The sequence below is a fragment of the Paralichthys olivaceus genome, chromosome 19, assembly GCF_024713975.1.
Source record: "Paralichthys olivaceus isolate ysfri-2021 chromosome 19, ASM2471397v2, whole genome shotgun sequence".
Lineage (NCBI taxonomy): Eukaryota > Metazoa > Chordata > Actinopteri > Pleuronectiformes > Paralichthyidae > Paralichthys > Paralichthys olivaceus.
Genome location: NC_091111.1, coordinates 15,981,037 through 16,125,215, shown reverse-complemented (window position 1 = coordinate 16,125,215; position 144,179 = coordinate 15,981,037). Strand labels below are relative to the sequence as shown.

Here is a 144,179-nt window from a genome sequence, read left to right as displayed (position 1 = left end):
ACAAGAGGCCTCAGCTCAGACGTTCTGCCCACAGAAGCTCACAGCAGACTCTCCAACAAGAGTTACAGTGCAGTGGGTTTGTTGCCTCTTTTCTGGGAAGAAAATCCTGCATATAAAGATGTTTTCAGATAAAATATTAAGATGCATTTGACACATTTTTCACCACTCGTTAGATATTAACAGTAAACACTGAAGTAAGTGACGTGTAAAACCTGATATTGTTTGTAAGGGAGTGTTTTTCTGTCTTGGTTTAAAAAGGAGTGAAGCAACTTTGAAGATGAGTGGATTTTAAAAAATGCTTCAGGAGTATTGATTCTATTACGAAGCCACAACAAAGAAAGAATCCGTCTGTAAAAAAGTGAATCATATTGACATGTGCAGAACTGGTGTGTGGGTCATCAGAGGAGATGACATATCTGGTAGATTCCACTTGTCTAAAAAAGTGATTAGTGCTTTTTTAAATTATTAAAATTCAGTTTTAGGTTGTACAGTGGAAGCTGTACAACACTCATAAAAATTTTAAAATGTGATTTCGTCTCCAGTTTTTTTCCTTCAGGCTCTAAGTTACAAAGTTCTCTCATCATCCTTTCTGATGTTGTTCAGTGTCTGTTCATTTGTTCTGTTCCAGTAAGGCTTCATACATCCAGAACTGAAATGTGACTTTTGTTCTGCTACAGTAACATTGAGTGATGATGTTTTTAGTTAATTATTAAAGGGAGGCGGTGCTGACGATTCACAAAAGGATCTGTAACTGTATTTATGTGCGTTATGACTATAATCGTGGTTTACCCTGATCTTCAAGCATCTACAATAAGGTCCAGTTGCCCGCGAGCAAAAGCTCCTGGATAACCACGACCTGGATGAATCATCACAGACATAAAGCAATGGCCAATGAAAATTAACCCTTAGTAACTTGACATTGTGAGTGTGAGGGTGGGCGAGGTGCCGTCATAGTATGATGTCAAAAGTTTCAAAAGTAATACGGACATCTTTACATCCCTGTCTAAACCGTCATCTGTGAAGATCCCAGTATTCGAATCTCAGTATTCATCTCTAGTCACGAGTCATCAGTGTCAAAACTGAGTCACAACGTATTTTCATGTCTTTTTAAATCTTGTCAAACAGTCTGAGCACAAATCAAATTCATGCCTCGAGTCTAACTCCACTACAAGTCATGTCCACGCCTCCGACATGTAAATCTACACAGAGGATTATTTACTTGATCTAAAAACCCAGTGATCTCTGATTAAACTAAAACTCGTAGGTGCATCCCACTGTTGTGTCTGGTTAAAGAAAAATAGCCCCGGACCAAAATCAACAAACTGCGAAATACTTCCCAAAGTTTAACTCAGAAAGAGAGAGAACACAAACCAAACCCAACAAACTCTAAACTCCCAGATAGAGCTGGGGGGGGCGTCCGTCTTGCTTTATGGCCGTCTTTGAACCGCCTGTGTCAGACAGATATCTCCTGTAAAAGACAGCTTGCTCTCAGTGTGTTTCGCAGCGGATAAACAGAGGTTTTGAACTGAAGTGATTTGAGCTGGAACAAAACAATAAGACCTCCAGGAACCAAGACAAACAAACAGAGGCCAGACATTGAGCTCGGCGATGGCTGCAGAGGTTGTCAGTAGTAACTCCTACACAGGATGAAAGAGAGTGCGGAGAGAAGAAGTGCAAGAGTGGGAGACGGGGGAGAAAACGTACAAGGAGGCCTGACGGTAGAGGGAGGTTATGAAATACTACAGACAGCAAAGAATGGTTTTGATGAGTGGAGACGTGCAAATACTCTATCATCTCTCAAAATACTATAATCTCCTGAAGGTGTTATTGACCGTTTTAAGTAAAGCTGTTTTCAGACATTGGGAAAATGCACAGAAAATAATGGTCTGGACATTTTCCGAAGCTTGTCTTTCACAGATTAAAAACACAGCAGGACATTGGATGAATCAGAAATGAAAAATGTCCGGAACATTCAGGCGAGGGGGGCGGCGTCTGGGTATAGCACCCGGGAAAAGATCGGAAAAAGGTGCGGAGCAACCTACTTGGACATTTGCGTTCTCACATACAGCCCTGAGCCGGACAATTTCAAGAACTCAACACACGTCTGAAAGCAAGTTTTGGTGCAGATTTCTTGCACAATGCAGATATCAGCTGGTGAAAAATGACAGATAATTAAAAAGTTGTAATTAAAAGTATTGGTCGTCTTCTCAGTGACTTTTCAACCAAAGGATGTCTGTGAAAGAGAAGGGGAGGGGAGGTGAAGGGACAACAAGAAAGTACAAAACACACAAAAAAATAACAGAATACACTGAGGAGAAGGAGAGGAGTAGAAAAAGGAGAGAAAAGGAGGAACAGGCGGCCAAGGAAAGAGTGGAGAGAGGGAAAGAAAGAAAAGAGAGGGGACAGGACAGAAATAAGTGGGCAGGAGGGGATGAAGGCTTATGAGTAGCAGAGGAGGGGGAAGCGTCTGCTGGTGTGTGTCTGTGAGTGTGTGGGTGCAGGGGGGGCTCATTATTGACACCATGTGTTACCACAGGAAGCTCCTTGGGAAAATATAAGCACCCAGAGAGATCAGAGAGCAAGAGAGAGATGAGAGAACGACACAGAAAAAGAAAGAAGAAGAAACTGAGGTCGCTCCAAAGTCTTTGCAGCTGCAGACGTGTGTGTGTTGTGTGTGTGTGTTGTGTGTGTGTGTGTGTGTGTGTGTGTGTGTGTGTGTGTGTGTGTGTGTGTGTGTGTGTGTGTGTGTGTGTGTGTGTGTGTGTGTGTGTGTGTGTGTGTGTGTGTGTGTGTACGGGTCAGTAGCCTCTGTTTTAGCAGCTGTACATCTGAGCCTCGGCTGGGCAGCGTTTTAGCCACAAGGTCACAGGGTCAAATCCCACAGCGAACATACGTTCAGATCTATTGATCGTTTGTAGACATAAATATTTGAAAGGAACGCTGCCAGATTCGCCTGAAGAGACAAACCAAAGGTTTTGCATCGACAAAAAGACAAAAAAAAAGATAAACACTGACGGAGGTGAAGATTTCCAAGTCACAGGTTTCTACACAGAAAATCAGCTCAGTGTGATAAGCTCCAACGATTAAATAATTTCATCAATCAACCACAATCAATTGGGAAACATTTGGCAATTGATTCATTATCAAAACTAAAACTAGTTTCGTTGACTTGAAAATAGCTCATTTGCATGTAAAAAAAGAAGATATATTTAATTGTGTGATCCCTTTGATAGATATTTTTGGGGGATATGGACGATTCCAAAAGGTACTGTTGGACAGCAGTACTGACATTTAGAAGTAAATCTTAACTGTAAAAACCCTAACTCCACTGGACCAGTGCTTCAGAGACAAGACGGGTCATTTTCATGATTTGATTGAAATTTACAAGATCACAGACGTCCCACATCTCCGCCAAGTTTTCATCAGCGTTTGTTTCTCATTCTGCCAGCAGGCTCGCACCAGAACTACTCAACCAATTTCCATGAAATGCTGTGAAGGGAAAGGGTATGACCCAGAACCTGTTACATTTTAGAGTGGCTGTGAATAAATGAGTTGTTCCAGGATTCTTTCTTTAACATAGTGAGATAAGTTGTCAACCTTGATGGAGGCTTGTCCTCTCTGAGCTCTCTTCTAGTTCCAATTATTTTCCATGTAGTCCATTTTTCAAACACACATTATTTCAGAGCTGAATGTCCCCTCTAAAAAAAAAAAAAAAAGGTTGTGCAACCCATTATAAAATGTTCATTCTTACAAATCCATATCATGGTCCTGCTTATTTTTGAGGTACAGTAAATAGTCTGGGTGCAGCAGCTGGTGCAAACGCTCACACACGACCTGTATGAACTCTCACACACACAATTACCAATTTATCAACTGCTGCCCTGTTTCTCTCTGTGTCTAAGCCCACAGTAGAATGGAGCCGGGCAGAGCGGCTTTTGTGTCCCTGGTAGAATTAACTATTGATTTTCTCCTCAGCATTATCAATGCTGTTCTGACAACAAAACAGCGAGGAAACACTCACACTCATGGGTCCACACACCCATACACAGACCTGGATTTTGTACAGTGGAAGACGGGCTTTGTAGGAGGCAGCACAGCCCCACTGGGAAAAGCACAAGTGGAATATTAACATGCTATTTGAAACATGCTAACAAATATACAAACGATGATGTATGCAAATAATGAAATATGCAAAATAAACCGAACCAAATATTTGTATTACCACAACACGTGCAGGGGTATCAACACACTACACCACGAAGGATTAGACCATGTTTACGTTCCGCACGTTGATGCATCTTTTCCACAATCAGAAGAATGTAGCACTTCTGAACATCAGCATTATTCTCAAATACATTACTGTTATTAGCATAAACAAATGTCAGCAGGGTCAAGTCTATTATCTGGTTCCAGTCAAAAGTAGTGAGGAAAATGTAGCTATTCCCCAGTGGGTGATTATTCTGGAAATGGAAAGAACATAAAACCAGAATAATGTTTTCATCCAGTTTTTTACTCCTTCCACAATCCAGCAGATTGAAACAAAGTTTATGTCAAATGCTAAAAGAGTTCTGTATATGGTTGCATCTGTGTTTTATCATTTAGAGCTGGTTTACTTCCGCCCTTATACTGCGACAGGAGTCAAGTAAAAAAAACATGTAACCCACTGAGATTCAAGATGTCAGAGTCTACCATCCCTCTCACACATTCCCTGTTCAGCTTCCTCTGCCTCTGTCCATGACAGAAAGGATGCAGCTAGGTTCCAACTTAGCACCTGGCTAATTTTAGCTCCCACGGGATTCTGCTATAGCGCGCACACACACACACACACACACACCTGTTGGAGGACATGTGATCTGTGTCTTTGGCACAATGTCCTTGAATAAATCTTGGCTACCTTCGACCTTAAATGACAGCACATGCACAAACATACAAACACAAAAACACAGTTCAACCCAATTTCATTTCATCAAATCTGACAAAATGAAATTACACTTACACAACTCCAGCAGAGACAAGCACACACACCTTGTCTCAGGTGCGAGTCAAACTCCAAATTAAAGAAAAGACAAACTCTCCTTCCAGATTAATGACGAAAGATGAGCATTCAGTCTTAACTTTAAAAATCCACAGGTACTGCACTGGATTTCTCCTCACTTCTCATTTTTATACACACACCTTTCAGTTGTAATAGATTTAGACATTTAACACAAATCTCATCTTTCTCGTCCTCACAGCTAACGGGCCTTTGGGAACACATTTTTCCAAAGTGACCCGTTCCCCACATAACAACATTTGAACTTCAACGTCTGGCTCGAGGACTTTTTGACACGTGGACAGAACCAGCTCATGACGGACACAGGAAGGAGACCTTAAATTACAGGACTAACCTTTACATGCTCCTTAGCAAGAGATCGTGTTGCAAACAGAACTGACAACAGATGACAACAAATTCAATTAACACGGACATGGACGATATTCTGATTTAGACAAACCTCTGAATAAGACACTGCCATGTACCTTAACCTGAATAAGGTCTAAGACAGTAAACTAAGATGTGGTATATTCCAATCTGAGTCGTATTATATCGACAAGTATACATCTTAATAACAATAAGTACTAATGGTTTTTACAGCCTACTGCGACAATAAGCAACTCATGTAGACCTCATAATCAAATAAGGTCAAAACTGAGATTATTAGTGTCCACGAACAGGAGACCACAGTCACTGCTGATCTTCTGAAGTCACTTTCAGGTTATTACATGTGAGGGGTTGTGCAGATTTAAAAAAGGTAAATTGGTATTGGTTTGGTCAAATCCCCAAAAATCTTAAAGATGCTTTATTGGGCTCAGGGAAATTGTAATGAGCGTGTGTTAGCAATTTCCAACATTCTTTATAGAACTGTTTAAATGATAAATAAAAAGGATTCATAATCAATAATCACAGTTATTGGTTTTTACATCCACAGCTACAAGTGTCTAAACATTTTAAATCACAGTAACAGCAGAAGAGACAAACACATTTAAAAGCAACAACATAAAAGTGTTCGATATGAATACAAAATGCAGTCTGTAATTACTCTGAACTCACTTCTTCACTGCAGCATGCTTTAACAAACGACATACTTTCACCATAGAAGCTGTTATTACAACGCACAGCCAACTAAACAAAACTCCTCTACGTCCTTACGATTGTCGTCTCCTCCTTGTCACTGTCCATCCATCCTTGCTTCCTTATTTTCTAGGACACGCTGATTATATTCACTGAATGTGGGTCTGAGGAAAAAAGCCTGAGAGCTTTCCCTCTGGTGTATTCCATCAAATCCATTCAGCTAAGCTTGGCTGCGTTCACATTAACATAGCAGACCCAGATCAACATATTTTAGAAACATTATGACATTGGGATGAATTCACCTCATAAAAATGTTGATTTCTCTGACGGCATTCGCGGCGGTACCTCTGGTGAGAGCACATCACGTTGCATTTAGCCCGGCTTGGTTAAATCCACATTAGCATAAACGTATAACACGAAACGTAGTTGCTCTGAAGAGACCCTCAACAAATTGACTGTTGTTTCACATTTTCAGCGAAGATCCTCCCAAGAAGAAACTATTTCGCAGGATCAGGCCTCACCTTCGATGAGGCCAAAGCCCAAAAAGCACCAGCAGGGAAATCAATCAGTTGTGATTTCCGCAGAACAGTGACATTTAGAACGATTTGCTAAATAAAACCTTGATTTCTCTGTTGGTTTAAATCTGGATTCATTCAATGTTGATCATGCAAATCAGGCTGGGAACATTCACACTGATCCACGACTCAACAAATCAACTTTTCAGGCAACTTTTACAAGAGTATTTTTTAGTTTTTTGCTCTGTAAGTAATTTTCTTTAATGCACTGGTATCGGAGCAGTACTCAGTATCAGAGCAGTACTCGGTATCGACCGATATGCAAATGTCAGGTATCAGAATCACAATCCAAAAGGGAAAAACATCAGAACACCTCTATTTAAAAACTCCCATTTCTATTCCGCTTGTTATAGTTTGAGTGTATTTCCCAGTCCCTCCCTGATCCTCTGCACCACGTCTCCCTCGTGTCCTCTGAACGTCCCGTCTACCTGTCAACCCACCCTCTTTCTATTGCTGCTGTTTCCTCCAATACCGGAGAACTCTTGAAGGCACCCCTTCCTCTTCAGCCCTCCTCCTCCTCCTCCTCCTGTTCTCTTTCTGATTACCTCCTGATGTCTCTCTGAGCTCTGTCGCTGATAGAGAGCATGCCTGGTTGACACGCCTGGTAATGAGGCTCCTCTCACAGATGGCCTCTCCCGCTCTCCTCTACTCACTTTCACTTTTCCGCTCTCTCTCTTCCTCTCAGTTTGCAGAAATACATGCATCCTGATGACAGCCCCCCCATCCTCCCCACTGTGGGGGGTCCGAAGCACTCCTGGGTTAAACAGTAGCTGGAGATGCAATGACGACGATAAATAGAAAACTGCATGACAAGCACTAGATTTGTCTCATCTTCCAAACACACTCACATGTTCACAAACCTTCTTCATGCAGGGGGAAGTTTTTTTTATAATAATCCGGAAACGTCCAATTCTACATCATTTTGTGGCTGAAATGGGGAAAAAAATCTGTATTTCACTTGAATATGATTTTTTTATATTGTGCTCTGTTATATTGATTTGGTTGTGTCTCTTTTCCCATCTCTGCTGAGGGCTTTGTTGCTCATTTTTCATTGTTGACTGTGTCATGGCCCGACCACACACACAGCACATAATTAATCTTTCACAGCCTCACAAATAACAAACAATAACCAAGTTAAAGAGCAGCTGCTGTGCTTCATGATTCAGTTTGATCTTTAAAAGAGTTGATTCACCTTGAATAATAAAATAAAAAACTAGATTTTTCTCACTTATCCCTTGTGGCGTCCCCGACATGTGCATTGACATGGTTTTCAATTGTTTGGGTTTTGAGATATCCATCTGAGATTCTGAGAACAACAATGCTCGAAGCATTGAAATGAATATTAGGGGGAATATTTCAACATTAATGCTTCTTTCCCAAAACGCTGCAGCACCCTGTTGCTCTGGATAATCTGCAGAACACAGTGAGCAGTTTTCATATTTTTAGAAAACAGTTCCACATGAAACTGTTGACACTGAGGTCTGTGGATTATCCAGAGAAACAGGGGCACAGTTGGAGATCTCAAAACTCTAAACCTTCATGCGTGGCAGGAACCCAAAGGTGAGAATTAAGAAAAACGTCCTTACATAATTTTTCTTTAAAGCTGCTTTTAGTCTTGCGCCTAACTCAAATCTTCCAGAGAGGCTGTATGTGAGAACGCAAATGTCCGAGTCAGTTGCTCCGGACATTGATTGCGCGTGTTGATGACATTTCTAACACAAGACGATTCCAGAAACTGGAATAAAAACAAATATCTCCAGATGAAAAAGAGAAGCTGTACACGTTGAAGGTGCTGACGAAGATGTCGATGACATTTAATAGCTTTTGGTGATAAGGGACATTTTTCTGTTTTTGTGAATGAGTGACATCAGCAATCTGTGAAAGGCAAATGCCGGAAAATATCCAGACCCGACCGTGCAAATATTTCCTGGAGTTTTTGTCCAAAAACCCGGCTTTACTGTTTGCAAATATCTTCCTTTCCAAACTGAATCTTCTAAGTGATCGGATGATGGTTAACTACAGGACAGAGACATATGGTCCCTACAGCTGCACACAGCCAGGAACAAACTACGACAGGGTGCGAAGCAAGACTCCCTAAGGAGGAACACAAAGCTGGGACCAAATGAAAGTACACACTGAGTGAAGACAAACTGTGTCGGTAACAACAAATCAACTATATACTTATATATACTTAACAAGGTTTCTCAATATCTTATAATAAGTAAAGCATCACCAACAACAAACCAAACAGGCCAAAAGCTCTTTCCCATCCATGACCGACCGTCACTCCAGCCAACGGTTCGTTATAATTAGGATTAGTGTGATTGAGGAGTTTTTCACTTTTTCTTCTGTTGGTGATAAAGAAAGACTATGATGGAAAAAAACTACCACAAATTAAGTTCTTTTCGTGCTCAAAAACTGAAAGAGGCAACTTTTCAACCACTTTGGGACTCTGAGTGAAGAAAGTACTACTGAAAGTACTACTAAAAGTACTACGAATCAGGTTTTCATGCTTCCAACTGACTGTAGATGATTCTCTATGATATCTATATCTTAAGTCTCTGCCTCACTGTGGACAGTGTGTTATGTATGTTGTGCTATAGAAATAGATTGAATAGCATCACAAACATAAAACCAAACTCTGTAAACATGTGGCTCCAGCTGAAGTCAGTGTGTTTTCATTCACAGGTTCCTTCATGGAAGTTGTGATTTGTTTGTTGTTCAGATTCAACAGAATTGATTTCACAGTATTTCTCTAAATGTTTAAAGGACACGAGTATGATTGTCCCTCCAGCAGTTAGACGGGTCCCTGTGCTACAACCGCTGTGTGCGCAGCTGAGGCTCATTCTGAAAGCGGCTTTACGCTGAGTGCGTAAGAGTATCGATCAGACGTGATCGATCAGATGTGATCGATTAGTCTGCGGAGGATCGACTCACCTCTCTGCTGACCAGCGCTCCGCTGCAACCATAGCAACCCGGCCAAGAGCGCGAGCACGTGTCGCGTCATTTCTGCGCACTCCAAAGTTTAATGAAGTTCAGCTTCCGCAGCGCGCGCGCTGTCCCTCTCGCGCGGCGGCGTGTTGAGTTTGAAGCTGCAGGAAAGTTTGAGACTGAGATCACTCACTCTCCTCCTCCTCCTCCTCTTCTCCCTCCTCCTCTTCCTCTCCTCTCAAAGACAGAGAGGCAGATAGATGGACAGATAGAAAGATAGACGGATAGACAGATAGATAGATAGATAGAAAGATAGACAGATAGATAGAAAGGTGGATAGAGAGATAGATAGATAGACAGACAGATAGATAGATAGATAGATAGAAAGACAGACAGACAGAGAGATAGATAGATAGATAGATAGATAGATAGATAGATAGATAGATAGATAGAAAGATAGACAGATAGAAAGACAGACAGAGATATAGATAGACAGACTATAATATTATATTATTATAATTTGAATGTATTATTTGTAATCTTGTTTACAGAGATATTATTTTTATTATTATTGTTATTTTGCTAAATATTCATTTTCAAATTAACTACCGTGGTAATCTATGTCAGAAATTTTAAACTGTAGAAAAGTTTATTGGAGACAAATTGTAAAAGAGCACACAATCTAAATACTGTGGTAAAGTACTTAAGAGAACAGTACTTTAATCCACATGCTTAGCTTTGTATTACTGCTACTTAATGTAATGTAACTTAATGTCAAATGATTTTTGTTGGTTAAAGTTTTTGGTGGAGCTGAGTCCACCCAGTCACATGCACCTCTGTTCTATGGCTCCTCCTGCTGCTCCACACAACTCACCACACTCTGGGGCAAAACTTGGTCTGGACACACACACAACAAAAAAATGCAAGTCACAAGTCAGAAAATAATAAAAAGGCAGTGAGTGTTGACCTCCCCTACAATACTGAGTGTATCTATATGCAGGCCATTATAGCTGTTTACTCCCTCACTCTTGAAAACACCGCTGTATTAAAATGTTCCAGTTCAACAACCTGTCAGTCACTTCACACACCTGTGAGTTTGTGTAGTTCTGCTGGTGTGTGTTTGACGTTGTGTATGTGGACAATAACTTTGTGGGCAAAGCAAAGTCAACCTCCTCCAAACCTTCGGAGCTCCAGAGGCAGAGAGGCTGACTCTGCAGACTGTGCGGCTGAAGATGGGCTCTCCTCGCTGGGCTCGAAGCTTCTGGCAGCCCTGGAGTTCTGCTGGATCTCTGTGGGGCTGGGCGGTGTCGAGGATACACACGGGCAGGACGGTAAGGTGAGTCACATCATGGGATATATCTACCTCTAGATTTACAGTACTATGGATTTATATGTTAAATACTTTAATACAGCACAAATTAAAGCGTGTTACATGAAGAAATAGGAATAATGTTGAGACCTTCAGTTATTTTTTATCTAGTTGAATAGTGACATAACTTGGTTTCCTTAATGTGGGAAAAATAAATAGTTAAGTGAAATTGTTGAGGTCACAGAAACCAATAAAAAGAAAGTGAACTGTTTTGAATTCTTTCAGGTTCTTTGAACAGGATGAGGAGATGCTGGTTCTGACCCACAGTGATGAGTTGAACAGAACCTACAGTGAGGAGAGTCGATCTACCTTTGACCACATCGCAAACAAAAACACAAGCAGTCCTTCTCTGACTGAGCAGGACACCCCCACTGTGAGAGAGAGGCCAGCTCCTGACCTGATGGGATCCAGCAGCACCTCATGGCATAATGATGGTCCATCTTTTAAAGAGACCAGGGCTACTGTCCTCTCCACTGGACCCAGAACCATCACCATTACTTCAACAGTTTCCAGTGCAGACTCCCTGTGTTTCAAAAACACCTCGAGTTATGGCAAAGGAGAAAGATCCTCTGACATGGAGGAGGACACAATGGGAAGCAAAAGTGAGGAGAACCTGCGTTTCAAGGGAATGAGGAGCAGATCCAGTCGGATGGATGGGTCGTTTAAAGGGGATAAAAGAGAGCAGGGACTTTCTGAAGATGGAGAGGAGGGAGGGGAAGGAACATCTACGCACCTTGAAGAAGAGAGAACAGGGATGAGTTTGGCTGATTCACTTCAGAGCCCCAACGCTGGCACCACGGTTCTGAATCCAGCTCCCACCATCACCGCCTGGGAGGCCGGCTGGAACGTTACAAATGCGATACAGGTATAATTATACTGTATGTGCATGATCACAGTGGTTTTTCATTCATAAGAAAACTCCAGTGGTGGGATGAAACAAAGTATATTTACATCTGGACCTTAGTAAAGCACATTTATTTTGGGGTACTTTTCACTTATACACCACCACATATAACGGTAAATATCTATACTTTCTGCTCTATGCTAAATTGTACAATAAATGTTATTACATTTTCCCGTTTTTTTTTGTATTTATATCATTTTTATATGATTAGAATCCGAGACTCTGCCCTGATGATGTAGGGTTTTTTTGTCCTTTAACTTATACTTAAGTACATTTGTTGAGTAATACCTCCGTCCCTACTTGTCTCCTTCAGTAAAACACTCGACACTTAAGTGCTCATGACACTTATATGTGGGAGAAATCAATTGAATGTAAAATGTCTAGTATGAAAAATGACTTGCACACTCAAACCCATTCAAATCCAACCACTTCAATTTATGGTCAATTATTTCATCATATTTTCATTCATGACAAAATCATTATTTAGTACTTTGTTCAGTTTCAGCATCTCATGCAAACTGTCTTTCTCTCTTTCCCATCGGAGACTAATGCAAAATGGAAATGCCAGACGTTTAGGTGCCAAGCTCCACACCATATTCAAAAAGCATTAAGCTTACAGACCATTTAATCCACTGCCATTGTTTTAATATCACCAAACATTGCAGGCTGTTTGTCAGGCCCTCTCCACTCTTCATAATCAAATAAAATGTGAATCAAACCATTAAAAGAAAAGGAAATGCTCCCGGTCACAGTGTGTCCCTGTGGCGGTAATGCTAATAGCTTATTATGCTGTAAACGCTGAGCTGTATTCAACCGCTGCACTCATGTAAATCTGTTCTTTCACTGAATAACTGCAGTGTGATTGAGCAGCAGCGCTCGGTCCATAGAGAATACGTAATGATACCAAGGTGCTGACACACACACACACACACACACACATGCAGACAAATGAAGACGTACATATTCCCTCAGGAAATCAGGTGAAAGGCTTTTGTGTCAGACTGACGTAAACATACAGAATTTTAATCACAGTGCTGTCACCAGTACATACATACATGTATAAACACATGATATTTAGTAGGTAAACAACTATTTGTTCTTGGTGTATTGATGTTAGTCTGTCTGTCTCAGTGCCAATTCTGGTTTTCATTAGAGACTGCACAAAGCACAGAAATGTGATGAAAAGAAAACGGAGATCATGATTTATTCCATATTACTGATTTAAAATGCAGATTCAAACCACAGTGCGTTTGAATTATTCGTCACCAGGCTGCAATCTGGGCAATAATCAAAAACCATAAAGGAAACACATTCTGCTCATATTCAGGTTCATCATTCTAATTTGTGTTATTACTTGAAAATGTTTTGATGCTCTAATGTTCAGAAGACTTCACTTTCCTCACACTGCCCATTGCTGCAGCTCCTCTCTCCAGCCTCTGTCTGAAACACTTGATTGTAGATACTGTCTCATTAGGGGAGCTCCCTATTTAACTTTGCAGGATTTTCACATTCACAGAAAAATATAAAAGACAAATAAAAAGCTTCATATGTCTCCTTTAGGCAAACAGATGACTCATTAATTGTTGAAGTTAAAAAAGATGATTCACTGGATGCCTGAATTGTTTTTAACCTTGGACACTGTTGAATGACCATTGGCCTGATAAAAGAAGAAGATTATGACTAATGTATAAGCACCTATCAGTGTTATAATGGCCGAGGCCTTTGTCAAGGGGCTAACAGTTATCTTAATAATGGAAAAAACAGACCAGCGGTCTTATCTCCTGTCAAGGCTAAAAAGAAAAAATGTGTTTTCCACTGGTTGTGTATTGATGCCAGTATAACAGACTGTCTGCCAGCTTAATAAAGTTTTTATAAGAGAGAAAATTTGCTGCCAGAAATGCAAAAACCAGCTCCGACTCTGAAGGCCTGGGAATATCAAGGAGCTCAGTTTGAATTCCAATCCGATGGTTAATGAGGCAGCTCCAGTTTGTGTGTCCTCATCAAACTTTTGTTTTGAGAGAAGTTACCCTGAACTGAGTTGAAAGTTGTGAAATGTATGCCTTAAATTATTTTGCATTTGCTTTAACTTGTAGGTTTTGGTCCATGTCCCATCCACTTAGACTGGGAGATCGCCACGAGGGGGAGATCGAAATGATTTGGTTTCACTTTAAAGGAGCTGTCACGTTGTCCATCTTTAAATACAGTCTGCAGCTGCAACATTCGTCATGGCTTGAAAAACGGACTCTTGGAGTTATTTAAATGTCAAACCTGCCTGTTTCTCGTCCCGTCTGCTGTCTGTAATCCCCTGAGGGTGGGAAGAGACATTTCTCCATCACTCTCCGTGCACAAGGCATGTGCATGCATAAAATATTGTGCATGACCTCAAGGGCAGTAGTTGAAATCCTGCACTTGAGAAGTCCAGACAGAAGTGAATATGTAATATATGTCGCCTGGAAGACCTCGCTGCTTGGTGGCCACTGATAAATATAAGGTATAGGGAGGGGGGGTGTAAGTGTTTGGTGAGTATGGCCTGAATAAGCAGAATCTAAAATGCGTCTTCAGGGGGTCACACTGTGGCACAAAGCGCTGAAAAGAATCATCTTTTTATCCATCTTCTTCAAAGCCAATCGGGGATCTCCTTCCCCCCTCATCGTGCCCCTGTGTGATTGGGAGCTGGTTCAGGTTGTGCTCAGAGTAACCAATGAGGAATTAGCTGGCAGAGACACAGAGGAAGCAGAGACGAGCGGGGAGCGAGAGCGGAGATGAAATCCGATACGTGAGATTTCTCTCATACTGCTTTCATCCCCAGCAGCTCCATTTGAACATCAAAGCACCATCAGCATATGCCTAACAGACACCAGTTACCAAATAGTAACTTGAAAGAGAGAGAATGTGCGCTTGTCTGTTTATGCCTCCACTGTGTGTGTGTGTGATGTGTCTCCATAACTCTCTCAGTGAGTCTCTGTATCTCCATGTTCCAACATTCGAAACACAGCAGCTTCATCAAAGTAGCTTGTTGTCCCCTCTGATCTCCTCCTCCTCCTTCAACCTCCTGCTCTCCAGCCACTGGGTCCCACCTTTCCTTACTCCATCTCCCCTTTTCTCTATCGTTCTCTTCCCTCCCTCTCTTTCCCTGGTGATGAGCCAAAGCCTGACTCCTCTCCTCCTTCTGCTCCTGCTGGTCTCCATGCATCCTCTGAATCTCCAGGCATGAGGCCAAAAACTCTCCTCTTGCCTCCTAGTCATCCGACCGTGAACGGTGGTCCATTCTTCTCTTTTCTGCTCCTTTCTCCCCTAAATCTGTTTACCTTGTGCTGTTTTTTTACCCATCCTGCTTCCTGTAAATGCTTTGGTTTTCTCTTTGGTTTAACTGAACACTTTACTGTATAATTTGTACATATTTTCTTGTGTAGTATCTTTACCTTAAAACTTTGACATATGTAAATGTTTTATTTCCCTACACACTCGCACAGAACACGCAGACATTTAGTTGACTCAGGAGTTTTGTCAGTTTAGTACCTGCAGCCTGAACTTGGATTTATAACTGAAGGTTACGATTATTTTCCATCAATTTTTATTGCGCGCTCCTTTTAGCCCGGATATGAAATCTGCAAGTGGAAAAACTTGCTTTGTTCTCAGGGTTTCTCTCTTAATATTTCCGACTTTATTTTGGTTTCATGGTTTATGAGGCCAAATCTTTAAGTAACTTTTTAACTTTTTTTCTCATTTCTTCCCACTTACCTATTAAAATCTACCACTTCATGCTCTATCTTTCCCCTTCGCAACCGTTCTCTCTTTTTCTCTCCCTCAGGGCATCTTCGTGTTGGGTTTGCCGTTCGCTCTGGTCCAGTCTGGTTACGTGGGCCTGGTTGTGTTGGTTCTGTCGGCGTGGGTGTGTAACCACACAGGGAGGATCCTGGTGGCCTGTCTGTATGAAGACGAACAAAGGTAGAGGGTTATATACTAGTGGTTTAGTGTCAGTTACATAAATACAATATTATAAACTACTACATATCTTTAAATTGACTTAATAAACAGCTGTTTTTCTGTAAACAGCTGATTTGTTATCTTTCAGTGGGGGGTCTGGCTCAGGGTCAAAGGTCAGAGTGCGGCACAGCTACCAGGACATAGTGGAGGCCTGCTGCAAAGGACTGTGGCCCCACTGGCCTGAACTGGGGGGGTGGATGGTAAACGTAGCTCAGGTAACACACACACACACACACACACACACACACACACACATTCTTTATTCTGTCAGCACGTCTATAAAGTGAAATTCTAGATTTTATTGTCTTTGAAACTAAATAAATGGTCTTTCAAGATTTCTCAGAATAAGTGTGAGTAACTTGAGATATTGTGGAACAGTCAAGACTGAATTTCACTGGAAACCTGTGAGATTACATCATTCTACTGGAAGCTTGCAATGAAAAATATGGTTTTGTGATTTAATCCCAGACTATACTTAACTCGTCAAGATTGCACCGACATTATTTATGATTTCACATTTATAGCATAGATTGAAAAAGGAGAAAATAAATATAGAGTGATCGTAGGACATAAAAATCTCTCTCTGCATCATGTTTCTTTATTTCTTGTCCAGGTGGTTGAACTGCTGATGACCTGCACCCTCTACCTGGTCGTCTCCACCAGCCTGTTGTCTGACAGTTTGTCAGGAATGACTGCTCCCAGATCAGTGTGTTCTCTGGTCTCGCTCGTGTTCCTGCTGCCCTGCCTGCTGCTGACTGACCTCAGACCAGTCTCCACACTCAGTCTGCTCTGCTCGCTGGCTCACATCCTCATCAGGTACAGGAATTAAGAGAAGCAGCGGAATCATTCTCTCATTTAATCTGGAATCGTCCCCACGGACAGACATCGAAACACAAAAAAAATAAAATGATAACACGGCATTTAACTAGTTGAGTTATTACAGTTTATATTTGTCTCATGTTATTTTAAATTGAGTCTAAATGTATTATTGACTAGTGACAACATTCTTTGGTTTGATTTGAGGGTGTTTCCACATAAATCACAGCAAAAAAAAAAATCAGGTTTCTTATTTAGAAAAAAATAAACACTTCAAAAGTAGCTTCAATTTCAGGTTAGTGCAAATGTATTTTCCAGTTGACACAAATGGATTCAGTATCTGTGAAAAACTTCAAATTTGTATTTTCTTTGGACAAGAAATACTAATGTTTTATGTGAAGAGAATCAGATATAGTTACATATAAAGTTACTAAAGTTTTGTATTTAAGTACCTCTGATTTACCAGATAATAATTCATGAATCATGATGAAAAAGTGTGGCACATCAAGAGGACTAAGGATTAAATGTGTGTTCACAGGGGGGTAGGATTTCTGTGTGGTACAAATACAGGTTCTTACTTGTAACCACCAGCAAGATCATGTGAATTCAATGAGAATCAACACTTTAATATGCATCTTCAGTACTAATATGCAGAATTAAAGCTTTGGCAAAAGGAATGTACTCTGAGTGCCTTTCTAGTTTTCTACTCTTTATTTATTCTAGATTCATTTATGTCCTTATGTAGGGTTCCTGCTGTTATTGTCCTTTATACCTGAGGGTTAACAACTCTTATTGGACTGTCCTGTATAAATAAATATTAACAGAACTAATAAATGTAAGAATGACTTCTCCTCTTGTTTTCTCTCCGACCCTCTGTCAGCCTGATGGTGATGCTGTACTGCCTGAGTCGAGCCAGCCGCTGGTCCTGGTCCTGTCTGTCTCTGTCTGTGGACCCAGAGGACTTCCTCGTCTCTGTGGGCGTCATCATCTTCTCCTACACCTCACAGATCTTCCTCCCTCCTCTAGAGGGCAGTATGGAGGACAGGGGACAGTTTGATGCTATGCTGGGTTGGACCCACGCTGCTGCCTGCGTCATGAAAACCATGTTTTCTCTGCTGGTTCGTTGCTGCTCTTTATTCTTTCACTTCAATAAAATGCTTCTGCACATGTGTTTGTATGGAAACATCAGCTCTGATGAGAAGCCTGAACAGGGGACAAGCCGAGCGATCGACTGATTGATTGATGTGGTTGTTTTCTGTCTTCATCAGGCCGTGTTGACCTGGGGTGCAGAGACCAGTGAGGTCATCACAGAAAACCTGCCCTCTGACCTCCGACCTCTGGTCAACCTGTGTCTGTTGGCCAAAGCCCTGCTGTCCTACCCGCTGCCGTTTTACTCCGCTGCTGAAATACTTCAAACCTGTCTGCTGAAAGGTGAATGCTACTGATGACGCTTCCATTTGCAGAACTTTCTCTATCACACATCATTCACGCACAGTGGTCAGGGGATATTTGGGGTTCGGTATCTTGCAGGAGCTCAGGGGAATGAACCACTGGTTAATGGACGACCCTCTCTACCTCCTCAGACGCCCCACTAACAAACATATAGATCACACAGAGCCCCAGGAAGAAGATTTCATTTAAACATTTCTAAATATCCTGAAGCCAAAACAAGGTGACCTGTGACTGGAGATGTATCCAATCAAATCCCTGGATGGCCCATAATAAAACATGACTCAAGACCTATAACAAATATCACAAACCACTTATTTCCATACTTGAGTTTCGGTGTGTTGATCGTGAACACATTTGTCACCATGGTTGAACTTTTCACTGTTATTGACTGTCAACACGCATGAAGTCATCAGATTAGGACATTTCCCTTTTTAACCTGAGATGTGATGTAGTTTTATGACGAGTAGTTTCATCAGGCAAAAGCAAAATGGATAAAGGGCTCCAGAGTTATGTATTGTTACAGTGAATAATGTTATTTAATTGGTGCTTGTACTCACTAATAAAAACAATTTCATACTAATAAGTGATTTCATAGTTTTAACGTTTGAGACTCTGTACAAATGCAATAAGGAAACAATGAGTCAGAAGAGGAGCGACCCAAAAACAAATGCTGTTGTCACCACAAACCTCTGTGTCGACTTTCAACTTCTCTTCCATCCATCTCTAGACTCCGCTGTCTCGCTGGGCTCCGAACCCGGAGGTGGAGGCGTGTCTCGCCCGGCCCTGCTGGTCCGCGGCGCCTTGCTGATGACATCATACCTGCTGGCCCTGCTGGTGCCCAGGTTTTCCCTGCTGATGGGTTTGACAGGCAGCGTGACCGGGGCAGCCATGACACTCATACTGCCGTGTCTGTTTCACCTCAGACTTCGCTGGGGCCGCCTCACTCCGAGGGCCCGGCTGATAGATGTTGGTATATTGAGTCTGGGGGTCATCTGTAGTGTGTCTGGTGTGATTTGTTCAGTGAGGCGACTGGTGCAGGGACTGTAGGAGGAGAAGATGGATGGATGGAATGGGGACAGGTCAAGATGGACATTTAAAAGAACGCTCTAAAGTCAAACATCAGCTTGTCACTTTCAACAAAGCCAGAAAAAATAGTGGGATATTGTGTCAGGTTAAATATCACAGTATCATCTGCATATAGCAGGAGGTTTAATAATAAATTAGTGAGCGCAGAAGATTCGTGTGTCTGATGTTTGAGTTGAACCAACTCAGAGTTCATTACTCGAACTGAATCACGTGGGACCAATGAGATACGAGAGAATGTATGAACAGAGCGTGCACAGGAAATCATGCATGTTTGAGAACTACTTTATATATTGAATATGAAAAAATATGGAATCATCCACGTCAATCAAACATTTATAGACTTTCTATACTGAGATCATTTGTGTTATAGACAAACTCATAGATTTCAGGCCTCTAAATAAGTTTGATTTCTTTCATCAAGATGCACCATGTGTTCCACCACGGTTTGGAAAAATCTGTTCAGTATTTCCTGCAAAATCCTGTTCACAAACAAGCGGCCAAAGGCGAAAACATAACCTCCCTGACAGAGGCAGCAAAAGGGCATTCTTATTACTTCGACGAAACAAAGCCATAAAAATTTAATAAGTGGATGTTGGGATTGTTTTTTTCAAAGCACTATTTTCAAGACTGACCTTCTGTCCTTTATTTAGTTTTCTGTCTTTAAATGAAAGAACACAATCGTTATCATCCATATTTTACAGATTAAGAATATTTATTTATAACATCCCATATTTATTTATAATCTTCCGTCCATTTACTGTACATACTGAAAATAATGTGAAAAATTAATATTATACTGTAGTGATATAAGGACTTCCTGTAGTTACCACGGTGAAATATTACATACACCAGGTGATGTGAGAGATGAGAGAATCAAGGGACAAGATAAAATGAATGTCAGTATATCAGCTTCATGTTTCTATAAGCTTCTTATAGATTTATCCGACACCACCGGGGATGTTTCTGTCTTTTATTAACCAAACCCTCAAAACTTTATACTGTAAGTCCACTTCCCCCGCACTGTCTCGTCTGTGACAGGAACAGATTTAATTATAAAAGGAGGAAGTGTTTTAATTGCAAATTGTCCTTAAGTTGCATAAACAATGTAAAAAATGTTTCAGGATTATCAGAATATGTTGCAGAAAATGTGTCGCATGTGCACTAATTCAAAATTGAAACCGTGTAAAGCACAAATTTAGTTCCAGTCTATGTCTGTGGTTCTGTATGAAGACAAGATAATTACTGTCATTAGTGGAACAAGCTGAACTACAACGCACTTCATTCTGTTTCTGATTGTTTAAAGTTGAGGTGGATATTTTTTGCTGCATTAAGATAAAAATGCAGCTCTGTCTCCGTCTGAGTTATAAATGTATGAGTTTTATCTCTGCTGCAGAAATGATCTAATTAGGCCTCTGGGGAAATAAACATTAAAAACTATGAATTATCTTTTTCCTTTGAGCCGGAGACGATTGACTGATGTTTTCTCTTATCTAGTGTTTGAGTGTGTAATGTTCAAATGTGTGTGTGTGTGTGTGTGTGTGTGTGAGAGAGAGAGAGAGAGAGAGACAGAGCTAAAACGATGGACACCTGACAGACTGATGTGCCGGGTACATGCCACATCACCGTATGAAACTGACCTCAGCTGTGCTGTCTAGACACGTACACACACACACACACACACACACACACACACACGCCTTATAATAAAGTCTATAAGGCGGTGACAGGTGTGTTGGCTTAAAGACTTTGTCATCCCCGTCAGCTGCCTGTGTGTGTGTGTTTGTGTGCGTGTGTGTGCGAGCAATGTCTTAAAATTGAATGAAGTTGTAACTTGAGAATCCAGACAGTTTGTAACACAAACCCTTACACAAATAACAAGGTGGAAGAACTGGACGTAAAGAAGGAAGAGAAGAAAGGAAAAATTACTTGATGGTTGATAATCGGTGGGGAATCGTTGTAATACCACAGAGTAGAAATCCTCTGTAAAGTAAAAGCATTTACTATTACAGTAAAGTAAATTACAAACGTTTAAGCATCAAAATATACTGCACTTAAATGCCTCATTATGTATAAAGCACTCAATATACAGGATGGCCCCCATTTAAAAATAACTTATATTATTTTATTGGATTATTAATGTGTGCATCACTTTAATGTCGCAGCTGCTAAATGTGGAGCTAATTTTAATTACTTTACTTTTAATTACTGCGCAGTAGCTTGTGAATTTTCCCCCTCAGGGTCTATAAAGTTCCATTATGACTTATCTTAACCCACAACAGTACAGCATAATGTATTTGTTGATTCGATTTTGTATTAGTAAAACTAGTAAATGTGGAAAATCAGATTAATGTAGTGGAGTAAAAAAAAAGAAAACAGGAGCATGATTGCATTGTCCTGTATAATATTGTGTATTGACTCGCAGATTAAAGCAAAGCTTTCAGTTTACTAGTCGATTTGCAAATCTCACTCATGGTCATGACTTGTGGGTAGTGATGGAAAGAACGGCATCGAATCGCGGTGTCTGCAGGACACGCCCCAACTGGGAGGAGGCCCAGGGGTCGACATAGAACTCGCTGGAAGGACTTTAAATCCCATCTGGCCTCAAGATCCCCCAGGAAGAGATGGAAAGCATTGCTGGGAAGAAGGTTGTCTGGAATACCTGATTAGCCAGCTACCTCATGGATGGATGATGGATGGATGAAAGTTCAGTACTTGAGTAAATGTACTCAGTTACTTTCTAACACTGCTGTTAATCAGGCCACAGGCTCGTTCTCTATCTTGGTCGGTCTGACTCTCATCATCTCTTCTCTGCACTTAATCAAGTGAAACTTATTGCAGTTGTATAACTGTGCAAATCCACATTGTTTTCAGAGACATTTGCTCTGCTCTTTGTGCAAGTTTACTTTTGTGTGGTGGTGTATATACAGTATGTGTTTACATGTCTAACCAGAAGGAATACAATGTTCCCACAGAGGTCTGGATCTTCAAACCACCACAGGAAAAACTTTCATTTCTACTCTCCTCTCTCCTCCGCTCACACTTTTTTCTTTGCGCTGACCTTCTTTAACTCATCTGTGATTCAGTTCTCTTCTTTCTGCCCAGTCTTATCTTTCTTTTACCTTCTCGTTTTTCTTTCCTCTCACTTTTTACATTCTTATTCACTAGATGCTTTGAACAAAGTAAAAAATAAAATCCATTTTAGTCACCTCTGTAGTTCTTTCTTTTCCTTCTTCTCTCTCAGCTTGATTCAACCCATTTGAGCTGGACACAGAAAGTCCAAATTACAGCCACCTGCAAAAAAAACCTTCAAAAATCTCTAACAAGGTTGTTTTGACATTTAAAAAGTATATGATTGTCACAAGATTCATGAAGGATTCGTGTCCAACACCACTGAAGCCTTTACATTGTTTTTGAAAAACCTCTCAGGCCAGATTGAAGAAATAAACATGTTGTCTTCTCGTCTTTTCAAACAACATCAATATAAAGTCTCTTCACGCTGTGCTCAAATCAGAGCGATTCCACGCGGACTAGATCAGAGTGGAAACAACACTTGTCAGTGGGATTCTGCACAGAGTGAGACTGTGTAACCACCGCTCAGCTCCGGCAGCCGTGACTCGATGGTCAAATCTCACCTAAATCAAATTCTAAGAAATGTCACAGTTTTAGGGTCAGTCTGGCCTCGAGTTGTTGCATGACGGGATTTCTCAAGTAGCTGCACCTACGCCACTAAATCTGCCCACCCAGAGATTTACAACGAACACACTTCCTGTGGAGAACGAGTAAAAAGGACGGAACATCCCCTGATCACAAGCTGAGATTAAATGTCTACCCCTCTGATTTTTTCAGATGTGAACATCTCCTGCAGTTTGTGTAGGGACCTTTGCTGCATGTAATTCCCCATCCATCTCCGACTTCTTATCAAATATGAACTTTTTTTTTTTTTTATCTCAAAGAGAAATTAGCTGGCCAAAAGTAATTACAGATAAATGAACTGAAAATAAATTGTGAATAACCCAAAAAACAACACAAAAGACAGAAGCATAAGAGAAAAAACACACACAATATAAAAGTGACTTTTAGAACTTGATTAAAAAACAATTTGTCTCCTACAATGAGTCCAGAACCTTGATATCCACAGAAGCAATTTTGCTTTTACTCATCAATGTACTGAAAACCACATTAAAATTAAAAAAACAACACATCATTTTTCTGGAAGTCATATGAAAACAAGACTTCCTCTGTGCTGATAGCTTGGTGACCTCTGGGTCTATTGATTAAAGGAGAAGTCATATCTTGTCATTGCTGCAGTCGTTTCCTAAAACTGTAGAGATGAATGATGTTAGTTTAATAACTTTCTGGTTCATTGAATTACAGTTTTAGAGCGAACAGGTAATACCATTGTTCCTGAATTTTCAAAAAGAGCAAGGTCACTTTGCAAATTTGAATAATTGCGTCTCCAGTTCTGTACGACATAGACCCCAGTTTTGCTTTGCTGTCTATCATCTGCAATCATGCTTCACAAGAAGAGTATTTTCAGTCCTCACTGGCTCCGGTGGAGTGTGAGCGTGGGTTGGGTGGTGCCATGTCATCTGAGGTCAGGCTGTCAGGTTGATTCAGCCGATCCCACCGGAGCCAATTATGTACCAGACGTATGTGCTCGCCATTCTGAGGGCAGCTCGGGATGGAACGTGTCCACTGTGTCTCGATGGCTGTCCTTCAACCAGGTGACTTAAAGGTTCAGTGTGTAGAATTTAGTGACATCTACTGGTGAAGTTGCATGTTGCAGCTGAATACCCCTCAAAAAACATGGCGGGAATCCAAAGTGGAGGCGCTTATTAGCTGTAGTGGGCACTACAGCTAAAAGGCTAATAACTGCTTTTATTTAACCTCCTGTGTTAGCTGTTAGTCAACACGTTAGCTAAATTATGTGTCGAACTAGACGCTGAATCTAAATTTGAAACCATGACTGTAAATAGAAATACGCAACACGCCTGCGTGAGGTTTTCAAGACAACTTCACCTTCCTGACAAAGAAAATCAAGCCGCTGGAACTTAAAGCCACAGAGGAGACATGCGGCTCGGGCCAGGAGGAAAGAGAGAGAATGGTGAACAGGGCTGAAGATAAATAAAAGAAAGGAAAGGGGGAAAAATACAATAGCAAAACAAGGAGACTGCGAGAGATCAAAAAGGTGAAGATGGAGACAAAGATTGTCGGTGAGAAAGGGAGAGAGGGAGCGTAGTAAAGTGAATTAGCTCCAGTGGATAAGGAGCTCTGTGCTGACTGCCAACTTTACTAATCCCTCTCACATCTGGCCGGGTAAGACCCCGAGTGTAAATGTATGTGGGGGTGTCATTGTGAGAGTCTGCGTACCAGCTCTGCTCATATGACCATGTATGTGCACATGTATTCTGCGTGGGAGTGTATACTGTATGTGAATATATGCATGTGTGCATACAAACAGTATATATATACTGTTGCATCTCCCACGACTCTGAGCTGTATAATAACCTCATATCTCCTTTATGCTTTCATTATGTTGGTTGAAAACATTTTGCATCTCCAAAGAAAAAGCTGTTTTTGCCAAAGTTTATTCTGGAGAGAGTTTTTGGCGAGTAGCTATAAACTGTGATCTTTGGGTTCGAGATGAAGAAATGGGAGTAAATTCCACAAACTGGAGTTTAATGCAGTAATTAAAGCCAATATCACAAAGTGCACCTCATGGGAAATTGTATTAATTTGTCGAAATACAACTACACAGACTGGAATTAATCAAACATACGAAAAAGAACAGACACACGTAAAGACAAGGTCGTGATAGTAGGATTCTACTGTTTAAAATCAACAGAACTGGATCACTACTCTGCAGGAGAAAGACAGATTTATTTTTTGTTAACTCTCTGAACAGTCAGGAGATCAGACGGCTTCAGATGGTGCAAGTCTGTGTAACATAATGTCGGTAGCAGGGCCGTGAAATTGCAGCAAATGTAAGGAGGTCAGGACTCGGCTAACGCGGCCATCTTTTCAGGCCGGGTTCGCATTGTCGTCACAGACACAAATTTGGGCAAACTTGCACGTTGCATCTCCCATAAGAAATCACATGTGAAAGAAACCGAATAAGAATCCAAATATCTGAATAAGAAGAGCCACACACAATATTTCTGCTTGGAAAGACGACGAAAGCGTTTGGTGATACGGGCAAATGCTCTACTGAGACGCCACCCCTCATCCGAATGTTCCGGACGTTCTCCTGTTGTTCTGAACACGTCTGATCCGTCTAATCATCTCCTGCTGCGTTCTCTTTTAGGCAAACTCCGGAAAAAGTCCAGATCTCGTTTTTCTGACTTCATGTCTGAAAACAACTTATGTGTGAAAGTGATTTACTTCGTTTTCATCCTTTTACGGAGCCGCTTTTGTCTTTAATTTGTTTTGGCCTTTACTTTACATCATGTTTTTATTCCTCCCGACCCCTGATGTGAAGTGTGCACACTCATTACTTTACTCATTACCATCAAGTTTATTCCTGTTTTATGGTATGTATTTCATGTAATTGTGGAAAAGCTGCCAGCCTGGAGGGAATATATTAAACTAAAGTGATGTAGTGGAGCAGACTAGGTGGGCCTGCGAGCACTCAACGGGTCCTGCACATCATAATAAAACCACTTTGGTCAGCTGGCGCTGTCATAAATATTAACGAGTTATGGGCGGACCTACAGGTCTATCAGTGCCGCACTCGCTCATTCATCAGACCAACTCATCTGAAAATCCTTCCCTGGCAAGACTCTTCCTTTATCTGAGCTCACCAGTCCACATCTCCACCAGCTCCTGCAATTTCCTCCCCCTCTCTTCCTCTCCTCCTCCCCAAAGCTCGCACCTCCTTTGGCAGAAACCCACTCTGCTGTGCGGCTGCCAGAGAATGTAATGAGGTCCAAAATCCCTAAAAGTGATCTTTTCATCCTCACCACATCCGTTAGAAATAGGCAAGTCAAAACACTTTCTGGTTCCTGCCCCTGCTGCGTTTCTTTCATTTCTTCTCGTCCTCTACATCATGGACTTTGATACTTGTCTTCTTTTCTTTAATATGTGTGTGTGTGTGTGTGTGTGGCTTGAATTTCATCATTAGACAAATTGTGTCTAGTTTTCCCTCCGCCACCAGCTCCACCGCTGCTGCAAATAAGAATTAATGCCCGTTGAACCCACAAGGTTAAACAAACATAAATAATGAAATAATAACATTTCATCAGTGTCGGTAGCAACATAATGAGGGCATTATGATAATTAAACACCCTAATAAGCCTGGGTCATATTTAATCTCTGTGAGCTTGAGGTCAGCAGATGTGGAGGATGCCTCATCGTAGAAACGCCACAAACAGAATCAAAAACGACTGTTTTCTGTGACGTGGTTACACATGCAACCCAGTTAACCTAAATTTCTCCCATAAGCCCCTGCTCTGGATCTGTTCTGCATACAGTCCTAATTTGTAACTCGTACTGAGACCGATGTCCCCTGAAAGTCATTAATCCAGGTTTTAATTTCCTGCTTTGTCTGATCTCGTCCTGTAACTTTGGCATTAAGACAAAAATTGAGTCGGGTGATCCTTAACTGTGACTGGGTTTGTAGTTTGGTCAGATTGAGCTGCTGACGCTTTCATTTCATCGACTTTTTAAGAAACTAATAAATTACTGATGAAAACGAACATACAGTCTGCACCAGGTTTTAAAACACATGTTTCAAATACACATCTTTACAACAGTAAGATTGACAACAAGCCTTGTATTCTGCGCTGTTTGCATGTTGCAATTTGTCTAATGGATGTTGCTTGATGAAGGTCTGAGGAACAAACCGCTGTCTCAGTGAAAGTGAGGTCAAGTGACGGAAAGTGTTTGGGATTGATTGTTTTTTCCTTTATGGGGAGTTGGCGGAAAGAGATTACACTATGGTCCACCATCCGTGTGGTTTGAATTAGGGCCCCTCTGGGTGCTATTTCCCCGGGGCCCCTGAAGTCCCTTGAAACACTGCTGTCAGTCCTGTTTTTCCTAATTAATGCAATAATTAATGTAATATTTTGTTATTTCCACTCAATTATACCTCTTGTTTAACTGTTTAACTTGTGAAAAACTCCTCATCGGTTCATGCTTTGGTCCCAGTGTTGCTCCTCTGTGCTGAATCACAGAGACATACTGGAAACAAACGTCACGAGTGATGGACACATCCAGTCGCTGTGTCCTCATCCTAATCTAATTTCAAAATATGGATCATAACGGCAGCTTGCTCCTAAATGTAATCCACACATGGAATTATCATCACTGCATTACTAACGGGTACTTTTCTAGTTTTTACAGGTCTATGTTGTGGCAGATGTGTTGTTGACGGACAGATGCTGATTAAAATTAATATCACCAGACACACACACAATGACCCATATCTGACTCACACACACACACACTGTACAGTACCTGTGCTGATACACAACACACAGATGCCACACTGTCTAGTGTGTGTGTTTGTGTGTTTGTGTGTTATATTATGGGGTCAGTCATTAGTGATATTGGTTTTCAGCAGCTGTTGCTCTGCTGTGCTTCAACAGCATGCTGCAGAGCGATCTGTGTGTGTGTGTGTGTGTGTGTGTGTGTGTGTGAGCAGATTACTTTATATTGCATTACAAAGAATGTCTCGAGCACTGTTTGACTGAGTGGAACTGTATCCTCTCATTGTATAAAATGAATCCACAACATCCTGCGTACAGGCGCGGCCATCTTGCACTTTTGACATCACTTGAAACTCGTCGTTACGACAACAACCAATAGCAGCTTCCTCCTCAATACACATAACATAGCTAGCTTTCATGCAGTTCGGCAGCACGTGACGTCATCTCATTCAACGTGAATGAGCAGTTACACTGTGGTGCAGAGGGTGAAGGCCGTCTCGAAATAAAATGAATAAAAAAATATTAAAGAAGTGGTTCTGTATAAGAATGGATAAGTGGAATACATTGTAGAATATAGACGAAGCATTAACAAAATACATCCCCACTGAATTGCCTCCACATCACTTAATGTAAATTATTACTGCTCTTAGCTTCCTGGTTGAAACGAGTCACATGTGTAATGTTCATGGGGGTGATCACCCTCAAAGAGAGTGTGTGTCTGTGAGCGGGCCGTCATATTCTGTTTCTGCCGGTTAAAAAAACTGTTTTTCTTAAGGAACAAATTCAGATTATCATTTCCCATATTCAGAAGGAAAAAAAAAAATCAGCAGGATTGATATGAATGACTTTCCTGAGTTCACGGTTCTCAAAGAGGTCACTGGATTTAATCATGGCACACAAAAAAAACTGTGTAACTTTTCAATTAAAATTTCATTTTCTGGAAATGAAAAGCCACAGTTGGAATAGCGAGTCTTCCTCTGAGTACTCTGGTGGAAATGGCTTCACACGTTGTATAGTTTCTGCTGGAGATAATGTGGTCATTCTTGGGGGAAGTAAAGGCTCTATGGTAATTTCCTGTAGAAATAGCAGCTTCCACGAGCGGCAGCAGTTAGTGAGATAGATGTTCCAGGAGAGATGTGGGAAAACTACAACTCAGCGTTTTTTTTTTTGCTTTATCTATTAGAGCGGTAATATTGCATGATCAAGTGCGGGACACATTCACTCACCCTCTTCCTCCCCCTCTCTATGTGTCTGTCCATTATGTTGAGTAATGAGTGCAGAGTTTCTAGTCCGTCCAGAATCCACTGTCCTCCCGACACTCCCAACTCCAGGTGATTGTCCCACTGCTCCGCTGGGTGTGAAGTGGACAAAGGCACTGAGATCTGTTTGCAGGTTGAGTTACGTTGTGCCATTATCATCCAGAACAAATCAGTTTTTTCAGATATTATCTCCAGAAAACCCCTGAAGACTTAAGGTCTGGACATTATGTGGAGTTTGCCTTTCACATATGAAGCAGGAGATTGTCCGGGTCACACACGTTCACAACAACAGGAAAATGTTCGGAACATGCAGATGATGGGGGTGGCACCTTTCCAGACATTTTATCAGAGGACTGGAAGGAGAAGAACTTGAATGTAATACCTTGCATGGTCGGTTTGAACGAGGAAAGAAGTGGCTTGTACGTGTTGTCCAGATAAAATCATTTCTACTGCGCGACCACACTCAAAACCAGCTGTCATTAATACTCAAGCATCTGTTTTGTTGCCCTCTGCTTTTACATGAAAAATTAAATAGTCCTGATACAAATAAGAAAAAGAGAAATGGGGATAGAAGTTCAAAATCAGTGTACGTTCCCGCTACTGGCCAATCACAGCATGAAGTGTGGGTGACTGACAGGTGGCCAGGGGGACTTAAGTAATGAGGCTTGAGACTCGAATTGTGTGACTAAGCACACGACTACTGTTCAGAGCAGCTCGGTGTGCGGTGGTTAACAATGCAGCCTCACAACAAGAACGCTCTGGCTGTGAACCTGACAGTGGAAACATGCTGCAGACACATTTTTGATGAGTGATGCTGATCTGTGACAAACACATTGTGTTTCCTGCGGTGGTTTGTTTACGGTGACGGTCTCCCTTTGCCATTTAAAATGTTTTAATCCTTAGCAGCGGCAGGAGGACGCTCTGTTTGCATCAGCAGTAAGTGAGTGCAGCTGTGGTTGTCGGGGAGTGAACGGTGAGGCTGCTCGGCGATGATACGATTATTTGCATGTTTCCTGTGGATAGCTGCTGCATGAGAAGGACATTTGTTCTGCAGGAAAAGGAAACATTGCTTTTGAAGATTTGACCTAAAGCAAACTAGTTTTTGCAGAGAAAAACTCTACACTCGAAAACAAAACAGGCTTAGATTTCATCTTTAAATACTGAGGATTCAATTAGAATCCTTTCTTTAGTTGGCCTTCAGAGAGCTGAAAGAATTGTGTGCGTATGTGCGTTTTTGCTTACGCAGATTTCGAGACATGCCTCGGACTTTGGATGACTCAAGACTCGACTTGGACGTTCCCCAAGTGAAAGCTGATTTTGATTCAGTGGCCTGGAGCGAATGTAGGCAGCCGTGTGCCAGGCCATCGAGAGTAGGCAACTACGTGTTTATCAGTTTTTTTTTTTTTTTGTAGCAGCCAAAAAAGCTGCAGTCGTCCATTTGAACGATGTGTCCTGCTCCTGTGTGGGTGAAAAACGTGTTAGTCACTGAATCTCGTGGTTTCATCCGTGGAGGGAAAAGGTGCCACGAATACATCATGAAATTAAACATCATTAACTCAACACAGCTGACGGAACCGAGCTCGTGTTTGGAGCAAAACAAACAGTTGGTATCGATCCACTGTCATCTGTTGTCCATCAGATAGAGAGATAGATAGATAGAGAGAGAGAGAGAGAGAGAGGGAGATATACATTTGTGGCTCTGCACTTTTTTGCATGTTGCCAGCAAAATGCCTAAATTGTAACCATGTGTGTGTGTGTGTGTGTGTAAGTGGATTAGAAACAATGAGCGCTCTGTGTTGAAAACACAATAGCGTTGCAACTCTTTTTGTTCCCCTTCATCTTCCCAAATCCCCCCTCCCCCCTCTTTTCTGTCACTTTCTATTTCACTTCCTTCGCTTACTGTCTTATTTTCCAACAATTTTCAAACATAACCAGATAAACCTGCATTTGTGTGTGTGTGTGTGTAGTAGTGTGTGGTAGTGTGTGTTAATGTGTGTGGTAGTGTGTGGTAGTGTGTGTGTGTGTGTGTGATTGCACGAGAGAGAATAAAGTACAGTGGTTATTAATCAGTAATTAGTGCTCTGCGATGTGTTGAGGATTAATTTACTGATTCTTCTATCGTCCATCTGGTTGTGTCCACACACACACACACACACACACACACACACACACACACACACACACACACACACACACACACACACACACACACACACACACACACACACACACATATCTACCAGTGATTTTACTAACAGTAAGAAAAAAAGAGTGAAGCACACACACACACACACACAAAGTGTCCCTCTATCTTAATCGTCTCGTGTGATTCCTCGCTGTGTTTGGCCGATCAGTCGGCTCCAGCTGGACTCGGCCTCCCTGTGGCTGTGTAACAGAATCATCCTAAACTCTCTATCTCAGACGATAAGCAGTGTGTCGCCCGCAGACCCACGCAGACCCTCCGCTACATCCTTGTTTCTCTGTGGGAGAACTGACAAGAGGAAGCAGCAGAGTTTCAAGTAGGTCTCCATGTACGAGGCCGAGAGGCAGATCATCATTACCATGAACAGGCTGGTACAATACCTGTGATACTCAGAACACTTCAGCTCAGTTTGTCTTCTGTCTTTGGAGTCACTCAGTGCTCTACCTTTCTCTTGAATTTTATGTTGAGCTGAAATTCAACAGCAGTGGAACGGTTTTATCTCTTTTAACAGTTTTTTCTATTTTGGACATGAACTCCTGAAACACTGGTGTGGATGACAGACAGGGGTTGAACCATAACCTCCCTCTGAACTGGAAACTGGAAATATCTGTTTGTGATAACGGGCACTGACTGTCTGCTGACATAGATCCGCTTAATCATAGGCTGAATTCTGAATACATGGTGTTTTAGTGAATAACCCATTTTATGTAAATAACATCTCAGGATTCAGAACACAGGAAGAAAAACCACACACAGCGAGAGGTACCTGCCCACGGCTCGGCACGCAGCTTCCACTGGAAGTGACTCATATGTCAGTGGTCTTCGCTTACGACAAAGCGGGTGAGGCGGCGCCAAACGGTGAACCCGCTTATCGACCCGCAACACTAAAAGCACAGCTCTGACATTTGAATGAAGTGTTTACTCAGAACAAGATGCGTCTGTAAAGCTGGAGGAACCGTTCACTCTGCTGTGATTACACACCGCTGCTGCTGCTGCTGAACCAAAACTCAAAGTCAAGTTTTATTTCACCAACGCGCTGCTTTAAACAATCACCAGCCTCTACTGAAGTTGTCACACATTAATTACCTTGCTCAAGGGCACCTCGGCAGACCATTTACAGCAGCAGACAGTGTTCCTGCACATTCATCCGCCTCGTGTATTATCCTCTCAACAAAAGCGAGCCGGAGTGATGCGTCGCTCTTTGTAATGAGAGCTTCTCCAGAGTAATGAAATTTGTCTGGAACAAAGCGAGAGCTTCTAATATCAAACAGTGTCCCATTACCATAATAACTGACCTTTCTATTGGCTGAGAAGGGGGACGCGGCCCAATCCAGACCTCTATCATCTTGATAACAACCTGGAATTAATGTCCAGCATAATGGAGGGCAGGGGGGGTGAGGGTGGAGGGGGAGGCTGGTGTGGGCGTTGGAAGCCATGTTTCTATGAAGACGGAACACACACAACAAAAGGAAAAAGGGAGCACAGGGGGAGTCAGGAATGAAAGGTAGGCTGGATGGTGGAGGAGGAAGAGGAGGTGGAGGAGGAGGAGGAGGAAGAAAGATGTCAGGGCACAAGGAAAAGAGCGAGGAGGGGGGGCAGGAGCAGGGAGATGTTTCGACAAAAGGTCTCATGTTGAGAAACACTCGTTCTCCCTCACTTTCTCCCTTTCCCCCCTTATTATCCCTCCACAGGACCGAGGGGGGGAGTGGTGGCGGTGGGTGGAGGGTGGAGGGAGAAATGACATTTTCATTTGTTCTTTTAAGGGCTTCTTATTATCACCTTTCAAGAGAAACCCTCTCTCTTTCTCCTGTCGCGCTTTCTTTTCTCTCTCCCTCGCTCTCCCGCACGACACATTCAAATAGAAGTTTTTGCACCCTCTCTCTCTCTCTCTCTCTCTCTCTCTCTCTCTCTCGCTCTGTCTCTTCCTCCTCTCTTGTTCCCTCTCTCTCTCTCTATTCTGCAGTATAATTGCACGGCTGATTAATTATAAGGGAATCAGCAAGAGTGAAAAGAGAAGTTGGCATTTCAACCTACAGAGAGAAAAGAAACGTCGCACCTATACACACACGCACACACACACACACACACACACACACACACACACACACACACACACACACACACACACACACACACACAGACACACACACTTTCCAGTTTCCTTCACATTCAGTGACACACACGCACAAAAAACATGCTTTCTGACGCAAATACCAACGTGACGACCACATTAAGTTTGACACAAGTTCAGATATTCGACCTGCAGTGAATTCAACATGAACTGTAATGAAACAGAGTCGTGTATTGATGGTGTTTGCGTCTCCTAATCCAGCTTTAACGCTTCTACTTTTATTGCTCGTGTGTTTAATAATTATGTCTTAGAAGTTGATCTTGGGTGTGTAGAAAGGCTCAGTGGAATAAAATGTGTTATTAATAGTGGTTCTGACATTCATGTGTTGGCAACAGGGAAGGAAAGACGGCTAAACACTAAAATACCAAAGACCAATAGGAAAAACTTTGTGCCCCTCTTTCATTTGGGAAGGAACAGACAGTCTGATTGTGTTGCTTCATCATCAGTTACATTGTGTGTTGGTACAATGGCACGAACACTCCGGGTGTCCTCGGTGGCACATTTCTTTGTCTCTGTGCTGAGTGAGAATCGATCGTGGCTCATATGTGCAACCGGCTGCACCAATAACTTACTTTTCCTGAGAGTCGACTGAAGCGAGTGATCGATAACCAGACAGTGGTGTGTGATCTGACTTCTACAACAACACTGAGCGCTGTCTCTGAAGCAAGCTTAGGTTAAAAAAAAAGAGGGGAAAGGAATTTAAGTACAAATTTTGCCAATTTATCGGGGACATTAAGTCTTTCATGAATATTCATTAAGAGCCAGTTGGCAGGTTGTCACAAGCCGCGCTCCATTTGCAGAGCCAGTCATCGAAACCAATAGTTAATGATCACGGACTTAGCAGGTCTGCACCGGTGATAACGGCTCATCCACATCCTCTTATTTCTAAAAATCAAGTCCACGTTTTCTCTGAGATTAATTACAATTGACAGCTGTGTCATTTAGGAACATATTAGTCATTCAATATTCAGAACAACTGTATGTGGAAACGCTGCAACGGTGAATACAGCCAGAGATGGTGAGAATCTGCTTCCTCCTTCGATTGCATCAACTCTCTCTGACTTTATAAACCTCCGACAAACATTCAAAGCAGATGTCGGAGTGTGGTAAACTGCTGATGTGCTGTATAAACAGGCCTGCGTGGCTGAATGTGAAAGCGCAGGATGCCTGTGTACCCCGCCGGGCTGTTTTACCTCTTAGCTTCGCTTCTCCGAGTGGATCAATTCCACAGGATTGATGGAGTTTTTCGCGGGAGATTGATGGTGTCTGTGTTACTGCAGAACCTGGATTCCGAGGAGCTCTAAATCTCCCCCCTTCTATCTCCCTGCTCCAGTTTGTTGTTGTTGCCTCAAATCAGCAGCTTTAGCGGAATCGTTGCGGGCGCAGACTTTAAACATCCGATGACTCATCTTGGGGTCGAAACCAAGAAGTTCTACTCATCTGCTTTCTTTTCTCTCCTCCTGATCGTTCCTCTTGTCTCTCTAAATGTTTTTTAAAGCAGTGAAATCCTCCAGAACATGAGTATGTATGTTTCTCCACATGTACTTTAGCTAACGTGCGCATTAAAACATGGATCCTATGATCGGGTGTGTGTGCGTTTGCCTTATCTTGCATTTTTTAAGGTGCACGTGTGCACCAAGTGTTTCCAAGTGTAAGTGTGCACCTGCATCCCTGATGTGATTTGATCAGACACCAATAAGAGCAAATCTCATTAACATCAAACCGCTTTAGTACTAATCAGGTTACCGAGCAACAAGCCAGCCAATGGCAGCTACTAATGCCATTAAGTAGAGCTGTGATTGGATTGGGATCTTATTTCAACTTCCTGAAGGCTGCCAGCGTTTTAATCAATAAACACAACCGCAGTGATGTCACAGTCCGTTAGAACGGTGCGGCGGTAATGTCACATTTCGTTAAGATTGTAAAGATGGCGGAAAAGGACAAAGCGGAGGGGATTGTTTTTTTGTTTTTTTTAAGGAGTTTCCACCTACGCTGATAAACACTGCAGATGTGAGGCTGAATCGTGAAACGAGAGAAAGACAAACGCAGCACATCTTCCCCGGTAATTACAGTGTGTTGGCAAAGGAGGGGAATGGATGAATGGGAGGAGGAAAGGTGGAGGACAGGTAAGGATGCTCGGAGGATGCGTCAAAGAAAGAGAGAAAGTGGGGATGAAAATAAGAATCGCAGGCCTGAACTTTTTCTGAACCTCTCTTTGTCTAACACCGTTTTTTTAAATTTTATTAATAAACTGGCAGGAAAATTACAACAATTCCACAAGTTAATTAAAATAACATCCGGACTCACACTTCCACTTTAGTTCATTACTTCTGCTCAGTAGATTAGCAGGATAACTGAGATTCAAATAATCCTCTTTGCTTATTTTATGGATTTCACTCGAGTGATACCGAATTCCACGCCATACGCACAAAATGGCGTCCTTATCAGACCTGCTCACTGCGCCTGTGACATTACGTTAAAACAAAGCGTTCTGGACAGTTTAATCCATTTATCCTGGCCAATCCTGCCGCAGTCACTCCAGTCACCGTTTGATTCCCTGCAATTGTCTCAATCTAAAGGCGCAACTACAGTCCTGCCCCCCCCCTTTCTCTTTCTCTCTCTCTCTGTCTGTCGCTCCCCTTTCTGCTTCCCTTCTCCCCCCATCGCTTCTGCCTCAGATCGATGGTGAGGGCGAAAAGCTAATGACCCATCTCAGCAACCAATTCACTCAGCTCTGCCACACTCAGTACCTGTCTGAACCTATGAGGAGAGAGGAGAGGAGGAGAGGGAGAGGAGACGAAGAGGAGGAGAGGAAGAGGAAAGGAAGGTTTCTTTATTTAAGAGGCTTTCTTCTTCTCTTCTCAAACTGAAAACCCAAACCACCGGCTGTGGACAAATCAGGGACGACAGAGAAAGTAAACAAGCCACCAACACTGTGGTGACATGTAATTTTTAAACCTGCACAGTGACGCTGCGGCTTTCAGACACAAACTGAGCCTCTCCTGGGATTTTCCAGGGCTTCCGCGTGTCTGGATGTATCGGACAATCTCCTGCTGCGCTCTCTCCATGTGTGAAAGTCCAACTAATGTCCCGACACAATTATTCAGACGTTATTAAAGATTCATCTCAAAACGTTAGTAGCATGTGTGGAACAGATTTCATTTCTCCGTCTTCTGCAAGTCTTTGTAGACTTGATAGAATCAATCATACGTATGGTGATCGGACTCCCACCAGTATGATTCCCAGCCGCAGCTTTATCTTACAACCCCCTGCAGAGAACCATGGATGAGTCTATATGCTGAGTAAGCTAACCAACATTAACTATGAGGGTAATTTGATCTGTTTTGACCTGAATCCATCAATTAAAGACAAGTGCTATCTGCGGCTATGATTTCATTCCCTCGCATTCACTTTACAGTTCTCATGGTGTCAGAATCAGCTCATACTCATCAGTGGTTCAGGTTTTTCTGCAAATGACAAATGATGGACATATGCAAAAATGGTTATTTTGTTAGAGTGAAAATAAAGTTTACCCATCTCGGTTTCTCTTGGCCTTTCTCGTTCTTTATCCATCTCTCTCTCTCTCTCTGCCGCCCTCCCTTAAGTTCAGCTTCAGTGCCTATCACATCTAAATTCATTAGGGCCTCAAGTGGTGTGTATTTGTGTGGTTTTTGTGTGTGAGTATGTGTATTTGTGTGTGTTTGTGTGTGCGTGAGTGCGCGTGCATCATCAGTGCTAAATGATTATAAAGCATAGTTATTAAAAAACTGCCATAATTACCACGCCTGTAGCAAAAACACTCTGATATGAATTTACCCCCTCTTCTCTCCATGGGTAAAGACGCACACACATCGACAACACAGAGATTCTTGTAGTGTTGTACATGCACACACAGTGGCACACTGAGAAGCACACACACACACACACACACACACCTCCTCTGGCAAGAGCAAATTCTTACACAGGTTCCCAAGCTTGATGTAATTTTTCACGTACCCCGTCCTTCCTGGCCTGCTGTGAATGTCAATTAGAAACCTTCTGACCCCGAGTTTGGGACTTGCCCATTCTTAATGCACTGCCCAATCCTGAGGGAGTCACATCATCCACTCACAAAATGTTGATGTACCAAAATGATGAATTATAAATTCTGTATCAATACCACACTAAAAAGACAGATTGAATGTGGGATAAGATTATTAAATTAAATTATTAACCAGGAAGATGATTTTCTTTGCACATTTAATTTATAATGAAATAAAAAAAAAAACAAGCTGTGATGCAGAATGAAAAAAACTGGAAACCGAATAAAATGAGTTAAATGAAAATGAAATGAAAGCACATGAACAAACACTTTGGGAATGTGCTGCACATGCTCTTGTCCTGCAGACAGCATTTTTTTTAAATCCACAGAGGAAACAGTATTTGAAAGAAAGTCCAGAGAAAGTCACCAAAATAAATGTTTTTTTAAATCAATATATCAATACTGTTCTACGCTTGGTAGAGGAGGTAAGTTAATAAAATGTGTTGCTGAAACAAACCAAAACAGATCATGGGCTGCAAACGATAACGGACGTGTCTCATTTCAAATGGACACTTGTTTCTTCACGAGCGAACTTGAGGCTGTAGCAATTCAGGGTAACTCTGGACCCCAAGTCTTCGCCAAAGAGCCACGGCCATGAGCACAACCACGGAAATGACAGGAATGATAGATGCAGCAGGTGATAGCCAACCTCGAGAGACAAACCTGCTGCGAGCACCACAGTGTAGGAAATTACAAGATTAATGCAATTAGATGATATCAGATCCTTTAAGAGAGAGAGAGAGAGAGATCTGCTGTTCTGAGCCGTGAGGAGAGATATCGCCTCCACTCTCCTGGTCTGAAGAAACCGAGTCAGTGTGAGGTGTGTATGAAGGTACAGTGTGTGTGTGTTGAAACAACAAAGCCTCAGTCTGGCAGAGCGAAGCAGTCGTTGCATCATTTATCGGGCCGATCACAACATCTTGAGCCTCATCACAGTCTGAACTGGTTGATCAGACAGCGCGAGCACAGTCAGTAAATGGAAGTATTTCAACAATGCCGTCTGTTGGCTCTGGCGTCTGATACGTCCTGATGAAACAACTCCAAATCAAAACAGTGGCTGTCAAGATGTCCGTGACGAGAACAGGTCAACCGGGTTTTTAAGTTATGCTACTGCTGCTAGTGCGCCACTAGAGGTGCTGTGGACAAACACACACAAGAACATGAGGAGTTCCATTTCGAACTCAAACTCGATAAGCACCCAAACAAATATTTACAAAACTATGTTTTACATCTGCAAATGACTCCACCTTAACTAAAGTAAATTCTTAAACAACCTAACCCAAACCAAATTCTACTCCGAACCCTAAAACCAAGTCTTCACCCTGAAACGTCCTTACTTCTCTGAAAGGTTTATAATTTAGTCCTCACAAAGAAAAGTATAAGTACACACACACACACACACACACACACTGACTCCCACCCTCCACCTGTCGTCACCAGCTGGCTGATACACCTGGCTCACGAGCATCGGCCAAAAAAAAGGATGGAAAGTTACCATAGCAACCATATGGTGTTGGCCTGCCATAGTTGGCATTGCCATGGTAACAGGAGATCAGACAAGGGGGGCAGTGCCAGCTTTATAGGCCAGGATGGACCAGACACACACACACACACACACACACACACACACACACACACACACACACAAACACTGATTCTTCAGAGTTCAGATACAACAGCTGCTGACTTTTATACGCTCATCATTAAAAGCAACAGGTTTTAGCAATATCATGTGATTTGGTCCAATATTTGCTGTTTTCTGTTTCCAGTTGTTTTGCTTCTCTTGATGAAAGTTCTCATTTCCAATATTTGGAACAATGATCTTGCAGATTATCCTTTCACTCAAGGTCACAGCGTTTTAACTCAAGGTCGCTGGACCAAATCATTCCAAATTGTTCAATGGCTACAGTCGAAGGGTGAACTGTTTTCTCTCCTGGCTGATTGGACAAACTCAAATATATAAAAGAGTAAAAAAACGTGTGAAGCGACGAACAGGCTTCAAAACTTCAACAACAACATCAGAGAGACTATCTGATCCGGGTTAAATTTAACATTCTTGGCTATGTCGTTTGTCGCATAGCTTCCGTGGGCATGCACATACATTGGCAGGATGCACATTTGGAAGAAAATGTGCGACAAAAATAAAGTTCAGCTGCTTCACACAAGGCCTCCACAAAGTTTTCTTCAAGTTTGTCCAACAGGGAATCTTTTTTTTTTCCTTCTCCGTACATTGTCGGCACAGCGCAAAGAAACCATGTGTGCACAACTGAAGCATTAGTGAGGTTTGAATGTGTTTGACGATGGTTTAAGGTTTAAGGTATACAGGAAATGATACGATGCAGCTTTGTTCTGCAGTAAAAACATTAAAGCTGCACCAGAGGGTTTTTTAAATATAGAAATACACATCTACATCATCAGGTGACATTTTTTTTAATGTAGACTGAAAACCTTTTATTCACAAATGCTTTTAACAATTTATATTAAATTCAAGGTCATACCATTATTGTGTGTAAATCTTTTTTGTCATCATTTTTATTTCATTATCTTACACTTTTTCCATTTATCAACTTATTTGTAATATTTTGCTCCTTCCACTTATTTTTAAATGTTTTTCATTCTATCCTTTCAATTTTTCTATTTTAAATGGATTTAAATTTAGTCCGTACAGCACCTTAAATCAACCTCCGTGTATTAGTGTGTTTTATAAATAAAACTGCTTCGCCTTGTTTCAAATTTCATGTTTTAGTACAAATTCCTGTGGAAAATAATTTCTTGCAGAGGAAGCGGTGACTCAGAGCTGTTCTGCTTTTTAATCTTAGATAACTGGAGGTCAAGTTGAGAGACTAGATTAAATATCTTCCCTCTGATTTTAAAAAATAGCTTTCATAACCTTTTGGGCATGTTCCAATAATCGATGTCTTTGTCGTAATCTTTTCAGGCCAAGTTTCCTTCAGATAGTTTGACGAGTCTGCGACATCTGTCTGTGCCAGAGCACAATACCAGGTCTGATACTGTGTTGAAGGATGAGCTGAAAAACTGGCTTCGACTTCAGTGAGAGCTCGGGGTGTGCAACAGTACATATTTGTGCGCGTGTGTGCGTACACACTCCCACACCAGGTTGCATACCTCAGACCTGAGTATGCATGAGAGAAATAACGCTCACAGACTTTCTCCCACTATCTGTCTTTTCATTTTTTCAAATACAAACACACACACACAGCGGTTTCTTACCACAGCTGCGACCTTGAGACTCAATATGAACGAGCATATCTCGCGCACACAGACACCAAATTCTAAATCTCTGTGTATGTGTGTTAACATGGAGCTTCACCAGCTCTGTCTGCAAAAAGAAAAACTCCTCTCCTCTCCTCTCCTCTCCTCTCCTCTCCTCTCCTCTCCTCTCCTCCTCTCCTCCAGACTTAAAACTGATAGAACATCTTGAAAGTACACTGATTAAAATATATATTATGATGATAATAATATATTTAATACAAACTCTTTATTACTTCCAAAGTCAACAGCAAACATTCTTTGAAAGTAACATGTGGCATCATTTTTTGCTTTCAGTCCTGAAATATGTTTCTACCGATTGATTCAGTTTTTTAAAATACAAAATTCCTGAAATTTTAATCTTGTGGAATGAAAGCACTGCTGAAATCAGGTTTTTCAGTTCACACTCTGCTCAAAAGACTTTTTGTTTTGTTTCTATTTAATCTTTTTTTTGAAGGGAAACAATTAGCAGTGTTCTGTTTTCTTTTTATTCAGATTTGATTCCTCTTTTTCATCTATTTGCTGTGGCTTTCTGGCTCCTGTCCTTCAGAAGTGGTTTCTATTTCATTTAACACTTTCATCCACATTTTTCTCTCTTTTATTTTATTCTGATCGGAGGTGAAAGGTGCTGCCGTCCTGTCCCAAACACAAGAACGGCTTTCTGTAGAGCACATACCTCCGCCAAGGCCCATCAGTCCCCTTGAATTCAATAAAGCTGCACCAAATAACATGCGCTCGTAGATATCAGTCCCCTAAACAGATTTTCTCATGAAGATCAGTGACTTGTTCCCTGGTGAAATTGGTGAAAATCTCACAATTTTAGAAGAAAGTGCCCAATGGGCCCAGTTTTTTTGAGTAATCCTGCAGATAAACAAACCAATAAACAAACGCACAAACATACAGGCTTGAATAAATAAACTTGGGTTTATAGACAATCACGACAAACTACAAACTGTAGAGGAGAGAAGGTATTTCTCACGTCACATCATTAAAGAGGACAGAATGACCATGCGACTGAGACAAGGGCACAACGTCCTCATCCAAAAATAATGTGAGGTCCAGTGTTGTCTGAGGTCAGTTTCATTCCTCTGTAATTTGCATTAATTCTCAATAATCTGATCTCACCAACACAAACAAAGATCAGATTTGTTTCTGCTACACACACACACACACACACACACACACACACACACACACACACACACACACACACACACACACACTCACAGACACACAACAACAACAATAATATACTAAATCAAAATCAAGGAAAAATCAGGATCTATTCGGTAAACGTAAATTCTTGAACTTTGCTGTATTAACGGCATGAATTATCTCTTAACGCCTTTATGCGATTTAATTAATTTCGTTAGATCACTTTTCTTCTATTTTCGATGAAATATCAACATAGTTGTCACATCTGAGGGTTTTTTCTTTATAATGGTTGAATTCAGCAAAATAGTTTTTAGGTGAATCAAACACTGAAAGACTTTTAGGGTGTGAGTGAAGGTTGTGCTTCAGAAAAGTAAAACTTAAATTGCTGTTTTCTATTCACGCTCAGGTCAACTTCAATTACTTGTGAGTGGAGTCAGGGCCGTGTGGTATACTGTACATTATAATGCAGCGACAATTCAAGTCTTTATCCTAAACTGAAAGGACACGCCGGGGTATACTGTGCAGGCTGATGGGTTTTGCATTTCCATTTTCTACTTATTGCAAATTATTCAGCTTTCTGAATGAACCTGAATCCAAGAGGACACGACAAGAGGCGTCTGTCTTGACTTTTCTGTCTAACTTCAAATAAAGTATATGACAGACAGAGACAGGAGTTGTCCTTCCTCAACAAATAAGAAGCGAGTCCTCAGTCAAGATGGGGTCATAGAGAAAGCTGACTTTATATCTGAGGCCTCACCTGGTATGTTAACAGGCTGATGCTTTAGCAGGTACGATGTTCAATACTTATATTATATTGTAATAAAGAAAATACCATCGTCCTCTAAGTTGCACAGATACATTTTGGCTAAGCAGACATGCACGGTAATAAGAGGTGAAGTCTGGGGAATCACCAAAACTTGCGCAATTCCTCCTCTGGCAACATCAGTGAGACGTTTCATGGAGATCTGTTGCTAATATTTCAGTCTGGGTTAGAACAACAGGTCGACTTTGCCAAACCCCCCCTCCCTCCCCCCCTCCCTCCCTCCCTCCCTTCCTTCAGCGAGGCAAAAAACTGCAGACTCACCAGTGCGTTCGAAGAGAGGAAGCTGAAGCCATTAGCCATTAGATGACCCTTGGAAAATATGAGATGTTCCAGCTTGTACCACCTAGATTTGAAACAGTAAGCAGTTGCACATCCTGATACTGAGTGTGATATATATCAGAATGCTCATAATGTGGGAGAAAAGGTGAGAATTCATAATTTTTGATTAATTGTGCAAAGATTTAACCTCTAATTGTTTCATTATGAAACTGTAAACAAATTCCTTTATCCCGCAATCACATCCACATGAGACAGTTGCCCAGGTCTGGTCTGCAGCTGGGGGCGGTGAACAAAGATTTAACGCAAGTGGTTGTGAATTTGCGTCCTGTTACAATGCTGCAGTCGACATTTGCCTTTTTATTAACTGCAATTACAGTTTTCCCTCTAACCTTGCCCTCACTGAACCGTGCTGAATTACACTGAACTGAACCACAGCTGGACCTGGATGTTAAACTACATCACTGAATGGGATCCGCGGAATTGTCTGATATTTAAGTTATTTTCTGTCCGTACAGGGTTTGGACTGAAAACAGAGGGAGCTTCTGTGTAATCCATCATAGAGACGCTGGATGGAGCACATTTGGGCTCAGAATTGCACTGGTGAGTTCCACTGAGCGCGGTGACAGGTTAGATTGCTGGAAATTGTCTGCACAGGAACAATGTACCTGCGTCGGGGGTTGAACAGGGTCGTCCAGTGGTTCCAAATATAAAATCTATTTGTGCTCGCTGTCCATTTTCCAGCACAGGAAATATTTCGTGCAGACTAGTTTTCAGTCCAGATCCGATATTACACAGCAATGACTGCCTCCCCTGTTATTTGCTACCTGAAGCCGGATAAGAGTTGCAACATGATGTAAAAAACAATGGTGGGAGAGATATGAACAACTTAAAATCACCGCAGAGCAGAATTCACACAGGGAAATATAATGTTTGGTTTAGATTCCACTGAAAAACTGATTCCACGTGAACATTTCAATAATGAAATCCAGTCATAACTGACATTGCACGAGATACAGGATCTGTGTGTCTTCATTTGCATCTCATTGTCATTACATTTGAATATTCTCTGTACAAACGGTTATAAAGACAGTTTGGTCCGTGACATAGACTGACTATATGTACATAAGAGACAGAAGGTAAATATGTTCAGTGGTAAGACTCATGTGAGATGAATTAGTGAGATGGCTTACTCTTGATGAACTTGGTGCTTTTGGACATCTGTTTCCTGTACTGAGCGATTGACCGTCTGGGGAGGGAGAGAAAAATAACACAAGTAGTCAGCAAAACTCGCCGCGACATAAATCTATCAATTTATATCCAGGTTATACTTTCCATTACAGATTTATCGGATTTTGGGCTGCATCCCTGTTTACCCCTGAAACTCCAAAAACGTGTTTTGTGGACTCAAACACTTTACTCACCCCTCCATCCGCATAGAGGTGAGTAGATAAAGATGGATTTTTTTTCCTTTTTTTGGGTGAACCATCCCTTTAAAGGTCCAGTGTGTAAGATTCAGGTGAAAGGGAACTATTGTCAGAAATGTAATGTAGAATAATCCTCATGATGTTTTCATTAGTTCGTTTCATCTAAATTGTATGAATTGTAGTTTTCTTTACCACAGAAAAGACCCTTTATATTCAAATACTTTATATTTACATCGAGGGGACCGTCTCTACGGAGGCCGCCATGTTTTTCACATTAGTCCAGACTGAACAAACTAAACACCTTTTGAGTTTTTATGACGACTGAAGCTGCCACAGTTTATTCTTCGTGTTTGGAAGGAGAGGGGGAGGTGAGGGGTGTTCAACAAAACTCTACACACTGCACCTTTAACATGGGAATTCTTTTTTTTTTAGTTTCTTTTGACTTTGGTGTGAAATGTTTTCAGGATGAATAGAAATAGAACAGAAATGGAAAGAAAAACGCACAAACGGGACAAAACAACGGATCCTCGCTGTTCACACGTTGTTTCTTTTAATCTGGTTTTGAAACGGACTCCTGCCTCGTGACGTCACACACCTCCCTCCCTCTCTCTCCCTCTCTCTCTCGCGCTGTGTGTCTCTCGTGCGCGCGCTCCCTCACTCGGGTCCGCGGGAGCCCGCAACGAAGCGAGAGAGAAAAAAAAAAAAGGAAAAAGCGACGGGAAAGCGCAGGAAGGAGAGAATGGAGCGTCCGAGTCCACGGGAGGAATAACACGAAGAGGAAGAGTGAGAGTGAGAGAAAAGACGAGTGAAGAAGGACGAGGAGTGAAGAGCAAACTTTTTTACTTTTTTCGGTTCCTTTTCTCCTGCTCCGGAGGGGGGGGGAGACTGTCACGGACTCGGCCACGTTTGAAAACATGGATACACTTTCCCGTGAACGTCTGGGACTTCTTCTTCTCCTTCCTCTTCTTCTTCTTCTTCTCCTCTCCACGGTGTCCGCGCAGATGCCGACAGGTGAGACAACACGCAAACACGAGCCCCGCAATGTTTCTTCTTCTTCTTCTTCTTCTTCTTCTTCTCCTTCTCCCCCGCGCGGTTTTAAAGTTCGTTCGTTTTTCGGCTTCATCCTTGCTCACGCATTCGTCACAGGTGTGTTTAGGTGCGGGAGGAAATAAAAAAAAAAAAAAAAAGTTAGCCTCCTCGTTGGAAACGTACAATTGTCACATTTTGCGCACTTTCTCTGCGTGGTAGATTTTTTTTTTTTTGGTTGCAATTACATCGCGAAATTGTCTCTCTCGTTTTTACGCAAGTGGCGTATCCGAGCCTGGGTGAGGTGGTCGGCTCTCACTGGAACCGATGGGCAACACGGAGCTCATTGCGCAGACTGCGAACTTTTTTATTATCCTCAAGGTTTAAAACTTAGTTGACTCTTTAGGTTCTCATCGCAGGACTCTCGGTCAGATCTTTTTTTTTTTTTTTAAACAGCTGGTCTGATTTTAAACATCCCAAAAACGAACCGAGGTGCATTCACTTGCTTCCGCGATCATGACACAACCTTTGCCTCATCTTTTTTTATTTTTGCGATACCTGATCATAACGTCATTACAAGAGGAGGGTTGATCTCGTGCGTGGAGACATCGTCCACTTTTGATCCGTGCAGCGCGTGGATGCAGAAAAAAGTTGCATGTGTGCACGATCGCTGCGTAAAAGCCACAGATCACACATGTAATGTCACATGTGTGATCTGTGTCAAACGTGTTTATTATAACGATGGTTGCACTTTGTGGTGTTTCCTCTCCTCGATTCTCTAAATGTCGCGGTGCTGCACCCGAGCAGAGTTTATTACCACCTTTATTCTCCTTTAAATGCACGTGAGGCTACTTGTACTTTATATACTGTATAATATATATATACATATATATGCTGTATAAGGATTGTGGTGTAAAAAGATCACTAGAGGACTGTTGTGTGTGTGTGTGTGTGTGTGTGTGTGAGGCAGCGGTCGATTCGTCCGTGAGCTCCTCGCTCTTTGCAAACCAAACGATCCATGCTCCAACTTTTATCCGCGCTTTACGCAATAAAACCTAATGGTTGGGATATAGCGTGCACGCCGATCGCCTGTTGGACGAAATGAGAGATGTTCACAGGAGCGGTTACTTTTTTTCATCCCGTGATAAAGTGTACATTGAGGGAATCTGCGGAGATCCGGGGTGTTGAGTATTCAGAAGGTAAAACCCATGCGGGGATGCACGCTGCAGGATTGCAAGTTTGTGAGTCGTTTGCTCTCCTCTCTCCTGCGTCCAGTCTGCAGGAACACGCACAGTGCACGGACAAAAAACCCCGCAGCGGTGCGTGCATGTGCTCGGTGCTGAAACGGGACCGTGCGTTTGCAGAGGTCCGATAAAGGAACTCGCCACGTAGAGAAAAAACACACAACAAATATCTCCCCTGAGTCACGCAAACTCTTTCTTTACCTGTGTCTGCGTGGCTGCTGTGCGTTTTTATTTCCGTATTCAGCTGTTGTTGGAACTCACACACACACACACACACACACACACACACACACACACACACACACACACACACACACACACACACACACACAGAGCTGTTTTCCAAGTTGACCTCCAAAAACTCACACCGAGGCCACGTCGGGATGTAATAAAGGACACATCACGCTCCATTTAAGTGCTGGAAATAACCAGAAACTGTGTAACAATGTCGTTTTCTGCTCCACTGTTCTCCAGCTCCGGCCTCTCAATGATTTGCATAGAAATTACACATTAATTACCAATTCATCTGTGAGCTGTTTTACTGCCCCCCCCCCCTATGTGTAACTACCCCACCCACCCCTCCACCCTTGCAGCCATTTGGTCCTGTGGGTAACGAATGTGTGGAATTTCTTCTTGGAGGCCTCTTTGGGAATTAGAGTGCCGTTAATTTGCAAGTAAATGCTATTGGCTTGATGCTGCTTTACATAGAGTGGGAGGAGGGTTGTCATTAGTGTGGGGACGGGGGTAAAAGAGTTGTTTTTCTAGCAGAATAAAAAATTTAGATTGTTTCAATAAAATTAGTTTCAAAAAGCAAGCTGCAGTACAGTGATTTAGGGGGAAAATGTATTGTTTAATTGCAGTGAAAATAACCAGTTTATAGGAATTAATTGCCTTATACTGTGAATCCACCACAAGATCTTGGTGCAGAGAGCGTGCAGAGCCTGGTGGATCAGTCAGTTCTGTGGCAGCACTTTTATCCCACCGTTTCATTAGGATATGTGTAAGTGATGAGGCTGGCGGGGTTAGTGGGCAGATCAATAATGCAGCCAATGTGACCCGTCGCTGAGAAAAAGATTATTGGCGATTATTAACTTGATGATGAAAGAAAATCACTTGGGAATCAAATGTGTGTCTTCATGCTTCACCAGCTCCTGTTTCACCGATGGCATGCATCAACAGCAGGCATGTAGCGGTGCGTCACTCAGAGTCTGCGTTAACACGTCGTCTCTCTGGATCTGCCTCATTTCTGTCATTATCCTCTAATTTCCCATTTAGAAAGGGAAACTATAAATGATGGCGTTTATGTAAATATGACTCTCTCTCTCTCATCTCTCGTTATCGGGTTGTTTTTGTGGCTGTTTGGTTTTAACTTTATCGCAGAAGAAGTCAGCGTAATGAATGTGAACGAGTCTTTGCGAAGTCGACGACTGACTTCACGGTAATTTGACAACTTTCTAAATGTGTCTCCTCTCTGATCGAGTTTGGACACAGATTCCCGGCGTCTGTAATCTTAATGAAGTGAAATAATTGTTTTCCATTAGCGTCTCTAGACAAATTAGAAGTCGACCGCTTCCTCTACTGAGCTGGTTTAATTATAATCGGAAATTATTTTAGTATTTTTGAGCATTAGAACCAAGTTGGTTTAATTATAATTACTTTCCTGCTCCATTTGGAAGATGAATAATAAAAAATTGTCTGTTTTCCCAGAGAAAGGCGAGAGGAAGAGAGTGATAGTGAGAAAGAGGACAAGAAGAGGAGAGAAAAAATAACAAGAAGTGCAACCATTGGTTTTTGGCCGTGGGCATCTCCTCCACTCAAGAGACTGTGAAAACGGCAGGAGGGAGTGTCAGTGTGTGTGTGTTTCTCTGTCATGCCTCTTGCGTGTGAATGTGTGTTGCTGTCATTTAAAGAGGAAGAGGGAGGCCGATGCTTTCACGCCCCGCGGAGTACAGTGGTAACACAGACGAGACATGTGAAATGTTCGCCTCTCATTTAGATTTTAGAAAGAGGCCTCATTCTACTCATGCCATGTTAAAATGGCGCCAAATCAAAGGGCTGTTTTTATTTATTTAACCGTTAAAAGTAATGCCTCACTCCGCCATCCTTCACATCCATCTTAATGTCTTCTTCTTCAAATAAAACGCCACTTTGCCCAGAGCCAATCTGTTTCTACGGATTTCAATTTAGTGATAGATTTAAAAAAGAAAAAAAACAAAACAAACCCATCTCTTTGAAAAGTACTGGCTCATTTCTTCTGCCGTTTGGGGATGAAGTCTGAGCGCACACAAGCAATGTAATTAATCTGTTGAGAGAATTCATTAGCTAATCCCCCATTAGCATGTGTGTGTGTGTGTGTGTGTGAGTTTGAGGGGGTTGGAAAATGCATTAGCGACACACAGCGACTTAGGTTAAGTTGTCAGAGAGTTTCGAAGAACGAGGGACACGGAAGACGGGGCGTGATTGACACACCGAGCTGTCAGGAAAACATATCAACTACACGTCGGGGTGTCATGCTAGCCACTGGATGTATGTTCTTTTAAAACATAGCACGCGTTCAGTGTCTCGTTTTTCAAGAGGCCGCAATTAACCGAATACCAGCAATGCTCGTAAATCACAGAGTTTCTCTCTTGACTCTTCTGCCTCGCAACATTGCTTTGCTTCTACTTTACTGCATCTGGTGAAGAACATTTTGTGTTGTTTAAAAACTCCTTTTCCCGATTCAGTAAAAAGATTTAAAAGAAGTCATTAGTTGTGCTGTGAGTCTGTGAGTTATTTGGGCTCAGCACATGGTAAAAAGATAGATGTCCCTTTGTTTTGCACGCTGATGTAACTGCTGCTGCCCAAATGAGATGACTGTTGATTAATGAATCTGGTCTATGCTGTGCAACAAGAAGCCCATGGTGTAGGAGAAACAAGTCTCGGCCAACAAAACAAATAGTTAATGGAGAAAAGTGTCGTCATACATGTCGAAGACGCCAACGAACATGTCAACTTGCAAAGATGATATCATTCTAGAGCATTTGGCGATAAGGGCCGATGCCGGTGTTCATGTGCTGTAAACAAGAACATGTGATTCCTGCCTCCTGCATGCTCTACCCAGATTCCACCCGTCACCTAAATATTTTCCTGTTGTTGTCGGCACTTTTGACTCAGACAATCAAACCTCCAGAAAACGTCTGGACCCAATTGTTCGGATGTTCTCTGGAGTTCATGTCCGAAAAATAGTTTCCATTTTGGACATTCTGGTGAAGAGGAGACGTGTTGTAGTGAGTTGCAGTCAGACATTGATGCTTCATCTTAGGTAGAAGAAGCAAAATCGAGTATAACTCTAAGTTAAGTTTTTATTATTTCCACTTCTCTGTATTCATTTATTTTGTTTCCATTCCAGTGTTTTGTTGTAGAAATTACATTAAAAGAGACAGATGGGAATATAGTGACTGCTGTGGCCATGATTAACCTTTATACACTGGTAGATGATGGATGTAAATCATCAGTCATCCAGCAGGAAGTGAAGCAAGAAGGTGGCACAGTCCCACTGGAAATGAAGGAGGCAGCACATCCCAAACAAATCCAGGATCCCTGAAATATCACATCCCTGATGAATGATGGTATTAGTCCAATATCATCAATCTCCGCTCTGCCCTGTTTGGCTCTGGTCACAGCTGTCGGTACAAGGAGGGGGCTTGAAACACACTGCTACCTCACAGACACACACACACACACACACACACACACACACACACACACACACATGGCTGGCTAATGACAGATTAAGTAATCAACACTCTCAGCTGATTAATTACATTACAGTGCGCAAACACACACTCGTTGACTCACGCTCACACAGATGTAAGAGGCCTCGGCACCAGTTGTGTAGTTGTGTGTGTGTGGTAATAATGGTATATGTAATGGAGGCTATGTGTGTGAGAGAGAGAGAGAGAGAGAGACATTAAAAGACGCAGGCAGGTGACGACAGTCTTGGGAAAACCATTTGTTTTAGGGGGGTGAAGCTGAGGGGAAAGGTTGAGGTCGGACGTGTGGGTCAAAGGTTAAAGTTACAGTTGTCCACACAACTTTTAAAAATACCAATTTGTGCTAAACGAGAGGTTGAACATTTATTGTTAGGTGTTTGCTTTCATTGCAGATTATTTCTGAGACCCCCTGGTTCTTTTCCCTCCTCTTAAACTGTCTGTATGTTAAAACTTGGCGATTTCTGCAAAGATATTTACAGTTTTTATTTTTTACAAGATCCCGTTTCTCTTATAAGGAGAAGCCAGACTTGTCAAAGGTTGCAGTAAAGACGATAAAGACAGTAAAAACTGAACATTTCCAAGCGGGTTGAATGCCTTTTTATAGGCACCGTGTTTTATGACAACATGGCTGCCTACTAAGGCAGTGAGTGTGTGTGGTTGCTAATGACCTGCAGAAAACTCTGTGCACTTCACCTTCTCACAGTTCAACTGTAAACTTTATTGCAAATCAGGGTAAGGACAAAAAAAATAAAAAATCCTGGCTGGGCTATCTGCTTGATTTTTTTAAACGGCATCTGCCTGTAATCATGGAAAACACTGGGCTCGGACAGAAAATTGCATCCCAGGCTTTTCTCTAATGTGCATGTGTTGACCTGTGCATGCTTTCCAATCTAATTCTGTCTTGTTATTCTTTGCTTTGCTTCTACTGGACGCAGCTCACATGGGGCGCTCTGAGAAGGGTGAGTTATGACCGGCCAGCCACGAGCTGAGCTTCATCTGTCAACGTCATCGTCGTCATTGTCATCGTCGTTGTCTTTGGTGTCGTCATACGTAACCCTGGGTCCATGCCTTAACCTCCCTTTATTTCCATGTGTAGCGATCAGCTGCAGTAATCTTAACATTCCCTAATCCCTAATTATTAGTTTTGTCAACCTAACCCTGCCATGTTTTATCTGTTTTTACTAACCATTATATTTAGACTTATAGCTCATTTACATTAATAGTTGTCTCTGTACATGTTTTAGAAGCTGATATTTACACACACTCTCCTCAGAAGGTCCCTTATCCCGAGTTATGAAGTCCAACTACGATGTGTTCATGTGCTTTGAAGACGAATGTTGGAAAAAAACATGGGCGCCGTAAACCAAATGTGTTTTATTTATGTTTCTAGAGCACTTAAACCACACCTTGACAGCTCATTTCAATATTGACATATTAATAGGGAGTATTTTGATCATTAAACGTCTTGGCTAAAGTTTGCAAGTGGCTAAAGTAACATCTGAAAAGTAGAAACTACTATTTAGAGTTGATTATAAAATTTTGTTAATTGTATGTACCGAAATTTTCAAACTTTACAGGAGTCAAGAACTAATTTTTCTGATTGTTTAGACTCGACGTGAACACACAACTCAGCCTCGTACACAGTGATATTTAGACAAACACACAGTAGTTGATTCGATGTTGGGAATCGGTTCGGTTCTTTCAGGTTCTTCGTTCCTTGGAAATCATTTCTACAAAGCTGGTATTGAATCAATGAAATATTTGAAGCGTTGCTGTTGTGCGTCATTGCTGCTCTGCCAGCCTGGCTGTCAGTTAATCCATTTGCCATTTGTCTGTGTGTTTCCCTTCCTGTCGCTGTCTGTCTGTGTGAAGTTCCACAGCTGTTGGGAGTCTTGAAGTTTTCAGGTGCTGTTTGTTGAGTTGAGCCTGGTCTTTAATAAAAAGAGCTCTGAGCAACTTCAGTAGCTGAATACACCTCTTCTCTTCTTTTCTCTTCTATTCTCTCCTCTTCTCTGTCTCCATCTCTTTCACACAAACACACTCATGGAGGCGGGTTGTTAATGAGGGACTTGTTTTTTTCTCGTGAAAGTGACAGGTTAGTAAAATACACCACAGACGCCTCACACAGCAGGGACAGACAGAGAGATCGCTGTGTAACTGCAGAGTTTGGTGGAAGTGGTATCCCACAAGGCTTTGCTGTGGCAAAAAACATAGCAATTATAAACTTTAGTTACAAAAAAAAACGAAGGACACAAGGTATTTTTCTGCTTAATCATTAAAAACTGAAAGAGGAGCTCTGTTTGTGTGTGTGTGTGTGTGAGTTGGGCAGTGCTAAGCTTTAAACACAAATTATTTAATACAAAATGAATAGCGAGCTAATGGACGACCATTGGGGCAGAAATCCTGTCGGTTCACATTAAGCAGGACAGGTTCTTGAAAATGGATTTGACAGGTTCTGCATCTGCGCTCACTGATCTCAGTAGATTTAACTTAATTCACCCTCTGAGAGCAAATGTGTTTCATGATCTTCTGGTTCACAGGTGAGAGTTTGTAGAGACTAACACAGGTGTAGTATTTTAAAAGGATGAGGGCAGATCTATCGAGTGTAAAGCCAGAATCTAACATGAATTAAAACCTCCCTGAAGGCCAGATCTGTAATTATCTTGTTTTGTTGTGAATCATTCATGACTCAATAAAGAGGGTGGAGATCCCCAACTTGTTTTGATGGTCTGCGAACAGACTCCACATCCAACCCTCATATCCATCAAGTTTACAATTTCCATCTGGGAGGATTCACCCAGATTCACTCCGCACATTTCTCCAACCCGTCTTTCTTCCTTCATTTACGCTACATCACATTACAGCTCATGATCATTAATATCCACTCGTGTAATAAACACCTCATTGATGATGATGATAACGTTTAGCAACAAATCACGTGACACAAACGCTCAGAAATGGTTCTCTGCCATGAAACGATGCAGAAAACTGATGGCTCACAGTAAATCTGCAGTTTTCCTCTTGCCACTGTAAACTCCTCCTCCCTTGTCTTCCTCTCTCAACCAAACAAAGGCGAAATGCCCAAAATAATCTATAAAGAAGAATTTCAATAAAAGTTTGACTTTTCGGAGGCAGGTGTTATTGCTGTTTTTGTCTGTCTCCTTCAAAGTTTCTCATGAGTCATGAAAAGTGTATTTACAGTGACAGAGTTTAGAAACTTTACATAAAAGATCCTCTTTGTTGTATTTACTTTAAACAATGGTTTTATCTGCAGTGAGATAATGTGACAGCCGTGTGTGTGTGTGTATTCAGCCCCTTTGTATTTGCCTTCAGGTGGACTGGATCTACAGTGTACATGTCCAAAGAGCTATTGTGTGTGTCTGTGTGTGTGTAGCTCTGGGCAGTGGCTGAAGAGGTTTACATTAGTACAGTTAAGAAGACATCTGTCATGAAGCTGCAACACACACACACACACACACACACACACACACACACACACACACACACACACACACACACACACACACACACACACACACACACACACACACAAACACACACACAAACACACACACCCCAGGAATGGGACTTTCTCTGGTTTACTGATCCTGGATTGCTTATGGCTACGTGAGTGTGTGTGTGTGTGTTGTGTGTGTTGTGTGTGTGTGTGTGTGTGTGTGTGTGTGTAGCCTCTCGATAAAATCCCTGAGGACATTGTGCTGCAGTCACTTTCAGCCTCATACAGTATGTATACACTCATATCAAAAAGACAAGGACACTATTTTTACTCTTCTTACATTCCTTCCTGATAACTCTCCGCTGCTCTGCTCTTTAAGCTGATTTCATTTCAAGAGCGCTATAAGCTTTCGAGATATATAAACCCATGGTTGTGTACGTGTGTGTGTGTGTGTGTGTGTGAACCAGGAGCTTACAGACAGATGACCGGTCCATTAAGATTATCATCTCCATCCCTGACTATGTATCTTCACATCACCACGATGCTGGTCCTCTGTCTGTCTGTGTGAGCAGAGATTTAAATCTTACACTCCTGAGCTGACTTTTCCCTCTAAATGGTGTTTCACCATGTTCTATTATCTGTCTGTCTGACATCCTATTTTGTGTCTGTCAGTCTGCCAGCCGCTCGTCCTGTGTGTGTGTGTGTGTGTGTCCCTCCTGTCTGCAGATGACTAGATGACTGCAGACACATGGTCAGTCTGACAGCGATGGCGTACGCACCTTACACCCGATCACTCTAACAGACGGGCCGTGTGTGGGAGTCTGGAGACAGACATTTAAATGTTGGACATCTGTCTGTCCGTCAGATTTCTGGATGGTTTTTCTCAGCCCTGATCCCTGAAAGTTCAATCCAGTCGCGTGTTTTCCATCATTTCCCATGGGAGAGCTTTCTGAATATATAAATACAGTGTCGTATATAATGTCTTCATTATTAATTCCAAAAACAAGCCTCGTTTGTATGAATATGTAAGTAGCTGGATTCTTAAGCTTTGATGTCTGAGATCATAATTCAGTACCCCCCCCCCCAACATTTTAGTATAAGAGACAAGTCAAAGAACTGTTAGTCAGTAAACCAAGTCGTTGATTAATTTATTTATTTAATGATTTAATTAATTAACTCGAATATCATGATCTAGAATGACTACATATCTTTTCCACTGACAGTTAATGGACTGAATGATAATTAATATTTTTGACTGTCGATCTTGTAGCTTATCTCTTCCACTGGAGCAACACTGGAAATACATCTCACGGTTACAACAACCAAAACTCAAAAACGTTTTTTGAGACAAGGGTGAAAATGCACACGTATCTTTTTTTTTTCTTGAAGCAATTAATGGAATATTAAAACTAACGTGCAAAAGTGTAGCCTGCTGTTCAACTAGCATTCAGAAGACGTGTGCAAATAGGAAATGAACTCTTGAGTATGGATAGGAGGCTCTGACAGTTTCCGAATCTAACGCTGAGCATAAATGAGCCTTGACTGGTCTACATTAAAATTAAAATATGCAGCACCACCAACAGCTTTAACTGAGGTTGTTAAAGCTCTGGGCTGCCTGCTGATCTGCGACCTTACACCTCCAAACACTCTTTCCTTTTCACTTTTATTTCTACGCATTCATGCAACCAAACAATAGTTTTTCCGCAGTTTCCAGGGATGGTTGGTTTACAGCACCTACCGAGACCATAACTCCCAGAGGCACTTGTGCTTTTAAGTGGGCAGCGCTGAACAAATGCTCGTGGGAAACCCTGACCGTGAGTTCTGCTGCTCCGATTAGTGAACTGCAGAGTTGTTTGAACGGTGCAAACATTGTTTCCCTTCCACTGGAAGTGATAAGAAAACAGTGCAGTGAAAAGTCCCAACGGACTCGAGTCTGCGGAGCAACATGTGAACCAAGACAAACACCAAAATAGGACATGTGATGCTTTCATTGGGAGGTAGCCCTGGGATTCTTAATGTGGAGGTGTTTTTTATAAAGCTGATACTCGCTACACACACACACACACACACACACACACACACACTCCCCTGGGATGTTGATATTACGCAGACGGCCCTGTGTCTGGTGGAGTCGAGCAAAATCAGTCAGTTTAGTCAAACAAACTCTCCCCTCCTCTCCTCTCCCCTCTTCTCTCTCATCTCCAAATATGACTTCATTCCCCTCTTTTCTGCCGTCCAAGCTTCTCTTAACGGTTATTTTATCCCACTCCCCTGTTTTCGCCCCCATTCCTTCTTTTCCTTGGAATTTATGGCCCACTAACCTAAACAAAGCAACACAGCGTTTATCAAACCCTCCCCCCTTCTCATGTACTCACCATTCCCTTTCTGACCCCCTGTTTCTCCCCTCTTTTTCTCCTCCCCGCATATACACTGCCTCTTTACCCCCTCTCTTCTCCCTCCCTCCCTCCCACCTCCTCTCCTCCCTGTTTCTCCAGTTTCCATGTTTCCCCCCACAACAAGAGCAAGGGTGGGACTTAATGTGCCCAGACGGTTTAAGGTGGAAATAATTGTAAAAGTTTTATGCAGAACAACAGGAGTTACAAAAAAAGGTCTAGAAGTTTGGAATCTTTGAAAGTAACATTTACTCAGATCACAGTTTTTGTTAAGAACTGACAGCAGGTACAACAGCAATGAGAAGGTCAACCTACCAATCTTGCACCTTCCCAGTATCTAATACTTTTGTTAAACAACGTTAGCCGGCTTAAAAAACAGGATGGACTCCTTTCCCATCAACATCAGACGAGTCTTGTCAATACTGGATCTTGCAAAGACAAAACTTGCTGCTGCACACTGTTCCCAAAATGTAAAACAATAAGAACACAAATATTCTTGGCTATCTGCACTGCAATGCCCGGAGGTTCACTGTGCATCATAACACCGTGCTACAACATGTGCAGCATGAGACCGCCAAAATAAAGAACAAGGAGAAATTAGCATGTCCTTCCAGGTGTCATATTTCTATAGCTGCCAACGGAGCAGAGAAAAACCTGTGTCCACTGTCATTGGACCCGGGAGTGAATGCCGATAGAGCGAGGATAGAAATACATCTTTGAAAACTATTTCAAACTTCAAATAATGATTGTTTCCATTATTGAGTAATTTTAAAAATGTTCACAAGCTCCAAAACCCCAAGCCAGCATCTCCAGATTGTTTGTTCCGTCCAAAGCAACAACCTGAACTGAAATACATTTAGTTTATTATGAAATTAAAAATTTTAAAATGTTACCAGCCAACAGTTAAGAAATAGTTTTTGGTCAGATGATCAGTGTCACACCAGGACGAGCGCTCTCACCCCTGACGTCAAGGGCTGGCTCTGTCCTTCGTTTCCACTGTGTCACTATCTCTCTCACCCACTTTCTGGAATGCTTTTGTTGGTGTTTTCTCCCTGCTCTGTTTTCAATTTAGCCAGATTTACTCTGACACACACACACACACACACACACAAACACACCCTCCCTCCCTCCCTCCCTCCTCTGCCCCCCTGATATAAGTCTTTGTAGAAGAAACTGTCTCTTCGTATTAAGTGGCTAGGTTAACTGTCACTATGTCTATATCGGGCCAAAGGTAAATGAAGTGTCTGTGTGTGTGTGTGTTTGTGTGTGTGTGCATGTGTGTGCGTGTGTGTTTGTGTGTGTGAGCCAAGCGAGCTGTCTTGTTGGAGTAGCGGTTAGCAGATACAGCGCTACCTCCCCATGACATAAACTGTCTCTTGCACTCAACCTCACACACACACACTTGCACATACTCACACACATGCACACAGAAGTACCTTAACACACAGCGTCGTTCTGTCTTGAAGGGTTAGTCCCTCATTACAAAGTCAGCGATATGAAGTTAAGTACAGGTTTGGAGCTGAACTACTGTCGTCTTTGTGTCTCTGGCCTCTCACTCAGAGCTACATAGAGAAATAATAACAAATGAGAAGCCTGTGTCTGCACGTTGTTCCTCCACCACGGTCATATCCACGATAGGGATTCATATTTTTGCAGAAAGTGAGACATTTAGTGTCCTGAGTGCAGAAGCGCTCCACCCTTGATGTCTCAGGAAAATGTTTTTAATGCTTGATTTTGCAGCTACCTGCAAAAACGCTTTTGATTTGAGTGGGAAAGGATTGCTTTTGGCAATTGCATCCTTGTCAAATATTTATTAAAGGTTTACAGGAATATTTATCAGCTCTGGCTCGTGATGAAAACATGACAACCTGGGTAGTTGACACGCTAATCTTTGTTTTAAATTTTACGCATTTACCAACTGAAGCGTCTGAGTCCAAGCATGATGGACAATTCAAATATGAAATCCCTTGCAAACATTTAACAACAATAGTGTGCAGTGTCCTATTTAACACATCAACAGCAGTATGAAGTTGCTTCAGTAACTCCAACCTTGAGCAAAGCACTTAACTCGACTTGACTGATCTGGTGGCACCGCTGCAGCGGCCACCAGCAGAAAACTGTGGCTACAGTGGAGCAGCTCCCATGTGGACGTATAGCGGCACAGTAAAGAAAGCAGCTTGTCTGCTCCACACAACTGTTCCCTGGGTAAATAAAGGTTAAAGTCAAGCCATGAGCTCACTCTGCTTCTCTCTCCGCCGCTTGCCCCGCATCACACCTCCCCCTCACACACACACACACACAAACACACACTCACAGACGCACACACAAACACACGCTCCAGAGGCTCACATACCTCAGGATCGAGAGCGAGCGAGTCAGCCACATGTGGTTTCGGTTAGCCACACTTTCCCCTCACACTGGCCCCGAACAAACCACTTCTACTTTACCATGGTCAAGTACATGTGTACAGTATATCTTCCATTCGGTGTATGCCGCAGTGTATTTGCTTGTAAATGTGTCTGTCAGTACATGTGTCTGTGAGTGTGTGTGTGTGTGTGTCTGTCTGTGAATGCATGTGCCAGCCCGAGGCAGGGTGGAGGAGAACAGTGAATCAAGGTTAGTGGTCCAAAGAGAGCAGGAGAGATTGAAAGAGTGGGAGAGAGGAGACTTTAATCGAGGCAGCAGCACTGGTGGGGAGGGAGCGAGAGAGGAGACAAGAGAGAGTGACTTCACTCACTTCAGTTCTGACTGTGTGTATGAGCTGCACGTAATTATATTATTCTTTCTGGTGCTAATGTTGATGTTAAAGCCTGTGAATGTGGATAAAACAGGTCACGATGGGGTGTTTATTTCTTGTGGGCTTAAAGAAAAAATAATCTGCTGTTAGTGGGTTTATCCATCTGTAGTGTTGCTAATAATAGGATATTGTCCATTCTGCACTTTTCACCCTGTTGGATTGTTCTCTCATGAAGTAGATCCGAGCGGTTCCTCCTGTACTTGTGGTATAAGACACGTCTACAAGTGGTGGTGGCGAAGATGGATGCCTGTTAAAGTTCCTAAATGAATTTGACAGAGGCAGATTTCCAATTCTGGGACCTCTCATTTTCAATTTCCAATTCCAAGGGGTGTTTTCCATGGCCGATTTCCAAGGGGTGTTGTCTGGACACAGTTGGATCGACGTCCCATTAGTCAGGGCAACTTTAAAAAACCGCTGGGTGGGCAACTGTGTCAGAGAATATATTCTGTCAAGTTTGTTTAAAAGAGACAATCTGATCATATTCAGGTTCAAAGTTTTCTATTCCCTCAGACTGTCCATCGCTGCAGCTCCTCTTTTCAGCGTTTTGGTCAAACCCTTCCAGCCCTTGTAGGAAATGTCGGCTCTCGTTTTAACGTGGCTACGTTAGGGGGCTCGGTATAAGCGGCACTACTGAAAACACTTCAATGACACTCCTCTCTCAATCGTATCAAATCCACCCCATTGTAGATAAATGGTTGTGACCAATTAATTTACCTTTTATTCCAAACTGACTCAGCATTGATGGAAATCTGTCTGAACGAATGATTAAACACGAGCTGGTCTGTTCTTTGGAAATACTTGATATTTACTCAAAGCCCATAACGACGTAACGCACAGAACACCTCGTATTTCACCAGCGTTTGTGCCCGAAGCTTCACTCAAGGGCACAGATAAGGACGAATATTTGGGGGGTTGAAAATTCCTCTTGGTTTTTTTCAGCAGCTCAGCTTACACAGTAAGCGGACACTTATCTTTGTTCTCTGGGTTATTATCTCACTTCACTTCACTAACTCAAAGATTCCAGATTTCATTAGTCCCACCGAGTGTTTTCTCAGGTTTAAACAGACAAACCAAACGATCCTGTGTCGTGACTTTCTGCACTAAAAACAATTTTAGGAGCTGTACCAACAAGGAACTGATTAAAAAAAAAGGTTTTCGCTCCTAAGTGAAATGTGAAGAAACCAGATAGTCAACTCTGATCAAGATTCATTGACGTTTATTGCGATAGAACACGTCGGGTTTATGTTTGTAGGAAAGCTACTCAACATGTAGCTCTGTTTCCAGGGGTTCCCTAATAATTTTTTTAAATTAAAACCAGAGAAAAATGCACATCGAAAAAAACCTTCACCTACGAGTAAGAACAATGCAGAAATCCAAACTTTCTCTAAATGAACAAAGAGCGGGTTTGGCAGAAGACAGCAGTTTTTTATTTTTTATAAGCACACTGTGATTTCTTAAGTGAATAGTAAATCATTTTTTTCTTGGCTGGTGTGATATCAATTTGTTGTATTATTACAATGTAATGGAGCATGGTCCAACACACTTCAGTGTAATTTATCTTGGGACCATGACTTCATTTCTTTTTTGGCTTTTTCAATATGATAAATTAGAAAGCTGATCTTTTTATGAAAGGGTAATTTGTACGCTGGAGAAACGACCTCATGACGTTGTTTTAAACAACAGTGAGCACAGAGCAGAGTGTGTGTGCAGAGGTGAAATGAATTCATTTCTATATTTGACTGTCGCTGTTAAATTCCTGTTGCCGTGCATTGAATCAGATCACCTTTAAATCCGTGAGCCCTGTGCATGGGAATTGAATCCTGTGATGAGGTGTCTGTTGAACCCGGCGGCTAACAACCAGGACTGTATTGCTACCAGTCTGTTTTCATGGCTGTTAGCTTCGCAAAGTTCCAATTTCTGACCATTTTCCAGCCCGTTGAAAGCTGGCACGGCTGCAGATATACCGAGATACGCTGGCGGAAAGAAAAAAAAGTTCTGCTCCTTTATTGTCGTCGTTATGTTGTGTTACTGACTTAGAGCAATAGCGGATATGAAAGCAGTTTGTTTTGTAAAAATTGTCGATGGCTCACAACCGCGATAAGAAGCTATTTAGATGTGTGCGTTACAGGCTGGAATCTGAGTGACACAGACTTTGCTCTATAATCCTTTTACGAAACGGAGGAGAATGAAATGGGATGAGAATGAAATGATACGGGATAGAAGTGGGACGAGAAAAGTGTGTGGGAGAGGGAGCAAGAGCTGTTTCAAGTGTGATAAGGAACTACGCAGGAACAGCTCAGACCGGAGCGGACTGACACAACAAACACTTGCAGCTGCACTCTTTCATTCCTTACCTCCTCCATATCTGCTGATAACAACAGAGGAGCGAGACAGAGGGAGGGAGTGAAAGTTATGCCGGCTCGATAGGATGCAGGGCTCGGATTTTTCTTTGTCTGATCTCGCTCTGTAGGGCGAGTTTTTTCTTTTTTTCTCTCCTCCTCCTCATAAATCTGCGCCCGGTTTGGGTTTAATGCTCAAACACGCTCAGTGGAAAAGCAACCAGAAAGCACTATTTGCTTTTCCATTTGCAGCCATACTTAAAGGCTCCACTTTGACCTGCACCAAGAGGAGAGAAACTACAAGTTGTTAACCTGCGCTAACCCAGATGGAGACTTTGTTCTTTGTTCTCCTGCCTGTTGACTTTGTAAACTCTCTGGAATCCCGTGCAGAGATTCGTAGGTTTCTGCTCTGAAATCAGTCTTGTTTGTCTTTCGGGGGGGTGGGGGGGGGCCTGATTCTGTTTTGCATTCTTCAGCGTTTGGCTGGAGCCGTTTAAGATTAAACCAGGAAGATGGAGCGAGGGATTAAAATGGCATCAGTCATTTTGATCAGTCGAAGTTTGGTTTTCAACTTTTAAACCTGACATAAATCTTAGAAATGAAAATTCATGGTTTATGTCAGTTCTGAAAAGTTGTAAGAGCCTGAAGGAATCATCAAAAGTTAAATATCGGCCTCATCCATTGAAAGTCAGTCTGTAATTATCATATTTAAATGTAACTTAAGAGCAATTAACACGTTGTTTTAGCTTTTTGGGGAAGTCGAGGATTTACTCTTTTACTTTATTATTCAGATCTCCTCTTCCTCTTTCCTCCGCTCCTTTCTGCCCTCCCCTTCTCCTCTATGTTCTGTTGCTCATTACGCCGATCACTCAACTTCCACTGACACGCACGAGTTACACCTCATTACTGACCGCACACACACATGAATACACACATCGAGAACACGCGTACACACGCAGCATTCAGTCAGTGAACCCACATTACTGCTTAATGTGGTGTGGACGGATGTGGACGCTCACTGGTTTTACCGTGTATGAGAGAGAGCGACTGGCTGAAACATGATTTGAATGTTGTTTAGCTAACAGGACGACATATATTAGCAGTCCATCATCATCAAAAGCAATTTTATGAATTTAATCATCCTCAGCAGTGGTGCAGAAACTGAGTACTTCAAGTAGGCGTACTGTGTTTATGTGCATATTTCAGGTGCTTATAGTTTACTAGAGGCTACTTAACACTCCACGACATTTCAGAAATATTGTATTTTTAATGAGGATTTTATTTTTAGCTATTTATACTTGATGATGTATTTCCAAATCTACTAATGCAGGGATTATTTTTGAACTAATAAGTTAGTAGACAGCAAATGTCAAACAATAGTGAATTCTTCTTTTTATGTCATACATATTATATTATATAGTCCAAAAATAAGAAAAGTTAGAAGTTTCACCTTTGACCAACTGGACCAGCGAACGTTTAATTTGTCTAATACGTATACGTTATATTTTCAAAACAACAGTTAAACCTCGGTAAATGAACTGAGGTTGTCTCACTCTAATAGTCAACACCACCAAACACTTTTAAATGTTGTGCATAGCAAACACTTTACTCAACTTCCAGCACTTTTCTGATTAAATATCTGATGAGCAATGAAACGGAAATGAAACCAATAAAATGAGTAGGTCCCCATAAGGATTGTGTGTGTGTGTGTGTGTGTGTGTGTGTGTGTGTGTGTGTGTGTGTGTGTGTGTGTGTGTGTGTGTGTGTGTGTGTGTGTATATTGTGTGTGTGTATGTGTGTGTATATTGTGTGTGTGACTAATGGCTGGGGAGTCGTGTTGAGTAATGCACTGAGTATGCTGATGTGATACCTACTGGCAGTTACAGTAACTTGGAATGTGTGTGTGCGCGTGTGTGTGTGCAATTATTATAGGAAGTTAATGACACAAGTGTGTTTGTCCATTCGTAGACGCTCCCACACGTGCACGGTGACCACAGGCCTGACAGGCAGGTCTTAATTAGTTGCCACGGTTACCAGTGATGTGCCCTGACAGTAACTGTGGCGATGACAGAATCTCCTGCCTCTGAGCAGAGAGGCATGCTGGGATTGACACAGGGTCCACTCCGTCATCATGCTGTGTGTGTGTGCGTGTGTGCGTGTGAGACTAAATGATTGAATGACTAACAAAGAAGTAACTTGCAAACTGTCTCATTTTCTTAAATCTAAACTTTTACTCTCTCACACACACACACACACACACACACACACACACACACTTTGTATGTGGTAAGCACAGTGAAACCAGCAAATTGCCTGGTGATTTCCAGTCCGTAGGTGTGAAGATGAAATGACTCTGGTCATCACTTTATTATTCCCTCTCTCCCCCCCCCTCTATCTGTAACCCGCTCCGTCTCACCTCTCTTTTCCTTTATTCATCCCGGGAGGCGGCAGGACGGCAGCAAACATTATGAAATGTTTGGACGACGTGTCACAACAGATCCACAGAGAGGACGGCCAACTGTATGGAAAGTGATTCATGCAGGAATTACAAAACAGGCTGTTCACCTCTCGCTTTAATCACTTAGCAAAACTGGAATTTAAAACCAAAACGGTGAAGCAGCGAGATGAGTAGCTTGTTGTGATCCCGGTATAGAGCGATGATTACTGCATTCATTATGCATTCAGAGATTTGAATTGGCCTAAACGACAGGGGAGAGACTAACAGGAGAGGAAAGACAATTGCTGCACTCTGACAGAGACGCCGCACTCGTACGATTCTGTGCGAGTGTGTGGGCGGTTTCACCATTTGCCGGTAGTGAACTCAGAGATGAATCTTAATGACCATCATTTAACCTCTCACCTCGCACACTCACATACACACATACAGCTAGTTTACCAGATGAGGAATGGAGTGGTGAGTCAAACGCTGAGGATATTAAAGTGGAGTGTGTTTGTGTGTGTGTGTGTTGGAAACAGAGAACGTGTGTGTTTGTATGTTTGGGAGTTTGTGTGTTGATCTCACTGATGCAGATCGGGGTCAATAGACACAATTTGTCCATGAGAGCTTTGCAGATTCGCTCTTAGCAAAAAGTGGATGCTTTACAAAGTCCGAATTTAGGTTTTCTTGTGTAACAAGTTGACAGTAATAATCAGTAGAGTATCGGTATCAGTGTCGTCCAGATATCGAGAAGGTTAAAAACCAATAGAGCTGCAACAATTATCCAATTAACTGATTCAATGCCCTATCTCGCCATGTTGGAAGAAAATGTCTGGGTCTCTCCGTTTATTAAATTTCACGGGAATCCAGTAGTTTTTCTGCGAATGCAGATGAAAACATGTCTTCTTATGAATTGCATCTCTTCGAAAATGTAAATAGTTGCTGGTTTACTTCATCTTCTATGAAAGTAAATGTAATATTTAAGGGGTTTAGTTCTTTGTTGTACTTAATAATCAATTTGAAGACATCGTCAGGGGCTGTAGGATATTGAAGTTGGCGTGTTTTAATACTTTCTGCTAATTGAGGCCCTGCTGCAGTAAATCGTTCAAAGTAATCATACTCCATCATCAAAGCCCTTTTTTTAAAATCCAAAATGAAATTAACTTGCAATAAAACACTGCTGCATTAATCTGTATGGATTGGAACATTAGCGCGTGTCGCTCTTCTGGCCACGTCCCAACATGCGGCGTTACAGTTGGTGTTTCCCGTCTGCGGCATCAAAGGCAGAACACCTGTTATTGATGTACAGGTGCATAACAACATAATGTCTGTGAAGATTAAAACCGCTGAAGTCGACGTCTCAGCAGGCGGGAGGTGGCGGGTTTCCTCCCAGCGCTTCCAATGACAGACAAGTGCACAGCTCCATGAGGAAGCTACAGCGCTAAACTCCATGTTCTCAAGAGAAGTGTAAAGAAAATGTTTCAGTTCACCATGAAACTGCGGCGGGACAAATTAGAAGCGGCAGACCGCCAGAGTCTTGGTAATTAATGGGAAACACTGCTCACAAGAACAGTTTGGCCCCATTTAATTCAAAGAGCAGGAGCGGAGAAAGAAAAAAGATTTAACTTTGTTGTGTTTTTACAGAATTGGAGAGAAAAGCTCAGGCTCGGTTTCTCGTGCCAAACCCTCTTCTGCTCGTGTGCGAGTGAGAACAGAAAGTGAGAACAGTGTATGTGGAGGAGCGTGCATGCAGGAGAGCTGCTGAGTTGTGGCGACATGATGCCATTTGGTGGAATCTGTAATTTGTGTGTGTGAGTCTGTGTATGTCCATCTGGTATGACCCCCTGTTCAACTCCTCCAGCACTAATGCCCATATGGACCGTTCACACACACACACACACACACACACACACGAGGGAACAGCTGAGGGAAACTGCCCATCCTCCGGCCTCCTCCATTTCTCCCCTCCTCCCCGCGGAGCCTCAGGACCCATCCAGGTGTCCACTTTCCTCCTCCGGCTCCTTTTCCTCCATATTCTCTTCTTTTCTGTCTTTTGTTTTCTCTCCGTCCTGTTGTAAAACATTGGACCAGTGACAGTTTGCTCACATGTGATACCTAGTCAGGGCAGAGTACACTGAAATTTATGCTGCTTTCAGACATTCACTAATTTCCGGATTTTCTCCTGAAATGACTGGATGTGAGGACCTGAACAGACACAGAGGAAGACGTCTCTCCTGCTGCGTTCTTCACATGTGAAAGTAGTGATGTCATTTCTGACCAATAGTCAAGAATCCAAAGATAATTACTTCACAGTCGTAAAACAGTCAGAAAAGCAATTGAGGAAATCAAATCACAGAATTTCCGTTCTTTCGTTTGAAACGTGACTGAAACAAATCGGTGATGATTATAAGTAATTAAGGCGAGATCAATTAAGCAATTAACTGATTTAGCTGCGTTTGTGTTAAATTTAGAAATGTAGCTCTACAGGGAATCTGTAGATACTCGTCAGTTCATTATGTCTGTTACTCTGGTTAATAGCTTCAGCTCCACTGATAGTCACTGAGTGATTCAGCCACTGGTCCAAATCTTTTTCTACAACACATCAACTTACATCAGGTCCCTCAGCTGAGAGTTTCTCTGAAGAATGAAAGAGCTAGAGAAGGAGGAAGTGAGGGTCAGGAAAAGAAATGAATTGGGGGAGCAAAGAACGATATTAATAAAAACAGCACAGCACTTTGAATTGAAAAAAAAATGAGGGCGAAGAAGCCGAGAGAGGAATGGAAACAAAGGAAAGAAGAAGGTGGAAGGGAGGGAATAAAGAATGAAAGAAAGAAAGGACTGAAGGAAAGAAAGAGGCTCCAGCTTTGTGCAGGAGTGCAGTTTCAGCTTCTATAAACCCAGGAGCTCTGAATACCGCTTATTAAGCAGGGGCCTTGTGTGTACGTGTGTGTGTGACAGGGTGATATATTGAAACACACCTCTGTGGAACAGCTGCAATGATGAGACAGAGAGTAGGGAGTAAGAGGTGTCGTCTACCTTACACACACACACACACACACAAACACACACAGACACACACTTTCATGCATACAGACGCACAGAGCTGAGCCAAGTCCTTTATTGTATTACTGAGGCCAGCTTGTATCAGAGGGAGCGAGGGAAAGAAAGAATGGAGAGAGAGAGAGAGAGAGATGAATTTGTTGTGACTGCTCTGGTGGACTCAGCTTTTTAACGCAGCACTTCTTTTTTTTCAGTTTTCCCCCTGGTACAGCTCTTCTTTCTTCTTGCCGCTGTTTTTATCTCTTCTCTTCTCTTCTCTTCTCTTCTCTTCTCTTCTCTTCTCTTCTCTTCTCTTCTCTTCTCTTCTCTTCTCTTCTTCTCTTCTCCTTCTCTTCTCCTTCTCTTCTTCTCTCTGTATGCATACTTATTACATTACACAGACGAGACTGATACAGGGAATGACAGAAATCTAGAAAGACAGACAAGGTTTAGAAAAAACAAAAGCAAAGCGAAGGCTCAAGAAAGAAAAAGAGGAGAGAAAGCTGGAATTGGGGCAAATAAAAACATTGAGGGGAAGAAATGGTGAGAAATAGAAAGGGACTGACAGATAGAAGGAAAAAGAGATTGAATAGATGAACCTGATTTATCTATAATGAAATCAGCCTCAGTGTGTATAGAGGAATATACGCCATTCAGCTTTTCTGCTGTTACAGAGAGATTTACCCATTTAATATTCCAAAGATCAGTGTGAGGAGATACAGTCGTGCTGCTTAGGTGGTGCAGCTGCTAACTGGCTGGAGCCACTTTAAATGCAAAGATAACTTCTTATTGTTTAACGCTGTCACAGTAAAAAGCCCCAAAACTACACAAAGCAATTTTTAAGTGTTATTAAACACGGACGTTCAACTTGACTCTTCTTCAAATTCATCCAGAGAACAGTTTAGTGCAAATGATTTTTCCACAGAACCTTAAATTCGTGTTTCTGTTTATGTCGGAAATAGAACATACAATATAAATTGTATGTTCAAATAAATTAACAGCTCTGTATTTAAACTAAAAAAGATCAATTTGTTGTTTCAATCTCCCAGAAAAACACAGATAGAAGTCCAGAGGGATGAAATATGAATAACCCTCCATCGTCAGCTCAAACATACTGAAAGACTCTGCTTCACTCTTCACAGTGATGAGTGTTTGTGCGTCTGTGTCCTCTGGACTGAAAGGAGATGGTGGCTGTTTGTTCACGCGTTCATACATGAATCCTATGTCAAAAGGCTTTCTCCTGTTTGTAGAGAGAGTGTGTGTGTGTGTGTGTGTGTGTGTGTGTGTGTGTGTGTGTGTGTGTGTGTGTGTGTGTGTGTGTGTGTGTGTGTGTGTGTGTGTGTGTGTGTGTGTGTGTGTGTGTGTGGGCATGCTCTCTCTTTCTACCTTTCATGTCCATCCAGGCATGAAGCTATCCACTCAACTCACTCGCGCTGCCTCAGGCCACACACACACACACACACACACACACACTCACACACACACACACATACACTCACACACACACTCACACATGTACACACACACCCACGCAAACTTCGCCACATTTCCCATGGCTACATATTCAGTCCAAGGAAGCTGCTTGATAAACTTCAGGTTGTTTGTTTGAGAGGATGCTACACAACGCCCTCGGCATAACACACACACACACACACACATACACACACACACATGCATTCAAAGAGACATGTGGAAACACACTTGCACATTTTTCGGCCTGATTGTTGGGACTTCTGCTCCGGTGGGCATGGCGTGATAACACACAACTGCACACACACACTCATACATACATCTTTTCCTATTGAAGCAGCAGCCAGGATTAGAGATGCCGTCCAAAAACCAGCTGCCAGATTGGAGAAGCTCACCTGCCAGAACCACCGCGCAGGCCAATTACTCTGTAAATGTGCGTGTTTATGTTGCAAGTTTTCCCAAATTGCGTCTCTTGTTGCCGCACAACTTTTTAAAGCAGCTTCCGCCTGTGTCGCCGATGGACGTGGATCTGTTGTGAATCAAAGGATGGAGCCGCGGCAGTCTGCTGTAGTTGATGCTTTTAGTGGTAATACCGAGCAGTGATTTGAGAAAATTACAGTCCATCTCCGGAGTTCCATACAGCCTGGTACGGCAAATGGCTCACACGGTGACGTCGCCAGGGGATTTGTTTATTCTGAAAGGAAAGAAAAATGTAGTGATCGCAGTTATAGGACAGAATGGGCTGTTAATGCCGTGAAAGTGGGAAACTGGTTTGATCTCGTCTTTCATCATGTCCATATATCCCCTCTCTCCTCCGCCCGTGTCACTATCAGTTTCCCCGACTCCTCTCCCACGGCCCCCTCTCTCCCTTCCCCCTCGCCTGCAGGACAGGAGGCAGAGAGGAGCGGACAGTTAAAGAAGATGATCCCCCTCTCCCTCTCTCTTTCTCCCCCTCTCTGTCCCCCTCTCTCCCTGCCTCTCTCTATCTTTCTCACTCACTCTCAGCATTACAAAGCCCCTTGTCCACTTTGATTACTTACATTAACATGAGCAAGAAAAAGACTGTGTGTGCGTGTGCGTGCGTGCGTGTGTGTTCGGCCCAGACACAAGTCAACAACCAAACAGAGCAGTGATTGTTGTGTTGTTGTACAGCAACCAATGGTTTCCTTGTACGACAAACCAGAGAGGAACCAGCATTTTCTGCCTGGCCGCGGTGAACGATGGCACTGACATGGAGGGAGGAGGTGGAGGAGGAAAGCGATGGAGTGTGTGTGTTCAGTGGGAGGGATGAGTGATCAAGAGGAGGCCGATCGGAGGAGGGATGGATGGAAAGACGGACATGAGATGAGATAAATGAAAAATCCGGGCCGGTCTGTACTTGTTTTCCATTATCAAGATTTCAAACTGTTCACAGAACAAACACAAACAGCGTTAATTACTTGGCACAAACTGCGGCGTACGTGCAACAATGGGAAAGAAAGCTTGTGAATGTGTGCGTATGTATACACAACAAGAGGATGACAGCTTGTGTGTGACAGAGACGAGGGTAGAAAGGACAACGCTGTGGGAAAGTTTAAAAGATGTCGGACAACCCTCTTGAGGGTGGTCATCAGAAGCTACTGAACTTTGCTCCAGTGGTCTTCAATCACTTGTTCTCACCTCGTAAGAAAATAACGTTACTGTGTTAAAGACCTGGAGAAACGCTCCCATGTAAAGTCAACCGGCTCTGCTGAAGTGATGATTGCTTTTCAAGTCACCAGAATTTGATTCGTTTCACAGGCTCTCCTACCCAACCAACGGGGAAATAACTTCTTCAGATGAATTAGATACGTGTGACCAGGCCTCTCACATAAAACACAATGTTCTTGATCATTTGCAGACGACAAACCAGACTTAGATTTCTCAAAATTCAAGGTTTTGACTGTAGTTTGCTGCTCTTTGGCAGCACGTGACTGGGAACCTCCTTGCGGTTCCTCAGTGGTCATCCTGTGAACACAAATCGACTGCCGCCATTGCAGCATTAGGGTTGATTAAAGAATTGTTAAGTAATTAAATGACATCAATTTGCAGTAGTTGACCCACCTCCTCTGAATCAATTTGTTTATTTGATGATGCATCTGAGAGAGTGGTGTTTTTTTTTGTGTGAATAATGAATCTAGAGAAAGACACTGCCATCAGTTTTTTTAAAGAAGTGGCTGCTTCTTGTTGGTGATCGTCATGAATCCCTGAGGGGGTCTGCACTGGCAGCACGTCATCCTTAATATTATTTTCCTGCACACGAACACTTTTAGCCTGAAAAACAAGATTTTATTTGTTCTTGGAGACAAATGGATATTTTGGGTTGGGTGTGTTCATCTGCAAGCCTCAGTAACATGTCTCAAAAAACAATAATTCTTCCTCAGCTTCAGGCAACATGTTCAGCATCGTATCCTGACCTCTGATCCTCCTCCCCGACGGGTGCACGCAAAAATAAATGTACCCATAAGGGTCAACAAAGTAAAATATTACTCCTCTGACGATTTGTTTTCGGTTAAAGAATAAATTTGCGAGAGAAAATGTCCCTGTCGCGCCTCGGTTCATTTCACCTGGGACTCAACAGCAATGGGACTCTGTGTGAGGGTACTGTAGGTGTTTTGTGCTGCGTACATGAAGTGTTATGGAAGTAATCAGTGCTAGTATGAAGAGCTGACTTGCAGTACTCTCTTTATGCAGCCTCTGCTGTGTTCGTGTCTACGTCTTGGGTCACGGGTGCGGCCTGTATATACATTAGTGTTGCCCTCCTCTGTATCTCTTCCCATGACTTTGACGTTAAAGGGTCCATCGTAGTGTGGGTCCATGCTTGATAAAACAGGGTCTGGTGCCCTGGAGCAATAGGCCACAGCCCCTCAAAACGTGCCCACACACTCTCCCCATGAAATGGACATTTCAGGGTCAGCGACACGGCTGCAATCCTCGGAGGAAGTGTTTACTTCATCTTGGAATTTCTTTTAACTGTTGTTAGGCTGTAGCTCGCTTTTGAGGAGACATCAGGTCGTCCGTCTTTATACAGTCTATGATTTAACCCAAATGCTTAAAGGGAACCAAACTTGAATGAATGAATGAGAAGATGGGAAATCTAAGGTTAAGCATCTAATCAAGCGCTCTACAGATACTGAGCCCAAACAGTTCTTGTGAAATGTAATCAGTAACTCTGGAGAGCTCTGGAAAATTAAAACTATAGTCAACATCTTTTCAAACAGTCCCCGTTTTACATTGTTACAGTTTACAAGCGTTGCAGTACAGAATCCTTGTCCCGCAGAAGGTTACCGACCCACAAAAACATTGTTTTTGACATTTCCAACAAGCACTTCCAAAAAGCTGCTCGTTCATGCACTGCTGTCCCCAAATCAACATTCAGACTTTCTGTCAAGGTCAGGAGACATTTTTCTGCTTACAGGAGACAGACAGTGTTTGCTGTCAGCTGGAGTAAAAGTCACCGTATCTGTTCAGTGCTGACAAGACACAAGTGCATCTGCTACACTTTTCTACGAGTTGTATCTTCACAATTGGTTTCACATGACTCCCACTGGTGCTATTGTTGAAAAATAATGAATATATTTGTTCAGTAGAATCCAGGCAGTGCAGGGAATTTGGTAAATTATCTCAAGAATTTTGCAAGTCAGCTCGATTCATCATTCCAGATTGACCATTTAGTCACCGTCAGCTTTATTTTTTGACATTACAGCAGACCAACAAATTAACTAGAAGGAACGCCCGATCTAGCCATGTTAAGAAATTTAGAAATTTACACATTTATGTGGATCTGGTCCAAAATATAATAGGTCCTTCTTTGGGTCGTGGTCCAACCCTCCTCAAAATTTCATGGGAATCAGTTCAGAAGGTTTTTCATACTCCTGCTAACAGACAAACTAACAAATGCAGATGAAAACCTACCCTCCTTGGCGGAGGTGATTAATGGCAAATGAATCAATAATTAAAGCCATCAATAACTGCAGCCCTATTTGCAAGAGCATTAAAATCGATGGTGTTGTGTTCTGTTCTTTAGAAAAACAATAATAACGACACTGGAGGCAATAAAGGTTCAGGTAATAGAAGAATTTTAAAATAAGTTAATGACCAAAATGGATTTGTAGACAAACCGTTTATCTTCGATGCTGACTTTAGACACGATTACGAGTTTTGCTCTCTGCATCTTACTCTAATGAGCGTAACGACGACTTTGCCTCAGATCCTGAGCTCTGAAGAAGTAGACTGAGTTCGAACTGTGTTCATCTGACAGCCACAAAAAAAGACACAGCTCCACGCTGACATCCGAGGCCTCGTGAGTTTTCCCTCCAGAAAGGCTGACACGGTTTCAGTGACCCAGAGTTCACGGCGCTCACTCAACACCGCTCACAAGTGCTCTGTGCTCAACAACTGAGAGACGGCCACTCATTACCGCCTGGCGCTGTGCTGGGATTTCAACCAGCAACCCTCCAGCCATGTCTCTGACCGTTAAGGCAGCCCAGACCAGCCCATGGATTTTTCTATTGACCTCAATATGTGCAGACAGAGATAAAGAATCCAGAGAATGGACAAGTTCAACAATGGTGTCTGGTGACTAGTGTGTGTGTGTGTGTTTGTGTGCCAGAGGCAAAGCTCTGTAACCTGAATGTGAGTCAGAAACTGGTTCCACTCTTTTCCTGCTCAGCTTTGTCACTTAACAATGGATGAACACACACACACACACACACACACACACACACACACACACACAGTATTTCTATTAAGAGGCCACTCCTACTCCCCTGTAGGTAAGTAGCCTCTCCCTCCCATGAGCCACTCCTTAGCTCCAAGACACATATTTAAACACACACACACACTGAAACGTGATAGTTACTATAACAAGACTTGAGTGAATTGAATCAAGGTGAATTAATATCAGTTGCCAAAATGGCTCCTTTTCCAAATGAGTCCCATTGAAAACATCTTTAATTTTCCATATCATTACACTGACACAAGGACACAAGTACTAAGTACATGACCACAGCGTTTCACCATTTCTATCTCACACACACAAACACACACGCTGTCTCTCTCTCTCTCTCCGTCACACACATACACACTCATATAAAGTATTTCCCTGTTGTAAAGTGTAATAACAGCTGTCCTCGGGCCAGTTACAGCCATCGTAAAGAGACGTCAACTCCCCAAACTCATTTACCACACACACACACACATCGTGGACCTGGAGGGAGAAAAGAGTGGAGGTCTCTGTCGCATTTATTTTGCCCTTTCCTTCCTCTGTCCCTCTCTCTCTCTCTCTTTTCGCCTCTCATCTCTCTCTTTTTCCGCCCATAAGTGACGTTTGACCACACTTTACAGCTGAAGGTGACAACGTACCCACAGATATTCATGCACACGCTGCAGTATGCGCTCCCTCCAGTCTCCAGGCCAGTGTGACTGATTGTGTGTGTGTTTGTGAAGGAGAGAGGAGAACAGAGACAGAGGAGAAAGTCGTCGTGTCTTTGCATTCCTGTAGTTTCCCTTTCTGCTACACTTCGAGGAATAACCGTCCGGTGTAATTAAAACGTGTAAAGCAACGTGTTTGTCAGATCTGGGAATTTGTTTTTGTAGTTTTTGGTGATTATTTCTGTCTATAATAGCTTTGTGCACCTTTCCAAACGTGTGAACTGCAAAACAAATTGAAGTTAGAAAAAGACATTTCTCTCAGGGAGAAGGTGGACGACGCATGAAACACAAAACCTCAGCCTGTTCTTTTAATAAATACATTAATTAAAATGTCAATAACAGCACTAAGGTCTGTATAGACTGATGACCGTTTTGCAGCAATTAGTTTGGGTCGTAACTTCACTGTTTGTTCTCTCTTCCAAATACCTTGAGCTCACCTGTAGTTTTAGTTTAAAGCACGTGAACATCTGCAGGATCATGCGTCTCACTACTGCCAGATTTTTACCATCTGCCCAGATGTTCGCAATAAACCTGATGAGATGTTAGAAAACACAAACACGCAGGTTGTATCAAACATTAAACTTTTAATAAACACCTGTCGTCACAGGTGTAAACAGAGTAACGCCAGTATTAGCGTAGCTGTAAATATTAGTTTTTACACACATGCTCTGGTGACGTACAGCTGCGGTCTTTTATTTATATACTTGTCATTGCAGATATACAAGTCTTTATCCTCCGCTCCTCCACTGCCTCGTCAGACTAACAGAAATGTGTAACGTTAGTCTCTGTGCAGACGGCCTCAGACAGACTAGGAGCTCTGGTAGCTGTCTGGCCTGCTTGCATGTTATTCCCACTTGAATTCTATTCCCTTTGTTTGGGTGTGTATGATTTTCCACTGCTGGGTAATATGGCCTCTTTCTGTGAAAAGTATATTTCCTCCAGGACAGTAAATGCTATCATTAGGTATCTTTTGTTGTTCGACAGAACTGTGTTACAACCACAGATAAAAGAGCTTCTTTGACACATTATTCCTCTCTTCCCTCAGATATATATTTGATTTTTATTGGTTTCAGAAGTCCCAGAAACATTTTCCAGTTGTTATTTTCGGCACCTTCTCTCCTTTGAAGTTAGATATTTTAGAGTTGCTTTTCCTTTTTTTTTTTTTAAATGTGTGTTTATTTGTTTCCCTGTCTCTTCTCTCTCTCTCTCTCTCTCTCTGTCGGTCTCTCCAGTATTAGTGCTGTTTCAGGTTGTTTCTTTGTGTGTCAGTGTGGAGAACCGCTTTTTGTCCGACAGGCTGAACAACTGAAGTGCTTCTGCTGCACAAACACAGACTAAATCCGACCCGCCAGTCGTTCAGTCATTAAATCGGACCGCCAGCCTTTGAACCGGCGTGCTGGACAATTGGAGGAGTCAGCCAGGCCGTTCAGTGTGTCACCAGCCCCTGTGCTGACTTGCTAAGCTAGCTGCTTCTGATTTAACCTGCTTATAGCTCTTGGATGGGATTTATTTCTTAACTCACAGTTGGGTTTCCTCCTCTTCTCCCTCTGCTACTTTCCTGCCTCCTCCCTTCATCCTCACTTTTTTAATTCACTCCCTTCGCTAATTTGCTTTGCCCAAATTTTCCTCTTCTCTTCTCTTCTGTTCTCCATCCGGCCTTACGTACCTTGTGTGTCTGTTGGTGTGTGTGTCTGTGTGTGTCTGTGGGGGTTGGTGTTGAATGTGTGTTTGTTCTGCTCTTATCTCGTCCACACCAGACCTGCTTTAGAGTCCAAAACCTCAGCTGTGCCCCGATTGGCTCAGAAACAACCTGCCTCCTGTCCGCCCTGTGATTGGCCCGTTTAAAATCCTTCAATCCTCCTATTTGATTGTATTTTTCTGTTGTTTGTTTTAATTACTCATCTATCTGGGAACAAGATGAATGGTTAAGTGTAGTCTGTGTTACACACTGTTCAGGCAGATACTGATACTATAACTTCCCGCACCGTCTGTTTTACTTTTTATAGACATAAGACCAGTTTGGTTCATCTTTGTGCGTCAGCGCCCGTGTCCCCAGTTATCAATACCTCGTCTGATGCTGCAGTGATGAACTGAAAGTTAAAGTTGTTCCACGCTGCAGCAGAGCTACTGACCGAGCCCGACCTGAGCTCGACAGGTGTCTCGTTCAATGATGGACATCAGTGCGCTGCAATAAAACTACTAACAAGCCGACGTGGAAAAGAGAACTGATCAACTACATTCTCCCCCGTCAGAATTTATATTATCATCCAGTATCAGCCATTTCATTTATCTCAGTACACCCAGCTTGTTCTTGACTATGAACATCTACGGTCTCCGCCTGTAGTTTGCGATTTTACACTTCAATTAATTGGAAGTGTAAGTTATTCTGGGACTCTGATATTCCTTCATATCTTTCACACTTTACTTAAAATCTTAAAATCTGTTCATTACAGTCACAAAATGGTTAAAAATTAAACTTGATGAAACCTGCAGAAACCCTGGGGGCCCGAATGCAGCAATCATTTTGACCCTGTTCTGTCCGGTATTGATCCCTTTACAGTCCAGCATCGTTTGGTATCAGTCAGTGGGTCAGATATAGAGCCGTACAGTAAAACCCAGAAGTGTTATTGCTTACATCTTATGAATTACACATCACTCGCATCATCTTTAGATGCTTGGCGAGGAGCTCGTCAATTAAATATTAACGGCTTCCCGGATTTTTCCCACTTTGAGTCATATCGTGGTTAAAGTTTTTACAGCCTGAGTGTCTGCAGTTAGTCAGCCAGTCAGCATTTCTGAGGTCAAGTGTGCGGTGAAGGATGGAGAGAGGAAGCCAGTTGAGACTTGTTGTTTAGGGATTTTACTTGAAAGAAAAATACCAGCTGTGCTCTCAGTTCTGAGCCGAGTGCCGTCTCAGGGCTCAGTAATTATTCCCCCATGACTCATTGAGAATGACACACACTGACATAGGTTCAGATGGTTTATGAGTTTCAGTGATGTCACAGGACACCAATGCCTGGAGTCACATTAAGACCCAAACGTAGCCCATAAACTTTTTTTTCTCGTTGCAGTAGAAAAGGAAAGAAAAGTTGTCAGACGCAGTGTGTTAGTGTTTCTAAAAGCTCCATGTTTAATTGTGAATTGTCAAATGGACGCCGACAGCACCAAACTTTATCCCACACCAACAGAAAGAGAGGGGGGGTGGGCAGGGAGACGGTAAACAGATGAGTGGGTGTGGGGAAAGGTAAATGGGTGAACAAACACACACACACACACAAAAAAAGGAGGGGATGGTTCAGCTTCCCTGAGAACGAGCGAAATCCGACTCCCTCCGGGGGCTTGTGAACTCATTCACAGACAGAGAGGCGTGAAGGAGGGGGAGGGAGGTAAAGGCGAGGTGAGGAGGATTTCCCAATTTTCTCTGTGAACGACAAGCTCTCCTCTCCGTCTCTCTATCGTCCCCCACCTTCTTCCCCTGTCCCCCATTCTCCTGCCTTATCTGCCAGCCAGTTGGCCAGTCAGTCAGCATGTGAAGTTGCTTTAAATGTCAGCATTTGAATAGTAATAGAGATTAATGATGGAGCGATAGACAGGGGAGCGCGAGAGGCAGAGAGAGGAGGCACAAAAGAGAGGTGAATGTCATAAAGATAGAGTCGCTGGAAGGTTGGACCCCTGGTAACAGCTGGACACACACACACAGACACACAAACAGAAAAATAAAGAGACGATAACGGAGAAAGCAGACGTTGCCTCAGAGGTGTGGTGCATTTAGGGCTGAGGTGCCATGTTGACTGTTTACAGGTCATTTATGTTGTGAAATGTCACCACCGTGAGGAATTAGAGCCTCAGCGGGAAAATTCACATTCAAGTGAAGGGGAAACTGGTCTTAGACTTTTGATCCCCGTCTTACAGAGACTCAAGCAACGTTAGTTTTTAGTTGGTTTAAGTTAGTTTTCAGCAAAAAGACAAGCACAACCAAATATTTGTAAAGTGAATGAATAACAGAATTTTATTTTATCAAAGCAAAATAAAATAATGATAATTAAATAATGTAAAATATAAGTGTAAAAGCTTTTCTTCATCTTTTCTGCGTTTCTTTCCTGTAAAGTAAAAACTTAATTTCGGCAAACACAAGAGTTTTATCAGCCAACTGATTTATCGGTCGGGTTCAAGAGAAAATAATCAATTTTATAAATGATCTTGTATTCAGAGACCTGTTTGTAAATGTTTCCTGACATGAAAAATGCCAAATATTAATTTGTCTCAGCTTTTCAAAAGGCTGTTTTCTGCCTATATCCATTTTACATTTGTATTTATTGTTGATTTTGACAAAACATTCAGTGAAGTCTCTTTTATCCACATGGAATATGAAGCAGCCCTGCTACCGGCAACATTGCAACCTGAATGTAGGTGACTTTCCCTTTTCAGATTGAACCTTTTAATAATAAGGTAGCCGCGTGAAACCGAAGAGTTTGCTCAAGCTGTAGCATCAATAGATGGCTCCTCACAGCTCAATTCCCTACCTATTGTGCTGGGTGACAGTGATACCGTCATGGCAGGTCATTAGCAAGTCGTTCATGCCTCATTGTGCGCTGATGGTGCTTTTTGTTTGCGCCTGTCCAAGCAGAGATCAGAACAGCAAACGTCTATGCAAGGTCAGAGGATCACACCGTTCTCCAATCTTCCTCAAACACAGTTTTGAAGAATCTCAACCGTTGGCTTTTTTTTGGATCAAAAACTCCATTCACACACGTCGGTCAGTGAAATGCCGGCACGCAGAGATGGAGGTCATGGCTGGCTCCAACAAGCCGCCGCCCAAAAAAAAAATCATCAGTTTGTGGAAAGTAGCGTGGCACTTGAAAACCGCTTGAGGTTGAATTTGAATTGAAAAGCTGCATTAACCGCAAGAGAGGAGTGGGGTGAGATAGTCAGGGATGGAAGGACAAAAAAGGCTCCTCACATAGGAGAAAACACACATTCTGTTTTACTGATACTGTCAATGGAAACTCCTGAATCAGCTGAACACACACACACACACACATGCACGCACACACACACAATCACACACACGCCTCAGATTCAATTACAACATCGTGAGATGAAGGAGAAATTCTTCAGCCTTCAGCACTTCCAATTAAACTACTGCTCTGAGTGTGTGTGTGTGAGTGTGTGTGTGTGTGTGTGTGGGTGTGTGGTTGTTTGTGTGTGTGTGTGTGTGCATGCATGGGTGTCGGCGTGTGTTTGTGCGTTGCTGCACAAGTTGTGTGTATTTGGATGTGCGATTGCGCGTGCCAGTGTGTATGTTTAACAGGCGAGGTGTGTGTATATGCGTCTTGGCTTTGATGGCGTCGCGCTGCGCTGCAAGGGCCACTCAGGCGTGACGAGTGAGAGTGTGTGTGTGTGTGTGTGTTTGTGATGTCACCTTGTATCATTTCAGGCTAATTTCACCTATTCTCAGAGAGGGAGAGAGAGAACCACAGGCAGGGAGGGTACAAAAAAGACGACAGAGAAAGTAAATGATAAGGTACAACTTTATTAGCGTCCTTGAGGCGGTCGGCATCGGGGGCTACTCTGTGATACACGCGCACATAGATTACAAACAACAAACAGGAAGTAGCTATAGGAGTACAAAGTGTAAGACACCTCAACCTCGGGGCAAAATCAAAGGGGCGTTGAAATACGATCGTGTAGTTTTTCCTTCCTCCCATTTCCTTTTAAACCTCCTTCATTTGTCTGAGCCCAAAACTTGTATTGATGCTCGGGCGAGGAAACGTCCCACAATGCAACAGACGATCACAAATCCAGGTCAACGAACGTTATTATTAACTGGACTCCACCAAATTGGAATGATTTAGAGGGAAACAGGATTACTGGTGGTCGGAATTGGATATTAATGACGTAAATGTAATTATTGTCCTTGAAATGATATTTCCGTTGGCAAATTGGAGCTTCTCGTCTTTTCTCCTCTTGTTATTAATGCAGCAAATAATAAGGGGACATGAATGGAAAGACTAAAGGCGACTGAAGACAAATCTTTTTCATGTATTCGTGTTTACTGTATCATGTCGTTAATCAACAGGCTTATTATGATCTCCCCAAAATTACTTTCCCCATTTCTCTTTCTGCCAATCTCAGTTTCCCCCCCTCCCTCCTCTTTCTTTTCCATTCTGTTTCATCCTCTCTCACTCATCCCGTCTTATCTCCTCTCTGGTGATAATATCTCTGCCTGCAGACTGAGACGGAGCTCGGCTGAGAAATACTAGACAGACAGGGGTGAGAGAGACAGAGCTGCAAAGAAGCAGGAGTTTATACTGTGTGAGGTTTGGGGGGGTGGGGGGGGCAGCGGCGTTGAGATGTAAGTTATGCTGCTTATGTTAAGTTCACACCACATGATTTTTAGCCACTTCCATTGGAAGTCGCTGACATAAAGTCCCAGATCGGAGCCAAGTCCGCGTTTGACCGGCATTCGCCAAAAGATTCAAGAGGCTGAATATATGAGTCATGTAGTATGAACTCGGCAAGACTCCCAATCACAAAACAGCAAGTCATGCACGCCGATCAGACGACTTTAAAAGTTGTGTCGTCTGAACTTGGCATTTGTTTTTCATAAAACTCTTTTGTACCAGAAATCGCAGGTATACACAGGTTTTTTTTGAAACGTGGCTAAACCCGCTAAAGAAATGAGATCGACTCGTTTCCCATTGGGGGTAGAGGAGTTTCACTTTTTGCGGTAGCTTCGGTTGTCATAAAAACTCAAAAGGTGTTTAGTTTGTCCAGTCTGGACTAATGTAAAAAAACATGGCGGCCTCCATAGAGAGGGTCCCCTTGATGTAAATATAAAGTATTTGAATATAAAAGACCTTTTCTGTGGTAAAGAAAACTACAATTCATACAATTTAGATGAAACGAACTAGTGAAAACAATAGTTCCCTCTCACCTCAATCTTACACACTGGACCTTTAAGTTCAAAACGCATCATAAGTTTGTGCTGGAAAAAGTGCAGCATAAGCGACTCGACAGAAAAAGAAATTAGCGTGTTCAGTGAGAAAGTGTTGTGAAATATTTCCTTATGCAGACACATACGTCGCTGACATGACTTTATCTTTTACATCTGACAAAACCTGAACTTCTCGCCTGCAGAGCTCTGCATCCGTGTATTTGCTCCTAAACTTTATTGCCGTATCATAATTTCACAGTTCACGGAGCCGCCGCCTTAAGCTGTTATCCTTACATTAACTCATCTTCTCATGAAATGAAAGTTTTGATTATTTGTGAAGGGAAGTCCTGTCTGAGCGCTCGGTAGAATCTTAAACGGTTTTAGTGGAACAAATATGAGACAAAACAGTCATGGTAGTAAATACGACACGAGGCAGATAATGTACAACTATTGTTTTAATTTGTTCCATTGAATCGAGGCAGCGTGTAACTATTTATTATTATTTTACAACGTCAAGACCGTGCTACTGTTGTCCTTGAGTAAATTTCTCAAGAAAACAACATTAGAAACTCTCACTGGAGGAATGTTGCACACAAGGGCACCAGTATTAGCTTAGCTTTCTCAGATTTGATAATCTGCTTCTTTGTCATAATAGATTTTCTGGAATTGTCTAGAGAAAGAACCTCAGACCTTCATTTGATTTAAACGTGTCCCTGGAACGTCTGTGTGAGCAGACTTCAGCTGTGAGATCAGATTTGATACTGCCTATTCTGCAGATTGGTGAGATCACATCGGAGCGAGGGAAAGTTAATCAAACCGGCTATTGCTACACGTCCAGGCTGTGTCGCCGGCTAATAATCTCGATGTAAGCTAATAACTGAGGAATGGACATCATCCTCGTCTTCGCCGCGGGTCCCCTGAGGCCCCCTGTGCACCCAAGTTTCGGTCAGACCACTTTTGATCCACTCACCTCCCGGGGGTGGGGGTCAATGCACCAAATGATTTTGAGTGGCGGTGGCAGATGTTGTGTCTGATGCCATTCGACAATCTTTCCGAAAAGACTGCGGCTGTCCGGTGTCACCATCAGTGTGTGTGCGTGTGTGTGCGCGTGTGTGTGTGTGTGTCTGTGTGTCTGTGTGTGTGTGTGTTTATGTGTGGTTTCCTCTCTGTGCCCTTGAGCCTTTATCAAGTCCTTCTAATTATTTTATTATGTAAATGAGTCACCATTATTTCATTAGCGAGGCAGCCAATCACAGAAGCTGATTAGGGAGTGATTAGCATGCAGTCGGGTTCTCTCTGTGTCTCCGTGTCCTTGTGAATGGAGGGGACGGCGGCAGTAATGACCCATCTGGACACACATTTGTGCATATAGTTTAAAAACAATTGTAGGGATTTGTTAAATCATATTATACAGTTAACACACACATGGAGCCGCACAGTACAGTACATGTTGCAGAGATTTTTGGTTAAGATGAGACATTCTGCAGGAAACTATGGAAAAACCTCAGTGACTGGTTTTGTCAAGGTAAAGAGGAGTTGTGGAATTTTGCGTAATGGTGACACCGATCATTTAGGAGAGGATTCCACGAAAGCTGTTTCCAGGTAAAATCAGAGACTGAGGTTTTCTGCACAGACGTGTTCACAGCAGCAACAAAGTCTGCGAAGGCGTCCAGAGGAGTCCTCTGAAAGACGTGTTGTATTCAAATCCCTTAGAACTCTACCCACACCAACAACAGACAGATAAAGTCAGTGACTGGCTGGAGAACGTACTGCAACACTTAGCAGCTATAGTGCAACATATTTCCCTCAGGATTTGGTTGTGATAATTGAATTTCAATTCTTTAGGGGCAGACACACAACTCCACAATTGAATACTAAGTCTGTTGAGTACGATTAAGAAGTATTGATTCTTGACATTTATGTTAAAATATCGGAAACATACACATGTTCCAGAAATAGACTGATGTGAACTCCATAGAACATTTGGGGAAGACACGGCTCCTCGCAGAGTCTTTTCTCAACAGAGTCAGAATAAGTGTTCATGGTCTGTTCTTCTCATTATTGGCAACAAAGGTTTACACTCAGATAAATGTTTCTGTGTGTGTGTGTGTGTGTGTGTGTGTGTGTGTGTGTGTGTGTGTGTGTGTGTGTGTGTGTGTGTGTGTGAGTTGGCAGGACATTGAGGAAAGTGTTAACTGAGAATTTGAGTGAGTTAGCATGTGGTTTTTGTGTGTGTGTGTGTGTGTGTGTGTGTGTGTGTGTGTGTGTGTGTGTGTGTGTGTGTGTGTGTGTGTGTGTGTGTGCAGATAGTTTCACTCTTATTTCATTTTCTGTAAGCCCCGCCCAAAACAAGAGCACACAGTCATTTTGCTTGTATGTTGGCAGCTGAAAGTGAAGGTCTATCAAAGGTGTTCCAGATGAAAGGAGAGGAATGCTCTACAATTGAGAAAGGTTCTTTTAAACCAGTCGGTAGAGCGTAATTTAAAACAAGGACATGTTTTTCCTCACCGCTAAGCCAAGGTGAAATACTTCCTCCACTGTGAGCTGAGTGGAACACTGTGTGTGCACAGTTAAAAGCCCCACTGCACATATTTTAAACATGGTGGGTTTCAATCCAATTTTGCTGTTCACTATATACTTCTTTCAGGGGCAGAAATTGCATTTAAAAAGCTTGGAAACTAAATAGTGTTTTCTGCATGTTCTCTGAACCGTCTGCAAGATGAAACAAGGCCAAACAAATGTTGTGGTAGGTAAAGCAAGGATAAGTGGCTCTGCAATGCACAGCTAGTGATTTTTACTTAGAAAACGTACAAAGCCAGGTTTTATACTCAGGATTTACACCAGACTTAAGTTCACAAATACGTTGCTATTGTTTTTGTATCTGACAAGAAAAGAAGTGGCCAGAAATACTTTGTTCATGTCCCTATAGTCAGAAATCTTTTGGATCAATATGTTTTATGTATTAATTTAATTTAAAACACAATTTCAGTAATTCTATCATTGATTAGGGTTTGAAATAAATACAAATGTAAACACTGGCGAACCATCTCTCCTGCAGTGTTCAACAGTTGCGTCAATTTCTGCAGAAGAAACGTAGGAAAGATATTTTTCTCATGTTAATAAAAGTTAATTCCTCCGCCACAGCCCTAAAACACACTATAGTTAGTTCTATACAATTAGACATCCTTAAACTAAAACAAATGTTTTTTGTCTCTGCAAGTCCTATGTGATATTTAACATTTAAATAGTTCTATACTAGTTTGTTTTCTGTTTTAAATATATATATCATGTTTGTAGTTGCAGCACGTCTGTTCACGGGAACACACACACACACACACACACACATTAGAATAACACTGTTGGGACCCATGCAGAGAGAGCAACCTGACGGCAAGATGTAAACTGACACACACACTGTTGGAGACAGGAAGTCATGGAGTTTTACACAAACACACACACACTGGAACATTTGTTAGACAGCAGTGGAATTAGATTGTGCACGTCCAAGTTTGGTTTCTAATGTAATAGTGTAAAAATTCAAGTTGTGCTCCTCTTCGTGCCCCCCCACATTTTCTGCATTACGACTTGAGGTAAACTTGCTGTGACGGAGACTTAATTGAATTGAATGGGAGCGAAGTGAAATGCACAAAGAGAGGCTGGTTTTAAGGAAGATGCCACGAGGAACGTGATCCAGTGCATCTCGGAGGCTGTGAGTCACAGCCAGCCGTACAGCCGGCAGCCCAAGACAGTCACTTAGTTTGATGTTAACTTGTTTCTCCTCCGGTGGTGGCTGTCACCTCTTGGTATCCCTCTGTAGCAGGAGCTCAGATCAGTGGGGTATCTGAGGGCCTGTCGTTCTGTTCTCCATCACAGCCGCCGCAGCTCGCTCCAGGACAAACGAAGCAGAGCTGTAGCACTAACTGAACACAAGGAGATTTATGTTGCTGCAGTGCTGGGGCGCTGTTAGTTTTTCCACAGTGGTTTTCTTTTTGTGCGTTTTTTTCTCAGTGACTCTTCAGAAAACAAGTGGTGCCACAAGAAAGTTCCACAATACCTGAAAATCTGCAAATTTCATAACAAAGAAATAAAACTGTACAGTTTTAATCCTTGTGTTTTCAAAAACATTGACCATATATTGTTCCTTTGACATAAGAAGTCAGATTGTCTATCTGCTATCTAATCCTGGGTTTAAGGCCAATATGATGAGATTATAATATAATTTCACCCAAGTTTTCAGGACTTTTATTAGAGTGGCATGTAAAGTTTTCAACAAATTTGTTCACTGATCAACAGTTTTCAGTCATTTTTTAAAGCAAAAGCATCAAAATAATCACTGGTTCAACTTCTCCATTGTGAATATTTGTCATTTTTCTTTTTAAATCGAGCTTTAGAAATTTGCAACGGGAGTTCTCTGGTATGTTTTTGACATTTGATTAACCATATAGTCAATTAATCAAGAAAATAATTGTCAGATTAATAGAAAGTGAAGGTAATTGATAGTTGAAATAAATGTTGAATGTTGTCAAGACCAACTATATTCCTGAACAGGGGATTTAATAATCATTTTTATTTGTACAGCACTTTTCAAAGCCAAATATAAAAATGAAAGCAATAAACAAGAACAACGTAAAGTAATTAAAATAATCATACAAAAAAAATATATCACTATCATACTACTTTGTATAGAAGGTTTAATCCCTGTCACCCACAGAGGACACACTGACCAGTAACTCCCAGTGACTTGAATCAGATGCCACTCTGGCTTTTCTTCGCCACTTTGCTGCTTTTAGCCATTTTATCCGCACAGGGACGCCCGTCACTACGAGGTCAATGAATCACACGGCTAACATGCTATTCCTATAAGCAATATTGCCTGCACGAGCCACATATCATTGCAAGTTGATTGGTTTATCTGGCCGCCGGGGACAAGTGGCGTCTCTCTGTATTAGTGCGACTTCCTGTTTCGGCGGATCCACAGGCGGCCAGCTCACACATGCGTGTCCGGGGGCGGTGGCGATGGGCTCAGATGATCAGCTGAAGGCCGTGGTGGTTGAGTCAGAGGTGATCCTGACTGGCCCTGAGTGATGACTGTCGGCGCTCAGACTCCTGGTGGTTTATTAATGAGCCGAGACAAACACACGCACAGACGAACAACAGACAGAGAAAGTTTTACAGGATCAGAGCAGACAGGAAGTCATGCGGCAGTGAAAATAATCACGTTTATTGTTTTCATGAGGTGAACTAAATCTTTTGTTGTTTCTCTTTGCAGGAAGTTGCACATTTGATGAGGGCTTCTCTCAGTGTGATTACCAGCAAGATCCCTATGATGACTTCGACTGGACACACATCAACACCCAGGATGTGCCCTACGTCTCACCAGACCTGCCGCACGGTAAAGACTAATCCTTTCATCTTCATCCACTCACCCACCAAACGCCTTCTCCATCGACCGATCAGCTCCTCACAGGCAGGGAAAGTAACCAAGCACCCGCAGCTCATGATTTCATCACATTTTAGAGATAAATTCTTTACTCAAATACATTTATTTTTCAGCTGTTGTTTTGCCTCGTCTGAACAAACTAATTACCGGTGGCCGATCAACGGGAGCACCCTTAGTTTTTAGTCGGTAGGAAAAACACAAAGAAATGTTTCTTTCCAAAAAATCCTAAGAACTTAAAATTCAAACAAAAGTATTTTAAACCAAAAGCTTCACAAGATTATAGAAATATTTGATTGTTGTGACATAGCTTAAATGCCCTTAATCATCTGAGACCTTCCAGTTTCATGTAACAACACTTTGGAGGTGACCACTGGATTAAAATAAAAAATAATGACACAATCAATTCATAATTAAATAGAATAGTTAGCTCAACTTTAACCAATAAAAGGCCTCATCCAAGTTGTTGGCTCTGTATCAACAATGTAATTATGTAACATGTAATAATACATCGGTCAAATAACAGTACTTTTGTTTTTACACTGGAAATCTGTTTTTAAATATTGTTGTAATGGTACTTTTACCTCCTCTGCCTCTCCTCTCGTCTTCCCTTCTTTCTCCTCTTTAATCAGTTGTTTTTCCCTCCTCCATGATGATGATGAAGGGGAAATTAAATCTTTCTGCCTCAGGGCTGGGGGTCTAATTAACAGAATATGAGGTCATTAATCAATGGCAGTGAACAGGGGAAGGTTGCCTACTTTACAGTGTTAAAAGCAAAATGTTATAACAATAATCTTGTGTGCAGTGTTGAGATCGTACGGCTGGCTTTACAGAAACCTAAATACCACAGGGTAAAATGTCCACTGGTGTCCCAGCAATGACGGTGACCATCAAAAAGTCTTTCAGGAGTTTCTTCTCTCCACCTCTCTCGTGTCCTCTCCTCCCTTCTTCTTTGGTCTTTTTCTGTCATCTCCTCCGCCCTTTCATCTCTGCACTTCTCTCATCCTATCACTGTGTCTCCTTTTGCCTCTCCTCTCCTTTAATTCCTCCTTTCTCCTTTTTGTCTCCCTGTCCTCTCCTCTCTCCTCATTTCCGCTTCTTTCCCGTCCTTTTGTCTCGCTGTGTCTCCTCTCCTCCTCGTCTGTTGTGGAAGATTATGTCTTTGTTACCATGACAATCTAATGCCGTTATTTATCTCTCATGCTTATCATCATGACAACCCAGGCTCGCTGACATTTAGAGAAAGGTTCGGTTCAACACCAGCTCTCTTCGATTTTCACACACAACACACACACACACACACACACACACACACACACACACACACACACTTACACCCAAAATGTGTGTTGCTCTCTTGCACATGTGGTCCTGCATATATTTAAGCCATGACACAAGTGTCTGGTACCTCGCCCAGTGGTACAAAGCCAAACTCTTGCATTTGCTGTCATTAATACCAAGAGGTGTCACTTTGCGGAGAGGGCAGAGTTGGCAGCTTGAACAGGTTAAATACCTTGCCCAAGAGCGCCTGGTATTAGCATAGCAGTAACGCAGGCCTGCACAAGCTTTTGTGGAGTGAGTGGGGGCACGAGGTTGGCACAGCAGGTTAATGATTTGGAGACGTCCCATGCTGTAGGGGGGGTTCGGAGCCTTTTGCCTAAAGGTGTGGGAGCGTGAACTGACATTTGATGTGTTAATAATGCCGGCAGCGTGCGGGGACAGCGGCTCGCTGGGTGGAAAACAACATGGCTGCAGGGGATTACAGATACAACACTTGGCTAGGTTTCGTATTTGGATCGAGTTGTAGGAAATGGGTGCGAGGCTGAGTTGCTAGCTTACATGCCTTGCCCAGGGACACATTGGTAACGGCTATTGTTAGTATTGTTAGTTTCTCTGGAAATCATAGCCACCAGTAATTTAGAAGTACTCTGGCCTGGCTGGCTGCTGTGTCCCTGAGGGCATGACATGATTTACAGCAGCTAGTGGCACTAAACCTTTTTGGCTTTTGACCCCTGAAAACAAAGAGATACCGACTCCCTTTATTTAAGGGGAGTTGTTAAGAGCATTTGGCATCTCGAAAGTCCTGAGGGAGGGAGTTTATTTTGCTGATTAGTAGTTCAGGGGGTCATATATTGTCAAAGGTATTGGCAGAAGTAGAGGAGCCATCATCGGGTAGTTGAGCCAACAATTATACTTTTGTTCCTTATATCCTACATCGATTCATCCCAGTTGCTAATCGCCATTTGTGCTTGAGGCAGTATTGAGTGTGCAGGGATGGTTTGGCAGTTTTTGTAATAGAGATAAAACTCTTCTGTGTAATTTCTCTGAGGGTTGATTCTGGCACTCGTCACCATGGCTGCATGGGTTTCGATGCTACGCTGGCATTGTGCGTCGTGCCAGTCGAACATTCAAGGGCTGTGGTGCAGTGGCTCAGTGGACTAAAGCAGATACTCTTGACTCATAATGTTGTCAGCCAGTACCACTCTAAACCTATTTGGCATGCCTTGCTCTCCTTGCCTCCCTCTGTCCTCTTGTTTTTCACTACGCTCTGGTAAAGGAAGAGAATAAAGGGATTTAAACTGCTGCAGAGCTGGTTCATTGTACACTGGATGTTTTAATAAGCAAATAATGATGGATACAGCAGCTCTAACAGTGCCCTACAAATTATCATCAAATCAAATGAAAATCTCTTTGACATGAGTCTCTGCAGGACCTGAAGCTCAGTAAATACTGCATTTGTTTGCATTGGGTTGTCTTATATCCACTCTGTTATTTCAGCGAAATCCAAATTAGAGTTAAAACTATAGATTTATTTGTTTAGCATTCTGATAGAAAATAGTTGTTATTATAAGTTTCAGTTGTGCAGCTTCTGAAATGTGGAGATCTACTGCTTTTTCTCTGTCTAATTAATAATAATTAATAATAATTTTTTAACATTTTGCTTTGAATTATTTCATTATTTCTTATATTTCACAGAAAAATCTTTAATTTGATTGGAAATTAAGATAACACAGACAACATTGCAAAACAACCAATGTCAAGAAAATTAATCATGCAGTCATAATAACATTCATCAAAGTAAATCCAAAAAGGACCAGTGGGATCGAAGGATTCCTTCTTGGTGTCAGTGGTGGTGTATTTCTGCATTTTGAACGAGCTGCTATTAACTGTTATTAGTGTTATGTCGTAGAAATGTACTCCTTACGGTCGTTAGCTAATTGCATCATTGGCCAACACCATAAAGGCTGAACGTTTTTGTCTTGCTGAAGAACATTGTCCTCTGTCTAACACACTGCTGTTACACTTTATGTGACAAACAGTATCTGGGTCTTAAGGCTGTCAAGAGCGTGTGTTATTTTTTTTTTTTTTAACAGTTGTCGTTTTGTTGTGTTGCCATTGTAGTGGTGGCCATTTTAGACATTGGCAGTTCAGAGACATCAGCCATTTTAGAAACTGGCAGACTTCAAGTGTCAGATGTTCTTGGCATCACCAGGTCTGCTTGTATCAGTTTCATGTACTGTCAATCTTTAATTAGTCATATTTCCCGGTGTCGTATTTTTGTCTCTCGTAAGGCGTTATTAATGTTCAGTTCTCTCGTGGATATTGAAGCATTTTAATGATTCGTAGAATATCATTTCAATGCGTAAATTGACAGCCCTGTACTCTTTCTGAATAATATCCACCTATATCTACCTATAGCTAATCTGTTTGTTGTGAAACATCACAGCAGCTTGCAGTGTTATGATTATCTAAAGTGCTAAAGGTTATATTTTTGCCATGTTGTTGTGTTCGTATGACATATCTGGGCCTCACAGCCTGTAGGGAGTATTTTTAGCTGGCACACCATCTTGGCAGCCATCTTCAAGACACTTTTCTCATGTCACCATCTTGGCTTCAGTGCCAGAAATAAAGGAATAGGAGTGACATCCGTCGTGTGTTCATTTGAGATGGATGTAGATCGAAGCAATGGAGAGAGAGAGAGAGAGAGATGGAGGCAATGTGGGAGAGAGAGAGAGAGAGAGTAGTGCCTGCCTTGTCTTGTTTGAGGCCTGTTTGGCTGAAGTCCTGTTTGGACAGAGGCTTGTTAGTGACATTCAGAACCAGGAAGTAGGATTATTATAATACTTCAATGGCTGTGTGGAGGTGGGGGTTGGGTGGTGGAAACGACAGGAGGAGGAGGAGGAGGAGAAGTGCCAAACCAATAACTGGGATACATGTTTGATACTGAAAGGCTGTGTGTGTGTGCACCAGTTAAAAACCTGTTATGTTCTGCTCTTCTGCAGAGAACAGTGTTTTCTCTCAGTAGATTAGCTAAACAATAACTGATAATCACCATTGTTCTGCAGCCTATTGTGTAGCACATATTGTTTATGTTATAATTTGCAAATAGAATTACCCAGAAGTGCTGTGTGTCTTTTATTGAAACACAAACATCCTGCTTTATTGTATTGTTTTGTTTTATTTTCTTCAATTAATTCTATTCAATTGTATTTAATTTGGTCCTGTTCTGTTCTTCTTTGTTCTACTCCATTATGTTCAGTTTATTTCATATTTCTGTTCTTTTCTATTTCTCTCCCAACTCATTGTATAATATTGATAATTTAACTTTTCAAGCAAAAACAGTGAAACAATGGGGAAAAAGACTCTGGTCCCTGGGGCCTCTTAAATGAGAGGATTTCATGCTTTTATTTTTCATATGTTATTGCAAATTCAAAATTGAAGATTTTCTTAACTTTTTGTAAAATTAAACAATAATAAAACATTTAGCTAAGAAGTTTTGTTGGAACCTTTTTGTTATTTAATGAACTAAACAATCTATTAATTGAAAAAACTAAATCAACAGATTTGTGGATAATGGAAAATAATCACCAGTTTCAGCCCTAGTTTGTTTTTTATTTATTTGTTTCTGTTCTGTTCTTTTTTTCAGTTTAGGGTTTTAACTAACCAATCTAGTAAATTCTCTCGTCTGAGAAGCTGGAGACATTATCTGTTGCTTGAGAAATAATATATGATTAATCTGACAACAGCATTGACCCCGCTGTCACAGTCCGACTGCCTGCTGGGAGCACTGGGAGAAATCCCGCTACGTAGGTGGGCCTTCAAAGCATCCATAAAGTTTTTACTGTCCTCAGCAGGCAGGCTGAACTTATATTAACCCTGCTTAAACTGTTTCTGTACCTGTGATTGGTGTGTAGTTCTCAGCAGCCAGGTTTTAACATAACACCTGCCTGGCTCTGTGTATCTGTCGTTCAGCCTAATGCAATCAACCATCAACATTCACAGCTATTGTCACAGTCAACAATCTAATCTGAAGGATTAACTGAAACTACCATGGCTACTCTCTCTCAGGCCACATCCACACCAACACGTTCTAGTTAACAAACGTGTCACTTACAGGTGATGTCGTCTAAACAGAGATTATTTCTGAAAATTTGAATAATCTCCGTCCAGCATTAGTGTGGACGTACTCCTAGTTTGTGAGAAACTAATGTGAGATTAAACATCAGGTTGGAAAATATCGCGTTTCATCCTATTTTCCTCGGAGCGACATCTGGTTGATCTCTGAGCTGATTACTAGAACATCTGGATGGGCTGACTGATTTTGATAAAGCATTATGTTGAGCTTCATTTCCTGCTCTCATACTTTAGGTATAAGGTATAGCACTGAAAAGAAATCCTGTCATGTTAGCATAACAAAGATGACTGATTTATGTTTGAGTTCAGCAGAAAAAGGGGGAACATAACGCGAACAAAATAAGTAAAGCAGAAAAGCATAGCCTCCGGGCCTCTCTCTGAAAATGCAGCTAATAATGTTTCACTGCTGGCTACTTGCAGGTAATGATATGTTGCCTGGGCCTGGGCAGATTGCATGACTGGTTTCAACATGTATTTTGGCAGCAAGCTGATCATTATACATGATAATGATGAAGCTTCACTAATATTAATTTTGTTGATCTGCCTCTCTTCTCTCACACATTGGCATTTACCTTGACTCTTCACCATTTATTCATAGAAATGAAAGGAGGTGGAATAAAGAAAAAGTGGAAGGAAAAGCAGAAAGGATTTCTCTCTTCTCTTCTCTTCTCTTCTCTTCTCTTCTCTTCTCTTCTCTTTTCTTCTCTTCTCCCTGTTTGTTTGTTTTCTACAAGTGAAGAAACAGCCTCACAATCATAAAGAAGAAACAAATGACTCAGTCATAGGAACAGCGGTTTGTTTTATGTGTCGGGGGGAGGGGGACTGATTCTTCTACAAAAAGCCCAAAAGGAATGAAAGCAGAGAGAGAAAACATGCAAACATAAAAGGGAGGAATCAAAGGGAAACTCACGGTTAGAAAACGTTAGCTATGGAGGGAAGACCAAACTGGGGGGGAGGGGGTACAACAGAGAACAGGGATCCCACTGAATTCTGGTGACAAAAGTTCAATTCCCAGGACTGACAATGTTTTCACCATAGTATATAACGACACGTCCCAACCTCCTCCCACTATCCAGAAATATATCCTGGGTATGAAGGCTGCCATCTTGCACTTAACATGTCATTTGGAGTCTGAGGGAGATGAAACGACGTTTCAATCAATTTAATATGAATTAAAAGCAAACTTAGCAGAAGTATGAACAACCTCAAATTACAGAAACCATGAGCCACCGGGGGGCGATCAAGATAGTTGTGGGGAGCTGTCATGTCGACAAGTATCCGAGGCAGTGAGGGGAGATTTATTTTTATAAATCATATCAATGAAAGTTCAGTTCGGTGAATGCCACCCCCGACAGTGACATGACATGAAACATTGAGAGGTCTCACTCTGCTGGATTTACTGGAGCTGCAGAGACACTTGTCAGTGTACCGTGATGTTACAGAGTGGTGGTTCATCTCTCACAAACTATCTTTGACAAGCACTGACAGGCGTGTGCAGAGAGCAGACAAACAGTCAACAGACAAGTTCAATTTAAAACTATTATCAAGTTAATTACCAACAGCTTGTTCCACAACAAACCAGCAGCAGCACGTTCCATATTTGAAGGTTTGGCACCAGATAAAAACAAGAAATGTTTTTTAATGGTTATTAGCATCTGACCTTATTAAAGCCCCTTCCCCATATATCATAGTTTCACTGTATATACTGTCCCTGTGTCAGGTTGTTAGACATATTCACATTGTAATTTAGATTCAAGGATTTGTATTTGTCAGGATGTGCAGTGAATTGAAAAGTGACAAGCATCGCGCAGCTGTGAAAAAGACACCAAACAAAATTAAAGAAATGTTTTTTTTCATTCAACGAAACAAAGGAGTTTTAAAGTTGAAATAAAATACTCTGTTACGTTAGAGTAAAATCCCTGACCTGAAAATATACCGAAAAGGAAAAACAAGGATAAAGTAAGAAAACAGTTACAAAATTATAGTGAGTAGTTATAACTAACTTTTTAAAACACATTTATTCCCTCACTTCATATACACAGAAGCACACAAGTAATACACACTGTGTCTGTTCACTAACGACCTCCTCTGAGGGCAGCGTTGCTCGTCTGCTCCGGCAGTGAACCTCAGCTTGTCTGTGAAGTACGAGCACAAATGTCTGCAAATCAGAACGAGGTAATTCAAGGGTCGTCATTTTGGTCAGACAAAAAAAAAAACAGCATGAACTTGAACTTTTGATCCCCGCTGCGTATAAGGTGGAGGAATATAGTAATCATTCCATCCATTCGTCTGTACGCTCGTCAGTAATCATTTCATTTCGGGAGCAGAACTTGAAACTTCAAAATTGCTTTAATCGGGACAAGAAGTGGTTCCTTTTGATTCTTTGGGTTTCATAACATTTATTTTTTCTATATGATGATTTATTTCAGAGTCGGCTCTCACCAACAAGCGACAGAAAGATCCCACACAGCTTTTGAAGGAATGAAGGGATTAACGAGTTATCACAGACTCTGATTTACAGGATTATTCAATACTCGACACCTGCGCACTAAACAAACTATTTAAAACAAGAGGCTGTTCAGCTAATGACGGGAGTTTTTTCACTTTGCTGCATGTGCTAGTTGACTTTACATTTTCTTTACTCAGCTGCTGAGGGAAATATTCTGTGGGTGTCTCTTTTTGTCGTTTGACCTTGTCTTTGTCTCTGCGTGCAGGCTCCTACATGTATGTGGACGTCTCTCAGTACGATGTCGGCGAAAAGGCCCGATTTCAGCTGCCGGTCATGAAGGAGAATGACACCCACTGCATCGACTTCAGCTATCTCCTCACCAGCCCGGACGGGTCCAGCCCTGGCACCCTGAACGTCCTGGTGAAGGTACGAAACACCAACCCACAAAGAATAGAATAGAGATAAAGTTTTACTAAATGTTTAAATCACAATGTTCAGACGAAATCCTTTAATTGACGTCATGATTATTTTAATTTATGGAAGAATTAATCAGATTGGACAAACTAGACAATGCAAACAACCAAACTCTATTTCCAGAACACGTCTGTGATTTCATCGTCATCTCCTCCTCTTGAAATGTGTGGAAGTTGTTAAAAAAAGCGAATTTTCTCGTAAAGGTTAACAGGAGATTGCAGTTTTATTGGTTTTACCATTTACTGGCTCTGACTGCGTATAAATATGATAAGCCCAGTTCAATTATTTCTGCAAACATCTTCTCTGCCAAAGTGTCCTTGAGAAAGATTTTGCGTGGGACTGCACTGACCTCTGACCTTCTTGTTTGAAAAGACAAACAAGAAACAGACTTATAGGGTTTTCACACATCAGCCAACATAAGCGCCAATATGTCTGCGAGAGACTCACATCAGTCAATTTTAATGGCGAAACAATAAATTGGTTGGACGTATTAAATATTTTCATTTTGTGTGAAATCTTTAATCTTTGTTTTGTGTCATCTATAGGTTAATAAGGGTCCTTTGGCCAACCCCATATGGAATGTGACGTCCTACACCGGTAAGGACCGCCTCAGATTACACCTCTCATTCATACGTATTCTGTTTTTCACTCACTTGACTCTGATGTTGTCGTCCAGGTAAAGACTGGCTGAGGGCTGAACTGGCCGTCTCCACCTTTTGGCCTAATGAATATCAGGTAACTCCCTTGAATAACAACCAACGGTCGTGTCATGTTGTGTTAACGCATGATTCATTTGTCATGCACATACTTCTTTATTTCCAGTTGTGTTCATGTGACTACACACACATGATACACACACACACACACACAAATACGAATACACACGCTGTGAGGGAGGCAGCTGATTTATTTGTGTTGACTGAGGCTCAGGAGGTGACGACTAGGCTAGAAAAGACGGTGTGTGTGTCTGTGTGTGAGTGTGTGTGTGTCATTGTGTTGGGTATGAACAACTTAAATGTAGTTTTTGTGTTTTTTAAATAAAAATAGAAGCTTCACAGAGGCAGCACGTATTGCAGGACAGTTGCAATTAACTTGATTACTGTCTGTCTCTTCTTCATTCTTAATTAATGTCAGTCAACGTGATCTCTCCCTCTTTGTGTGTGTGTGTGTGTGCGTGTGCGTGTGTGTGTGTGTGTGTGTGTGCGTGTGTGTGTGTTGGCTGGTGTTGACAAATGTGTGCCTGTTGTCGGGTAGCTTGTCCTCGCAGGCATACACACTCTGATTATGTTAACACACACAGCCTGGGGACCATATAATATTACTGTAAGGCAAAGTGAGAAAGCATCCTCCAAATGGCCCATCTGGTGCCCAACCCGCCCCCCCCCCCCTCAGTGACTACGGGAGCAGATCACCGTCCTGAAACTCGTGTGTCAACATGTTTTAATTGAACATAATCATCCGGGTTTGCTGAGGCTTATGTAGGTTTTTCAGGCTATGAAGCAGGTTATTAGATTTGTGGTTATGAAGCTATTTTTTCCACGTTGGAACATGTTTCTGTGTTAGCACTTTGGCTTGAGTTGTAATGAGGCTGGTTTCACCACAGGAAGACTCGGCACATTTCGACATGTGTAAGCACCCACACACACACACACACACACACACACACACACACACACACACATGCGTGGGCAGCTCTATTTAGGTAGACCATGTTATTACTTTTTTGTCTTTATCTTTTTATTTTGAATGAAAACTTCACATCACACGAGTTCCTCAACTATGACAAATTAACCAAACTCAGATTGAAATTTCTACTGTACTAAAAGCTGCTGTGATTAATCCGTTTATTGATTAGTTAGAAATTTATCGGCTATAAAATATGATTGGTTCTCAAATGTAAGGATTTGCTCATAATATAGGATAATAGAGATGTTCCAATACCACGTTTCCCTTCCCAATACCAACACAGAGTAGGATCTGATACCTGTTAAAGGTTAAAGAATATGAAAAACAAATAAAGGCAGAGAATGAATTAATAGAACATATTTCATTGTCTAGTTCTACAGTCATAAAAAGAACACAAATAACCTTTGAATAGCTTGAAACTCAAGTCTTGCATACGGTACATCACAACGTTTTTACTTTTAGCCGCTCTGGCTAATGCTTCACTCGGGTAACCCTGATGGTGATGGTATCGCAACTTCTCTATGAGAATGTTTTGGACGCGATGTTCCTTTGGACTCATATCAACGTTTTGACATTTCAAACACAACATTCAGAATTTATGTTTCTGGCAAGGTCTTTCATTTACATCTCTATTCAAAATCCCACTGCTGTTTTTCATCCCCCGGTTTAACATATATTTCCTCAAGTAAATATGAGTACGTGTTTGGAGACAGGTGGTGCGTCGCCCCAGCTGCCATATCTTAGGATTCAGGCTATAACAAGAAATGTAAAAAAAAAAACAGTCCCCTCCCTGCAGGTTTAAACATTTTTGATTCGGTGCCCATACTTGCATACATTAAAATGATATATGTGATCGGTTGATAAGAGGATGCTTGCCATTACCCAACCCTACTCTGGAGTGATGATGTGTCAGTGCTCAGCCTTCAGCGTTTCACAGCCGCTTTGCCCATGTGAGGACTTGCAAACACAATCTATCAGTAATCCTCATCTCCGTTCAAATGAATTTTAATTGTACAGCACCAATTTATACCATATAACCATTATCCCAAGACACGTTCCCTGAGAAAGGTCGCAACCTTCCAATGATGACACGAGACTTGACTTAATCACGTCCCTGCTTATTTGAACCGAAGTAGATCTAAAAAGAAGAGAAAGTATAAAATTCACACACACACGTGCAGACGGAGGAGAGGAGGACGTTAGATTTTTTTCGGGACGGCTTCCAAAACAAACGTGTGCATAATGGCAAGCGATGATCAGCAGACTGTGGAGGGAGAGACGGACGGACGGGCGAGCCGGTCGTCAGACAGACAGAGATGAAGGTATTAAAAGTCAACTGATGACTTTCTGCCGTGCTCCGCGGTGAGCTATGAGTGAAAGATGATAGGAGCGAGAGACAAGATAGATTGGTGGAGGAGGGAGGCAGAGAGGGGGGAGTGTGTGACAAGCAGGGGGTGATAAGCTATGGGTAAACAGTTCACGGCAGATTTCCTTTTACAGGTGATGAATGACAACAACGGCTCACCCCCTCGCTCTCTTTCTCTCTCTGTCTCTCTTCTGATAGCGAGCCCCACTCCCTCTCCTCCTCCATCTCCTCCTCCCCCTCCTCCTCCTCCTCCGCTGTTCATTACGTTGCTCCTCTCTGAGTAAACACTTATAAAACAGAGGAGACATGGAAAGAGAGAAATTAGGGGCAGAGAAATGTTCATAAAAAGAGATGATGACGAGCAGAGGGAGTAGGAGGACGAACACATGGACGAGGAGGAGCGCGGGGGAGATGAGTTGGTTGAGATGGATGAGGATGAGGAGAATCGTCTTTATTCAGACCAGGAGTTGATGAACTGAGATGGTGGCGAGCAGAGGCACCTGTTGAATGCAGATTTTACACACTGCTGGAAATACAGGATTTAGAGAAGCAGGTTAGCAAAGGAATCACGGAGCATAGCATGCTTACATTTAACCAAACACAAAATAGAACTGATGCCAAAGGAAATTTATTTTTCAATTATGTACTAAATCAAATTCTAACCTGCACCTCATGGCTGCTGCAGACTAGAGGATAATCAGGGGGCGATTTTTGCCCCTCTGACAATTGCAGACGTGTGCCCGACTGTGCCGACTATCTGCCCAAATAATCCTGAAGTGTGGGGGGGGTTTACTAAATAATCTTAATGCTACTGATTGAGTCGGAGCCTCCCCGATCTCCAATAATCAGCTCCGACAGTTTTCTGTAAGATTTTCAATCGCCACTGAAATGGTTTCCTACAAAGAGTGTGTGTTCAGAATAGAAATCGATTAAATCTGTCATTTGGTCTCCCACGTTTTTTTTTTCAAATTGAGTTTAAAACCCTCCAGTGTGCAGCAGCAGCAGCAGCAGCAGCAGCAGAGAACAAAGCACGTTGAGGTGATCATTGTAGTTGTGGAGATATTTCAGACTGGACCAAAGCGTTGGATTGACTCACATCGCAGAACAACTATCAAAAAAAAAAGTAAAGAAATTACTGGATATGTGTCATCTCTGCGAGTGAAGAAGCAGATTGAGCAAAATAAATTGAGAAAAGATGAAATGAAGCAGAAAAAGAAAAAGACATTGAAAAATGGGAGGATAATGAAAAACAAATAGACGGGCTCTCACATTTTATTCTCTACCTCACCACATTGGGTTTCAGTACGTATTATCATTTCTTTGGCAGCCATTTTGTGTGTACCAAAGGAGATTACTGTGATCCGGCAGAAAGTACCTCATTTATCCTTTCCTGATTTGTTGGCCAGATTGTATAAATCCAGCTGCAGTGAGGATGGCAGCTTTGTATTTATCCACTTTTATGCACAATGCTGGTGTTCTGTGGCGATTCACAGTGGATCCATCACTTTCACAGCAAACTTAACTGACGATTGTCCCGACGATTGTCCTGCTCGTGCCTCGAAAAACTGCAGTTCAGAGGCACAGTTCATGATTTGCCATTGAGGGACAGTGATTTGCAAGCAGAGCATTTGTAGGTTGCTTGAATGTGCTCACTGCTCTGACTGGTGAAGACTTATTTTTTCAAAATGATCACGTCTCCGTTTAATTATGTGCCATTTGTAAATATGTGTTCTGTAAATACAAATGAAACCACACGAATAAATATAGAAACCCTCTCTCTCCACAGGTCATATTTGAAGCGGAGGTCTCGGACAGCAAAGCCGGCTTCATCGCCATCGACGACATTCAGGTGCTCAGCTACCCGTGCGGTGAGTCATTAGCATGCCAGCAATTAGTCCTAGTTCGCTGAATAGACGCTGATAGCTTTGGCCACTAATTAGACTGTACCTGGGATGGTTTCTGTTGCAGCTGAATGGGTAGATAAGTGGGAAGGTGACACGGGAGAGGAGGGATGCAAAGGCAAGTCGTGGAGAGAAATGAGAGGAGAAGAGAAAAGGGAGAGCAAGAGATTGTGAGAGGGAGAGAAAGAGGGAACAGGAGAGAGTGAAGCGGGAAATGAGACAGTATTAGGGCAATCATGGAGAGAAACGATTTTGACCACTCAGCACTTTCTCTCTCTTAAACACACACACACACACACACACACCACACAGAGCGAACAGTAGCTGTCTTGTCTGGCGCTGACAGGAAAGAGATGAGGGCTGCGATCCATTTTAAATTCTCACTCTGTCTCGAGTCTTCTTCTCTCCTTTGCTTGAGTGTTTCCTTGCTGCTCGAGGCCAAACACAAAAAAAGAGTTGTGACAATGAACTGTATCTGTTAACAGACGCGTGTGTTAATTTAAAGCCACGGGCCGGTTCCTGGAGGGTCCCTATGTTTTGAAAGGAAGCAATTACAACTCCTTTTGGTCATCTGTCTCGTCGCGGCACCAAAATCTTTGACGACAATTTTGTTTCTTAATAGATTCTATTGATTATAAGTCAAAGAGATAAACTGTCTCGCGTCGTCCCCGCGTACAGTTTTTGATGTCCTGGTATTACTGCTGTACTTGTCTCTGTCAGACCTTGTCGATATTCCGGTGAAAGAAATATCTGCACATTAATATTGTCACTAAAGCGAGCAGGAACCTGAGTAATTATAAAAAGAGGAGCCTCAGTCTTTTGAGGTCAGAGGAGCAGCACTCCTAATAGGAAGGAGCTGGTATTTGAAAAGGAATTAGTACTTAGTCTCCACAGTGGAAGCATTCATTCTCACAGCTGCATTTCTGGACACACAGGTTTGTGTGTGCATGAATGCATGTGTGCAAGCTTGTGTGTGTGTGTGTGTGTGTGTGTTTTTCATTCACCAGGGGAGCTGCTATGTATGATTGCAATCACCTCCCCGGAATAAAAATGTCATAGCTGAACTGCGTCTTCGGGGTTTAAAGCCTCAGCTCATATTTTAGCGTATAGTATTTAAGAACTGGAGGCTATGTGAATTATACACACTGAATGTGACATTGATGTTTCCTCCCAGTGGCAACGCAGCGCCGTGTTTTGGTTTCATCTGACTCTGGTAAAATCTAATCGCAGTAATAATGAACATAGTCCTCAGGGTTATAAAAAGGCCCGTAAATGTGTACGTGCGTCTGTGATAAGCCGACCTGTTTGTATCTATAGCTCCCTGTGGCTCCGTCACCTCATTTCCACTTTTAGCAGACTCACTGAAATGAAACAGAAAAGCATTTAGAAACACAGAAACATGCATCCTTGCTGTGGACTTATTATTTTCCTTGTTTGACCATAATTTCCTGCAGACAAATCCCCTCATTTTCTGCGACTCGGGGACGTGGAGGTGAACGCCGGACAGAACGCCACTTTTCAGTGTATCGCCACAGGACGAGACACGTCGAACAATAAACTCTGGCTGCAGGTAAAGATACTAACACAAATGCACACCTTGTTTTTTGTACCGCCTTCGGATCAGTAACACAGTATTTGTTACTTCATGTACCCATGAAGGTCTGGCTTTATTTGAGATTTGTGTGGTTTAGATATCTGCTGTTCTCACAGTGATCGTCACACACACACACACACACACATACACACACACACACACACACACACACATACACACACACACATACACACACACACACACACACACACACACACACACTCCAGGCCATACATCCCAGCAGCTAACATGATTAAGACTTTAATAGCTCCTGATTTCATTATGGCTCTATTGTAGTCATGACCTTCAAACCTGCTGTCAGTTAGACAGGAAGGGGGGAGTGTGAGTGTGTGCGTGTGGTCCAGTGCCGCCTTGTGACCTTGAGCAAGGCAGCTAACTGTTCACGGCCCCTGCAGCACCTGATCCATCTGTTTTTGTCCTGTCTGTCTGTTACTCAGAGGAGAAATGGAGAAGACATTCCCGTGGCTCTGACCAAAAACATCAACCACAGACGCTTTGCCGCCTCCTTCCACCTCAAAGAAGTCACCAATCAGGATCAAGACCTGTACCGCTGCGTCACCCAATCGGAGCGCGGCTCGGGGGTGTCTAACTTCGCAGGTCTCATCGTCAGAGGTGAGGAGGTTATTTACGACGTTCTTCTTCTTGACGTTATTCTCTTGCATGTTTTTTTTGTTTTTCGGGGGAAACATGTGACACTGCTATTACACCACCATGTTTTTTTTTGAGAAACCTCGACAGTGTCTGAGCCAAAGTTGGACAGTTGCTATTTGCTGGAGGGTTTATTTAAATCATGACCCTGTTGTTGACCACATTTGACAGTTTTTTAAATATATTTTGTGCCATGACAAACTTTGTACTGCAACTTTTAGAATGTCAAACATCTTTCCAATCAGATGCACATTCACTGTGTCTGGCTAATGAGGAGTGGTGTGTGTGTATGTAGATGCCTGCGTACGCCAGCCTTGTGTTTTGAACTGTGTGTGTGTTTGTGTGTGTGTGTGTGTTTGCCTGCTGCAGTGGTGTCAATGTGCACATGTTGTGTGTGAATGGAAACTGTGTGTGTGTGTGTGTGTGTGTGTGCTCCAGCTGTCATATGCAGCTGACATGTGGTTAATAAGGTGTCACCAATGTGTGTTTGAGACGGGATGCTTTATTCATTCACATCCAATAGCTTACATATTCGATTCATCTCCCAGAGAGAGACAGAGGGGGAGGGCAAAGAGAGAGGAGGTAAAGGCAAAAAAAAAATTCAGAAAGAATGATACCGGAGTGACAGAATGGAGGTGGGGGGGGGGGGGGGGGGGGGGGGGGGGGGGGGGGGGGGGGGGAGTGGAGATGGTGTGGAAAAGTTAAATGTAAATAGTCAGCTCATTATCCCGAGAATATCCATATCAGAATCAGGAATATGTCTGAATATGTAAACATCCGAGCGGAGACGTGTTTATTATTCTGCATAAGAGATGGCAGAGGAGAATGAAATGAGAAATCAAAGCAGAAGCGAGCACCATGAATATGAATATTAGCCGGTGTGGCTCAGATTATGGGGCTCGCACGCTCCGGTCCGGTCGAGGTCCGACCAGGACACCAACGCATTCAGTGTTAAAATCCACACCGGCAATAAAAAGGTTTTCTTTGGTCGTGAAATTTGGAGGAGTTTTAGAGATACACACTCTTCTCTGCAGGACCTTGCTGATTTAGTAAGAATACATAAGTGGCTAATGTTTATTTATTGTGAGGCTCTTTTTTGAAATTGAGAAGGCAAAGATGATAGAGATGAGGAATCTGCACAGCAGGAGATATGTGTCTAAACATGAATAGGACCAATCTACATATATGAAAATAGATTCAGGTTCAATAAGACGCACAGAGCGAGCAGTGCTGCGTTTCATGGCCAGGCGTCGGCTTGAAAAGAAGCCACTTTCGCAATCTGTGAAAAGATGCTTTTGGAGCTCTGAGGGATATTGGTGATTATGAATATTGATCCAGAGTCTGGTTGTTAGAAAGATATCACAATAAAAGAGAGAACGAGTACTGCATGTATAAATGCGGAAGGAGAGGAGCCTCATGTTTATTTATTAGCAATATCAGATGGGAGATGAGAGCCAGAGAGAAATCAAAGAAACAGGGAATATGTTTATTTCACTTCTTGAAAAGTGTGCGAGTCGGAGATTTCAGCTTCCTGCAGGACATTGACGACTGCGAAAATGGACAGCGTTAAACTGCATTGCTAATGTTACTACTCTGAATATTTTAATATTTAGCTATAATGCGAGGGGGAACGATCAGGGATGGGATGTTACTGGAGGAATCGTGTATCTGGTAGGATTCTGGAGAACAAGAAAAGAGGAGGAATCATAGGGAGGTGCCAGAATATGACTTTTGCACGTTAGAAATGTTTGGCAGGAGGACGGTAACCAGGGTTTCATCTTTAAAGACTGGAAAGTGGTTCGCTGGGTGACGTGAGATTGCCTTGTTGCAGGTACACACAGGCCCGGGTCTATTGATATTTATAACATGTAGATGACAGAGATGTGCGAATAGCTTCTCCCTCTCTGTCCTGGAGCTGTCAACATCACAGAGGAGAAGCACATTTTTCAAGACAGAGGTGCATCATGGGAGCAAGAGCGAGATGACACGGGAGTCCCAGATCATCAAAAATACATTTATCAGTTATTTTATCTTCAAATTGTTTTGTCTGACCAACAAAGCAACGTCTCAGTTATTGTTATGAACAATCATTTGTTATTCAAATGTCATTCAGTTAATTATTATTTAATCTTTGTGTGTTTATGTAAATGTATGTGTTTCTATTTGTGTGTATGTAAATGTGTATTTGTATGTGTGTCTACTGTATGTGTGTGTGTGTATGTGTATGTGAATATGTGTAAGACTATGTAAACCGCATTTGAATGTGTGTGTCTGTATATGCATGTGTTTATGGGTATGTCAGGGTCTGTGTGTGTGCGTGCATGTGCGTGTGTGTGTGTGTGTGTGTGTGTGTGTGTGTGCGCGTGCGTGCGTGCGTGCGTGCGTGCGTGCATGCGTGCGTGCATGCGCGTGTGTGTCATTGGTGATCTGTTCAGAGCCGAGCTCTAATAAAGCCGTGCCCTCTGGTTCTTACGGTGACACAGCGCATCATCACGCCAACTCGTATCTCGCACACACACACACACACCGATACTCAATACATCACCATGCCAGTTTGCATTAGACGCAACTCATGGCCTAAAAAGCTCGGCAGTATTACTGTCACACACATGCATGCACACAAACACACACATTAACCTAAGCGGACACGCAACTGACTTGAATTTACACAACTGTCTGAAACCTGTAATGGTCGACTTCTAAAGTGTCATTTTCTTCCTTTTAAACTATCACACACACACACACACACACACACACACACACACACACACACACACACACACACACACACACACACTCTCTCTCACTCTAAGTAACAGTGACAGGTGGAGCTTGAGGCGTTACGGAACTACAGGAAACCTGCGACCACTGGTGGCTGTTGATTCGACTGAAACACACACACTTACTCATACACATCGACCTGGAGGTCAGATGTCCTCCAGTGAGAACCACAGTGATGTCAGCAACACTCTTTGAAAGCTAAACTTTATTGACAAGGTTGCTGACGATGGACAACAAAGGAGAACATGCCTCGTGGGCACCGATGAAATATATTTGTCGCAGTTCTCCCTTTTTTCTTGTTTATTCACTTCATCATAAATCTTAACATCTTAAATAATCTACCAAGGCCTCAGGAGTTTGTTTTTAATGTTAATATCACTGAAGAAAGTGAAAACAAATGAATCAAGGCAGAGGGTCAGAAGCAATATGCACATTTTTGACGGTTTCCCGATGTTGATTTGTTTTGTTATTATCATTTAGATTTGACCTAAAAAGTGACAAATGATAAGAAGGTTCACACGTGTGATTAATAATAAAAGAGATGCCGACAACAAACCCATCTCAAAAACAACACCATTGATGATTTGTTATGTTTTTTTTTAGGTCAATCGTTCAAATGACAAGTGATGAGAAATAAAAAAGAAAAAATCAAAAGCATGAACTCGTTCCAGCTCAATCTCTGGAGTCACATAATGACCCACTTAAATTCTTTACTATTTCATTCTTATGTCTATTATTCATCTTTTAGATATTCAATAGATTTTTTAAAGTAGAACACAAACACGGATTCAGGTTAACACACATGCTGCGAACGTGCGAACTTGCTGTTTTGTTGGCTTGAATAAATCTTTGTGAATTTTATTTCTTTATTTGTTTATTAATCATCAAGTTGTTTACTTTGTTTATTTGATGGCGTTGGGAGCTGACACAGTGTTGACGTCGTTGTTTTCTGAAGTCACTTCAACATTCATTATCAGAATCTGACTCTGTGTGTGTGTGTGTACGTGTGTTATTGCGTTGTGTTGCATGTGCTGTCAACCTAGTGTTTCATCTTTTGCTATAAAAACACTTCTGTGTCTGCACCTCTCTGACAGCCGCACACACACACACACACACACACACACACACACACACACACACACACACACACACACAAAAAAGTAAACACAAACACTCACATCCAAAGAAAAAGAGACGACAGCAGTGCAAAATATAACTATTAATGGATGGTAACACACACACACATTATTTGGATAACACGCAATTTGATATGATACGATAGATGCTGGATTGCAAAAAAAACAAAAATCACATTTCAACACAGTGTGTTTGAAAATGTGCCCGAAAGATAAAATCTTTATAATTTACTGTGAGACAAACCTCAGCATGTGTGTTTATTGTGTAAGTGACTGTTCGGATGTGTGTGTGTGTGTGTTGCACTTGTTGGACCTGTCAATCACAGACGTGTGACAGTTTACTCTGATCTGGCCGTGAACCGTCACACATCCATCACATCTGCACTCACGTACAAATACACACACTGTATTTTCAAAGAGTTTTCAGAACACATGTTAGGGTTGGGTACGGCAGCATGGTGGTAAAGCGGAAAGCGCTCACAGCACGGTGGTTCCTGGTTCAGATCTCTGTCTGCGTGGGTTTTCTACAGGAGCCCCCCCCACCCACCCACAGTCCAAATACATACATACAATCTCATCCGAGCAGGTCAACGTGATCGTACCGCACTGTTTGAAGTAATCTTCACGGGTGAGAGAACGACACTGGTGAAATTGGTTTTCCATTGGAAGATGCCGAGTACGTGAATGACACCACGAGCAGCCGCGGTCAGAAGCTGAAGTGTGCAGAAGGAATCTAGACGTATTTATATTGCAGTTAGCGAGCAATTACTCTTCAGAGCCCCTCTCAGACAGGCACCTCATTACTGAAGTGCAATGTTAATCTCATGTCTGAATAAGCACACCAGTCACTTTAACATAAAAGTCACGACGGCAGTCTGGCTGGGTCGGACCACGGTGACATTTTCACGTCTCTTTCAACACAAGAGTCTGAATTGAATGCCACGAGATACACGATAAGGTTGCAGCAGGTAAAGGATGATAAGAAACCCCCCCCCTCCCCAAAAAACACTGTGAAGAGCCAATTTTAGGTTTGTGCATGAGGGGGGGGCAAGAGGTTAACTCAGCGTTTGTCATCCTCCACTTGTGCAACGACCGACTTCCATTATCAGGATCCTGTGTGTAATAACAATAAATGATGAAAACCTATGAGAGGATTTATTAGACGACTCACCAGAGGACGAGCAGGAGCGAGCATCTCATGGTCATGGTCATTAATTATGGTTTCAACGGCAACAGTTTTAGAATCCATCACTCCCGAACCTCTAATCACTCTTCTTCTTTTTCTTTCATACCATTAATTCTTAAACTCATCACAGCGCCTCAGCGGTGCCACCTCTTCCTCTCAAGCACCAAAAAATCTAAATCAATCATTTTGTCTAAATGCCATCATTCGTTGTTGGTTTGTTTCAGATGTTTGTTTTGAGTTCCGAGGTTTCCCACGTCCTCGGTGAGGCTGACGAGGCTTCGTGTCACAGGAGGCTGCCTCAGCCCTCTTCTGTTTTATTTTGACCTTGTTTCAGTGTCTTTCATTCATCCCCCTCTAAAACCATCTTTTATGATCCTGTTCATTGTTTTCTCTCCTCAGAGCCCCCGCACCCCATCGCCCCACCCCAGCTGCTGGGCGTCGGCCCGACGTACCTACTGATTCAACTCAACGCTAACTCCATATTTGGAGATGGGCCTATTATACTGAAAGAGGTATGTCCTCTATGGGATAATGGGAGGTTTTAAACAATAACCTGTATATAACAACACCCAGTGTAGCCCTGTAAAGAAAATACAATATAAATCCTCAAGGATGTGACTTTACCAACATTTTATTCTCTCACTGAGTCGAATGTTTTGTGGAGAGCAGGGAAATAATATTGCTTTTTCTTGACACATTTAAGGAAACAAACCTTTTGGCTTTCTTGTTGGGAGATGAAGAGTAGAGGCAGTAGAAATTATATGTGTTGAGAGGCAAACTTTTAAACTTTAACAGCCAGGTTAAGGTTCATGCTAATGTAAGGGTACATCTACATGTACAGTGGTGAAAGCAAAATGGTTCATCAGTCCAAGAAGAGAAATCTTGTCCTGTTACCTTTCACCAAAGATGGAAATGATTTCTGACATGCAGCTACGAGTCGTTTTAAAACAAATACGTAACGTGTTAATGCAGCCTAAGCAAAGAAGAAGAGTACGACTCTTTTCATTTAACTGTCCACAAGAAAGCCAAAAGGTGGATATTCCATACTGATCCTGAAAAAGCAAGTAAATCTTCATGTACACTCAAGTTTTAATTAATACTGAGCAGCCATAACAAGAAATATTTGATTTCTCTTTCTTCTATTCAGGTTGAGTACCGTATGACATCAGGCAGCTGGATCGAGACTCACGCCGTCAACTCTCCCAACTACAAGTTGTGGCACCTTGACCCGGACACAGAGTACGAGATCAGAGTGTTACTGACCAGACCAGGAGAGGGAGGGACGGGCAAATCTGGACCACCGCTCATCACCAGGACCAAATGTGCAGGTAAGGCCAGAACCACGACATTATGGAGTAATATGAAGAAATGCATCAGTTGTGTACGAAGCTGAACAGACGAATGAATCCAGTGAAGCAAAGATATATACAATCGATACCAGCGATAGATTTAATATATTATTTATACACTATTCGCTATGATGTATTTTGTCTGTTTTAAAGATGGATGTCCACCTAAATCCAGATAAACCGGATTCTGTAGGAAAGTTAGTCGTAGTTATGTCTGCCTGTGCCCACAGCTTTGTCTTCCTGTGTGAGTCTGTTCCTCTTTATCTGTGTATCTATATTTTAGTTGGGGGAGTGATATTTGTACTGTGAGCAGGCACTGAGAGGAGGGATGTGTCGAGGGATAGAAGTGGAGAAGGAAGGAGGGGAGAGTCGGTCCGCGGCTGCTCAGTGATCTGAGAGAACGTGTGATTAAAATACTGGCTGCTCTCTCCACCTTCCTCATTTTTTATCCTGCTCTTTTTTTTTTTCCTTCTCCTCTCACCTCATTCCTCTTCTTTTCTCTCTTATCTCCCATTCCTCCCTCTGCATGTCTCTACTTTCTACTTCGTTCCCTGTCGCTGCCTTTCCCCTCTTTCTCCCTCCCAGTCTCTTTCTCACTCTCTCTGTGGATCAATAGACGGAGGGCAGAAACACTGTCTGACATTTGTAGAAATAAACGACTGAAATATAAACACAGCTAGCCTGAGGGAGAGAGACAGGGCGAGGGAGCGAGCGAGGGAGGGTTTGATATGAGAGAGAAAGAGACAGAAAGAGAAACAATGAGCTTGAATGAGAAACAGAAAAGGGGAGCGATGGAGAGATGATGAAAAACAATAAGGCTGGAGAAGAAAGAGCGCTGGAGAAAGATGAAACTGAAGAAAATCTCATAACCACAGGGCCTGACTGATGTCTGCCAACTTGTGTGTGTATGTTTGCTTCAATGAGTGTGTGTGTGTGTTTGTCGAGGAAGTCATAGACTTGTTCAGGCGACTCGTGTATTGAACAGTTTCCTGTTTGACAGGAAGAGGAAATTAATCTTCTCCTCCCTCACGCAGGAGCACGTTTGTGTTAAAGCCGTTAACGTCATCGCAATAATCTGCTGATTATCAGACCAAAGCAGTTGAACGGGGGTTTACGAGTTTAGAGAATCAAATCATCCTGTGTATCTGAATAGTTTCTGTCGACTGACGGGAAAATAATCGAGTGTGCGAGAGATGATCAGAAATCTTTCATCATCCTCAGAGCGATCTCTGCTCTGATGCGTTAACTGACACTAAAGCAAATGTCCTCGTGCAGACATCACCTAGTTTCCCGTTCAGTTTATGAAAGGATTTTTTTAAATGCCACTTCTGAGGGAAACTATTCCGCAGATTCCTACATACGAGGGGACAGATATTTTTGTTGTTGTCTGGTTTATAAATTAATAGATTCAACGTTATGGGAAATACTCTTATTGGCCGAGTGGAGTTCTTCTCCCGCCGAGGAGGTTGAGGCCATGTGTGTCCTGAGCCAGCTGACATCCTGTCGGCATCACACGAATGAGATACGTTTACAAACATTAATCATTAAACATGAATTAATTTTTCTCGAGCCACAAAAATACAGATACTATGGCACAAAAAGATTTACAACTCAAAACCATAAACATCATTATAAATAACAAGAAAACACAGATTTAACCAAATACATAGAACTTGAATTAAGAAATGAGCCTTATGTTTTAACATGACATTTGTTCTGCAGTGTTTATTCAGTAAAAAGCAAGTTTTCATATCCACATACCGATGTAAGGTTCGTATCAGATATATGTATTGAGCTCTAATCTTCGGGGGGGGGGGGGTTCAGTGTGTCCCTATGACTGAGCCTGGATGAATCTGGGTCAGTGTGCATCACAGTGCGGTCAGCTCCAAACCCCCCCCCACATCCCTGCTCCATGCCCAGTGGCTTAGGTTGGTTGCAGTGACAATAGCCAACCAAGAAATAGCACATAACCTCCTGCCCCCCCCCCCATTAAATCCCCAACGTGAAGTTTTCCCACTTCCACACAGATTAAACAAACAGGATATAATGTGCACACACTTCTTCTACAATAAAGCAACGGCACAAAACACTGAGTTATAAACCTTATATGTTTTTATAAAAATACAACTGGTGGTGAGACAAATTACAATATGGCAGACTGCCCCAGTCTGGTTAATTAATGGGAAACATTGTTAGCTAGCGAGCTTTAAAGCTGGTAGGTGGATTTCATTTCTGTTTGTTCCCCAGATATGAGAGAAGTATTGATCAAAACGTCTATAATAAATGTTAGAGTGCCAGGTATCAAACTACCAACCCTCTAATTAATGGACAACCCCCCCTACCTCTTGAAACATACCTCATGCAAAACTGCGTGAGCATGATATCATTACTTATCTAAATATATATATATATATATATATTATACAAATTAATTTAGTATACAGTTTACATGTCCACATCAAGATCACCTAAATAGTTCAGACTGGCACACACACAGAGTTTGGTGTTTCGAGGCACACACGCGTTAGAAAGTTATTTAAATGGTAATGATTCCTTTGCTTTTTCTGTGCGGTTGGGTCTGTCTGATCTCACCACCTGTAGTTTACTGAATATTTAGTCCAACACAATGTAATGAAGACATGCGCGCTTAGCAACATGATGAAACACGCACACAAACACCAGACATAAACCCAATCCATCACCACACTAAACACTGTTTAATTAAAAAACAATAAAGTTTGATCAAATGCAGGAATCACACACTGCAGAGCAGTTAATGTGATGCGAGGCAGCGTTTCATCTCCTCACTTCTCCTCCACACTCCTCTTTTTGATTTCTTTTCTATCTCTGCTTCTTTCTCGTGCTCCCTCTGTTTCCTCTGCTCTCCCACTCCTCTCGATTTTCCTTCTGTGGTGATTTATTGCTCTTGTCTAAAGGGTGAAAAATAATCAACTTGAAGTGAAGAGTTCGTGGGAGTGTGCGTGTGTGTGTGTGTGCGTGTGTGTGTGTGTGTTGTGTGACAGAGGAAGGTGATGAAGTAGCTTTTAATCCAAATCCTGAATTTTCTGCTGAAAACCTCTTGGTCATGGCAGGTTAGACACACACACACACACACACACACACACACACACACACACACACACACACACACAGACACACACACACACTCACACACTCACACTAAAACCATATTTACACAGGCATGGGCACTCACAGAAAAGAGATGCACTAAGAAGTATAGAAGTGCACAGACACACACAGAGTTCAGGAGAGTCACAGTGTTTCTCCTGTGTTGCACAAACTCAGCATCACTTGGATTTATGGAAGAATAGAATCACAAAAACGCACATTTTCAGACACACACAATATATAACATGTTCTTCTTCATGGATGTGAAAACTCACACGTATGACGTAATTAAAAAATTGCAAACAACAACAGGATGTAGATTTGAGGCGGTGGACTATCCCGAGCTGCTAAAAACCGACAGAGTGGAGCAGTACCACCAGAAATCAAACAATATAAACACGTTTCTAAAATCAGTCAAGAGTTTAAAATCCTGTAGTTTGTTAGATCTGTTTATCTGGATCTGCTCCTAAATTTGATGTTCATACCGCACCTCTTCAAATCACTTCATGGAAATGGGTTGAGTGTTTTCGCGTAATACTAATAACAAACAAACTATGATGGAAACATGACGTCCCTGACGGAGTTAATGAAGGAGCCCACGGTTGGTTTTGGTCTTTTAGAATGTCCTTTGATTGTGTGCATCGGTTTATAGTTCAGCTTCCTGCTCACATCCTTAGACGTGTGTTTAATTACTCCTCTTTACCCGTCTTTGTAAATATAGATGTTCTGAAATGTCATTATATTCATGAGCATTTCCGTTTCATCATCAATCACCAGTTAGAATTTGTTTTCTCGCTCTGAACGTTCCTGATTTCAAACGATTCCTCCGCACGGAATTATTGTGGAGCAATTCGGCTTTTTTCACAATTAACCTCTGCGTCGGCAGATCAGAGTCCACGAAGCTTGAAAGTGCAAATTGAAAACATGGTCCGGCTGAAATGTGCATCTTTCATGTTTTAAATCTGGTCCAGAGAGACGGAGACAATGAGAACGAATGAGCGGAGTTTCATTTGTCTTCCTCATGACAGTGGAAGGATTACCAGGAACTAATTGGACAGATTAACTTGGATTTGGCTGCGTCTCCTGTCACCCCTTTCTCCTCCCCTCCTCACCCTCTCCCTCCCTCTTTTCTTCAGGCTCCGCTCTCTTTCTTCCTCTTTTCTTTACTGTATATTTCTTGGCTCTCTCTAATGGTTCATGATGCAGGAGACTTTTTCTGTTGTTGCCCTCAGCGTGGTTCTATTTAATTTAGTTTTATTTCCTTTCCTTTTGTTGTGCGCTCTTTAATTCCAACCTCTGGATTGTGCTGATATGAAGCTTGCCGTCCTCGGTGTTATTGTTGGTGTTTATTGGTATTGTTATTGTTTTCAAAGCTCCATCTGTGGAGAACAAAGCCTTTTAGTTCCAACATGAATCCAGCCGTTTGTCTGTCGACCGGAGGAGGAGAGGACAAGGCAGCCTCTGTGGTTTACCGTTGGACCGGGTCCCGCTTCGCTCTGGCCGCGTTCCAAACTAGTTATCGTCTTTTCCCATTCCCCCTCTCGGTCTCTCTCTCTCTCTCTCCCTCTGTCATCTTCTGCTGCCTTTATCTGTCCCTCACTCCCTCCAGACCCACTCTCATTTTTACATGCACAGCTTTGTTTTTACTCTTCCTTTCTTTCTTTCTGTCTTTCTACGTGTGTGTGTGTGTGTGTGTGTGTGTGTGTGTGTGTGTGTGTGTGTGTGTGTGTGTGTGTGTGTGTGTGTTTGTGTGTGTGAGACAGGCAGTGACTCATATATTTTGTTTTAATTCCACGACGAGGACCATCAGTGTGAAGCACTGTTAGCATCGAGAGACCATGAAATCAATACAATTTATTAGACTGCCCTGCACTCGCCCGAGCATGTGTGTGTGTGTGTGTGTGTGTGTGTAGCCAGGTTTATGATGAGGATCACAAGTATTGATTTGAGCAGGGACAGAGAGAGAGAGGGAGGGATGGATGGATGGAGGAAGAGAGAGTGGCGACGGGCATGGTGGTGGACAGACAGGCAGAGAAAGCAGCAGGTCTCCCTCTCACTCTATTTAAATGTCAACCATCTAATAACAGGTTGAGGCAAAAATGAAATGCTTCGACCCCTCAGCTATTAACACACACACACACAAGCCGTTGAGCAATAATATTTGTGCAGCAGCTCGGCAGACAATTACCTGTCCGTCCCAGTATCTTCACGACCTTCCTCCCTCTCTCTCTGTTTTCTTTCTTTCCCAGTTTTCTCTCAATTGTCTAAATGTCTCTTTATTAGTGAGCGATTAACATCTAAATGACTTCGCAGACCTCACACCTGTATTCTGCCCTCAGCTCTGTGTGTGAGTGTTTGTTTGACCTTGACAATGCTTTGTTATTGACACAAGTTTTATTAAGACCTGCTCACACACACACACACACACACACACACACACACATGCACACACACGTATAAAAACCTTTACATGCTCTGCTTAGATTTAATCTTGATTCGGTCACAACCCGACGCTTGTGTGTGTGTGTGTGTTTTTGGCTGTGCATGCGGATTTCTGTGCATTTGTGTGTGAGTGACAGGCAGATAATGGGCTGTCAGAACAAGGGACAAGTTTGTGTCCTTGTGTTGTCTTCCCCCGAGAGAGGAAGACCCAGGGAAAAACAGAAAATGAGACAAGAAGGGGGTTGTGGAGACACTTGCATCAGTATTTAAAATGAGATTTTCATGTATGGGAAGGACTCAGGGAGCAGGAGGGTTACAGCGAGGCAGAGATAGAACATCACCAGGTGATAAAATGATTATCGCTGTGAATTAAATCTTGTCAGTTCATTACAAGGAACAGTAAACAGAACTTTTAATTAAATTTGTTTTGGCTGCCCAGGGTTGTCCAGAGCCAATCTCAAAGATCACAATCAGAGTTAATCAAGGCATATTTATAATTGGCTCTATTGATCCTGAATACATTGTGTGTTCTTTCTGTTTTTTTGTCATTATAACATAATACCCCGATCCTTCTGCAGAGGATTGTATACGTCATGCTCGACCCAGAAGCCTCACCTGAACGGAGAGTCTCCGGTTGTTGTGAAGGTGTCTGACCCCGACAATCTTCTGCTGCGTTTTTCACACGTGAAAGGCAAAGTTTGGAGAATGTCTGAACCCCATTTTCCAGAGTTCACGTCTGAAAACGGCTTTAGAAACAAACTCACCCGTCTTAATTGGAAATCTCTGAAAATACAGAAAACTAAACTTTTCAAGCCCCAAAGTTCAGTTCCACTTTTTGAATACGTTTCAGACATCAGCCCCATGTAACAGATATATACACTGCACTTTACCTCTTGTAGATCAAGCGGTAACTGCTGTGTGATTAGTAGAAGGAGCAGTTTGTCCTGTGGAGTAATAGCAGCCTTCTTGATTGAGAGATATCTTTTCGAGCCGGAGAAGTGGTTCCCTCAGCTCGAGAAATCGCTCTTCTGCAACGATTGATGGCTGCTAAAGATAATGGCTTTCCTACAGAGAAGGGCAGGTCCTCTAGGCAGATGAGGAGCCTGAGAAGTAGCCCCTCTGTGTAAGGTGGTCCACCCTCACTGTTGAATAGCAGTAGCGCGAGGCTGTATGGCCATTTACATCTAAATGCTGGGCTGTGTGGCCTGGAGTCACTCGGCTGGTGGGATGTGGAAGTGGACGGGGGCTGGGGGGGTTATTGATCCAGTTAAATGAGCCAGTTAAGGTAATTAAAGCCCCAGGCCGGCAGGAGAGGAGATTACATTGACTATAACAGTCCTGATTACACATAAAAGATGGAAATCAAAGACGTGCCTCGTAGAAGTTATTGCGTTTGAGGAGCAGTTGAATGGTAGCGAGGAGCAGAAATAGATGTTAGTAAAACCCTCATTTTATAGAGGGAACAGTTGACTCAGCTCTCTTGGGCTTTTTTTTGGCAGACCAAGTACATTCGCAAGTACCGTGCACATAAATTAAAAACCTTCTCCAGTTTATTGAAGTCTCTTTGTGTGTGGATTCATCACAAAATGGCAAATGTTTCCGGTAACTCGGCTGCTCCTCTGCGCGGTGGTTGACCTTTTTTTCTCTGTGTTCTTCTCACTGTTCCTGTAGAACCTATGAGGACCCCCAAGAGGCTGAAGATCGCCGAGACCAGGTCCCGTCTGATCGCCGTGGACTGGGAGTCGTTGGGTTACAACATCACCCGCTGTCACACCTTCAACGTCACCATCTGTTACCATTATATGACGGCCAGCAACCGCAGCAAGGCCGACTGTCTGGACATGGACCCTAAAGGTACGTTTTAATGCACTTTATGTTACGGTGACTACAACGATGTGGGTTTTGCAGTAAATCCATTTTTCTTTAAGTTATTATTTGTATACCAATTAAAGGTTGTCCAGGAACTGTCTCGTTAATAAGTCAAATTACTTTTTAAAATATGTGAAACACAATTTTAGTGACTGAAGATTGTAAGAAATCGTATCTATCTGTGCCAAAAACGACGTTTACTGCTGATCTGACAAGAGCGATCGAGTGCTTAAAAAAAAACCATTGTTTGATTGATTGCAACACTTACTTTTGTCTGCTTTATATGATTGTAAACTTAAAATCTTTGGTTGTTAAACTGAATCAATAATAAATAATCATTAAACATATACGGTTATTTTACTAGACATTTATTTTTCCCTTCTCAGCACCACGCCACCTGGTGGGAAACCTGCCGCCCTACACCAACGTCAGCCTGAAGATGATTCTCACCAATCCAGAGGGACGGAAAGAGAGCGACGAGACCGTCATACAAACCGATGAAGATGGTAAATGCCTGTAATATAGTGGATATTATTCTGACAGGTTAACACAACAGATGCTGTTGGAAAGTGGAATAAAATACAAAAACGAGTTATTGGATGTTGATGTGTTGGAGGATGTTTTTGGAAAATCTTAAAGCACAAAGTTTAAGAAATCTCAGATGTGTATATTCCTGTCGTTGGTGCGTCTCTTTCACTCCTAGGACAGAATCTTATTTTCATTCGCGTTGATTAACTGTCTCTGTGTATGTGTCAACAGTTCCGGGTCCAGTTCCCAGTCAGTCGCTAAGAGCCACTCCGTTTGAAGACAGAATTCTTCTCTACTGGAAGGAACCGGCTGAACCCAACGGAATCATCATACAATATGAGGTACTGACGGTCGAAGCTGTAGAAGGAGCTGATGAAGGAGCCGCATGTTGGAAAAATATTAAATACTGGTTTCTGTCTCTCTGCGACACCTCAGATCAGCTACAGCGGCGTGCGTTCCTTCGACCCTTCGGTGCCTCTCCAGCGGCCGGGGCTCACAGCGTCTCTGCCCTCAAACGCCACCTACCACCTGTTTTCCCAGCTCCACCCGGGCGTCACGTATCATCTCTCCATACGAGCATCCACCTCCAAAGGATTTGGTCCCGCAACCACGCTCAACGTGACAACCAACATCTCAGGTAGAAAATAAGAACCGATGCTTAATGTTTTATCGTCACAATTGGTACAAAGTGACGTTAACACGCTGGTGGTGGTTTTTTCAGCCCCGACAATAGATGAGTATGACGGGTCAGAGGCTTTTCTGAATGAAACTGCAACAACCATCACTGTCCTGCTCAAACCAGCGCAGGCCAAGGGGGCGCCTATAAGGTACATACGGCCTGTATTTGGTTAGGTTACCACATGAACATGTTACTACAGAGCTTGTTTATTGAAATTAGATTGATATGGAATTTTTCATTCTATTGTCTTACATATGAATTATTGTTTACGTTGTCTGCAGTGCGTACCAGATTGTGGTGGAGGAGGTGAATCCTCAGCGGACTCGACGCCAAGCTTCCTCTGACTGTTACGAGGTGATTATTAATCTGTTTCTACAATAGATGTAAGAAGCCAGACCGTTGCAGCTTTTATTTGCAAACATACATTTCCACTGCAAAAATTAGATTTTAGAGTAGAGTAGCTTTTATTTTTTCAAAAAAACTCATATAATTTCATTGCTTTCTTTTTGTTTACGTCATTTTTATGAACATATTATTCTTAATAAATCATCTTCCCCAGGTTCCAGTTTCCTACCACAGCGCGTCCAGCGGTGGATCTCCATATTATTATGCCGCCCAGCTGTCCCCCAGCAACCTGCCCGAGCCGCTCCCCTTCACTGTGGGCGACAACAAGACGTACCAGGCAAGTGTTTTCTACCTGAGCCTCACGAGTAATAAATCATAGTTAAATCATGAGATATAACACAGAAGGAAGTACTGTAGTGCACACTCACAATAAACAAGGTTTAACGAGTTAACAAGTGAAATCAGCGCCTGTATTTCACTTTATATAATGTCGATAATCACTTTCTTTTTTTTTCATCTCCAGGGTTTCTGGAATCCTCCGCTGGCTCCAAGGAAGAACTACAACATCTACCTTCAAGCTGTTAGCAGCACAGAGCGGGTAAATTAACATGCATTTACTCTTAACGTACAAAGTCAAATTCTCTCGGTTTCATATTTCAGTGAGTTGTTTGTGGACTAATTGGTCTCAATGTGTCTTTTTCTTCAGGAAACTAAAACGCAGTGTCTGAGGCTGGCGACTAAAGGTGAGCGGACAAATCTGTCTACAAAACCGTCCCCAGTTTAAAGTATTTGAATGTTTTTGGTTGAATTGCTTTGTGTCAATAATGTTATCAGTCCCTTCCTTCTGAATGGAGTGGAGCTTGATAGAGAAGAATCCGTATTAAGAGTATTAGAGACGATAATACCACATTTGTGAATGCTGGAGAGAGAAAACATGTCAACGTCATGTATGTTTATCTGCACATTTAACTACTGGATGAGTCTAACATTTCATGCTTCTACAAGTGGCCATATGTTTATAGATTATCAGACTGGCTTAAAATGGTGCGGGGTTAATCCCTGGGCAACCTCGCACAAGTACACACGTGCACAGAAACACACATGTGCACAAACAGTGTTTTCAGGAAAGATGTTTAGAAATGTGGCTGGTGGATCAGAGTTTAGCCGTGCGGAGTAAGAACAAGGATAAACAGAAAAACACATTAACGTGTTTTCATTGAAACTGATGTGTACAGATGTGTGGATGTGCAGCGGAAAGGTTTTTAACAGAGAATTTTTTTTTTTTAATGTTTACGTGGCTCGTGCTGTGGAACACAATATTAATGTCTGTCTGTCAAACAACTGTCATCAGTTTAACTAACAATCATTTTATAGTTGGTATTGAAAATGGTGGGACTTATTTTGTATCAATGCACAAACATATAAATACAATATCTAATATGAAACTGAGAAAGGCTGTTAACGTTCCACGTTTCATGAGCTGGAAATGAATGAGCAATAATCAATGATCAAGATAGCCAATTAGTATTTATCTGTTAAGTAATTGATCAATCAACAAAGAGTCTCAGCTCAATAGTTTGAGTACTGATCTACTGTTAACACACGTTTTTGACCTATAGATTACATATGTAGCCTCCATTTTCTTTTTATGAATAGAAGAAGATGCTGCGTCCTGTTCTGTTATCACAGCTGGAAACAGTGTCAGCGAGTCTCAAAGCACCATTGCAGAGCAGAATACTGATATGAATCAAGAAATATCATCTAGTCAGCCATTTCTGTGCTGAAGGTAGGGTCATCATCATCACTACCATCTGACGTCAGGGGCCTGATCATAGAGGAGCAGTTGTAGCTGTTGCACTAGAGAGGTTAGAGAGATCTTTCCAACATTAAATGAGATAAATACAATTTGTGCTGGTGCGTGTTGTTACTGGAACAGGTGGTTTCTTCACCCAACAGCAGAAAGAGAGCGCTCTGGTCTTTCCGGCCTCAGGGGGTCTGAGTGAAGCTGAAAGACTTTAGAGAGGATTCTTGATTTTTTTTTAATAACTGGGAGGAAGACGCACTAATGGACAGAGAGGTCGGACGACTGTCCCTTCTTTTTCTCTCTGTCCCTGTGTGTGTGTGTGTGTGTGCGCTCAACCGTGCGTCCGGGACGGAGGATTAAGTGATGATGGTCCTATTAGGTCATCTGGGGTATTGTGTATTGTCATTGCTGCCTCAGGGCGTTTCTTTGTGTGTGTATGTGTGTGTGGCGGTGTGTTACTTGTTGTTATGATTGTTAGTGTACTGACCTGGATAATTTTTGCAGACATTAAGAGCTACCGCCGACATTATGAGGTCAGACTCAGAACCCTGTGAAGTTTGTTTTTCCTTTTATTATATTTTGTCTCGTCCCTTCTACTCATGACATTACCAATGGTTTCTTGGTCAGTTATAAAAGATAAAGATAAATTTACCAAGATATTAGATTTTAGAGGCTAAAACTGATACTGATATGTAAAAGTTTATGTTTTAGTTTTCAATTGTACATCATTCATCCCATAAATAGAAATTGATAAGGATATTTTTAGTTTGTTTAATTTGTACTGTGAGGAATTCAATGGAGAAATTCATTTTGTTAATATAAACCAATCAGAGCTGGACAGAGAGAAAAATACAGAATCATTTCTACAATATCTTTTTAAAGCAACATTTTTCGCCTGACATTACTGCTCATACTTCATCCATCAAGCCAAAGCCCACACGATGTGCTGGTGTAATATTGTTGCGTCATAATTTGGGACAAGGACGAGCACATGCCAAAGATTTTTTTATCTTGTTGATATTCAGCATTAGAAGTGGATTATTATTTGATAGCTGTGTTGCATTTTGTTGAGTTTTGTGCACGTCTTTGTGTTGGATTATCATAATGCACGATAATGTTCTTACGTCGCAGTATATACTACCCTGGTGTTATGAGATCAGATCACTAAGTAGAGCTTAGAAGCATGAAAACAGATGCTCTCCCGCTCTCTCTGTTGATTCTCTGTCTATGATCAACAGGCTTTAACCTCAGTCTGTCTGAAAAATGCATTTTCCATTTAGACAAAATCAGAGAGTTGAGTCAATTCTCTGAATTGAATCAGGAACAGAAATGAGTTTGAGTTCATGTAGCACACAGAGACATCGGAGCAGACGGACATCTGAGGTTAAATCTGATCAGGTCACCCTATATTGTTTTACACTGCAGTCATAATAATGAAGAATTTACTGTAAATGTCAATATTTCAATCTATGAGTCAGACAAACCCTCTCAATTTATTGGCATTGTGACGGTTACCGTGACATTTGTGTTGGCATTCATCTGACTTTGCTTTACAGCGAATATCTAGAGTCCTGATATTTGCTTGATCCCGAGCACAGGCCGGATTAAACCTCCCTAATGAAAAGGCTCATCAGGACTTCATATCGCGCTCACCAGTTTCCTGATGTGAGGGTATTTTGTTAAAGACATCTTCAGGGAAAGATCATATTCCTGAGGCCGGTCGCTCAGGTGGCAGCGTTTGCCAGTTGCCAGCCAGAGGTGACGCCGGGTTGTGTAAATATTTCAACATAGAGCCAAGATTTGACATTATTTGTGTTATTGGCACACAGACTGTGCCATGTGAGGGAAAACTCTGAAATGTGGAAACGGTCTACTTAGCTGAAGCCTCAGGGCTCCTGGAAAGTTTATTTTACTGGCGGGTTTGGTTTTATTTGAACAGAGACAGAAGGTTTGTGTGATTAGAAACATTTTCACTTTTTCTTCTTATATCATGTGGCTCCTGACATAAACTCACTCAGCTACAGGAAAACTGAGGATTTCATATGTTTATGCTTGATTTTTTCAGATTTTTCTTTCAGTTCATTAAACTCATTAGTAGTTTTTTTTAGCTTAAATACTTAATTTTAATAAACGTAATCATAGATTTGGTTGTAGACGAGGTTACAACCAACCCCCCCCTCCGTTTGTTTGATTGTTTATGATTTCCATGAGACTTGGTGGAAGGATGTGTTATGGGTCAGAATCTTGGTGATGCGGATCCGGATTATTTCCACTTCGTTTAACATCACACTTTGTTTAGTTCGGTTCAGTTTGACGATACGCTTTTCTTCTGTCCCTGCGTAGGTGCTACAGAGGAGCCAGAAGTCATCCCTGACCCGGCGAAACAGACGGACCGGGTGGTAAAGATTGCTGGGATCAGTGCTGGTGTTCTCGTCTTTATTCTGCTGGTGTTGGTAGCCATCCTATTGGTCAAGAAGAGGTGAGTGATATGACATCATCGTGACCCCTCAACGCAGCTCCTATAAAGAGTTCAATGAAGTTCTCGTGAACAGTGCTCCACGTGCACACCGACACGCATGCAGATGCAAGAACACGTGGACACGAGCGTGCACCTGAATCCATTCTCTTGTTGTGTGTTGGTCAAGTATTTGATGTAGTAACGCCATCTTCCATCCATCCACCATTAACGTTGATCTCCCCTCAGAACCGGTTTCATCACTGATCATGTCGTAAGCAGCTGAAGGTTTATTCTCCACCAGATCCTATGAAAATACATTTTATACATCAGCAACTCCTGTTTTGCTGTCCTGTGATTTAGTTCTGAGGTTTTTTTTTTACACATTACAGCTTTTATAACAAACAAGATTAAACAACCAGTTAGAGCAGCTGGTGAAATCTATCCTCAAGCAGAAGATGTCAAGTAACTTTACCAGAATAATGGATTATGGAAACAAAGACATAAAAACATCCAATAGAAACAGAGAAGTAATTATTTGAAGCCAGTGGTGCAGGCTGACATTGTTTTTGCAGTTCTTTCTCATTCAGTGTAACGTGGAAATATTAACACTTGAATTTGGTTAGCACAGGTATAATTAAACCTTGATCAGAGAAAAAGAACCAAGTGAACATTAATGCTGAAAGAATATTTAGAAACATCAGCGTCTCCTCGTTCTTCATCTGTGAAGCATCTCGAGGTGTCGGAGTCGGTTCTGGTGTCGCTGGAACAGCTCTGTTGTCTTCATTTGGTTCAGAGCTCCCCCATGTGGTGGATGGACAGAATCACAGCATGAGCACCACACAGAGGCTGAATCACACAGGTCTTTTTCAGCAAAGCACAAAGACAATAGTGTGAAAACAACCTGGTGTTATTTCTGTGTTTTATCAGAATGTTTATCCAGAAAGTAAAACATAAAGATCAGCGGTATCGTCCTGTTTCTACATTAAGATGGTTCCACTACTGTTTGTCAAACGGTTGTTTGGTGTCACCAGAAGCTGTAAACATGAGAGCAGCATTATTCCTGAACACTGCAGTGCTGCTGGGTCGGCCTCAGACACACAGTCCCACATCTTCAGTCTTATGTCACAGTGTACACATCTGACACGAAAGCTCCATTCAGACATGAACTGAACTCTTGAAACAACGAGTGAATGGGACAGAAATTACCTTCGAGTAACTGAAAACGAGTTCTTGAAACTTCTTGGTCACATTTTGAGCTTCACTAAGTTCATTCAGACATTTCTAGATGGATTTATGACAAATTGTGAAGTAGCAGTAGAGCACTGATAAAATCCTCTGAACATTATTGAAAGCATTTGTGATTTTGACATCACCCTCATGAGCATGAAGTGAAGTTGTTCAGTCGTTCTCTCTCTCTTCCATGAAGGTTTCTGGGGAGATCAATCGTCATCGTCATTGAACCTTTACAACTTTGAACAATACTGCATCTTTAAAATAGTGGGACATGATGACATCACTATGACATCATGCTTGCTTTACAGGAAGCGAGCTGCGTGGTGTTACAGATCCGACAGCTCTGTTTCAGCTTTGACCGAATGTTAGGTGTCAGCGAGAGTGATTGGCTGATCAGGGCAAAATCTGTAGTTAGCTTTGAGGAAGCAGATTTTAAAATTTTTGCATGAATACTTTGAATACAACACAAGAAGGAGAGGAAGCATGTCGAGAGGTTAATCCTGATAGTTTCTTGTTTTTTTAGCAATACCTTTGGCTTGTTTTATATTATTTCAGAATTTCTAAAGTCATAGTGCCCATAGTAATTACAAGAACCCCTTGCATGACCCTCAAGTTTAACAATCGAAAGGTGTTTTCTTCTGTTTCTGTTGTTGCTGGTTGGGACAGGACAAGTATTGTCCTTATTTGCATATTCATGACCCCTGTGTCTCATTCTTTGCTTTCTGATTGGCTCACAACCCCCAGGAGGACCTACTATTCATACTCTTATTACCTGTAAGTAAACAAACAATCAGCTCACCCAGCCGCTGTTACCTTATTGGGCGAACTCTTAGTGGCTAGTTGTTGTTATTCTTTTAAAGATGCAGTATACTTTTTTCAAGACAAAACACATTTTCAGCTCTGACCAACCAGCCAAAGCCATCCTCATTGATGCCTCACCGGGGCGGGGGTCAATTCACTCTCATGTCAGTTCAGGATTGTAATCAGTTCAACACTTTTCTATTTTATATTATACACTTAAAACATCCAGAATGTTTTTGGAGAACGAATGATGATGTGTTACTGTCAAACAAATACTATGAACTAAACAAATGTTGAGTCGTTAGCTGATGAAATGTCGTCTTTCATTAAAGGGACTGAACTGACAGTGAATTGGCCTCGGGCCCGGTGTCCTCTACATGCTCCAAAGTTGCTCTGAAGCAGGCTCATGAAGGCCAGAGTTGGCCACAAACCAGAACAAAGCAGGCCAAAGTGGGACGACACGGGCCTTTGCGTGTTATTTGAAAAAAGAATGCTGCACTTGTGACTTGTAGCTCTTTGTGTGCATGTAGTCATGTGATCATCCATCCGCCCATCAAGTCACAGGTTTCATGGTAACTCTGCTACACGTGCACAGTGCGTCTCTCTCACTGTCGGTGGATCCGAACCAGGCGGCTCCTCCTTGTTGGGACTCACGGTGTCTGGTATAGTGTCGGTAGCTCTGATGACGGTTCTTCTTGTATCATGGGGACTTCCGGCTCTTCTCTGTCTCTCTGTGACCAAAATAGATCCATAAACCTGCACTGACTGCACTTAGAAGAGGTGGAGAACTGTTCAGCAGAGTGAGAATAATTAATAGATTGAATTGTGTCCTCAGCTTTTGTCTGCACTCAACATGAAAATAGATATAATTAATGAAGCAAAAGTAGAAATGCCACAAATCAAAAGAAATGCATTCAAAGGCTGCATCTAATCCGTTGTTTAAAACTTGTAGTTAGTTTTTAACTCCTTGAAGTTATTGTTAGTTACTATTACTGGTAGTTTAATCATTAATAATGAATATTTTTTATTAAATATTGATGTCAATGCACAGTATCTTACCAGGCATGTTCATCAGATAACAAAACACATTTTATAAAATCAATCTACAGTTTAATGAGTTAAAAACTCATACGTATAAATACAAACCCCCTTAGTTCTGGTCACATCCATTTCTTTATATCTGTTTCTTTGTCTCCGTCCTCAGTTTGTACAGTTGAGGGTGGTGTACAATTCAAACTCTCCTTCTCGCCTCTTTTCATGTTTTCTGTGAAACTAATAACACAAACAGACCAGAGGGTTAAATCTATGTTTTCTGCTGAGACTGTGTGTGTGTGTGTGTGTGTGTGTGTGTGTGTGTTTGTGTGTGTGTGTGTGTGTGTGTGTGTGTGTGTGTGTGCGGTCTTAGAGGTGGAGTTGGTGTATTTTGGGGTCAAGAGGTAAAAAATACACAAAATAACCACACGGCATGCATTCTGTGTGGGAAGAAGTCAGAGCCGTACATTGGATCAGTTTGGCAACGACCCCAAAAAAAAATGTCGTTAACTAGCTGAAGCCATTTTGTGTCCCAGCTGTAGTGAATCTTTTTCAAATTTCGTGTTTGGGCTCAAATTGCAATTCAAGTGAGACCAGTAGAGATGTTGTCTTCACTGATGTATATCTACTGCTCTGGGTACATCGTGATCCTGCATGCGCTCATGTTCGAAATATGAACTCCTCTGCGGTTGCTTTTCCCTCTGGTTGTTTGGATCGCACAGGGAGTTAAAACGTGAAGTTAATACCTTGAGATTTTAAGCTGTTATTTTTCCTCAACAGGACTCACGTTAGAGAAAAGTTTCAGAAGCTTCAAAACATCTTTAACATCCCTAAAATGCGTATTTCATTAAAAACCAGTGTCCTTCATCTTTTATGATGCTACAGCTCATATGATGCTAACTGTGGTGCTTTGGTTGGTAAATGGTTTTACCTTTGCTATAATAGAGCATAAGTGCCCCCCCCCGCTGTTGTTTTAATGGGATTTTTCTATCATCGCTGTCAGATGAAAACCAAATATTTTCTTTTGCCATTTTTGTGTCTTATTTATATTTTCATTTGCTTTGTCATGTAGTTTGGACTCAGACAACACAGAGACCTCATGACATTTTTAAAAACTAAGAGTTTCTGGACAACTAGACATTGATTTCAAAATAAAATTTGTGTTATGGTGGAATTCCTCTGACAGCTCCTCTGTAGCACTAAGGTTGATAACAGGTTTTTTCCTCTGCTTCTTGACCGTAGGTTATAAGTCATTTCCCTAGATGCTGTTTTCCCTTTGTTCCTATAGCCTGTTTAATGCTGCCATTTATAAACAAGCCTCTCCTCTACTTTCCTTGCTTGATCTCTTCCTCTCTTCTTCTCTTCTCCCGTCCCTTCTTGTTCTCTAAACTCTGCATCTTGAATCAGAAGCCTGCAGCCCCCAGCTAAGCTACTGATGCCAAAAAAACAAGAGACACTCAGATTTCAATATCGAACTTAACATGAAGATCTGAACATTTAACCCTAGTAAGGCTGTGTCCTGCAGGCTCGCTGATGTTTGTGTTTCTGTGTGCAAGATGCCTGATCGTGTCCGTCTCTGCCCCCCCCGACAGGAAACTGGCTAAAAAACGTAAGGACGCTATCGGAACAACTCGGCAGGAAATGACGCACATGGTGAACGCCATGGACCGCAGCTATGCCGACCAGAGCACTCTGCACGGAGAAGACCCGATGGCCGTCACGTTCATGGACTCACACAACTACAACAACAGATGTAGGTTCATAAGCAATGATATAATTCATGTTTAACCTTAGAACGTGCACCAGCCCACCTGTGCAAGATATTTTAGGATCACTGCAAGTTCTAAAACAAAAAACACTGGCATCTGAATTGTAGAAAGGAAAAATATTCTGGTCTGATATGGGAACAAGAGAAGAGAACATCATCTGCGGAGAAATTAAATGATTCCATAAATATTCACTGCTTTACCAGACCACACGGAGCAAAGATTGTGGAATGGTTTTGCCGATAAAGGTATAAGATGTTGTATTGGAGAATAAATAGTGCATCGGGGGCTGTACATTACTCCCTTGGTTCTTTGGGAAGCATCTAAACCCCCCATGCTTTCTGGTCCTCCTCTGTGTTTGAGTACTGTTGACATTAAAAGAGTCTCCTGACCATGTTTCCTTCTACAGTGCCCAACGACCCTCTGGTTCCTACTGCTGTGTTAGGTGAGACCTCTAGCATGGATGGACAAATCCCATTTATCACCAGAAACGCCCTGTAGTGATCACCCATCAGTGTCTTGAAGCCCCTGCGCTTGTAGCCCCTGTCCTGTGTGTCTCTGTGCGTCATCACATAAGTCCCACTGTGGCTGTCGGACATGGTCAAAGCCTCCATTACATCCTGTCGTGACCCGTGCTTTGACATTTGTGCTTGTGCAGGTGGATAGTCTGGCTCGTTGGAAGTATCTCTATTTTATCTACGATTGACTAAATGTTTCTAAACTAAACGTTCACTGCACTCACTCAGTGAAGTAAACAAAATAAAAAAGAGATACAGCAACTTTCTAAGATTTCTCTCAAAGGAAATAGGTGCAATGGATTCTAATATGTAAGGGAAGCTAAACTGTGTGTTCATCTTTTATCTTTTTTTTTTTTTGCCTTCCACTGCCAACTTGTCTGTGTAAAACATGGCCAGTACAAAACCTCCAGCAGCCAAGCACTTCATCTGTCGTCCTGTGGTTTGCCTGGGTTCAATCACTCCCATTCCCACCGAGCGTTATTGATATTCGCATTAATTCACCACCATTCTCCCTTAGAGACCTCATTATTTCCACAGCGTTGCGTTGTTTAAAGCCACGCCATCATCTCCCGTCCCAAATAACGACAGAAACTGACGCTTGAAAGGAGGAGGACAAATTTTCCGATAAAATCTGTGACATCAAGTGACAGCGAACAACTTTGTGCCTACAGCTCAGACGTCTTCTTGAGTATCAGCCATCTGTGTCAGTCCCCAGGCTTGTTTTGTTGCCTCAGTCTGAATGTTTGAACCATGAAACCTGAAGTTTTTGCCAATTTGGGATATTTCTCCGGCTCAATGTGTTTATCTGTAGTTTACTCGGGTGTGGAAGCTGCAGCGCCATGTAGAGTTCCAACGTGTCTTCGAGGCATCTACAATCCTCGACGCCACCAAACTGTGTTAATTAACTGTTTCATAGCTCCTAATATGAAATGAAGGCTGCAGTTACAATCTGTCCCGGCCAATCACATCACATGGGAGGGGGGGACTAGCAGGAAGTAGCGAATTAAGAGTCGGTGTCGGGTCAAGTTTGTCGTTAATTGGCCTGATGAGGGCTTAACAAACCTTTAACAATCCGTAATGAGCTAGCGTGTCCTTGGAGCGGAGGAAAGCCTCAGCTGGATTAAATAAACAGCGTCAGTTAATGAACTGTGGTGTTGATGAAATCAGTCGGTTGTGCTGCAACCCCGAGCTACTCCATTATACAACCTGTCAGTCTTTACATTTCCACCGTCACCTCACATCACCTCCCACCGCACAGAGATGGGAGAAGTCCTGCAACAAATTCGACCCTTAAATTACCTTTAACTGTTTCTATTATTAACTGTTTCTATTATCTTTGGTTAGAATTATGAAGTTTTTGGAAGAAAGTTAGTAAATTGTCGTTGCTATGGAATAACACAATCAGCTGTTCTTGGGGGGGCCCATTTCAGTTTGGGGCCCCCTTGCTTTGCCTACCCTGTAGTTAAGCCCCTGGGTGTGTCCTGCTGTTTATCGTCTCTTATGTTATAGATTTAATTTTAGTAAAGTGGCAAAAATAACAACAGGTCCAGCTATTGTTTGTTATTACATTTGTTTGCACATTTTCCATTGTTTTGTGACATTATCCCCTGTTTTGTCATCATAAATGTACCTTTGCGCTCTTTGTAGATGGATTAAAGTGGTCAAACTCAACCTGGAGCTAACTTAATCCTCTCACTCTGCATTCTTGACCGAACTCCTTTTCCCTCTTTTCTTTTTCTGCTGCTTTGACATGTAGTTCCGATCACAGGTGAGTACAAAGGGAGAGAAACAAACTGACAAAGCTTGTGTTTGTTGGGAATTGCAGAATATTCTGATGCTTTTAGGTCAGAGACGTAACTTTTTCCTGATGTGGGGAAGAGAAAAAGCAGCTTTTGTTAAATGATCATTCAACCTGAACTCATCCCCTCTTGTAGATGAGAACCACAGCGGCTCTGCAGCCGAGAACAGTCGGCTCCTGGATGTTCCTCGGTATCACTGTGAGGGAACCGAGTCTCCTTATCAGACGGGACAGCTCCACCCGGCCATCAGGGTGGCCGACCTCCTGCAGCACATCAACCTGATGAAAACGTCTGACAGCTACGGCTTTAAGGAGGAGTATGAAGTAAGAATATTACGATCAAGACTTCTTTTCACCCGAGCCCGGAGCAGTAACAGAAGTGTTATTGACTGGTTGGTCATTATCTCAAGTATTAACCCTGACATGGAGGTTTGTGTCGGAGCAGCTGATGTACGACACATTAGGCTTTTATTGTTTTGTATTTTAACTTTGATGCTTTGCGTTAAAATGATAAAATGAAGATTACGATTAAATTGCCTTTAATTTAGGTCGTTTTCTGTCTTACTGACTAAACAGTCAAGCGCCACCAGATCAAAACCATCATTCAAGCCCCTCTCTCCCACTCGGCAGGGGTGGTATGTTTAAGGATCCATGACGTGTAATTTTCCTTCCCATGTTCTTGTGTGTTGTTGGTGATACAGAGCTTCTTCGAGGGCCAGTCGGCCTCCTGGGACGTCGCCAAGAAGGAGCAGAACCGCACCAAGAACCGTTATGGGAACATAATAGCATGTAAGCGAGAAAACCAAAACAGGAGTGCATTATGGGAAAAAGAAAAAAAGGGAAAAACTAATTCACTGCTCTATCACCTCTCTCACTGTGTTTCTGTCTCTCTCTTCCATCCCCTCTCACTCTCTCCCCCCTGTGTGTTTCTTTAGATGACCACTCGAGGGTTATTCTTCAGCCCATCGAAGACGACCCCTCCTCCGACTACATCAACGCCAACTACATCGATGTAAGTGGAAACGCATCGAATGCTACTATTGGCTCCCAACGAAACCAACGAAACCACACTCCCTCGCTCGTATGTCAGGCCTCTATACCTTTATTGCGTCTTCTAGTCATCCCATCGTCACCATTTACGCATCAAGCCAATGCATCATCCATGCAGCACGTGTCTTTTTTGTCCTCTCCCAAGTCCCTTTCATCCTGAAGTTCCATCCTGTTAAATGAACAGTAGGTTTGTAGATAATCAGGATTTTGGATTAAGCACAGTTTTTGAAGAAATTGAAAGGGTTTTGATTGTTTGCATCATTGAATTTCCGTTGATCAGTTAATTGTCAACTACAGCCAACAGCTAGAACCATTCAATCCAGCCACAACACATGATTTAGATACCAGTCCTTTAAATATCCCAGATTCTTCATAAAGGTGATCCATTGTAAAAGAAAAGAAAATCCTGGATCATCCCTCCAAGTCTGGTGGTAATCCGTCCAGTAGTTTTCCCATAATCCTCCTAACAAGATACTAAATGTTAAATACGAATCTACAACTACGATAAATGACTAATAGTTGAATCTTCAGCATTAAGTTACAATAAAGTGCATCTCCGGTTTAAGCGTTTAGTCTTCAGTGCATCCATCTTTTAACCGGACTGTCCATCTATTCACTTTGCCTAAATACCAGTAATTATCCTTTTCTAAATCATCATGTGTTCATTTATCTTCCGAACCTGTCTCTCCATCTCAACATCCATCTTTTGTCACCTCCACTCGACTGTCACCTTCACAACAATCATCTGCATGTTAGTCTTTCACGTTGTGCTTTATTTTTAATGTTGTGCTTATCGCATGCTCTTCTATGTTATCATGAACTACCATTGTAGCTAGTGCAGGCATGCTCCTGCTCACATTGAGCTAGAAATAGACTGAATAGACAGGGCACCACTGTGTCTCCAGTAAATATCTCCTGGGACTAAACAACTAAGTCTAATAATTCGAAATGTACTGAAAATACATTGAATCCACATCAGGAGTGAGGTGGTGACATCTGGATGTGCCCTTTGTATTCATTCTAATTCTAGAGATCAGGTTTTATTTTCTGCATGGCCTGTTCAAACTCCCATTACATCAATGCAACTTTTCTTTTTTCTGATTGACACTCACTGACATTGTTGTGCTTTCTTTCTTTCTTCCTTCCTTCCTTCCCTCCTTTCTTTCTTTCCTCCACTCGTTCTTTCTGCCTGTGGCTTGGGCTGTAGATTTGGCTGTACAGGGATGTAAGTATCACTGAGGAATCTTTGCATTCATGCCCCTCCTCTTTTTTACACATCCCTCCATGCACTCTCACCCTCACGTGCATCGAGTCACGGTGTGTGTGTACGTTTTAAGTTGCTGGGGCCTCGACTGCATGAAATGTTGCTCAACATCCTGACCTCTCACCGGCGTTTCTTACTTCTCACTGTAAACTGTAAAGATGCTTTTGCTTAGTCGCCATTTTTGCCTTATTACCTTCAGGAAAACCCGCTCAGTGGTTGTCATTGCTCTCTGCACAACTGACAGTCATCGGTAGATTTTGGCTTATAATTATTTTGCAGCCTGGTTTTGAAAGTTTAGAAATGTCAAGTAAAAGTCAAATCGGCCCGACCACAAAACGACCAACTCTCCTACTGCAGCCTAGGTATCTTAATATCAGAAGTGTAAACATTTCTCTTCACCTTGTGTCTAAATATCTCGGAGATGCTTCGTAATGTCTGTCTCGTCTGAGGTGAAATGTTAGTTTTGACAGTGAAACTCTTGCACTGCAGATGTTGTTTTGACGCATACTGAGCTGTCTTTGGTTGTGCTGTTGTGTTTTCAGGGTTACCAGAGGCCAAGTCACTACATCGCCACTCAAGGTGAAAAACCCACTCAAACACATGCAGTCACACGCAGAGTGTAAGTCATAGAAGTGCTGAACATATATGTGTGTATCTGTGAGCAGGTCCTGTTCATGAGACCGTGTACGACTTCTGGAGAATGGTGTGGCAGGAACAGTCCGCCTGCATCGTCATGGTGACCAATCTAGTGGAGGTTGGAAGGGTGAGTTGGTGTTTTGTGTGTTTGTGCACACTCCCATCATGCACTGTTTTATTTTCCTTTTAACATTCAGATATTTAAGATGCCTATAAATAGATAAACCATATACAATACAGAAATATCAGTCAGATAAAAACATTATATTATGGTAATGAATTTTGATTAGATACTAAATCTTTCATTCCCTCTTTTTATCAGGTCAAGTGCTATAAGTATTGGCCAGATGATGCCGAGGTGTACGGAGACTTCAAGGTGACGTTTGTGGAGGTCGAGCCTCTTGCTGAATATGTGGTTCGCACGTTTACGCTGGAGAGGGTGAGTTTTTCTGCCAGTTTACATTTTGCAAGATATTCTGTAGTTTAGAGTTCTGCAAAATCCTGAGCTGTGTTGTGATGGATCATCTGATCATTTGGAACGTAACCTTAAAATGTCTTTTGTCTTTATTCAGCGTGGGTTCAATGAGGTTCGTGAGGTCAAGCAGTTCCACTTCACAGGCTGGCCTGATCACGGAGTTCCATATCACGCCACTGGACTACTTTCCTTCATCCGCAGGGTTAAAATCTCCAACCCACCATCTGCTGGGCCGATTGTGGTCCACTGCAGGTATGGACATAATTTGACTGTATGATAACACATTATGTTTGATTAATATTACCATTGAATTTATAAATATATGTACACATAGTTTATATAGTTATACACAGATCAATGGAAAACTTCCCCTTTCCTCTGTCTGCAGTGCTGGAGCAGGGCGGACCGGCTGTTTCATAGTCATTGACATCATGTTGGACATGGCGGAGAGAGAGGGAGTGGTCGACATCTACAACTGTGTGAAGGCTCTTCGCTCCAGGAGGATCAACATGGTACAGACTGAGGTGACTGCATTACCCATCCTCCATCCACATCCTCATCTTAGAGTATTCTCACTGTGAGACACGGCCGTCTGCATGGTTCAGGCTGAGGTGACACTCATTTCATAAACACACCATCCCACCATAGAACCCACACAATGTTGTTGTGACCTGGACAAAGGTGAAAAAATGATCATCACTCACTAAGTCGCTTTTTGCAGGGATTTGAAAATGTGTTACTCTGGTACCATCCAGTGGTTGGATCAAATATTACACCGTAACGGCTCCACGTTCCATAGTTTCAGCAAATATGACGTGAGGGCTGTGACATGTTAGATAAAGATAAGGATTTTTAAATTAGGCCATTTCAATGATTATTAACATCATTATTTCTTTAGTTAATTATTTTCTATTTGATTTATTAATTTAATTCATCTCACCTCATTCATAACTCCATCTCCCATCAGCCACCTCTCACTCACAGCGTCTGCCTGCTCACTTCCATGTGGTATCACAGCTGTTTGTGTTTTCCACCTTGTCACAGGATGTGTGTGTGTTTTATTGTTTGCCGATATCTTTATGTACCAGTGAAATGTTTGTGTGAATTATTTGACACTATGTCTTGAATTTCCTGTCTCCAGGAGCAGTACATATTCATCCATGACGCCATACTAGAGGCTTGTCTATGTGGAGAAACAGCCATCCCAGTGTGCGAGTTCAAAGCTGCTTTCTATGAGCTGATCCGCATCGACTCCCAGACCAACTCGTCACATATAAAGGACGAGTTCCAGGTAAGATCGGATCATGGTCTCTGTTCTCAGCTTTTTAAGAGACTCCAATGTGCTGTGTGTTTGAAGCAAGTGTTAAGACAAAGGCGAGTGTATCAGTAAGAGCTGAGTCTTGTAGCACAAAACAAATATCAAAATGTCAATAGAAAGTTCTCCAGCTGCTCCTGCAGCATAATCCACTTCTCTGCTGCTCATCTCTACGCTAAGTGTGTTCTGCAAACAATGATATCTCCAGTAAAACAGCTTAATCCAGTGTACAGTGTCTTTAGATTGTTTTTGATGAAAGACTCAGCTTTGGAATCAAATCCTGACCTTTCTCAGATTCTAGAAACTGTGGCTCTATCCTCCAGCTTCATCCCACGAGCATCAAAACAACTCAAACTCTTCATGAAGACTTGTCTGTGCAGCACAGAATTTAATGAACAGTAATACTCTTAATATAAGAGTAATAGTATATCTTATATATACTTAATATAAACTAAGAACATGTGCTCGTCTTCTCAGGACCCAACACACACACATGGATATATTTGACATATTTTTAACTCAGTAGTGGTGGACGAAGCACTCAAACATTTTACTCTGGTAAAAATACAACTAAATTAACAAATATGTACTCAAGTAAAAGAAGAAAGCAGTAACTTGCTGAGTGTACTTTTGAATATATCAAAAAAACTATGTGCACCTGTAACACAATGCATTGTAAAAATGTCGAACTAGATATCTGCTGATATACAAAGTGGAGTAAAAGTGAAAAATACTTGAAAATGAATCTACTTAAGTACAGATATATGAATAATGCACAGTAACTATGTAAATGTACTTTCTTGCATCAAACCACTGATGTGTGATTATATGTTCATCTCTTTGTCCGTCCATCTCTTTTTGTCCAGACTTTGAACTCGGTGACTCCACAGCCGCAGCCTGAAGACTGCAGCATTGCGTTGTTGCCTAGAAACCAAGACAAGAACCGCTTCATGGACGGCCTTCCTCCCGACAGATGCCTCCCCTTCCTCATCACGATAGATGGAGAAAGCAGCAACTACATCAACGCCGCTCTCATGGATGTAAGTCTCCGACACGTGCACACGAGGCGAGGTTGTGTTATTTTCAACACGTAGAGGAAGAGTGGTTTGGGACCTTTCACTCAGAGTTCTTCAGAAAATAAATCTCGTGGGTCAGTGGATGACGTTCGAGCAATGAACTGTGAAAAAAAAAGGAATAAATCAATGAACAAATAACGTCTGTGGTCCCAAACTACAGTCACACATTTGTTGAAAATGTTTCAGTCTTTAAAGAGGTTATACTGATGAAGAAAAGCACATGTTCATGTAACACACACACACACACACACACACACACACACAGACTCCCCTCCCTGTTTGTGTGATGCTGTGTTTGTGGTTTTTTGCAGCAGAAGGCTAGAGACAAATCCAGGTTCTGAAAAGACCATTAGCTTCTCTGGCCGCCACCCAAACATTGCAACTTTCACCGGCAACAGCTGGTTGTGTCTCGACGTGCTGCCTTTGTACCTCGACAAAAACAAAGTCATTAAGTGGGTAGAAATATCAACTCGTAATTATCACTGACGATAACCAGCTATCTCACCTTAAATATTGGCGAGCAGGTTATTGTCAGTGATAATTACAAGTTAATGTTTATCAGCCGTTCTGTTTTTATAAGGGCGGCTTAGTTTCATCCTATTGTTTGAAATAAGACGTGTAATAAATGCATGTTGTGGAATGAGACCTGGCTCCTCTCCAACAAAGATGTTGGAGGACAAAAAAATACTGCAAATGCTGCAAAACGTTTTAAAAGTTTAGCGAAGTTAAACTTACCTTTGGCCTCTCTCTAACCAAGCTGTCAGAAGAGTTCCAGGTAATGCGATTATGTGTCAAATCTCCAATACTGGATTTGTTTCATGGCTTCAGTGTCGTTCCGCCACCAGGTTCATGTTTAGCAAACCATTTACTGTACCCTCCCCCCCGACCACCACCACATCAGACTCCCCTTTTGTCTACATTGCCCCCTCCCCCCCGTCACCGACGTCATTCACACCCATGTCACATATTTGGCTGCACATGTTCATTCTTGAGGAGTCGGACCTTCAGTTCAGTCAGTTCATCACGTCGACACAAACTATAAACCTGAGGCTGGATTTTCACTTTTGAACTTTGAACGACTTGAACTGATGGAACGAGAAGGTAACTGACCTCAGTAGATGTGTATTTGTAATGCATGCTCCTCACCCTCACACCTGATAGGCCCACTGCATGATCATGTGACCAAACATCCCTTTTAGAAGAATGCTCGCTGTGTCGTGTTCCACAAACTGTCTCACTCTCTGTTGTTTGTGTGAATGTATGAGAGATGTAACGAGGAGAAGAATTAAAGAATATTCAGATTAGTTTTTTAAATCGAAACCAAAAAATCTATGTCTCTGTCTGATTCCTGCAGAGCTACAGACAGCCTGCTGCGTTCATCGTTACCCAGCATCCTCTGCCCAACACCGTCAAAGACTTCTGGCGTCTGGTTTACGACTATGGATGTACCAGTCTGGTGATGCTGAACGAGATCGACCTGGCTCAGGTAACTCGCCTCACCGACGTCTTCTTGTTTGGATTATAGACACGTTGCTGTTTATTCTTGTTTTCTCAGAAGCTGACATCTAAGATGCTCTGTTCTCAGGGTTGTCCTCAGTACTGGCCAGAGGAGGGCATGCTGCGCTACGGCCCCGTCCAGGTGGAATGTATGTCCTGCTCCATGGACTGTGACGTCATCAGTCGCCTCTTCAGAGTCTGCAACCTCACCAGGGTTCGTAGATTTACACTGTGCTGCTGTGTCTCTGCTGAATATTGTAACAAGAATATAACACAAGACTCTGAATGTGTTTCGTCTCCTCAGCCTCAGGAAGGCTACCTGATGGTCCGCCAGTTCCAGTACCTGGGGTGGGCGGGGCACAGAGAAGTCCCCGCCTCCAAGCGCTCCTTCCTGAAACTTATCCTGCAGGTCGACCAGTGGCAACGCGAGGGAGAGGAGGGGGAGGGAAGAACCATCGTGCACTGCCTGTGAGTTAACACCAGACATACACACAGTCGAATGCACTTTATTCTCTCGCTCTTCTTTCTCCATGTAGCAAAGGCGTGTTTGTAAAACGCCTTTTTTTTTTCTCTGTGTGTAGAAACGGAGGCGGGCGTAGCGGAGTGTTCTGTGCCAGCAGCATCGTGTGTGAGATGGCGAAGAGGCAGAGCGTAGTGGACGTCTTCCACGCCGTGAAGACGCTGAGGAACAGCAAACCCAACATGGTGGACACTCCGGTGAGTACGAGACAGAGAGAGAGAGAGAGAGAGGAACCGAAATGACTGATTATTGATAATGATATTGTTTTCACCTCCAGTTTTATCTTCATTATTAACTTTTAAGTTAATGTTTCAGGAAGAAGTTATAAAAGTTAGAAACATGAACATTTCAACAATCTGTCTGTGATCATGTGACCATTCAGACATTGAGTCCAGTGTGTCTGTTGATTTTCAGGAACAGTATCGGTTCAGCTACGACCTGGCGCTGGAGTTCATCGAGTCGTCCTAAATGAAAGAGGGATGAGGAGGAGGTGGAGATGAGCGGGAGAGCATCTTGTCTTCATCCTTCCCCCCCACTCTCTCTCTCTCTCTCTCCCCCTCTCTTTGTGTGTGGCCGTCTGTAGCATCCATCCTACAATCGGCAGGAGAGAAACCGGCTCCTTGTCCAGTGTTGGTAAACAAAGGGAAACAGAAGGAGCAGCAGCGGAGGAGGAGGCGACATCCCTCCTTTTTACTCCTTCATGCTTATTGTACAGCTTTTTTGAGTGCCAGCGGGGCCCCTGTATGTTTGGGGCTCCATTTAAATGTTAAGCGTTTCACCCCCCCCCCCTCCTCGCATGGACTCGATGCCTCATGCCGTTTCAGCTGCAGTACTCCTTTAGTCCTGCAGACGTCTCCCTTCTCCCAATGCAAGATGCCTCCACAGCTTTTGATTAACTGCAACTTTCCAGCGGCGGAGATGTCGGTACATTTATAAAAGAGCGGCCGATCTCAAGTCTCTGTTTTCTGCTCCGTTTCAGCCGCAGCTTCATCGTCACCTCGTGTTCCGTTTCTGGTCAGAATATTATTATGTGTTTGAGTATTTAACAGCCACTTTGTACCCGTTTTACTTTGGTGACACGCAGATACACGGAAGACAAAATCTCATCTAGTTTGCCTTTTAGATAAAGAAGAAACGAGACTGACAACAGATCAAAAATAGAACGTTTACATGAGTATTAGGCTTTTAGAATTTTTTTTAATTTCACAATATCATGAAGTGGCAACTTGAAAAATGTTGCATAGGATTTTCACTAAAATGTATAAAAAAGAAAGTGTGATATGTATCATTGTTTCTGTTGATTTCTGATCGCTTTTATATTTTCATTTATCGATCTACTGGATAGAAGTGTCCACGTCGTCTTTGTTCCCCAAAATGTACGAATCAGCGAACTTGAGATTGTTTGGATCATGTTTGTTTCAGGGCTGGGCCCAATGCACTTTCAATTCAGCCAATTCACAAATGGGATCATTTTTCAGAACGCAAACATAAATATGAGAAACGTGAGACTGAGGATTAACGCTCTTTCTTGAAGATGCAGAATATCCATTTGTGGTTTGAAGGGAATTGGAAGTGAAGTGACCCCAGGCTTCATTCGTTTTGTGCACTGGTGGCCAACACTTTGTTTTTTTAATGTTTTACTTTGCAGCTGATGTTTATTCATAAGCCAAAGACTTTGTGTAAATATGTCTATATGGATAAAGCACATTGTTTGTATTTATTGTTTGTTTACTTGCATTGCTTGTAAGAACAATCATTCTTCATTCCATGTTTACTCTACCACCAGCGTTTCTTAAACCGAGGGTCAGGACCTAAACTGGGCTGCGACTTCTACTCAATTTGCGTCCATGAAGAAGAGTTTAAGAGCCGCTGATCGAAGCTGTATATTCAAGCATAGAAGTAGTTTTTCAGTATTTAGGTGGAGTTCAGTAGTATTGTCTTGTTTTCACTTATGAATCTCTGTGACGTTGCCGTGGTTTCTTTGTGTAAAAAGCCCATCGCTCTGTTCGTGGTCAGTAGAACATCAGTCGGAGTATTTTGGATAATTGCTGCGATCCCTCTTAACGTCTTAGTCGGGATAAGCTGTTTATCTTCACCCTTGTATCCTGCTCACCATTATTATCCCTGGATACACACTGACTCGCTGATGCAACCAGGCTTAGTGAGCGAAACATGCAGGACCGTGAAACAAAAAGAGAAAAAAAAAGACATTGTGCCTAATCATTTGAATTTCCTTGTTGAAACAAGCATTTTAACAGCGTCCCAGACGACAGCCGGGGTCGTGGACGATCATTGTTTTACCTTTTTCGGACCATGATTCAGTGTGTTTCATTCATCAGAATGAATTCTTTGTGAGGCTCACTGAATACCAGATGTGTTTGTTTTGTTCGCAACATGTTACAGAAGGAAAAAAAAAACTTTATTGTAAATAAAAATGTTAGACGTTCCGCTTGGTTGGAACCAGAGAAGCTCTGCTCGCGAGGATGTTATTGTAAATACAGAATCATGAGGACTCTAAAAGGCTCTATTGTTCAGAGATATAGACGATGGATGCAATGTCAGAACATTTGTTCTGTTGTAGATAAAAACGTCAGAGATTGTACTCCTGGAGGATTCAGCTTAAAAAAAAAAAAACTTTGACAGGTGTTGAAAACTTTATTCTGTTGGTAGATCATCCATTTCCTGTTTTGTTTTGTTTTATTTCCTCCAGATTTCTGATCTGACCCAAAGAAGGGAAAGAAAATGTAGAGGCCATAACGTTACGTTGCTACAGTCGTACTTTGCCTTCAGTGGTTGAGCAGTGTGGACAAAGCTGATGTCTGTTTTTATCGCATGCCCAGAGAAAAGTGAAGCCGCCGTCAGTGACAAGAAATCAAACAGTCAAAGGGAAAAGTGAGGAGCAGAGGATTCCTCCTCAATAAACATCAAGTCATGGCCCCTGAGGAGACGTCACTGGATGAGAGGCCAGTCTGAGTGTAAAAGTGATATTCATGGTTCATAATTATTCTTGTCTGTAATGTTTGGCTTCTTTGCTGTAATAAAGACCACTTCTTTAATTAAAAGAAACTGTCGGGACTCTTCTGTCGTTACGATACAAGAAACATCCACATCATCTATGATCCAATACTCTGTTAATGACAACATGCTGTATATGATCGATTTTTACTTTAGCTTGTTGATTAATCACAATACTGATGAGATGTTTGTGGCGGTGGGGTATGGTTAGGGCGCCAACTGCTGGACAACAGGGAGGAGTGGCTCAGCGCCCCTTCACCTCCACAATGTTATTTCAATTGTTCTTCTCCAACATTAAAAGTGAAAATTAAATAAGTCAGCACTCCAACACCATGGATACAGGCTGCCATTAAACCAAGAAGAAGAAGAGGCAGGAGGAGGAGAAGAAGAAGAAGAAGAAAAGCAGGAAGTAGGAGAAGAAGAAATACAGGAAGAGGAGAAGAAGAAGAACGGGAAGGAGTAGCAGAAGAAGAAGAGCAGGAAGTAGAAGAAGGAGGAGAAGAAGAAATACAGGAAGAGGAGAAGAAGAAGAACAGGTGGAGCAGGAAGTAGAAGAAGAACAGGGAGGAGAAGAAGAAATACAGGAAGGAGGAAGAGCAGATAGAAGAACAGGAAGAAGGAGGCAGAGGAGTAAAAGGAGGAGGAGAAGAGGGAGGCAGAGGAGTAGAAGAAGAGGAACAGGAAGAAGAAGTAAAAGAAGAAGAAGCACCTGTGAGGACTTGTCCAATGGTAGGCCACCATCTTGTTCTCTGTCACAGGAGACCAGACAGACTGAAAGTCACAAACTGATGAATGACTTTTCATATGATTATTAATGAAATAACACCAGTGTTTATCTCATTGTCTATGGAATCACATGACACAATAATGGAAGGTACATTAAAATGGAGTCAGTTGAGACGCCATCAATCCCAAAGTCTTTCATTTACAAACTGCATTTAGTTTTTATATTATAAAGTGAATTTTATTCTATTTCATCCATTCAACAGCTCAGTGATGAAAATAATTTCTGGTGCTCATAAAGAAAAATGAGATTCTCTCTTACAACCGTGCAGTTTTCTTCAAAAAGTTTAATTTGCATAATTATTTACAACATGGTAGAGAGCAGAACTTCAGAAGAGGCAAAATATACTGAACCACGCTGATAAAGCAGGAAAATAATAAAATGATTTAAATTGGTGAAACCATGTCAGAATCTTGCATTTAGAAAACAAAAAGAAAGTTTTACAACTCAATCAAAGAAAATCTAGAAATGAAATATTCAGCTTAAATAAATCTTACAAACACAAACTGATCTGTAGAATGCTGTAATACTGAACAGCAATGAAACACTAAAGAATACATTCATTTTCACTATCCCGCATGCTATCTGAAGATCTTATAAAATAATGTCGACAAAGGAACAGTAAACAACAAAAACATGGTCAAGAGCGGAAAATAGTTCCATTTAAATTAGGCATATATTATATATTTATATATGTATATTTCTGTACAAATACTGAATATTTGGCATTATATTTATCCTCATAATTGAGATATCTAACAATTGAAAATAGTCTTAAGCTAACCACAAACCTTTTATGCTATCAAATGTTTCTCGTATCACATCCCAGAGCCCAGAAGAAGCCTCTTGTTATTTCTACCCACAGCCACAACACAAGACATTTCTCCACCAAAGGCAAACTAAATTGTGGCTGCTCTCTCCCCTCATAAAGCACAGAAACATAAACAGCACACAAACACTTCTCCTCCCAGTTGTTTTGTAGAAGCACACCATCCAGAACAATATGTGGACAACACACGTCTGTATATTGTGGTTTCATTGGTGCAGAGACGAGTTGTGGTGTAAAATAGTGTAACTGCCCTTCGTCTTGTTGTTTATTACACTGACCAGGCTCATAACTAACATCACCAATGAAATATGTAATAATCAAAATACTACAGGAATCAAGCGTGTGGACAAAACATAACATGTGAGCATCTGCAGTGCCTGAAACAAATTCTCATTTAACGTAACCTAAAGAGAAATATTTGCCTGCTTCAATAAATAATTTGTAATTTGGGGAAATATTTGCTACTCCCAGGGGACGTTAGCTTAGCTTAGCATAGAGACCGGGAGCGTAACTCTGCCCAAATGCAACAAAATCCACCGACCGGCTCAAATTAACCTGATCTGTCGTGTTTGTCGATTCAACACAAAAAAAAGAGGATTGGTGGTTTTATGCTGGTTTTGTTTGTGGTGGACTAGCTTCCCTGTTCCTAGCTCAGAAGTAGACCAGTATATTACCACTGTAAAATGTTGTTGTTTTTCTTTACATCATTTTTTTTGTTCAGTTCAAACAAACAAGACTTAACGTGTTAATTGAGATTTACTTTGCTTTTTCAGCAGATTTTGTTACATGTGAATTAAGGCTCCCCGTTTTCAAACACAAGGCTAAGCTTAACGGAAATATGAGAGAGTGCGTATGTATATTTCCCATAGACTGTATATAAAGATGCACAACATGTCTTGACTTCCTCCTGTTGCCAAAACACGTCAAAGTCATTTGGAGCCAGATTCTGCGCTGTAGTGGGGTGGGGGGTGGAGCTGTGTCGCCATCAGTCTCAGCTGCCAATCATGACTTTTCAACCTGTTTTTAAAATAACTAATTAAATCCAAGTTTACTTGAAATATTAGCACTGGAAAGTCTGAAGTCACAGAAAACAATTTTGGCCTCTTAGTTTTGACCTATAGCAGCTACCCACTAGGGGGCGATCCAGATGATTTGGTTTCACTGTCCCATCATCTATCTTATACAGTCTATGGTATTCCCCAACATTTCCTCCACTTTATTAGCAGCTTCAAACATTTACGGTAACGTCCCTCCGCTTAGTTTTTTTGTCTAAAGATAAAGATGAAACACCAACTGAAATATCTTAATCAGGCTTATTGCTTGAGGAGCAAATACACTCGTACAGCCCAGTAGTAATGGAAGCGTGACATCAAACATGGCCCATGATTACTCACTCGATTGCTGTTTGAACAAAACTGACGATCTACAGCATGTCATAAAAAAATCACGTCATTTATGAGAAGAGAGAGCAAACAGTAGAAAGACATCTTTGCAGCGCAACTGTATCAGAATCAAGGAGAAAAGCTTTCAATGAAAATCTAATGGAGTCTTCATCTAAGACTGTGAAGAAATCCTCAAGATGTGAATATGAGGGAAACTCAGGGGGCCATCTTGAGGATGTACCATGACACCGCTGCTGCAGTGTGTGTGTGTGTGTTGGTGTGTGTATTTGATGTGTTTGGTGTGTGCTGATTGTCAGAATATACCCAAAAGAAGAAGAAAATGTAAAAGTACAAGGAGAGAAGTGGTTTGATTCAGCACCTATACAGACTTCTCTGAGGTTCATCTTCAGGACGACTATTAAAAGATGTTAGTGTGGAATATGGTGAAGTTCAATGTGTTGTACAAGGCATTAACAGATGTCTTGAGTCGTGACTAAACAGGGAAATGTGACAAAGGAACGTGACTCGTTTTCCAGTATTAGTGAACGTTAGCTGTCTTTTTTTCTTTACAGTACATATATTTCAAATCAGCATAAAGCAAATTGTAACTCAGTGATGGTAGGATAACTGTGTAGGATTTAGAATTGGATAACAATGACAGCACACACTTGAACTCCTGCAGTGTAAAGCACGGTGAACATGGTGCTTTTCAGTGCTCTATGAATGAACGGTGATCTGCACCAGGGCCTGCAGCCCCACAGAAGTACTGCTGCATAGTACACAGGCATGACAAATACTTCCTGTGGAGATTACAACTACTCCTAATATACCATGTTCGCTAAAATGCTTATCTATGAGGTAAATAGCTGTAGGTGAGCCTGCCTGCCATTGTATGAAAACACTATTGCACTTTTTGGCTGGTCAAGTTTTGTCAGTCTCCAGATTCTGCAGATGTTGATGCCGAAAATAGGCAAAAAACATCACGAGATTACAATATCACAGCAAGAAGGAAAAAATATAGACCTTTTAAATAAATTATCTTTTTTAATTTGCAGAAATGTATGTGACTTCGACGCCTTGTTTCCACCTAGCTCTGTGTCAGTATTTGAGTCAGCCGGAAGTGTATTCATTCCTTTGCAACGTGCACGATCTCTGATGGGTTGCAAAACTCCCCCTCTGGTATTTTTTGGTCCAAAATTTTCCTCCAAGTACATCAATGAATTTGAATTCAGTTGTTTGACACTGTTGATACTCAAAGTGTGTAATTATATAATTAAATATAAACTTCTGTCTGCCAGTTGAAAACTTTGTGAATTATAAAAAAGTTATTTTGCTAAAAATGATTTGAATATATCAATAGATTTATTGATCATAATATAATCGACATAAATAATGTGCTTTGACCAACAATCAGCAAGCACATTCTTTCTTCCAAATATTGCTCCAGGTACATATTCCAAAAAACTGGGCAGCAGAAAACTTTCTCGACTGGCTGCAACCAGAAAGAAATGCATTTCCAGGCATTGAACACTAGGGGAGCGGAGTTCGAATATTACACGGAACTACAGACACGAAACAAAACTGTTTGGAAACGAGGCACGAAATGTGTATAACTGATTTTCTACAATTTATCATAATTTGAATGGACCTTCGTCCAGAGTCGTGACTCATAAACTGGATCACACTGCATCATGGTGATAAACAGCAGAACATCTATGAGATCTGAGCCAAAAACCCCAAAAAAAGAGGATAACAAATGTCACCAAACCCTCCATTGCTGTCCTCTAGACGTTATTGTGCTGAAGTTTATTACACTCAGAAGTTTAAATTAGTCAAATATAAAGTTTTAAATTCTGCAGTCCAGCCCAG

The 144,179-nt window shown here is 42.0% G+C and overlaps 3 protein-coding genes across 32 annotated transcripts in view; 2 read left to right on the top strand and 1 right to left on the bottom strand.

Annotated features, from left to right (window-relative positions):
- Positions 1–9,781, bottom strand: part of lama2 (laminin, alpha 2) — a 128,598-nt gene extending 118,817 nt beyond the window's left edge. For all 9 annotated transcript variants that reach the window (XM_069514740.1, XM_069514742.1, XM_069514741.1 and 6 more), the window contains exon 1: positions 9,622–9,781. In XM_069514740.1, coding sequence (XP_069370841.1) covers positions 9,622–9,691 — 70 coding nt within the window. In that variant the 5' untranslated portion in view covers positions 9,692–9,781. The remainder of the gene's footprint in view (positions 1–9,621) is intronic.
- A 354-nt stretch (positions 9,782–10,135) lies between these two features.
- Positions 10,136–20,831, top strand: LOC109635981 (vesicular inhibitory amino acid transporter-like). The gene is made up of 8 exons (XM_069515635.1): positions 10,136–10,951; positions 11,201–11,849; positions 15,646–15,836; positions 15,964–16,090; positions 16,489–16,691; positions 17,572–17,809; positions 17,960–18,122; positions 18,871–20,831. Exons 1-8 carry the CDS (start codon positions 10,848–10,850, stop codon positions 19,188–19,190), a joined length of 1,995 nt encoding a protein of 664 aa, XP_069371736.1. The 5' UTR covers positions 10,136–10,847; the 3' UTR covers positions 19,191–20,831.
- A 24,101-nt stretch (positions 20,832–44,932) lies between these two features.
- On the top strand, positions 44,933–138,480 carry ptprk (protein tyrosine phosphatase receptor type K). Of its 22 annotated transcripts, none has more exons than XM_069515651.1 (42): positions 44,933–45,291; positions 51,238–51,261; positions 85,892–86,014; positions 94,189–94,349; positions 94,943–94,994; positions 95,074–95,132; positions 99,236–99,317; positions 100,805–100,920; positions 101,403–101,577; positions 107,116–107,228; positions 107,864–108,044; positions 115,308–115,490; positions 115,892–116,011; positions 116,265–116,374; positions 116,469–116,670; positions 116,755–116,860; positions 116,994–117,066; positions 117,272–117,394; positions 117,581–117,655; positions 117,764–117,800; positions 121,205–121,340; positions 123,297–123,326; positions 125,978–126,138; positions 126,561–126,596; positions 128,426–128,437; positions 128,604–128,791; positions 129,157–129,256; positions 129,403–129,548; positions 130,725–130,742; positions 131,324–131,360; positions 131,447–131,544; positions 131,740–131,856; positions 131,990–132,144; positions 132,281–132,404; positions 133,034–133,183; positions 134,074–134,247; positions 135,041–135,058; positions 135,638–135,769; positions 135,869–135,994; positions 136,085–136,248; positions 136,362–136,497; positions 136,715–138,480. In XM_069515651.1, exons 1-42 carry the CDS (start codon positions 45,195–45,197, stop codon positions 136,766–136,768), a joined length of 4,524 nt encoding a protein of 1,507 aa, XP_069371752.1. In that variant the 5' UTR covers positions 44,933–45,194; the 3' UTR covers positions 136,769–138,480. The 22 variants fall into 22 exon arrangements, with proteins under 22 accessions (XP_069371752.1, XP_069371750.1, XP_069371748.1 ...); XM_069515649.1 differs by having other exon boundaries at positions 44,934–45,291; positions 129,169–129,256; positions 132,281–132,416; XM_069515647.1 differs by having other exon boundaries at positions 44,934–45,291; positions 132,281–132,416.
- Positions 138,481–144,179: the final 5,699 nt, after the last annotated feature.

Excerpts from the sequence above, each read along its gene's own strand:
- LOC109635981 (XM_069515635.1), top strand. The coding sequence starts at position 10,848 with ATGGGCTCTCCTCGCTGGGCTCGAAGCTTCTGGCAGCCCTGGAGTTCT. Across the intron at positions 10,952-11,200 it reads CACACGGGCAGGACGGTAAG|TTCTTTCAGGTTCTTTGAAC; the intron begins GTGAGTCACATC and ends AACTGTTTTGAA. Across the intron at positions 11,850-15,645 it reads ACGTTACAAATGCGATACAG|CTTCATGCTCTATCTTTCCC; the intron begins GTATAATTATAC and ends TAAAATCTACCA.
- ptprk (XM_069515647.1), top strand. The coding sequence starts at position 45,195 with ATGGATACACTTTCCCGTGAACGTCTGGGACTTCTTCTTCTCCTTCCT. Across the intron at positions 108,045-115,307 it reads CACCAGGACCAAATGTGCAG|AACCTATGAGGACCCCCAAG; the intron begins GTAAGGCCAGAA and ends CTGTTCCTGTAG. Across the intron at positions 132,145-132,280 it reads CCGATTGTGGTCCACTGCAG|TGCTGGAGCAGGGCGGACCG; the intron begins GTATGGACATAA and ends CTCTGTCTGCAG.